Source organism: Peromyscus eremicus, chromosome 14 (genome assembly GCF_949786415.1).
Source record: "Peromyscus eremicus chromosome 14, PerEre_H2_v1, whole genome shotgun sequence".
NCBI classification, from domain to species: Eukaryota; Metazoa; Chordata; class Mammalia; order Rodentia; family Cricetidae; genus Peromyscus; species Peromyscus eremicus.
The window spans coordinates 71779618-71923796 of NC_081430.1; the positions used below are offsets into that span (position 1 = coordinate 71779618).

General features: G+C 41.9%; 3 protein-coding genes across 7 annotated transcripts; all 3 read left to right on the plus strand.

Annotated features, from left to right (window-relative positions):
• The first annotated feature begins 18041 nt into the window (after positions 1-18041).
• On the plus strand, positions 18042-67335 carry Hif1a (hypoxia inducible factor 1 subunit alpha). 5 transcript variants are annotated; one of them, XM_059279098.1, is made up of 15 exons: positions 18042-18377; positions 45370-45563; positions 46810-46955; positions 47037-47121; positions 49146-49258; positions 50599-50801; positions 56287-56393; positions 57777-57924; positions 59587-59807; positions 60387-60673; positions 61567-61689; positions 61809-62251; positions 64292-64406; positions 65296-65422; positions 65974-67335. In XM_059279098.1, the coding sequence occupies exons 1-15, from the start codon at positions 18343-18345 to the stop codon at positions 66123-66125; spliced, it is 2499 nt and encodes an 832-aa protein (XP_059135081.1). In that variant the 5' UTR covers positions 18042-18342; the 3' UTR covers positions 66126-67335. The 5 variants fall into 5 exon arrangements, with proteins under 5 accessions (XP_059135081.1, XP_059135084.1, XP_059135083.1 ...); XM_059279101.1 differs by having other exon boundaries at positions 64292-64400; XM_059279100.1 differs by having other exon boundaries at positions 18043-18377; positions 45373-45563.
• Positions 67336-84735: 17400 nt separating this feature from the next.
• Positions 84736-104169, plus strand: Snapc1 (small nuclear RNA activating complex polypeptide 1). The gene is made up of 10 exons (XM_059279653.1): positions 84736-84965; positions 88635-88794; positions 88959-89099; positions 90080-90184; positions 90530-90688; positions 92425-92493; positions 93259-93321; positions 96469-96619; positions 102336-102434; positions 103705-104169. Exons 1-10 carry the CDS (start codon positions 84781-84783, stop codon positions 103737-103739), a joined length of 1167 nt encoding a protein of 388 aa, XP_059135636.1. The 5' UTR covers positions 84736-84780; the 3' UTR covers positions 103740-104169.
• On the plus strand, positions 97167-97743 carry LOC131924381 (large ribosomal subunit protein eL38-like). The gene has a single exon (XM_059279654.1). It carries the CDS (start codon positions 97482-97484, stop codon positions 97692-97694), a length of 213 nt encoding a protein of 70 aa, XP_059135637.1. The 5' UTR covers positions 97167-97481; the 3' UTR covers positions 97695-97743.
• Positions 104170-144179: the final 40010 nt, after the last annotated feature.

Below are 144179 nucleotides of genomic sequence, written 5' to 3' on the forward strand. Positions count from 1 at the left end.
GAAGGCAGACCTGGGGAGTGGGAGAAGCCAGGGTACAACCTGTTTGTCGCTGGGACTTCCGCTGAGGAAACAGGGAGCCCTGGGGGCTGGCCTGGCCTTTCCAAGTTGCTTCAGACTGGGGAGGCTGAGTTGTGTTGTCTTCACCAGCAATCAGCTAGCTATTGGTTGCACCCTACCCCATAGGAGGTGATACAGATTTTGGCAAGACCCTTCTCTATGGCTAGAGACAGGGCCGCAAGCTTCCAGCTGATATTCTCAGCGGGCACAGTTGAATGTGCCGAGGATGGAGAAGGCTGGGGGGCGGGGTCACCACGCAAATTAGTTCCCAGGTCTCATGTGGACGGCTCCAGCTGCAGTAGCGCTTGAGGCCTAGAGGTCGTATGGTCTGTTTAACAGTGGCCTCAAGCTTACCAAGCATCTTTTTAGATGGTTTGTGGTTCTTTCCAGCGGAAGGTATGGCCTTGTGCCAGAGCCTCCAGAAGCCTGTGCTGTGACTTTCATTTCACAACTTGTCATGAACACTTCAAATAACATTTTTTTCCACCCCAAATATTTCTGACATATGCATTTTAAGTAATAATGATATTGACCACAAAAGGGCAAAAGCAGATTCTTGAGTGGAAAAAAAAATGCCTCTCAAATATTATAGTAGTGTGATTGTCTCTAAAGTTCAAGCCTATCTGATAATCTTATTTCTTCATATTTCATTTCTCTTAGTGGGTTTCCTTGGGCATCATACTAGCAGCACTGACATGGACTTCATGGAAAATGAGCAGAGGTCCATAAAATCAGTGTGTGAAGTTGACAAATGGAGGGCTGTCTGTGACTGGCAGACTTCCTCCCGCTTATGACCAAGTTCTTGACCTTGAAGGCAATTTTGTGTGCCTGTTGGCTATTACTGGATGCCTATGTACAATTTGTGTGTGTGGTTTTTTTTTATGGATTGGATTTTAAAAATGAAATAGGACTAGTTTTTAGCCAGGTGGTGTGTCTCTATCCCCAGCACTTCGAGGCAGAGGCAAGAGGATTAGGAGTTCAAGGTCATAGAGACTCAACAAGATAGAGAGTTCAAGACCAACCTTAGCTACACGAAACCCTGTTTAAAAAAAAAAAGGGTTTTTTTTTTATTCTATAAGTTCTTTAACCCATCATTAGTTATGTTATGTATGAAAAGGAACTATTAAAAATACCTTACTAGCAACAAATGACTTTATCGAAAGCCCATTCAGCTCAAGGCACTGTGTATGTTTTATATCGCAATGCTTCTTTTCTAATTGACCCTGTCAAGTCATTAAGACTCTTTGATCTGGGCTGGAGAGATGGCTCCGTGGTTAAGAGCACTGACTGCTCTCCAGAGGACCCCAGTTCAATTCCCAGCACCCACATGGCAGATCACAAACTGGCTACAACTCCAGGATCTAACAGCCTTACACAGACATACACACAGGCAAAACCCCAATAAATTTTAAAAAAGTAATTAATTGAAAAAGACTCTTTGATCTTTTGAAATGAAAATATCCTGATGATTTAGGAAAATGTAAAAAAAATCCAAAATTTTCAGATATAACTTTCAAGAATGCAACACTATTATTTCCTTAGTTTAAAAGACACACACACACACACACACACACACACACACACACAGAGATGATGATGATGATGATGATGATGATGATGATGATGATGATGGAATAACTGGGTCTTAACATTTTTCAGAAATCAATATAAACCTTGGTCACACTCAAACAATTGTTGAGACTGACATATAAATGTAGCATCTGCAATCATGAAGCAAATCCAGCATTTTGAAAGACCAGCCATTGGTCTGTGACTAACTTTGGAAATTTACGTCTGTGAGTTGTCAGATAGCATTGAAAAGCAACTACTTGGCACCTAACAACCCAAAATTTCCCATTCAGGTGTATCAAACATCTCTGACAACAAACGCCTTCTAATGGCAACTGTTGGTTATTCCGGTGATATCTAAAATGGCAAGAAAGGGTTCCTGCCAATTCTTTTGAAACCAACAGTACTACAGCATCTATTTGGTTTATCCAGGCTTGGTGGTGCAGGCCTGTAATTCCAACACTTGTGAGACTGAGGTGGGGAGATTGTAAAAGGAAGACCAGCTTGAGCTAGAGAGTGAGGCCCTGTCTCAGACAACAGCAAAATTTTGGTTTGATGAAACCTAAGTACCACTAAGGAGCTACATGGTTTGGGAACAAACTATGGAATCTATGCTCTAAAGTTCTCGCACTAAACTTTGTTGTACATCAACTCATAGAAAAAATATTAATTCGCAACTTTGTTACTTTTACACCATAGATAGAAAATATGTATTTTATAGAAAATACAGTGTTGATAAGAAACACTGTTCAATGCTTTTTCTGTATACAGAAGTCAAATAATTTCATGAAACCAATCGTCAGCAAGATTTGTAACATGTCTTGAGATGATTGGTTCATTTTTACTCAGTGAAGAAAATGCAGATTTAGCAGACAAAATTAGCAAACACAAAATACCCTTTGTGTTTGTGATTGCATTTCTTATCCAGTTAATGAAGTACTTAAGCAAAACTAATTTTTGCATATTATCAACATTCACTGGAAAACTGTTCAAATAATTGGATGAGGAAATACTTCATGCTATATAGAAGCTAGAGGAAGTTGATGGCTCATATAGGTTAGAAATTTCTAATCAGAAAGCGTGCTGGAGTAGCAAGGCTTTAAAAGTGCCCAAATTTTAAAAAAAAAAAAAAATGTGCTTAGCCTAGCAAAGCTGAATCAAGTAGAGTACAAAAAAGGGTGTGTGTGTGTGTGTGTGTGTGTGTGTGTGTGTATAATTTGATCAAGGTTCGAAAGCTCTAGTAAAAAAATTCTACCTGGTTAAGCTGGAAAATTTGGAGGTTGGAAATGATGATTCTTTTGTTGTTGTTGTTGTTGTTAAAAAAAAAAAACTTTAATAAATTACTCCTAACATGTTAAAAAAAAAAAAAAGTGCCCAAATCCAGAAAACAACACTCACTGTCTTGGAGTACAAATTATTTTACTATTTGCCCCCTTCCATTTAGTCAGGAGTTTCAAGTCACCAAAGTATTCCTGAGAACCCCAGAGGAGTGTCTCACATACGTTAGTTCTTTAGCCTAGGACATTCATTTTCCTCACGATGCCTGGCTGCTGCCATGCAGGGGCTCCGCTGAAATGAAATATCAGCTGGAGATAGGTTCCAGTGTTGCTAGCCCCAGGCAGGGCAGCTCACTCATTCCCACCCAGAATCCCAGCATTTAGGACGCCAAAGCATGAGGGCTTAAGAGTTCTATGCCAGCCTGAATTCCATGATGAATTCCAGGTCAGCCTGATCGCCATAGTTAGACCAGGTCTCAAAAAACAAACAAACAAACAAACAAACAAAAAAGCCAGTAACTTTTAAAATGCTGTCACATTCAAAATGTTCTCCTCCAAGTACAGCTCCTCGCCATCCACTGAGGCTGCTTATGGTCTTATTGTTTGTTTCATTGTAACTATTTCTCAGTGCTGACTACAAAGTCAGAAAGGAAACAGTTGTATCCCTTCTGGATCTTATTAGAGAGTCCCTCAGCAAGACTTCTTAAGCCCTAATACATTTTAAAACGCAACAGACTTACTCTGCTCAACTCCTTTGCTTTTGCAGCTGCCTCCTATTTATACCAAGACTTTTCCTTAGAGGATAAACTGCCTGGAGAGTCAGCGATGCCCTCCCACTGGGCTCTTCTTAGCCTATGGAGACCTATATATGCCTGAAGTCTGACAATTAGCAGTATTCCAATTATCTTCCCTGAAAGCATATCAGCGTCTGTATAAATCAAATTAAATGGTCTAGATGCAAATAAATTTAGGAGACAAGGACGTCGTCTGTATCTGTCCATAGCTGTATTGGAATCTCAACTTTAGCCTGCTTAGAGTGCATTATTACATTCTCATGGTCGTTGTAAAAGATGATGTATGTCTAGAAGAGGAAAGAGACTGTAACTAATAGTCAGAAGACCCAGTCTTATATAATCCCTCTTTTCCCTCGTGTTCTCATTCTGTGATCCAGCTTCTCAGTGCACTCTATCAAACACTGTAGCAAGGCTGCTTTGAAAACCAAACAGGGTGATGAAAGTGAAAAGACTATGAAAATGTGAGTATTATGATCCCATTGAAAGATTTGGAATTTTGCAGTGTTAACAACATTAATCTTGCCCATCTATTTAGTTTTGATTTTTGCTGTGTGTTTCTAGGTCTTGTTCCTCTAAGGACTGTTTAGGATTATTTTATTATTTATTGCTATATTTATTTATTTAGTGGTACTTGGGATTGAACTCAGAGCTCATTCACTCTGGGCAAGTGTTCTACCACTGAGTCACACCTTTAACCCAAGACAAACTATTTCAGAAGTGATTCATTTTAAGGGACCTTGTGATGACTTAGCTCAACTCCTTGATTTTTTCAAATGAGGAAAATGAGGCCCAGAGGAGGAAAGATCATTGAGATTGTGGCTAGCAGAACACAAGTTCCTGGTCCACACAAGTGCTCACTTCACTACATCATAGAAGAGTGTTCTTCAAGACGTTCTCTCTCACATACTGGGGTATCCATACCAACAGTTGTCCAACATGCAATATTCATGAGGCCTCCAAGTAAACCATGTCATTTTTATACTATCCCTTATTTCCTGGGTGTCTACAGTGTTCGTGGAGCCCAGTTTTTATAACAACAACACAATGGTGTCCACTGACTTCTCTTTCTGGGTAAGGCACTCTTTGGAAAACTGGAGATAGAGACAACTAGACAGACACATCACTGCATAATAGAGCTTATGGTCCACTGAAATGGTAGACATAAAATTACTGTAATATAAGTGGTAAAAGTAACCTGTTTTCTGAAGCTTCTAGGACCCACAAACAACATTGGTCTGAACAGTGTGTATCTTTAGTTAGAACTATCTACAGGGGATTTTTTTTCTCCATCTTGAAGTAATATGCAAACTTCACATTTCCAAAAGATGGTTCCCAAGTTCTCAAACCATGAAAAAACATGTCTTTCTATGTGAATGCTAACACACACTCTGAGAACCCCCCGTGTGTCTCAGGTGTCTACCTCAAACTCAAATTATTTGTCTTGTAATCTTAGTGGCATTCTCTCCCTAAACATGGTTTAGTCAGCATTTGAGCAGGGAAGAGCCAGCTTCTAGCCTCTGTGTCTGGCCATTCTATTTTCCCTCTATGTTTCCGACCAGTGAGAATTCATCCATCTAGTTTATCCTCTCAAATTTTCCATCTTGCTTGTTGACAACCATTCCAGTTTGAATATTTTGGTTAGTGTCATCATACCAGACCAGGGTATGAAAAAACTCTGAAAAATGGAACCGAACGTCAGGAGTCACAGATAGAACCAAGATGTATAGACAAAATCTAGGTGGTCAACCAACCGTTGAAATGTAACCTGATGGGATCCCATCAAAGAAAAGAACAGAGATCAGAGGAGTGCTCAGTAAGAGGCAAGGCTCCTCATGACACGATCCTTGCTAACGGACTTAACAGGGGCACGATTTATATGCAATAAAACAATTTTCCTTTAGGTGAGTTTGATGTGTTTTGAGGTACGCACATTCTCGCTTATCTACCACGGCACCAGCATTACTATGTTTTGAAATGGTTTCCTATTTTCTCACCACATATTCTTGTCAGCTCCCTCTTCCTGCAGGCCCTAGGTTAGCTCCACTCTGGGATTGCCTTTGTTCCAACAGCAAATATCAGAGAAGTGCTTTAGCCAGACCTGGAGGCAGACACGTGACCCTGAGCCTAGTTACCACAGACCTTGCTGGTAGGATATGAGACAGACAGGGTTTGCAGAAATGTGACACAGACGGGATCAGAGAGGTTGTGCTGCCTGGTGACATGAAGGACGAGTTAGTTTAAGGGACCAGACATTTACCTTCCAACTGCAAAACAAAAACAAGAATCTTTGGTAACTCACAGGGCAGTCTTCCATCAGTCACTTACAAAATCAGAGTAGTAGACCAAAGGCGAGGTGTGGAGTTGAAGTCAGGACTTAGAAGGTAAGCTTGTTAAGAAGTGTACATAATTCCGAAGGTCCGCCCCCAAACTTGGCACACAGTGTACTCTGAATATTATTATCTCTATCATCATATTAAGATCATAAGATAACTCTGCAGAGTTTTGGCTTCCTCAGGACACTTACACAGGAGGAACCAACCTGTCTTTGCAAGTCCTGGTATAAAATTAATCAAGTTCTTGTGACTGACTCTGGTTCTTCACAGGCAAGTTCTGACACACTTAACCATAGGAAACTTTATAAGTTTTCCAATGGAAGAGCCAAACAGCTAAGGGTTCTGCATTACCCACCAAAAAGAAAAAAAAGAAAATCAAAGAGAAACTTTATCCACCCAATATTTGGAAAATATGAATTGCCATTGGCTGAGGGCACATGGAAAGAAAACCAAGCTAGGATAAATATGAAGCAATATAAGACTCTTCTTTCACGTCTGCCGTAATTATTCTATTGCAAGTTCTATTTTAAATGCTTATTCTAAAACCCCAGATGATTGAAAAAAGAAAAAGATGCAACTTGCCGTGAAAACTAACATTGAGAGGAAAGATATTTGGGGGTGATCTGTTCACTGGCATTTTTAATGTTGGGGTAGTATTTTCCCTCCTGGTGGAAGAAACCACAGTTGTTTTGGAGAGAGTGGTGATGTCACACAAACAGCTCTAAGTGAGCGCTTCTGTCCTAAGATTCATTCTGAGATTTTCTTACCTTTCATGACCTGACTGTCTGACTTACGACACGGAGACCGAGGGGGGCGGGGACTTTCCCTGTACCACGGAAACAGAGTTGGATGAAAACTCACAGAAATCCCGGAGCATTCGCCATCTAACAAGAGCTTCTTGTCTAGAGATGTCTGGCCAGATGTCCAGCAGACTGTGTGCAAAGCTTGAAGATGCTTTTCCTCTGCAGACAGGAACACATGTAAAGTTTGGCTTCAAGTAAATGTTAACTACATAATGTTAATGTTAATGTATGTAATGGCTGTAACATCCTCAAGTTCTAGCAGATGGATTCTTTAAAACTCCTCCTACATTATAGAATCCTCTAGATTGGAGAGCTGGAAAGATGGCTTCGTGGTTAAAAGCGCTGGCTGCTCTTTCAGAGGACCAGGGTTCAGTTCCTAGAGCCCATCGGGTGGATTGCAACCTGTAACTCCAGTCCAACGGTCCGACACCCTCTTCTGGCCTCCACAGGCACCAGGTGTACACAGGGTACACAGACATACATGCAGACAGGACATCTATACACATAAAATAAAAGCAAATTTTAAAAAAAGAATTCTTAGAGTAGTAATATACTTTTTTACAATTCACTGTAATAAAAATCAGATTAAATTGAAGCTGATTCAAACTGCATTATGAAATTGTTAATCATCTGCCATGAAGAGATTGCCACTGAAAAATTATGTATGATGTAAACTCCGAGTCTTAACTTTATGGACAGCTAAGACTAGGGAAAGTAAAAGCTAATTTTTAAACTAGGTGGAAAGCAATTCTCTCTATTTGTAATTCATTTAAAGTTGAAAGCTTTCACAATGAGATAAGGAAATTGATATGGCTTGCCCAGAGAAAACTATATCAGCTTTGCCTCTTTGTAAAAATGTCTTATGTTCAATCTAGCTAGAGGAACATAGTTTAATTTGAAATCAAATTCAAATGATGGTTGTTCATAAATATCAAAGCTTTACAGTAACTGTAAAAATCTTGTAATTTCATATTCTACTTCATCATAGGTCAGATGTGGTGGCATATGCTGTGATCCTAACTTTTGGGAGGTAGAGGTAAGAAAATCAGTAGGTCAAGGCCAGCCTGTTCTACATAGAAAGTTGAGGCTAGCCTGAACTACATGAAACCTGATCTTAAAAATTAATATTTGTGTATGAACTTATAACATTGTTGTGTAATCAGTCCACAGGTGGGTGATATAAACTACCTTATCATTTGTACAGAAGGGAAAGAACAGGAAATACAGACTAGTTAGAATATCTCTAGACCAACTTACAAATAGTATCACCTTGAACAACGTAGGCCTGAATATACAGATTCACTTACATGTAGATGTTTTCCTGTGAGATGTGTGACAATTTGAAAAAAAAAAACTTACAGACTGCGTAGACATTAAAGAAATTAAGCAAAAGATATGTCATGAGTACATAAAATATAATTAAGCATTGATCTATTTTTATCACATGGGACCATCAACATGTATAAATCTCATTTAAAAGTTAAAACTTATTGAAGTTTATGGTCCTAAACAGGTGCAGACAGCACGCATGGCTCCATCTGCAGGGGAGAGAAGTGTAAATAAGCATAAAGATGCCAATTCAGCCAGCTCTGCATACAATCTACAGAAGCACATGTGGTACTGGCATAACCTTGTGCTGCCTCCTGCTGCTACTGACGTGAGCTCTGGTGTCAGAAGTGTCTGCTTAAAGGAACATTAGGTGACGATAACCATCTCTACGTGGGCAGTGAATTGTGGCTTGCAACGGAAAATAGTCTTTCGTGGGCAGGGGAAATGGATCAGTGGGTAAAGTGGTTGTTAGACAAGCGTAAGGACATGAGTTCAAGTCCTCAGAACTCATGTAAAGCCCGATACGATACTATATGTCCATAATCTTAGCATTCCTATAGCCAGCGGGGAGGCAGAGACAGGAAAATGCTTGGAAACTTGCAGATCAGCTACTCTGGCATAGACAGTGGCAAACAACCAGGAAGAGACGTGGTCTCAAACAAGGTGGAAAGTGAAGACCAGTACCCGGAAGTTACCATCTGATCTCCGAATATGCGCACGCACAGAGAGAGAGAGAGAGAGAGAGAGAGAGAGAGAGAGAGAGAGAGAGAGAGAGAGAGAAGAAGAAGAAGAAGAAGAAGAAGAAGAAGAAGAAGAAGAAGAAGAAGAAGAAGAAGAAGAAACACACAAATAAGAACAAAATAAATATTTAAGAACCAAGTCTGTGTTGGGCAGCATTGGTGTCATGAATTGGACACACCAGCTAGAGAGGTCCAGAGAGATTTCCTAAAAGTATTTGTTCATTTGCTGTTTTAGAAATGCCATTAGCCAAATGCCTACCACACTCAGAAATACACACCATGGTTATAGTGTTGTTAAATAGTTGATAAACCATTTTAGGGCACACCCCCATATTCCAGAGCCTTGAGCTTTCCCAACACAACTATTACAGTAGCTTGAGTAGCAAAGGGTGTGGCATGGTCCAGAACCCTGTTTCTCCTGCTCTCTAACCCTAAACTTAGTTTTTTTTTTTTAAACCTGTTTAATCATTAACTTCTGATGCATACTTTGATCATCATAATTCCTACCTCATAGGGTTATCATGGAGCTTGGGTGAAAAGCAGCATGGATAAATGCACAGCCTAGGTTTAAAATGCTTTTTTAAAAAAAGATTGCATTTGTATATCAAGTACCAGTCCTAAACTATAGAACTGCCAAGATGAACAAGTGTTCTGGTTCCTTAGTAATTCTCCAATGGCATGCAAGCCTGCATGACTAAACTAATGTTTGACTATAATAGAATGGATACATAATAGAATGATAGAGGACCCTAATCCAAATTAACATTGGTGTGGTGTGGGATAGAGGACAGAGAGTGGTGAAGGCAGATTCACAACCATATTCCTTCTGTTCATTCCCATGCTATCTTATAGATGGTGAAGTCGTTTACTTTTGAAATGGGTGAACTTAACAACTTAAAATTAAATCTACAGGTGAAGAAATACAGTGAAAACTTGCAGGTGTCTGGGCCAGGAGGGAAGTTACCACTGATTTTCAAAGATGAAACTCTCACCCCTTTCTTGATGTCTTCCCTTTCTAGAATCTTCTCGAGCTGTGGCTGTTGAGAATCCCCTGGCTGACCGTGATGTCAGAATAATATTCAAGGTTCACTTTCATCTCTAGTCAGTGAAACACTTTATCAGGCCTCATCTCTGCAGGTTTAAACCTTCTGCCTTGTTCACCAAGATTTGAACTCCTGGCCTTAAAAGAATATCTCATTTTTTCCCTTTTAATCATTAGATCTAATTTCTTTGAGAAAATGTAAGTCTACCCAAAAATTGAACAGAAAGTGCAGAGTTCCTACAAACTCCCTCATTTCCCCCATTCACCCCAAACCCTGCTGAGCTGTCTTGGCTCCCCTGCCAGAGACAGGGTGACTGTTTCGTGTGTCTGTTTCTGGGCTGTCAAGTCTTATAGCTCTATTTGTCTGTTTGTCTGTTTGTTTGTTTGTTTTCTGTTTTGTTTTGGTTTGTTTGTTGTTTTGTTTTTTGCCAACACCACACTGTCTTGATAACTATAGCTTTATGGCAGGTCCTGGTCAGGTAGCGTCACTCTTTTGAATCTGCTCGTCTTCCCCTGTGGTCTCTGTTCTGGTCTTTACTGAGATAATTTTAGGACTAGTTTGGTAATAACTACAAAGTAAGTTGTCGGGGGTTTGATTAAGCGACACTAAATCTACAGACCAGCTGGGTAGAAGAACTGACTTCTTAATAGTGGTAGATTTTCCTGTCCATTAATGTGAAGTGTCTCTCCACTTCTTTAGGTTTCCTTATAGTTTCATCATCAGAATTTTGTAGTTTGCCTCCTGTAAGTCATGTTTTGTTATACTTATTCTCAAGCATAGCTCCTTGTTCAGTGCTAGTATAAATGATACTATTTTAAACTTAAATCTAATTGCTTATTTTTCTATGCATGGAAGAGATTGATTCATATATTAAACATATTCTGCAGCCTTGTTATAATGGCTAATTTGTTTCGGGAGTCTTTATATATGTGTGTGCTCAAGTGTGTGCGTATGTGTGGTGTGTGTGTATGTGTATGTGTGCAAGTGCCCACCTATGCATGCACATGTGTGGAGGGCAGGGGTTGACACCAGGAGACAGGGACTCTCACCGAGTCCGGAGCTCTTTATCCATCTAGGCTAGTTGGCCAGCGAGACCCCAGGACCCACGTTATCTGTGCTACCCTCGCCTAGGGTTATAGGAGTGCGGTATCTCGCCTGGCCTGGCTCTTACCTTGGTTCTGGAGATCCAAACCCAGGTCCCTATGCTTGCAGGGCAAACACTTTATCCACTAAGCCATATCCCAGCCCAGTATGCTACTTTAGAAACTTTCGTGGTTGCCTTGGAGTTTGCAACACACATTTATGACTAATCCAGGTCCACTTCCAAATATTATCCCGCCTCACTGGTAATGCAAGCAGCTTATACTAGTCTCCCGTTCCTCCCTTCCATCCACTTCCACAACAGTGTCCCTCATCCACTCTTCCATAAGCAAGAAGCCAGAAGACTTCTCCCTACTAGTTTTCTGGACAAAGCGTTCCGTGTTAGAGCAATTAAAGGTAAGAAAAAAATAAAGCGTTTTCTTTTTCTTGCCTTGGTTCCTTTTTCCTTTTTACGAGGTTTCAAGTTTCTGTTCCACGCTCTTTTCAAGATCTTTCAATGTTTCTTACAGGGCAGGGCAGGGGCAGCAGCTTACCTTAGTTTTGCTTGCCTAAGAAAGTCTACTGGACTTCGTTTTGAAGAAAGGAAGGTACTTTGACTCTCCTATACTTTCGAAGGATAATTTCACCAAGCATAGCATTTTGGATTGGTGGGAGGTTTCTTTTTTCCTTCCAACGTTTTACATACTCCATTCCCACTGTCTTCTTGCTAGAAGGGCTTTGACAAAAAGGTTGAAGCAGCTCTCATCTTTGCTACTGTAGAGGTAGGCTGTTTCCTCTCTCGTCCCTTTATTCCCAGGGTTTTCTTCCTAGCTCACCTTCTTTTGATTCTCCAGTTTAAATACACCATTCCTGGGCGCTAAGTTTTTTTTTTCCATTTTTATGGTTGCGTTCTCTGAGATTCCAGCATCTATGGCTTGATTTTTGTCACAAGTTTTTTAAAAATTCTGAGTTTCCAATATCCCTCTTCTCCTGTTCCAGCTTGGTTTCATATTTTGTCATTGTCCTATGCCCAGTTGTTGGGAATTATTCCCCCCACCACCACCTCTTTTGACATAGCATTTCAGTTCTACAAGTTTGTATTAATATATCTTCAAACTCGTGAATTCCTTTTTTTTTTTTTTTTTTTTTGCTGGGTCCAGTCTATGGGTGAGGCCAACACAGGCATTCTGTTTTTATTTCCAGTACTTACAGTTATGCTTAAGCCTTCTAAACTGTGCTCGCGTTACTCAACTGATATTGCCTGCTATCCATATTGTCCATATTTTCTATTACAGTCCTCAATGTATTAACCGGTTATTTTAAATTTCTGGTCTCTTCTACATTTAAGTCTGATTCTGATGTTTAGATTGTCATTTGACCATGGCTGGTGTGTGTGTGTGTGTGTGTGTGTGTGTGTGTGTGTGTGTGTTCGTACACATGTGGAGGATGCACGTGCAAGGGTGTGCATGTGCTTGTAGAGGCCACAGGTTGGCATTAGCTGTCTTCTTCAGGTGCTCTCCACCTTATTTTTTGAGACAGGGTCTCTCATCATTTTGGCTACACTTGCTAGTCAGTGAGCCCCAAGACTCCTCCTGTCTCCACCTTCCAGCACTGGGATTATAGGAGCATGCTACTCTGCATGAGCTGTGGGATTGAACACAGCACCACATGTTTGAGCCATAAGCACTTTATCAGCCAAGCTATCTGACCAACCCCTTCCCCCTTTTCTCTTTTGCCTTGGCACTTCTTATTTTAAAACTGATGTGCTATATTACGAAGGTAATAGACAGGCTTATAGTTTACTGTTTCAATCTAAGAGTTAGGCTATTATTATTTGTTGTGATAATCAGAGACTCAATTAATCTCCCCTAGTATCTATGTTTTCATTTGCCATGTTGTCTTTGGGTGTCCCTAAGCACTCCTACAATAGGGTGAGAGGCTTGAGTTCCTTTTCAGTGCACTGTCCTGCTGTTATCCAGCACTCAGATGTGGTGGTACAGTGAGGGGTAGGGCAGCGGTCTGTAGTCCTCTGACTTGGTCTGTCCTGTTGTTATCTGAGCGGAGTATCTCCCTTCTCCCGTGTGCAATGTGAGAACCGGCTGGAAGTGGTGTTTCCGTTGGCTTAGATTGGTTTGACTTTGGTAGACCCCAGTTGGTAAGGCACCAATGAAATCGTTTTCCTGGAGGGCTGCTGAGCCTAGTTGGGAAGGAGGGAACTAGAAGCATTCAGGTCTTATTTTTACTTTATTTCTTTATTTGCCATTGTGTTTTAAAGGTTAGCATACAAAGCAGTGGGGTTTTATTGTGACACTTGGATACATATGTATCATCATGCCTTTCCCCACCTAGCTGGCTTCCCTCCTTTCCAACAGCCCCTCCCTCTGCCTTTATACTGCATGTATTATTCCATTGCTCTCTCTTGTTCCCCTCCAGGCTCCTTAGAGACTCATTTAAATCTCTTTCTTCTCTCTCCTAGTCTAAGGGCATTTTTAAAGGCACACACACACACACACACACACACACACACACACACACACACATCATACGTGCGTGCATGCGTGCCCCTTTGACAAAGCGAAAGAATATTTATTGCTCTCAGATTTTCATAGCGGGATCTGGTTGTGTTCCCAGAGGGCAACTCAGCCAAGTTAAAACAGTAAAGCTCAGGGAAAGTCCATAGGGGAAAGCATCTGGAGCCTTCTCGAGTTCCTTTATGCTGAGCCCGGTCGATTCCTGGAGTGCAGTTTCCAGTGTTCTGCTGATACATCTCAGGCTGTGGTACTGGCTCGGCTCCAGATAAACTGTGATCTTCTGGTGTGCTGGATAGTTTTATGTCAACTTGACCCAAGCTAAAGTCATCAGAGTGGAGGGAAACTCAATTAAGAAAATGCCTTCATAAGATCGACCTGTAGGCAAGCCTGTAAGGCATTTTCTTAATTAGTGACTGATGGGAGAGGCCCCAGTCTGTTGTGGGTGGTGCCATCCCTGGGCTGGTGGTCCTGGGTTCTATAAGAAAGCAGGCTGAGCAAGACCTGAGGAACAAACCTGCATCAGCTCCCGCCTCTAGGTTCCTGACCTGCTTAGTTCCTGTCCTGACTTCCTTCAATGATGAGCACTGGTTTGGAAGCATAGGCCAATTAAACCCTTTCCTCCCCAAGTTGCTTTGATCATGGTGTTTCATCACAACAGTGATAACCCTAGCTAGGACAGCTGACGAGCTGTGATTATGTCTGTCTGTCTCTCTAACTTTTGGGACAGTAGTTCCTCTGTGACTTCCATCCTGATTAGATAATTGTGGATTTCAATTTGATTGGCTTTTTTCCTTGTCATGGAGATGGAAATGAATGTGGGTTTTGTCTTTTGTTGTTGTTTGGTTTTGGTGGTACTGAATATTAAACCCAGGACATGCTAGACAAGAGCTCTACCACTGAGTTACACCCCCAGCAAAGGGTCCTATGCTCTTTTCTTTCCTTTTTTGGGGGGTGTGGGATGGGGTGGGGTGGGTTTTGAGACAGAGTTTCTCTGACTGTCCTGGAACTTACTTTGTAGACCAGGCTAGCCCCAAACTCACAGAGATCCACCTGCCTCTGCCTCCCGAGTGCTGGGATTAAAGGCGAAGGCCACCATTGCCTGGCTCCCTGTGCTCTTCTCGAGAGAGACAGAAAACAGAAAACCCCTTAGCATTCCTTTGTGAATTCTTTCTTTAAGCAGCCTATCTGGCTATTCAGAAAATGCAGGGGAAAAGCACTTGCTGTACAAACCCAGGGGTCTAAGCTCCATCTCTGGATGGAGAGAAAGAAGCGGCTCCTGAAAGTGGTCCTCGGACCTCCCTGAGTGCCGCCACCACCTGAGTTACAAAGTGCTACTTTCAAATGCCCTATTTGTATTTTCCATAAATTCAGACAATATACATCTTTACTTTGATTTTTGTAAAGAAAAAAATATTCAATGCCTCAATTTTCTAAACACATTCCTTCCAAATCATATTCTCTTATCATTGTTATTCTTGTTATATATACATAAGAAGGAGAAGAGGAGGAAGAGTAGCAGGGGAAGTGGGGGAGAGGAAGAGGGGAGGGAAGGGACCAGCAACAGCAAAGGACCGTGCTAAGCCATGATCACTTGTTAGCACTCATCCTCCCTACACAGTTGGGTGTAGTTTAAACTGTGTGCAGCTGGTATACTTCACTTTCAAAGGGCTCATTGCTCCATATTTTTTTTGTAGCAATTTAAATTCAAGTTTTACTCTGACTCCTTGTGAATCACTGCAAATCAGGTTAAAGGTCAATGAAGTCATTTTGCAATGTTCTTTTAAAGTCCTTAGGAAGTTCTGCAAAGTGAGTTGGAGTGGACCTTGGACATTGCTGAAGATTATGAAGTGATGAAATAAGATTGCTCACCCACATGTACTTATTTGGTAGTAACCTGAATGCATGTGTTAATAGGGAGTTTATAAGAAGAGTGATTTTTAGTTTTATTCAGTAAGAAAACTTGCCTTTTAGGGTTCTGTTGTGAGCAGGATTATCTGAATCAGGAGATAGTATTTGGCATCTCTGTAACTGTGATAAAACAACTTGGCTAAATATTTCTGCTCTCCATGTTTGTATCTATTCATAACCACACACAAAATATCATATTTTATAAGTTTTACACAGGAAAATGGAAGCTTGAGGAAATTGTAATATATATTCAAAAATATCTTGTTCACTGAATTATCATTCTGTTTAACTTTTTGAAGTAATAACTTTAAGACGTTTAAGTGAGTTAGACCTACTGTTATACAATGTTCATATTTTTATTTTAAAAACATTATATTCTACAGCTCTGATTCCTGGAGAGAATTGCTTAAGAGTTATAAGAAAGGAAATGATTTAGGATTTCAGGAACTACATTTATGCAGATGGAAACACTCTGGGAAGTCATGATGTCAGAAAAAAAAGAGTCTAGAAGCATTTCCGCTAATATAATTGGCATTTTTGAATAGTTGAGACTGGTTAAGGTACAGAAGCCCAACTAATTGCTCCTAGAAGACACATGGATTTGGAGATAATAAAAGCAAGACCACCAGCATTTATTGATGGCTTCCTGTTGCCATATACTGTTTCAAGTTCTTTACGCGTGTGATAATCATCCATAATTCTGCAGCATAAATACCATCTTCTCCATTTTACAAGTGAATAAACTGGGACACAAAGAAGTTAACTGATTGTGAGTCCTGGCGCTTAGAACCAAGCTCACTCTGAATTCTGGAGCCATTGTTCTTAACACTATTTTCAGAGTGTTCCACTAAAAAAAAAAAAAGTTTTCATGATTAAAAACGAAAGGAAGACAAGTTATTATTTTTGCTCTTTTCCTCTTTTCCGATACGTCCTGTAGCTTTTTTGGAGGTACATAGTGTTCTAGATTTCAAACAAAAATAGCATTAAAATCAATCTACATAGTCCTAGCTTCTCTTTTGAAGCCAGGGTCTTGTGCCTGCTAGACAACTGCTCTACTACTGAGCTATAATCATCTCTTCATGAGTCGATTGAGATGCTTATGCATTGTTTATTGTCTTATTAGACGTGGACATTCTGTATATTTATAGAGGGCATTGTTTCTAGATTTGAAGGTAATTTAAACCTACCATAGATATCTACATAATATACAACCAAAGTTGGATTGTAACAATGTACTAATAAGGTAAAGATTGGATATTAAGCAGTTTAGAGCCAGGTAGAGTCTCAAGCCGAGGCCCCAGATCCAGGCTCAGATGTACCCGCAATACCTGCGTGTGTGTGAGTGCGTGTGTGTGCATGTGTGTGCGTGCAGTGTTCCTTGTTGGGCTTAGGATACATAAAATAACAACAAAATCCCAAACTGACAGGCTTAGCGTTTATGCTTCCAAAGCCTGACCAAAACTGATTATTTTACTCCCTAACTCCCTGCATAGCAGGTGGGCAGTCCTCTGTTGGGGTCTGCAGGTTAGGGGACTCCGTCATTCCTTCCTTTTGTCTAAACAGTGACCCAAACTCAAACGGTTCTTGCACCTTTTCTGTGTCCGTTTAAGATTATCTTTGTCTCTTTTAAAAGCAACATGGAAGCAAGATAGGTCTCTCAAAGCCTTTTCCCTTCTTTCGCTCAAATTCAGGCGTATGCTTTCACTTCTTAAAGCTCTTTTATTTATTTGTAAACGCTGAAGGCAGTTTGTTTGAAAACGGCCCTGCAACTTCACTTCCTTTGAGAGGTTCTGCAAGAAGGATTTGTTTTATCTCTTTATTTGCATTTGCTCAGCCATCAAACTTCGGCCCAGAAAAATCCTAACGACATGGAGACTTCCCTTGTTCTGTGGCAGAGCGCAGAGACTGAGCCGCCTCCGGGTCACCTGGGAAGGAGGGACCCCAGTCTAACACAGGGGGCTGGCTGCCACGACGCCAAGTGGCTTTTTTTTTTTTTTGCAACTGGAAACTCAGCAGGGCTGGGCGGCAACCGGGTCCAGCCCCGGCAGCTAAGGCGTGAGCCAGCCTCAGATGACTCCAGATAGCAGGGCGGTGTGGAGGCGGGCTCGGACCTCGGCAGCCCACTCTCTCCAGCAGCGCCGAGGCCCAAAGCCAGACCGCCCCGTAGAAAGCGCGGAGTCCCCAGGCCCGGGCTCAGCCGCACCCCTCGCCCCCTTTCTCTTTCCCTCCCCGGAGCCGCACACAGACAAGCACGTGAGCGGGGCAGCGCGTCCCAGCTGGGGCTCAGCTGACCGCCTCCTGATTGGCTGAGAGCAACGTGGGCTGGGGTGGGGCCTGGCCGCCTGCGTCGCTCGCCATTGGCTCTCGGGGAACCCGCCTCTGCTCAGGTGAGGCGGGCTCGGCGGGGGCGCGCGCGCGCCGGGCTCGGCGGGGGCGCGCGCGCGCCGGGCTCGGCGGGGGCGCGCGCCCCCCCTTCGGCTTCCCCTTCTCCTGCGCTGCGCCGCGCCGCGCCGCGCGCACCCGAGCGCGCCTCCGCCCTTGCCCGCCCCCTGCCGCTGCCTCAGCGTCTCAGTGCACAGAGCCTCCTCGTCTAGAGGGGACGCGAGGACCGTCCTCGCTGCCGTCGCGGGCAGTGTCTGGCCAGGCCCTGACAAGCGAGCCCGAGGAGCGCCGAAGGAGCCCGAGCCCGGAGCCCCAGCGAGCGCAGCCTGCAGCTCCCGCCTCGCCGTCCCGGGGTTGGGGTGGGGGGGTGCGTCTCGCCTCGCACCCCGCCTCTGGACTTGCCCCTTTCTCTGCGCGTGCGGACGGAGCCAGCGCTTAGGCCGGAGCGAGCCCGGGGGCCGCCGGCCGGGAAGGCACCGCGGGGCACCGATTCGCCATGGAGGGCGCCGGCGGCGAGAACGAGAAGAAAAAGTAAGCCGGGCCGCCGCGTTCCCGGGGGCTGGCCTTTTTTGTCTCCTCTCCCCTTCCGTCTCCCCCCCACCCACCCCCAACCCCCAAGCCTCGCGCGCCGGGCTCCCCCGCGGTCCACGTCGCCATCTTGGCGCGGGGGGTGGGAGTCGCGGGCCCAGCGCTCGGCGGGGCTGGGGTCTCCGCCCCGGACACCCGCCCCGCGCCGTCGCAGCCCAGCCTGCCCCGCGCGCCGAGCCGGCCGAGCCGCCCGGGGCCGAGTACTGCCCCTCGCTTCCGCGCCTTTCCCGCCCCTGTCCTCCGCGGTAGCCGCGACCAGCCGGCCCCGGGCTGGCTGGCGGGCGGGCGGGCGGGCGGACGGACGGACGGACCCTGCGCGCGCTGCTAGCTTCCCGGGGTCGAGGCCGACCCGGGGCTACCCCCCCTCCCCGCCCCGAGTCGCCTTGCTGAGCCGCGGCCGCCCGCTGCCTTTGTACGATAGGGAGTTGCTTGGGGTGGGGTGGGGTGGGGGGCGAAGATGCTAACTTTCTAGTTTGCACGTGCAAGGTTTCGTTGTAATCTGGGAAAACTTGCCGCCTCCAGAGTAACGGGGATTTAGGAAAACGGCATCATTTTTAACAACTTGCAATTTTTTTTTTTTTTTTTTTTTTTTTTTTACAAACTTGGGCTTGCATCACCTGACAGGGGAGCCCGGGCGTTATGTATGAATAGGTATCTATGCCTCTTTCACTCCTGAAAATAGCTTACTGTTAGTTTTGGTTAAACTTGGGCCGATAATTTAATGAGATGGAGCGGGGGAGGGTTTATACAATGAGAGCCAAAGAAACTCATGAGTTAAAGTGTTGCAAATATGTTGGAACACCTGAAAAGAATTGTATCAGGAAACATCCGAAGTGAGAAATTGTGAAAACTTAATGTAAGTTTATGAAACATCTTGTGGTTTGAATCTAAGGAGCACCTTCTAGAATTAAGAGTGCAGCTGGTGGTAGCAAAATCGACCCCTGCCGCCAGCAAACAGTTTTGTCTACTTCAATATTCTAACCTTGAGGAAATCAGTTTCAGGAGTTGAAGGTTTATAGTAAGACCTGTGGTTAGAAGGCTGGCTTAATTTACTGCTAAGTCCTTCCAGTCTTCTGGAAGAGATTAATTCCCCTTATCCATATCAGCAGAAGATAAATTTATTCGGGTTTTTGTTTGTTTGTTTGTTTTGCTATTCTGTAAGTCCCTTGTCCTGGTCCTTACTCCATAGTACGGGGCTCAGTGTGTATGCACCAAAGGAAGCACTTTGAAAATGTTTTAAAGTGAGCAAACAAGTCTAGACTTAACTCCACGAGTTACCAGAATTAGTTGCAATTAATTTTGCAGAAGTGACTACAATGCTTTTGATGAAATGATGAGGCTGCTACACTCTAAACGTTAGGCAGATTGCTATTGTGTAGTGCCAACTTACTGCCCTTATTAAATTCTGAGTTATATTTAACTCAGTACACCAAGTTATACACCAGTCACCAATTGGTTATATGCGATGTTATTTTTTTTTAATCAAAAGTAATTTTGTAATGAATGAGTGAATTGGCTGTTATGCATTGTGCCCAGTTCTAAATGGTTTTTAGTTTTTCCTCAGACTCATCTGTTATTTAGTTTTTCTCATTTGAGATGTTAGCAGCTTTAGATCAGATGGGATTATATTTCTTAATATAGAGGTTCTTAATATCGCTAAAAGATCATAAACGAATAATGGGTCACTCAGCAACCTTTAGGTGCTGTTTATTAAAGAATCATAATTTATTTGAAAGATAATTGAGTGATTGAGAGGTAAAGATTTTCTTTCTGCAATTTTTCCATCTTACATGAGCCTCCAAAATGAATACGGGGTGGGGGGGAATTTTGCTTTTTTAATAGTGTGTATAGAAAACCCAAAACTTGAATGTTTGGAAGAAAGTAGAACAGAAAATGCATAATAGATTTAACAGTGGGTACATGGTGTTGACTCCTTAGCTGTTGGGCTGCACTTGACTGACTTAACATGCGTATAGATTCTTAGATTTCAAAAAGCATGTCAGGCTCATTCTCTGTTTCTAGCTTCAAGCTGAACCTCTCAAAGTTTTCTAAAACAAGTAGTTATTGGGTCACTAAAGTAAAATCTCTAAAGAAGACATTTCTTAATGTCCCCTTTTAGCTTTCTCTCTTGTTTGAAGAATCAGCATTCAGAAGATTGAGAGAGTAGGGATGGGGTGGCAGATAGATACCCACAAGTTGGAATCCCAAGCCTTTCTACTTGTGATTGCTGGCAAGTTAGCGAATATTTCTGGATTACATGTCTCCCACCCCCAGATGATAATACTACCCCTCTGAAAATGAGGTCATACATTTAAAGTACTTAGGCCAACATAGAATGAGAGAGTCTTTGTAACATTTTTGTATACTTGAAAATAAGTGTTAACTGTTACAGTTAAGACTTCCATAACCTTTAAACATCTCTCTCTCTAATGTATATATTAGCTCTTCTGTGCCATCACACATTTTGTTTCTGTAGCCCCCAAAATGAAAAGACTAGATTTAATTCAAAGGTTGAAAACAGGTTCTTTCCTCTTGAAGCAGTATCCCTGGGCCATGGTTTCTAACATCACTTGTTTTGCTGAGGATGTGATATACTCTAAGCCCCCTCATCACATTTCCTCATCCCAGTGTTTTCTCCCTAAATAGGTCATTTTGAATTTACTCTGGACTCTTGTCATAAACATGTATTCTGGTCATGCTGTTCATTTCAGCAAGAGAGACCTAAGGTAATGTAGTTTTAGAACTGGTAATAACTTTTTTTCTTGTTCTGATGCTCGAGTTTTGAGCATATATTTACAATTATAAATGGTAAATTCTGTAGGAATTCAGCAGTGATATAGTACTTTACTTATGCCTACTTCAGTAGTTAAGACCTTCATCTCAAGGCAAGGCTTTGAATTTGTATTGGTGAGATGTTTGCAGCTCATTTGTATGAAATATGAGTTAGTACACTCCTGTTTAGTGTAGAGAGTGTTTAGTCTAGAGAGTGCCTCAACTTTCTGTGGGTTAGCTTTCATTGTCTTTGTGGCTCTGATGGTGTCCAAGCTCAAGGTTTAGATATTGTATGTGCATTCCAAATTTTTGTACATCAAGGATGGTGTATAGGAGGCTAAAGCAGATTAGTCTCTTGACTTTTTTTTTTAAAGAATTTAAAACAGTTTATTATGTTTGATTGTAAGATAATTATTTCCATACATGAATATTAAAGGCTTAGGTTAAATCTCTAAATACAGTTTTTAAAAAGATGTATATCTGAAACACTGCTTCACCTTTTTAATCTAAGATTGTTAAAAAAAAGGTCCATTTCCTTATCAGGAGAAAGTAATCTAAATATAGATGTGGGGTTGAATTTAAATTCACGAGAAAAAAGTTACTTTGTTTCAGTCCCCCCCCCCACACCCCTTTTGAGACTAGATAGCAGTAGGTAGGTTTTACCTAGCCTTTTGCTGCTTGTGGTATAGTTATTTATTGCATGTTTTCTGCTTGATTCTGAAGGGTTTGAAGAAGAATTTAATGAGTCAATGTTGTTGTTGCTTGACATTTTTGGTAAAAATATAGTAAAAATGTTTCAACTAACCATAAATTTTTAATTATAACAATTTTGTCTCCATCTCTTGAAGTATCAAGAATGAAATACTTGGTATTTGCATTGAATTTGATATCAAAATTCATGCTTTCTCCAATAAAAAATTAACAAACTCATCTGTTTGCCAGGCATAATCTTTTAGACAAATGTAATATGAAGAATTAAGAGATTACTCCATGACTATCTCCCTGTAGCATTTGAAGTGATTGTGTATGTTTTATTTAGTTAAAAGATTTAGCATAAAATTTCCTATTCTAGCCATTTCTGAGTATAAAATTTATCAATGGCAAATTTTGTCATATGACCAATCTTCTTGCAAAACGGGATCTATAGCCATTTTACAACTCCCAGCTTCCCACTGATCTTAGCCTCTGGTGCCACCCTTCTCTCTGAATCGCAAACCTGGCTACTCTGGGTGCCTCATGTAACTAGAATCACACGGGTTTTGTCTGTGAATTTCATTTCAGAGGCGGTCTTTTTATTCGTGTGGTAGTATGTGTTAAATTTTCCCTTTTTTCTAAGACTTTTGTTGTATGACTGTGCTGCATTGTTTGTACGCTGACACTTGGATTACTTCTCCTTTGCTTCTGTTGTGCTGCTGAGGATAGATGTGCAACTATATCACGAAGGTCCTGTTCCGGGTCAGTCCCACTAAATTAAAAGGCAACAAATAAGTTTTTGAGGAACCTCCATACTTTTTCCATAGCAGTTTCTATCTTTTTAATATTCTTACCAATAGTGCACAAAGGTTATTTCTTTATAGCCTCCCTAGCACTTTGTACACCCCCCTCCCCCCGAGACGGGGCAGGATATTTGTTTTTTGTGGTGGCCATCCTAATAAATATATTGAACAGATTGTTTCTTTATTGGCTTTTGGATCGTCAGTAGACATGAAGCTACTTGAAACAAAACAAAATATCAGAACAGTTTGCAAGTAAAAGCTTTAAAAAATAATGTTAAATACCTTTAAAATGTGAATGAAATTTTTCTAGTAGCTTACAAAGAGTTGGTCTACTAGAATTCTCAGAAAGAAATATTTAGTGTCAACTAGTGTGTAGTTGTTCTATTGAAGATAAAGCCCCATTTAAGATAGTAATTGAAATGGTACCATTTTTATAAAACAAAATGCTCCCATTAAATTGTTCTGCTCATCTCCACTCTCATTATTAATTTCTTCTCATTAAATTCTACTTGGTTAGAATACTAAATATAAAGATTATTTAAGGGATCATTTTGAAATTGTACTTCCTTGTTAGTGGGAAAAAGCTAGTGGTGGAGCATAGCTTGTGTTTGCAGTCCTTAGTTGTTTAGAACCGTCACCAGTAGACAAATGGAGAGTGCTCTTCAATGTTGCTGTTCTCACTGCGGAGTGACAAGTGTTCTCAATTCCCCCCTTTTTCCAATAGTTTGTGAAGACAAGTTTGTTCAACTAAAAACGCTGGTAAAATAAGCAGAGATTAAGGGTGGACAGTTGGAGTCTTAAAGTAGTTCGATATGTTTTAGTTCTCCCGAGTCTTTTCTTGTAAATATAGATGCTAAGCAAGTTTCTGTAAAGAGACCCTTCCTTTTATCCATTGTAAAATTGGGTGCATGTTTCTGTAGGCAAAATCTCAAATAGATTTGTTTCTTTTTTTAATTTGAAAAACATCTAATAGGGAATACTGGTGCACATGAGCCCTAAGTATTTGAATGAACAAATGAAACAACTAATGGGTAATTGGATGAACAAAGAGATTACAGAGGACTGTAAAAGGGTGCTTCTTTCTCTTTTGAAGTCTTTTCCTATATCTCCTGATTATTTTTTCATAGGAACCTTTCTTATGATTTGGAATCCTCGTGCTACTTTTTTCAATCTTGAATTTTAATTTTCTGTCACCTTCTTGATACTTTCTCTATTTATTAGAACCAAACTAGAGAACATATTTTGTTAATAAACATAACTGTGCAGTATGCCCAAGGCCTGGGAAGTAAGTTAGTATCCTTTAAGGTATGTTAAAAATGTCTCTCTGTTCTCTATGTTCCAAACACTTGAGTAAACAAGGCATCTGTGTATGGCTGTGGAAAATCTGCTAGGTAAACATGTGGAAAGTATTCACTCTTGTCTCATCTTTAGCAAACATTTATTATGTGTGGTACACCTGTCTGTCTCAAGAGGATAAATGCATATTCTCTGGAACCTGACTGCCAAAGATTCTGATGTGTACCACTGAGTAATACTTAACTTCCCATGCCTCTGTTTCCTGTGTTACAAGATTAAATGTATATACCCTTATGCAAATATGATACATAATAAGTAGAATATTAGTGGTAGCTGTTAATTGTGCAAATATTTTGCTGATGGAGTAACAATGACTAAATTGAAAATATTCTTTTTAAAAGTTCATCTACTGGAAGGGTTATCCATAGGACAACCTTAGTATTACAGGCTTAGAATTAACAGGTTGCTATTGTGTTCTGTTTACTGCCTTGAAGAAGGTAACCAATTCAGTTCTGCTATAGTAAACAAAGAACATTCCAGAATCTCTTGAAGAATTTGGATAAGATTTCAGATCTGGCCTTTAGGTTTTTATGGCCAGACTGCAATCCAAGCCTTCTCAGAGAACATTTAACTTTTTCTTTTTAAAAAATTACACGATTACTCCATACTTCTGTTTTCATTGTAATTATATATATAGAGAGAGTTACAGAGTAGAAGAAAAACTAAAAGTTTCTTCCTTACTGCCACTACTACCAGCTTGACGAAGCAATTACTCTTAAAATTTAATGGGTCTCTGGGGCTACGGTTAGGGTTAGAAAAATAAAACCGTTTATGTGTCTCTGATAGATCATTTTAATTTACATGACTTCAAATATATTTGTTCTGCCCAGCTTTGTTTTATATGTATTCCTTCATCTAATCTTTTCTCCTTTAATACTTTGTCTTAACTGTCTTTCATTGCTAGTTTATAAGAACTACTTCATTTCTTTTAACTACCATAATATGTAGTTAGCATGGATGTACCATTACTATTGTGCTATTATGAATAAGACACAGTGATTTGCTCTGAATTTGAATATATGATCTTAAAATGTTTGTTCAATATCATAGCAAAACATTAGTGAAATACTTAAAAGTATGTAGAAAATGTGCTTGTAATTCTGTCACTTAAAGATTACTGTTAACACTTAATACTTGTCTCATATATATGTATGTGTGTACAAAGATGTACGCGTGTGCTGTTGTATTTATATATGTGAAAATTAGAGGCTAACCTCCAGTGTCATAGTTCAGGAACTGTATACACCTTGTTTTCTGAGGCAGGGTCTCCTCCTCGGGACCTGGCTCTCGCAGCTTAGGCTAGGCTGGATGTTCAATAAGCTCCAGGGATCTGCCCATCTCAGCCTCCCCAACACTCGGATTACAAGTATGCCGTACCAAGTCTGGTTCTTCTGGGGATTGAATTTGGGTCTTTATGCTTAATGCCAAGCACTTTACTGACTGAACCATTTCTCTAGCCCTCCCCAATCTGTTTTTTGTTTTGTTTTTTAATTCAAGCACATTAGCTAAAATTACACTATTTGGTATAATTTCATATCCTTTTTCACTTTCTTAGCAGTTCCTGTTTGTGTTTTAATCACATGTTATAATAGTGTAGAGGCACTAGAGAGGTGGTATTTCTTATTAGTTAAAGCACTGCAGTTAAGAGTGCCTGCGTTCTTGCGGGGTGGTGTGCACAACTATCCCAGCACTCAGGAGGCAGAGGTAGGCGGTTCTGTGGGAATTCGAGGCTACCCTGGTCTACATAGGACAGCCAGAAGCTCTCAAAAAAAAAAAAACAACAACAACAACAAAAAACAAAACCAAAGGATGCCTAAGTTTAAAACTCAGTTTTATTAATAACTAGCTGGTGTGGCCTAATATTTGTATGATATTGTTTGCTGTTGTTATTTTGGTATTACTAGCAGTTGCCTTGTGTTAGACATTGTTTCTAATTTTGTTACTACTAACTGATTAACAATTGTAATTCATTACCAGGAATACAAAGACTAAATTGACGTGATAATCCTCTAATCATTTCTTCCTTTAATTTTAGGCCTTTGAGGTGAATATGTTTGTTTACAGGATAGAAAGACTTTGGCTTACAGATATAAAATAGTTGAAAATAAAATTATTACAAAAACTGTTTAAAAATTGGTGATGCAAGCCTATAATCCAGCACTCTGGAAGCTGAGGCAAGAGGATTGCCAAGTCTTGCGGCTACCCTGGGCTATATAGTGGCCTTGTCTCAGGAAATCAAAACATGAAATAGAACAAAAATTGTGTAGTAGAGGCTAACATCATCAGCATTATTCTGAAGCTTATACAGTCTTTGATAGTTTTTACCCCCAAGAAACATTACTAGTCAGTATTTGATTCACTGGATTTTCCCTCTTCTTCTTGAATAAAAATGATACAATTATGAGAATATCTTTTAGAAAAGCACATGGTGCTTTTAAGTAGTGCAAATAAATACCATTTAATGTTTAATATGAGATTATACTTCTAATTTTGAGCTTTCAAGACCTATAACATATTTAATGTTGAAGTTTTAATTTGAAGCATAATTGATGACCTTTAGCTAGAGATATTTCATTTCTATCAATGAGTATAAATTATAGATGGTAAACATAACCCGTAATGAAAAAAGTTTTAAACTCTATTGGAGTGTGTTTTAAATCTATTAAATGTGTATAGTAACATCAGTCTTCTTTTGAATGCTATTGGAGTGCCATATTTCTACTTGGGAACGTTAGTTATGTGTATCAGACCTGTAATGTAGGCATCTAAAGACAAAGATGAAGGCACATGACCTCAGCAACTGCTGAAGTGTAACATTTCTTCTGTTTTGATTGATTGTCACCACGCGAAGTCTACAAGCTGTTCCCAGCCCAGAGTTCTTGCGACTGCAAGCCCTGTATATCAGAGCACCTCAGTTTCTCCTTGCACTATCTCATCCAGTCTGAGGGTCTGTTCATACTTCAGCCATCTCACTCCTTTGAGCCTTTTTTGGTTTCCTTTAATTCTTCATTTCATTTCACTGTATTTTCTCCTTCAACTGTCTTTTTTTCTCTTTCATTACCTAAAAAGAGGAAAGTTAAAAGGTAATACTCTTTGGCTTTTCTTAATAGATATTTAAATTCTCTTCCTTCCTAATTTCTCCACAAAATTTACTTAAACCTGGGTAAGGGTAACAAGAAGAAGTCATAGCAAGGTTGGCACAACTGCCTCCTCCTCATAGTCATAGCAGACGTTAGCCTCACTTTCTCCTAGTGGTCTCATGGCTGGCTTCAGGATTTTGATCAATAAACTATCCAGCATTTAAACCAGTCATGGAGGTAACCGTACTTATTTCTCACCCTAGCCATACTGTGGTTTTAAATGAATAATAACTTAAAAAGATAGCCTTTGGGATAAGCAGATAGTTTAGTCAGTCCTGTTTATAGAGAACTTGAATGCAATTCCTAGAACCCCTGTTTAAAAAGCTGGCTATGATATCACATTTATATAGTCGTAGCATTGGCAAGACCGACAGGAAGATCCTTGATGTTTCCTGGGCCAGCCAGTCTAGCCAACTTGGTGAATTCCAGGCCAGTGAGAGACCATGTCTCAAAAAAAAAAAAAAAAAAAAGTTGGATGATATTTGGGAAACACATGAGTTTATTCGCTGGCCTCTACACACATGTACACTCCCACACATGTGTACCTATACACACATAGACATAGAAAAAAAAACTTTGGGCATTAGGTACAGGTATATTATAATAAAACATTATAAAATTGAGGTTTAATCACCTCCTTTGACATTTGAGTAGGACTTCTCTGGATATATTCAAAATCATTTGATTTAGGTAACCCATTTTAAAAATATTTAATGAAACTTAAAAGATTTTGATGGGTAGAAAAGATTTGAGAATTATATAAATACACAGAAATTATGAGCACCTAGTTTCTGGCTCTCACTTTTCTTTAGATATTGGATATAGTCTGCTTATCATTATCACCTTTATAGCAAGGCTAGTTCTCCCAAAAAAAAAAAAAAAAAAAAAAGCAACAACAAAAAAGACAAAAGCAAAAAGCATCAGAAGGATAGATGCTTCCTAAGACTGGAGCTCGGATGTAATTTACAGGGGATTATTTATGGGTTAACTAAAAATGTTTGCCTCGGTGTATATAGTAAGCATTTAAATATTGCCAATAAATAGTGCTGTTTGGAAGGCTGAGTGAATGGCACTACATTGTATAAATGTCCTCATATTTGCCTACTTGGCACATTTAGAGTAAATCTAAAGCTCCCTGTTATTAACAGAGGTAGGATTAATAATAGCCTTTAATTCGCATTTCTTGACTCTAAGAAGTGGAATTACTGGATCAAAAACATGTCATATTGTAGTACTTTCAATTCCATTGACTGTTTAAGGCCGAGAAAGTTTGAACTAGTTTATACTTTCCTCAGTATTTCAGAGTGCCATTTTCTTTCTTTATTTTTTATTTTATGTGTGTTTTGTCTGTATTTATGTTAAGCACACCATGAATGTACAGTGCCCACAGAGGTCAGAAGAGGGCATTATATCTCCTAGAACAGGAGTTACAGGTGGTTGTGAGCTGCCATTGGGTTTTAAGAATCCAACTCAGGCCCGCTCTAAGAGCAATGACTGCTCTTAATCATGGAGCCATCTCTAGCTTTAAGAGAGTGCCATTTTCTTGAACTTTATCATCTTTAATATTTAATTTGAAACCCTAGCAGTATTTTTTTTTATTGCATGGGATGAAATACAACTCAGCTAAGTGTAAGGAAGAGAATGCAGTTGTAGCTCACACAGTTTAGCTTTGGTTAAAGAAACAGTTAATTTGAGAGTCTCAAATTCTGTGTCTTCAGAAAGTAATCCCTGGCTTTATTTAATTGTTACTTGGCATGTATACTTCTGTATTTGCATGCTTGTGTCATTCTGCCCTTCACAGGATACCTATGTGGAAGTAAAGAATGTAGCATTCCCACATCTCCATGCATATAGTTTGTGATTTAAAAAAAAAAAAAAAATGAAAAGACAATCCTTTCCTGGTATTTGGGTATCAGTTTCCTGGAAGAATGCCAGTTTTCCCTGCTTGAGTTATTCATTATTAACTATGTGAATGGGATTTTTTGATTACACGAGTCAAGTGTCTCACTCTAGGTTTTTTGGTTGTCTCTGAGATTATCATCACCTCACACATAAGGCAAGACTGTGACCAACGCTGGCATTGCAATAATGGGATGTGGGTTTTTGTTGCAAATGAGCCAAATTTATATTCTACAGTTCCTGTCAAGCATAGTATTCTGCAGCTGTATTTTAATCTTTTTCTTATGATTAGCAAATTTATCAAGCCTTTTCTGCTATTCCATCTTAAGAAGTAACAATGGCACTTGTCTCTCTAGGTCTGACTTTGTTCATGTATGAATTAAGATGTAGGAATCATTGCTTTAGGGGATTGTTAGCCCATGTTCAACACTTGGACAGTTCTTGGTACTCAACATTCACATTATAATACTTATTAAATTGTTTTCAGAAGAGTTTCACTCTTGAACTTTGAAGATTCTGTTTAAAATCACTAAAGCTCTCATCCCTCCCTGCCCTTTACACAGGAGATCTTATCTATTTACCCTTCTGAGGGTGATCCATGCATATCCCTCTTAGGGTCCTACATGTTACCTAGCTTCTCTGGGGCTGTGCATTGTTCCCTGGTTATCCTTTGCTTTATATTTAATATCCACTTATGAGTGAGTACATACTGGTATTTGTCTTTCTAGGTCTGAGTTACCTCACTCAGGATATTTTCTAGTTCCATCCATTTGCCTGCATATTTCATGATGTCATTGTTTTTTACTGCTGAATAGTACTCCATTGTGTGTGTGTGTGTGTGTGTGTGTGTGTGTGTGTGTGTGTGTGTGTGTATATATATATATATATATATATATATATATATATCACATTTTCTTCATTCATTCTTTGGTTGAGGGGCATCTAGGTTGTTTCCAGGTTCTGATTATTATGAATAATGCTGCTATGAACATAATTGAGCAAGTGTCCTTGTGGTATGATTGCATGTGCTTTGGGTATATGCCTAAGAATGGTATTGCTGAATCTTGAGATAGATTGACTTCCAATATTCTGACAACCCGCCATACTGATTTCCAAAGTAGCTATACAAGGTTGCACTCCCACCAGCAGTGGAGGAGTGTTCCCCTTACTCCAACATCCTCTCCAATGTAAGCTGTCATCAGTGTTTTCGATCTTAGAGCTCACAAATTCTGGACAGCTGGGGAGCCTACATGGGACCAAACTAGGCCCTCTGAATGTTGGTGACAGTTGTATAGCTTGGTCTGTTTGTGGGGCCCTTGGTAGTGGGATTAGAATTTATCCCTGGTACATGAACTGGAGCCCATTCCCTATGGTGGGATACCTTACTCAACCTTGATGCAGAGGGGAGGGCCTTGGTCCTGCCTCAACTTGATATGCCAGGCCTTGTTGACTCCCCATGGGAGGCCTTACCCTCTCTGATGAGTGAGGGTGGAGGTAGGGACTGTGGTTGGTATATAAAATGAAAAAAATTATTATTATTATTACTTGCTAATCCAATAAAGAATGAGGTCCTTTGAGCCAAGTTAAAATGGACTGTAACCATGGTAAAATAGTTAATGCTCCTCTTTACTTTTTCCATGAATATCTAGCCTTTGTATATTAAATGAAGGCTCTGTTTTGTTATGTAACATATTCTAAATATTTTCCATTGTGATACTAATAAAGGGGTAAAAGTCTGAATGGTTTTTTGGCTGTTAGAGAGCAGTAACTGAAGAAAGATATTTCCATATTTCCATATGGATTTCAAGAATCCCATCAAGTAGCTTTTAACTTACTGGTAAAAGAAAGTTAAAGATTGCCTGTCTTTGTAGATAACACAATTAAAATAGTTTGTTTTTTTTTGGTGTCTGTCCTGGATCTCACTATGTAGACCAGGCTAGCCTCAAACTCACAGAGATCCCTGGCTCTGCCTCCCGAGTGCTGGGATTAAAGGTGTGCACCACCACTGCCTGGCTAAAATAGTATTCAAATGGATTCTTAAGTCAGAGCCTCCACTATGAATTGAGTAAGGGATATTGCCTTGTTAAATATGAGTAAGTTGATGTGTCTGTTTTTAATTTTCTTTTTTTTTTTTTTTTTTTTTTTCTTTTCGAGACAGGGTTTCTCTGTGTAGCTTTGCGCCTTTCCTGGAACTCGCTTTGGAGACCAGGCTGGCCTCGAACTCACAAAGATCCGCCTGCCTCTGCCTCCCGAGTGCTGGGACTAAAGGCGTGCGCCACCACCGCCCGGCTGTTTTTAATTTTCTTTGGGTACTGGAGAGATGGCTCAGCAGTTAAGAGTGCTTTGCTTATCTTTTAGAAGACCTGAGTTCAATTCCCAGCATCCACATTCAGGCACTCAAATCTACCTATAACTTCAAGTGCCAGGGAATCTGGCATCCTCTTCTGGACTCCACAAGCACACAAACACACATGTGCATACACATCTCTCTCTCACACACACACACAAACACACACCTTTAAATGTTTTCTATAGCTGTTGATCACAAAGCTATCACTAAACTACTATGGCTTGTAATTAGTTATATAATTATTCATGTATTACAGATATTTGTGTATCAAATTCATTGATACACTAATTAAGTTACTGATTAATAATTTTGATGGCTTAGGCCACAATTGAATAGTTTTGATAAAGTTATATTTACTATGTTCTATTTTATTAGATTTTTTACCACAGTGTGATTTTTTTTTTTTTAAGCTTAAGTTTCTTGGAACATAATGGTCTGGATTTAGGTTTTCAACATTATTTTTCAAGATTTAAAAAAATATATTTGTGCAAGTGTCTTACCTGCATGTATGACTTTGCTGCAGGTACCCCTGGAGGGTCAGTAGAGGGCATAGGATACCTGGAACTGAAGTGGCAGGCAGTTGGACACTACCATGTTGGTGCTGGGAACTGAATATATGTTCTTCAAGAGCAGTAAACATTCCTAACCTATGAGCTATTTCTCTAGCTCTGGGCCTAAGTTTTAAGTTGTTATATATAAACGGCCTTGCAGGGGCTGGAGAGATGGCTCAGAGATTAAGAGCTTTTCCAAAGGTCCTGAGTTCAATTCCCAGCAACCACATGGTGGCTCACTACCATCTGTAATGAGATCTGGTGCCCTCTTCTGGCTGGCAGGGATACATGCAGGCAGAGCACTGTATGCATAATAAATAAATCTTTTTTTTAAAAAAAAAAAAACAGCCTTGCAGAAGCATTGTCAATAGTCACATTTACTAATTTGTTGAATCTGTTATTAGAATTTTCTTAGAGATATTAAAAGCTTTCAAATATAACAGTCTCATTTTTGGAAGCTGTTAACTAGGAAGTTTATTCCCATATTTGTCCATTCTGACTAATGTTCAGGTATCTTCTGGAAGAAAAATGATCCTTGTGAATTTTTGATACATGCCCAGGGCCCTCAGTCTAAGTACCACTGAATTTTAAAAAATGTGTAATCTTGAGCTGAGTGTAATGGTACATGACTGTAATCCAAGCACTGGAAAGCTGAGCTGGGAGAATCTCACAAGTGTGGGGGTGGGAATCCCAGATTAGCCTGGGCTATATATAGCATGGTACTGTCTGAAAAATTCTGGATATTGGTAGTCATGCCTGTAATCCCAGAATTTGGAAGGCTAAGGATTGCCACCAGTTCAAGGCTACCTTGGGCTACAGAGTGTGTTTCAGGTCTGCCTTAGGCTACAATGTGAGACCCTGTCTTAAATAAATAAGGTAACTTTTTAAGTGATTGATGCCAGTCTGATCACCTCAGATAGACTTATGGCAGGAATATAAAACTATGTAGCGATCAGGCTGGAGAGATGGCTCAGCAGTGAAGAGCACTGGCTGCTCTTCCAGAGACTCGGGTTTGAGTCTCAGTGCCCACATGGTGGCTCACAGCCATCTGTAACTCCAGTTCCAGGGGATCTGACACCCTCTTCTCATCTCTTCAGGCACGAGGCATACATGTATACATACATGCAGGCAAAACATCCATGCACATAAAATAAAAAGTAGGGATCATTTATAATCCAGAATATACTTAATTGCCACCAAAATGAAAGCAGTTTTACAGTTCTCATAAAATGTACCTTTAATACTGCTTTGACTTCTTTGAATGAAGTCCTACTGTGTTGTAATTTCCACTAACTATTCTCTGAAGTTTCATAAATCATCAGATCTGTCTTCCATTTAAATATCTGAAGATAACTGTCATGTTCCTTATTGTTAAAGGGGGAAGTCCTCTAATTTTTTTTAACTGAGAAATTACATATTAAGTATCTGAAATGTAGAAAGGCATAGACCACTTTAACAATGGAGGCATCTTTTTCTTTCACATGGAATCTGAGACTATTACATATGATAATGTTACCCTTTTCACAGACAAGAAAATGAGATCAGAGGATTATTACTCAGAAAATTTACTAACATTGGTTAGGAGCAATTAGTGTAGATGGTGAGTAGAGACTCTTGTTTACAAGAGCTTCTTTATCATCATTTACACCATCATCATAATTCTGACTTTTAGAACTAAAGAGGGAAAAAACTTCAAGGTACGATTTCTGTATGTATACTTTTTTTTTTTTTTTTTGGAGCAATCAGGAATACAGGGAACTGTATGTATACTTTTATTCTGATCTTTTATAAAACTTAATCATCTTCCATCATATTCAAAGAAATCATTTTAAAGGACATGCCCTTTTGAATATATACACAAAATTTAGTTTCTCTGGTCTAAATTTGAATCCATTACTGTGTCATAGTATATAATCAAATAAACTGGAAGAAAGAGGTACTGATTGCTCTCTGTGTCCTTAGGTTCTGTATCTACAGATTCAGCCAACTAGGGATTGGAATGTTTGGGTGGAAAACAGCGTTTCTACTGAACACACAGAATTGTCATTCTTCAACAATGTTGCAACTAGTTAAATAGGTTTATATACCTACAAATGGTTATTGTAAATCATCTAGAGAATGTTACCATTATATGAGACAGGAACTTGTGCAGGTATTAGTGTCTTTAATGTGGCGGTGGAACAAGCTTTTGGAAGCAATTCCCTAGAATACAGAAGGATAACTAATGCAAGGGAGGTGCTTTGTAGCCTTGTTATACAGAAGGATAACTAATGCAAGGGAGGTGCTTTGTAGCCTATAGATTCAGCCAACCAGGAATGGAAACATTTGGGGGCTAGGGGATAGCAACTCTACTGAGCTCCCACTGTTCAATGGGGAGTAGCCGGTATGGTTTGGGGAAGACATTAACACAGCTGTTACTGATGGAGCACTGATTCTTATGACAGTTGTGGCAGCCATAAAGGTGTTTAAAGGTGATTTTTTTTTTAAAATCTTCATGTGTAAAGCCCTCACTTCCATCCCCAGCAACACATACATAAGCATACATGAGTTTCAGAGAATTGGGGGGAAGGAACCCACAGAATTATTAATTAGGCTGTCTTTGAACCCTACTCATAAATTTTTGAGGCAGTGTTATTTTATATTTTATTAAATACACAGACATTTTTTACTGTTTTTGTCCTTGAGTATTTTTGTAGTGTATTTCCAGCAATTAAATCTCACACTACATAGTATTTTATAGTATATTTAGTTGCCATAGTAAAAAATATTTTTGTCATTTTTTTCAAAAATTACTGGTCTATATTTGTTAAATTTATTATAAAACTGGTTCTCTGCTAGTTTCTATCTTATCTAGTTAATAATTGCCTGTTTAGTTTTATACCTGTTGAAATTTGATTTGTTAGATTATTTTTTGTTTTTAGATTATTACTAAATAATAACACAAAGTGCCTCTTGATCCATAGTTATTGAATCATTCAACAAATCTTTGCTCCCTGGTATACTATAAGGTATTTTGCTAAATACACAGAAAATGTGTGTGCAGTTTTTATTATAATGTGAAAGATTGCAGATTTTTTTTGAAAGATTTATTTTTTTATATACATGGGTATTTTGCCTGTATATATGCCTGTGCAGCACATGTGTGCATTGCTCATGGAAGCTAGAAGATACTGGATCCCCTGGAACTAGAGTTACAGATGGTTAGCTGCCTTTTGAGGTGTTGGGAATTGAACCCCAGGCCCTCTGCAAAAGTAGCCAGTGCTCTTAACCACTGAGCCATCTCACTAGCCCAAGACATCAAATTTTAGCGTGCATCACAATCCCTTGAAGGAATTCTTTTAAAAGATTTCTGGACCTTACTCCTCAGTGTCCCATACAGGAAGTCTGGTCAGTGATTGACCTTTGGCATATATAACTATCTATTTTTTCTTTATTCAAATAGTTCTGATGAGATTAATTTCAAATAATACAGGATTTTCAAGATCTTAAAATTAGATTACTAAGTTTCTAGTCTATTTGGAAAGATGTAAAAGGTTAAGTTGCTACTTTGTGTTTTTCAGAAAGGGTCTCACTGTGTCTTCTGGCTGAATTTCCAACTTTGGACTCAAGTAATTCTTCTGCCTTAGCCTTCATGCAACTAGAGAAGTATTCTATTGTGTCTCACTCTTTTCCTTCTCAAGATTTTTATTAGTTTTAATTTTGTGTGTCTGTCTATCTGTCTGCATGTGGGTATCTGCATGTGAATGCAAGTACCCTTGGAAGCCAGAGGCTTCTGATCCTCTGGAGCTAGACATTGTGTAGGTCAGGATCTCTTGTCCTCTGAAATTACAGCTCTTAACTGCTGAGCCATCTCTCTAGCCTCCTTTACTTCTTTTTACTTTGTGGTGCTGAAGGAGGAGAATAAACTCAGCCTGCACGTGCTTCCTGCCCCCTGTCCGTCCACCCACCCCCACCCCGATCTGTTTTTGAGACAGTCTTACTGTGTACCTTTGGCTGATCTGGCACTTGCAGTGCCTCAAACTCCCAAAGATCCACCTGCCTCTGCCTTGAGGGTGTGTGAGTAAAGGTGTGTACCATCATGCCCAGCTAAAGTTTCATTTTTAAGTTTATTGATTAGAATTTAGGAGGTATACAAATTAGTCTTGGCACTATAAAATGTTTCCCTGTTTGTGATTTCTTTTTTATTAAATGTTATCAGGTTTAGATACTCTAGTTTTATTAACTAGAATCTGTTAATAATAAAAATTCTCTTAAAAACAAATATAAAATACTTGTTTAGTGAAAAAATGATGAGGAATCAATTTATTGAACACTAACAACACTTTTGGGAAAAGATAATAGAAAATAAAATCCAATCATGTTTCTGGCTGGGTTTAGATGTATTTATAAGATAATACAAATTTTTGGGCTAGGCTTAGTAAGTAACACCACTGTGCAAGCATGAGGATCTCAGCTCAAAAGCCTGGTATGGCTTCATGTGCCTATAATCCCAGCACTGTGAGGGGGTAAGAAGATCTCCCCAGATCAGTAAGAGACCGTCTCAGAAGAATGATAGATGAAGACACCAGCCTTGTCCTCTGGCCTTCTCATGTGTGCATTCACCACACACACACACACACACACACACACACACACACACACACACACGTTGATTCCATAGTTTAACAGTGTAATTTGTACACTTTTGTGACCATATTAGCTCAGGACAAAATAGTGAAAGACATTATGTGTGTAATCCAGCACTTGGAGAGCTGAGGCAGAAGGTCCTAGAGTTTGAAGCCAGCCTGGTCAACACAGCAGGACCTTGTCACAAGAAAACGAAACAAAATTCACATTGTGGAAACGATAAGCCAGGAAACTTCTTAAACACTGGCTCTCTTTCAGCAAACTGCTTGAGTATCTCAGCTCTCTCCTTTGCCTGTAAACTTCTTTTTTGATAAGATTGTTGTCTGTTTGTGTTTATGTTTAGGAGGACATTTACTTGCTGTTGGACCTGGCTAATGTCTAGATTTGCCTGTGTTCACATTTATTTCATGATTTATTTGCTGAACATTTAGTTATATTTCTTTCATGTGCTGGAACTCTGCTAGGTAAATGATTAACTTACATGTAAAATTAGCTGTCATGATTAGCCATTGTTCTATTTATTCTGGTAATCATATACATACATATGTATCTTTCAGCCAAGCAATAAAATTTCAATTAAGCCAGATGTGATGACACATGCTTATAATTTTGGCTATTCAGGAGGCAGAGGCAGGAAGACTGAAGCAAGTTTAAGGCCAGCCAGGGATACATAACAAGACCCTGTCTCAAAAGAAAGATAACAACTTAATAATTATGTATTTGTCCAGCAGTTATCAAATATATTTTATGAGTCAAGAATTGTTCTAAGTACTTGGAATGTATAAGTTGAACAGAACAGATAAAAATCCCTGCTTTTGTAAGAGTAATTACACTTGATTGTGAGTATGGGTTTGTGGAGTAGAAAATAAATATTATGAACAATATATTGATCTACATGTATAGGTGATTAAGTACTTCTGGGAAAATAGAACAGGGCAAGAGGATCAGAATGGAGGCAGTAGTTAAGGAGTTTCGTCTCGGTGAAACTTGAAAAAAGTGCAAGGGCAAGCCTTGTTGGGTATTGGGGAGCTGTGCTCCAGAACAACTAGTGAGAATGTCCTAGAGGGAATGTGTCTGAAGTCTTAAAGAACAGCAAGGAACCGCTGTAGTTAAGAGCAGAGTGGCCAGCGTTGTGGTGCATGCCATAATTCCAGCACTCGGGAGGCAGAGGCAGGCAGATCTCTGAGTTGGAAGTCACCCTGGTCTATAGAGTGAGTTCCAGGACAACCAAGGCTATGTAGGGAGAATCCTGTCTCAAAAGAAAAGAGAAAAAGCAGAGTAAGGAAGGGCAGAGCTAAGGTAGGTGAAATCAGAAGTGATGGAACAAAACATGGGGCACACAGGGGCTGCTGTATAGACTTCGGCTTTGACTTTGATTAAGGGACAATTTTAAGCAAATGAATTTATGACTTTCCTGTTAAGAATTATTCTGGTAACTGTTGTAGGAAAAAAAGACAAAGCAAGCAGAAAAGGAAAGGAAAGACTTTAAGGTTTATACCCTCCATCTAATATGCTTCCTTACATTTTCAGGTCCTTAAGCCTAGAATCACAATAAATCCCAGTGAAAACGTTTTGTTCCTAGTACTGACTTAGTTGCACTGGACTTCCAGGCATGGTGACATATGCTCATCATCCCAGCACTAAGGAGATGGAAGCTAAAGGGTCAGTAGTTCAGGGCCAGCCCGGGTACAGGGGACCCTGTCACAAACAAAACTGTAGGATGGTAGGAGCACCGACAGAGCACAACATTGGAAATATTTAAAAGGAATGTTGAAGAGGCAGTTAGTTCCTTGCTTGAAATCAAAGTCCAATTTGTGCACATTTGTGCAGAGAGCACAGAAGTAAATGAGACAGTTTTCTTCTGGAAGAAGCTTGAGAGTTGTGAAGAATATGAGTGAAGATAGCTATATAACTAGAAGAGGAGCAGTTTGGAAAAATACTAGAAACAAACAGAATGTTTGAATTGAGTCTGGAAAGTTTCTCACATAAATTTCCTCAGTCATGTGTTGGGAAGGGGATCCAGGCAGAGGATAGAGTGAGCAAGCTCAAAGGGATGAGATGAGGTACTTTTCAGAAACTGTTCGGAGTGGCTGAGAATTGTGTAGCAAACAGTTAAAAAGACAAATAGGGAATTAGGAAAGGGTGTGTTTTTATTAAGACTTTACACAGAACATAATACCTTTTTTCTTTGTTTAAGAATCCTTGCCATTAACAGCAACAAAAATTAGTCAGTGACTCCCAAATAAATACATTTTTCTTCAGAATAATAATAATATCTCTGCCTCAGATCTACTGAGTCAGAATTTATAAAGACGGGGGGAAAGGTAGTTGAAATTTAGATCATCTCCCAAGTGATAAGTGGTATAGCTAGATCAGCATTTGAGAATATTGCATTAAGTTACCTTCAATAAACCTGTATCACTGTATATTCTTAGTCCCTCAGCACAGTCCTGATACATGTGTATAGTCAATACTAATATATTTATTTATTATAAACAATAAAATAATAAATTTGTTATAACAAAATTTCTGTAGCATATTGAATACATAGGATTTAACATTTTTCTGGTCTTTTTTTTTCTACTTTAACAAAAAGATTTATTTTTATGTATATGACTGTTTTGCATGTATGTATGTAATTGTACCACATGTATGCAGTACCTCCAAGGTCAGAAGAGTGTATCAGATCTCCTGGAACTAGAGTTATAGACAGTCGTGAACCACTATGTGTGTTTTGGAAACTGAACTCTGGTCTTCTGTGAGAGCAGTGAGTGCTCTTAACTGCTGAGCCATCCCTCAGCCCTTCTCAGTATTTTTTGAATGAAAGAGCAATTTCTGTCATTCTGAGTTAGTTCATGAAGGCGACTTGCCATTTTGCCGGGAGGGGGCTTTCTAAGTGAGCTAGTAACATGGAAAACACTTAAGATGGTGCCTAAGTGTAAGTGCTCAAGAAATATTTTTTAAACCTCATCTTTTCAGTCATACTTCCTGCTGTTAGGGATCTTGGTAACTGGTTTATACCTGTTCAGATCTCCTGAAGGAGACACACAGATTCATTTTGCCTTGAATCTTCACCATACAAGGACTGTCTTTAGACAACTAGTGATTACTGATGCTTCTTGCCACATATTTAAATCATTTTATCTGTACAAAGTATGAATAAAATCATTTAAAAAGTTAGTTGAGCAAAATGTGTGTCAAAAACAGGTGATAATTTAATATATTGACATCAGAAATAAGGAAAAAGTTTAATTTTTAAATGGGTTTGAACTGCCTAAGTAGAGAAAAATAAACAGATGAGAGGAAATGGGTTCTGGAAAAGTTAACTTCTAATGCAACAAATGGTTAATATTTCTAAAATATGGGAATGTATATAATAGAACCAAAGTCCATTAAAGTAAGTTAAAATAGCTGAGCAGCTTGTAAGTATGCAAGAAATAAGTTTGTCTTAATGTTACATTATGCAAAATTGAGGGCTTCCTTGATCATCCAAAACTAGTAAACAGTCCTGTGCAAACAGCAACACAAATTTAGTCTAGACTAAATTTCATATGGGATTGTGAGGTGTTATATCAAGTAGTGATTGTGTTATAGGGTTTTTTATTTTTTCAAATTTTTTAGCGATTTATTTTTAATTTGAGGTTGGTGAGATGGCTTGGTGGTTAGGAGCACTTGCTAATTTTGTAGAGGATCCAGGTTTGGTTCCCAGTATACATATGGAGGCTTAACAATGATCCAGATCCTGAGAATTCAACACCCTATTCTGGCCACTGGGGGTGGGGCACAGCATGCAGATGGTGTACAGACATGCACCCATACACATAAAATGATTTTTTAAATTCCATTTTAATTTTTAAGTATGGGAGAGTATGTATATGTAAATGCAAGTGTTTACAGAGGACATTGGATCTCCTGTACTAGTTACAGATGTTGTGAGCTGCCTGATATGGGTGCTGACAACCAAACTCAGGTCCTCTGCAAGAGCAGTATGCTCTCTTAACCATCTTAATGCTCTCTCTGAGCCAGCTTTCTAGTCCTAGTGGTATTTTTTTAATCCCCTTAAATGTGTTGTAAAATATAAACGAAAACTTGGTAAACTCTCCCCTTGTTGTATGAAAATTATGACATTAAAACCTTCTTTCAGCCTGGGCTACCAAGTGAGTCCCAGGAAAGACACAAAGCTACACAGAGAAACCCTGTCTCAAAACAAACAAACAAACAAACAAACAAATAAATAAATAAGCCGGGCGGTGGTGGCGCATGCCTTTAATCCCAGCACTCGGGAGGCAGAGGCAGGCGGATCTCTGTGAGTTCGAGGCCAGCCTGGGCTACCAAGTGAGTCCCAGGAAAGGCGCAAAGCTACACAGAGAAACCCTGTCTCAAAAAAAAATAAATAAATAAAAATAAAAAAATAAAAAATAAAACCTCCTTTCACTGTTAAAACAGCAGACCCCTTCTTGCTTAAAAACCAGTCTCAGAAACCCATGAACTGTGGACTCATAGCTATGTAGTCCCCATAGGACTGGACTAGGCCCTCTGGATACAGGAGACAGTTGTTTAGCTCGAACTGTTTGGGGGGTCCCTAAGCAGGGGGATCGGGCTCCATCCCGGGTGCATGGGTGGGCTTTTTGGAGCCCAGTGCCTAGGGTGTGACACCTTGCACAGCCTTGGTGCAGGGGGGAGGAGCTTGGACCTGCCTCAGCTGAGTGTGCTAGGCTCTGCTGACTCCCCATGGGAGACCTTGATTTGGAAATGTGGGGATGGGGGTGGGTTGGGGGGAAGGCGGGGGTTGGGGGAATCTGTGGTTGGTATGTAAAGTGAATAGAAAATTTCTTAATAAAAAAATGAAAAAAAGAGTCTCAGGATACACTTCATTTGAGAATGTATTTTTAATTACATTGTGTTCATTATCTTAAGGAGGTCTGAACTGCTTTGTGGTTTAAAAAAGGGGCAGGAAGAAAGAAATAAAATCTCAGCCTTTATTCTTTAGTTTAGCTTTATATAGTAAAGAAGAACCCTGTAAAAATTAGTGCAAACAAAATAAGGAAGTTGCTGTAACAGACTGATGTTGAGCAAATGAAAAAACACCTAATAGTAAAATAAGATGTTTATTTAGCAGCTCTGTGCAGATATCAACATGTGGGAATACATGGGTAGACTTCTCTCTTAATAGAAGTTGGCCAGTGCCCAGTGGTGAGCAGGTGATTGCCATCAGAGTAGGTGCTTTTCAAATTAGGCTTTTGGATTTACGAGTCTGGTAAGGAATCCCTCTGAATAGCTTAGTGTTCAGTCCTACATTCCAAAGTTAACCCTGTAACTTCTTTATGCATTTAGATGTTTTAAGTCAACAGAGTTTAAACTTTGTAATAATAGCCTAGATTATGAATATGTCTTCATGATTATTAATAATGTGGATTCTCAGCCTGCCTGTTTAAGCTAGAATATAGGTCCTACTATTAACTTTGTAACCTTGGTAAGCACTCTCTTGTGCTCCCTCCCACCCACCCACCCCCGTGTGTGTGTGTGTGTGTGTGTGTGTGTGTGTGTGTGTGTGTGTGTGTGTGCGCGCGCGCCTGTGGCAGCTAGGAGAGTGTTGGATTCCTGTGAAGCTAGTTACAGGCAATTGTGACCTGTCTGCCATAGGTGCTGGGAACAGAGTTCTAGTCATCAGCAACAACAGCAAAGCACTCTTAACCCAGGGAGCCTGAATTTCAGCTCTTAATCACATCTTCTTGTAGTCAGGAAGCCAACAAATGTCTTAAAACATCTGTACTTCTTTTGTGTTATAGAGTCTCATCATAATACAACAAATTACTCACAAACTTTGTGTGTAAACTTAATAAGGCAGTGGTTTAAAATATTTTCTGGAGTTCTATACAAAATAATTTTAAGATTATTAATTTTATATCCAGTGCTTATTTTTTTTTAAAGCAGAAACCATAATGCTACAAAGATTTAGCTATTTTACTAGTTTATATATTATATGTAGAATAGTTATGGAAACTGTTAAGCAAATTATTCAAAAGACAGAACTTTATATACTTGGCTGAAATACCACTTCACGTAGACATTGAAGAAGCAGAATTTCACTTGATCTGTACTTAAAACATCATAAATGGAATTGGTAATTTGCAGGAAACAGTACTTTGCTGCAAGTCTGCTCATGTTCCTTGTGAATCCTGCAGTTCTACTGTAGATGACTGATACAGAGCCTTCCTGGGAGTAGATAAGAAAGAAGGCAGTTCAGATTCTAAAACCCTGGAAGCTTTTTTCACTTTTTCCCTCAAGTGTTTCATTTGAGTGGCTGTTTTTCAGTAGTTTAGATTGGTTAAGTGGTTTAGAAAAGGGAGAGTAGTTGAGTATTTCAAGTTGCTTATAAGGTTCTCTATGCTTAGACTGATTTAATATTTAGGTTGATTGCTGGTCATTCAAATAGAGTACTGCTTCCCACAGCCACCACTGCACATGAATTTAAAAGGGGAAAAATGTGCCAGTCGTGATGGCACGTGTCTTTAATCCCAAAGCTGGGGATCAGAGGCAAATGGATCTTTGTGAGTTTGAGGTCAGCCTGGACTACATAGCAAGTTCCAAGCCAGCCAGGGATATACAGTGAGACCCTGAAAAAGGTGTGTAGGGGTGTGTGTGTGTGTGTGTGTGTGTGTGTGTGTGTGTGTGTAAACAGCATTTGTTGGTGTCCATTATAACCCAGTGGATCTCTGCTGTCTCCCTTACCCCAGCTCCAGAGTATTGTATCAATGAAGTGAGTTTCAAAAACTATTTGATTACACATTTTATTTCAAAATGCAAAGGGAAACAAAGCACTTTTAATGCACTTAAAAGTTTTCAAACTGTTGACATTGTGGCACTCATGTGGCCTTGATAGTTTTTTTATTGTAGATAATTAAGAATATACTGATTCATTTAGATAAGTAGCTCCAAGTGATGTTTCCTTTATACAGTATTTTTATTCTTTCAGAATTTTGTACCTGTATGCAATGTATTTTAATCATAACTACCCTCTAATTGTGACAATGTTTCTTAAAAGTGCTACTTACAATCTTAAGGTTCTTGAGTCAAATTGCTCTAGAATCAGATGTGTCCAGCCAGTGGCCTGCAGACCACATGTGCCCCACAATATCTATGAGTGTGGCTAACACAAGTAATTATAAACTTACATAAAATATAAGTTATGAGGTTTTATTGAAACTTTTTTGTAGCTCAGTTGCACAGTTCATGACAGTGTTGTGTCCTGATGTCAAAAAGTTGGACACATCCACTAAATGTTTGAATTGAAATTTTTGTATCACAGTTTAGTATCTAACAAATATATGCATTCTTTATTAGACTTTGAAAACTATATAACAAGAGAGTTGCTGAGAACTCTTGACAATTATTTAAGAAGGTGGTTTCTATGCATGTAGCTTTCAGCCTCACATTCAAAGGAAGGAGACTTGAAGAAGCGATTATGTGCTTCCTTCATAGAGTACGAGAACTGAGTAAAAAGTCCCTGTTATATTACTAAATGTTTAGTAGATTCCAAGAGCTGCTTTCACCAGTTAGCAAATCACTGATCTATTAAGATTGGAGCTTAGGAGGAAAATAGAGGCAGCATTCTCCATTAATAGAGAAGACTGTGGAAGAATAAAGACAAATACTGGTCTGTGCCCATCCTATTTGCTACACGGTTGCTACTTTTAATCTATGGAGCCCAGGTTCTTTTCGTAAAATAGGAGTACTGTTTAATCTATTTATAGGTTGTTATGAGATAACTAAGCACCTCATTTAGATTAATATTTGATAGTGGCAGACTTACAGGAGCAGCTAAGAACAGAGCCAGGTTTAGCCTGACATTCAATTCAATGTTGCTAGGCAGGTAAGCAAAGGAAGACAGCTCTGCTTGATATGATAAACAAATTGGACCAAGGTTTTTTGTTTTGTTTTGTTTTTTGAGCCACCAGCCAACTCACAAATCATGACATGGAGAGTTAATATAAATGTGACATGCCTTCACATAGTTAAAGTAATATTCCACAGCATAAACAAATGTAACATTTATTTGCCTAGTTAATATTCCACAACACAAAATTGCTTTTGGAAAATTCCTCAACATGTATCATTCATTGTATTGATGCTTCTATTACCTTTACTAGCACCCTCATGGGTTGGAATTATGGTGCATCTTTATTTCTTCCACACTCCTGCGTCTCTTTGGTATCCATTATTAAGGAAATAGGCAATCTGAAAGTGGCAGCCTGCTGTAGCTGCTAATATAAACTCCCACGGTCAGAGAGGATGTGGGAAAGTATTGATGTCAAAAGAGACTGATCGAGTTATAAATAACCATTAACACCTTAAACTGCCCATAAAATTATTACCTGTCTTCAAGTTATTATGTCCAACTTCAGTTTCTTCAAACTTACGTAGGGTTTCTCTATGCTGAGAATACTCTGGAATGACTGTGAGGCATTAGATATATAGACTACTGTAAGTTTGGGGATGAAAGCATCTGCTTTGGAAATGTTTAAAACTTGGACATATTAACAGAATTTATTATGTTTTCAGTGATCCAAAATTTGTATAGCTATTTTATAAAATTTTGTTCATCTCCCACACAAGTCTTATATAATTAGATGCCTTCTTCTAATCCTTATACAGTACACAGGAAAATGCAAAATTAGTTTTATTCAAGTTTAGACAAACTAACATATACATTCTTGTCTCTTTTCTTTCTTTTTTTCTGTTAAGTAGGATGAGTTCTGAACGTCGAAAAGAAAAGTCTAGAGATGCAGCGAGATCTCGGCGAAGCAAAGAGTCCGAAGTTTTTTATGAGCTTGCTCATCAGCTGCCACTTCCCCACAATGTGAGCTCACATCTTGATAAAGCTTCTGTTATGAGGCTCACCATCAGTTACTTACGTGTGAGGAAACTTCTGGATGCTGGTGAGTTCTTCAAGAACATAATAGACCAAAAAATTATAAGTTAAAAACATCTGGAAATTACTTTTAGCAGGTGGCCACAATGCTTTCTTTTAAGAGAGTTATTGTGTATATGTGTGTGCATGCATACTCACGCACATGTGTGTGCATGTTAATATGTTCATGAAAGTGCCATTGGAGGCCAGAGAGGGTGTCAGATCCCTTGGAGCGGGAATTACAGGTATTTATGAGCCAAGTATTTATGTTGTGGGTGCTGGAGTCCAAAATATGGTCCTGTTGATTGAGCAGCAAGCATTCTTAACTGGAGTCATCTCTGTGGCCTCACAATATGTATATATTATATATATAAATATATGTGGATGTTTTATCTTCAACATTTGCATGCCTAGTGCCTGCAGAGGCCAGAAGAGGATGTCAGATTCCTTGGAACTGGAGATACAGACAGCTGTGAGTGCTGAGAATTGAACCCAGCTAATCTGAAAGATCAGCCAGTGCTCTTAACTGCTGAGCCATCTCTCCAATATGGCACCCATACAATACTTTTTAAAAGTACCTAATTATGCTGTGATATGTATACTTTAAATCTTTTCACTATTTTTTACTCCATTAATCAATCTTTGATTTTCTTAGTTACCTATGGGAATAGTCCCTTTTGTACTGTAAGTTGTTTTGGTTTGCCCTTTATTTTTAAACATGCAAATATAACTCTATAGCTCCTGGTACATTAGCATGATCAGTGAATAGATATTATAACCCAATAAAGTTGTCACTGTTTCATCCTCTAGAACATACTCTCCATTCTTCCACATGACAGCATCCTTTTTCTTACTAGCTTTTAAAGCTTCATTCAGACATTTTCAAGATATTGACATTTTTCCTCCATTTCCTCCTGTTGTACCTATTGCCCCTCCACCCACCCCCACCCACCCGCCATTTTTTTTAAGACAGGGAGACACCTTGTAACCCTGATTGATCTGTATCTTGCTATGTAAACCAGGCTGCCTTGAACTCACAGAGTTCCACCTGCCTCTTCCTCCTTAGTGCTGCATATAAAGCTGTGCCTGTCTTTTTAAAATATCTTTTTCCCCCCCATGGATTTCTCTGTTTGCAAATTTATTTTAAACAGTTATGTAAAACAACTGGGAAAAAATCTCATGAAAATATACAGAAATAAATATATGTACTGAAGATATTTAAAAGTACTTAAGATAAAGCCTTATTTTGTTTCTTCCCTCTTGTGTCCTTGTAGGTGATCTGGACATTGAAGATGAAATGAAAGCACAAATGAACTGCTTCTATTTGAAAGCCCTGGATGGCTTTGTTATGGTGCTTACAGACGATGGTGACATGATTTACATTTCTGATAACGTCAACAAATACATGGGGTTAACTCAGGTAAAGTCCTCGTATATGAAGAGCCCTTCTGGGTACTTTGATTATATGATGTAGATCTAATTGTTTTTAATGTGTTTACAGTTTGAACTAACTGGACACAGTGTGTTTGATTTTACTCATCCATGTGACCATGAGGAAATGAGAGAAATGCTTACACACAGAAATGGTGAGAAGAAAAATCTATTGTTTGATTTAATATGACAGGTGATTTTTCAGTCAGACTAATTTTATCTTTTTGGTAATGAACTGATTTAAGAAAGAATGTTGTTTTACATTTAATGTTAATACTGTTCTTTGTTAAAACTGTTATTCTACATTTTAGAAAACAAACAAAAAGTTTTAAAACTCATTGAATTAATAGGTAATTACACACACGAGCAGACAAGATGGAAAAATAAATAAAAAACCAAGACCAAGACAGTTATAAATGAAAATACAGTATTAAGGCAAGAAGTTATAATACAAATGACAGGTAATAGGATTTTAGACAATTATGGAAAACACAGTGGCAATTTGGGTTCAGGCTTTCTCAGTGTCCAAAGGGGGATGGGAGGAGTTGACCAGGCTTTTAAGACTAGTTGGAAGGCCCACATGTGGTGGTGCTCACCTTTAATTCTAGCACTTGGGAGGCAGATACAGGCAGATGTTTTGAGTTCTAGGTCAACCTGGTTTATGTAGCTAGTTTCAAACCATCCAAGGCTACAGAGTGAGACCTGTCTCAAAAACAAAAGTATTATGTTATGGATGCTTGCATATTAACAAAAGTAGTAAGAGAGGCCTGGAACACTTGAGAGTTTTGTGAAGTGCTTGTTGGATTACAGAGGCAGAAGTTGAAGTTTTACACACTTGTGTCTTCTTACACAGTGTACTTGTCTTTTTTTTAAATTCTGGCAGGATCTAGTCTCTTCTCTTTGAAAGCATTCTTATTAAGCCTTGACTACTTTACATTCAACTTAGGCATTCATAATCATTTAATTAATGAATAATTAAAATTATTCATCTTTGCATCACTCACAGTATACACATTAGATTCTGAATAATGAGTATTTTGTGTTTGCTTTTTTTCTAAGATCTTAGTTTTATATATCCTAAATGTATCCTAAATTTGATAGATTTCAATGATTTTTAATATATTCATAGACATAGGCCAACCACCACCATACCTTTAATTTTAGAAAAAAAAATACTTGTTTTTATTTTGTTTGTGTGTATTAAGACAGGGTCTCACTATATAGGCAGGGCTGGTCTAGGACTCCCTGTAGACTAAGAAGTTCTATACCTTTATATCATCCATCTCCTTATACCTCCCTGAGCAACCTCTAATCCACATTTTCTGGGCATTTCATATAAATGAAACATTTGTTTTGAACCAGACTAAGCAATAAAAATAGGAAATCAAGATGCTATTCCACAGTCATCTGAATGTAATCTCATTTTTTTAGTTACAAGGTTTGGAATAAGGCTACAGAGACTTGAATTGATTTATCCCTGCTTTATTTCTGTGACTTTTCTTTTGGTGGTACTGGGGAATCAAACCCAGGGCTTCAGTGTATGTGCTAAGGAAGTGCTCTTCCATTGAGCAACATTCCCAATCCCCATTTCTGTAACTTTAAATTTGAACAAGGTCTCACTGTGTAGCTCAGGTTGGCCTAGAACTCTCCAGCCTCCTTAAACCTTCTGAGTGCTAAGAGTACTACTATGGCATGATTTCTCTAACTATAAAACATTCTGTCTGGGTTTCACACAGATGCTATTTACTACCAAAAGGTAAGTTGATATTTTTAAAATTCTATAAATACATTGCTGCTTATTCAAAATTGAATTATCAAATTTGGTAAAGGACATGAAGTATTTATTCAAGTTCTTTTTTGTGGGGGAGGGGGACATGTTTATATACTGACAGCACACTTAGGGCAAACGCATACCATTTTCATATATTTTTTTTACACCAGCACAGATGAATAACAGTCATGTAGTCATGTAAAGTGTAGACTCTCCTTCGATTCAAGGACTCTCTGTGGTCTTATAAACACTGCCCAGGGTGGAGCCGTCAGACCTGATGGATGTGTTGAAGTGGGTGAAAAGGGAGCAAATGTTGTGTTAATGCTGAGGTGGTCACCTTGCTACTCTTAGTGTAACGAATTTCTATGTTTAGCTATGACTTAAAACTTTGTCTCTTGCTTTCATTAGGCCCAGTGAAAAAAGGTAAAGAACAAAACACCCAGCGAAGCTTTTTTCTCAGAATGAAATGTACTCTAACTAGCCGGGGGAGAACAATGAACATAAAGTCTGCGACGTGGAAGGTAAGGAAGCTGAGTGGGCGTTGATTTATAGAGAACTCCATGCACTTACATGCTGCTGGTATCAAGAACTTTCACCAGAGTGGTGAAAGTGACCCTAGCACCTGGAAGCAGGGGGCTGCTATGAGTTTGAAGGCAGCCTTGTCTACACAGCAAGTTCCAGCTAGCCAGGGAAGTGCAGCAAGCCCTACCTCAGAAAACAAAATGAACTTGACCTTGTCTCAACCCAAACTCTAAAGAGTTTAAGAGGTATGAGGGGGAGCTGGAGAGATGGCTTAGTGGTTAAGAGCACTTGCTTGTCAAGGACCTGGTTTGGTTCCCAGCACCCATGTGTCAGCTCACAATCATCTATAACTCCCAATTCCAGAGATCCAATATTCTTTTCTGACCTCTTCTTCAGGCACCAGGTGCACACACAGTGCACACATATACATGCGGGCAGAACACTTACCCACATAAAATAAAAATAAATTTTAAAAAATGATGAGGAAATTATAATTGTTCCCTTTTGCATTTCTGCGCTTGCATCCAGTGCGTGTGATCTCCATTTAAACAGTGTAGTAATTTGTGCTTGCATCCAGTGTGTGTGATCTCCATTTAAAACAGTGTAGTAATTCGCCAGTTTGAGATATGAACTTAAGTTATGGGAAATATGGTATTCCTATACCAAGCTAACTTAGTCAGTTGGCTTTTTTTTTTTAAAGTTTAATTTTCTATCCATCACTGTTTAATTTCCTTGTTCAGTACTGAACCATAGTCATCACAGAAAAATCAATGATGAGTGAAGGAGGAAAGACAGCCCAGACTTACACAAGGAGGCTTTTTTTTTTAATTTTTTTTTTTTCAGAGCTGAGGAGCGAACCCAGGGCCTTGCGCTTGCTAGGCAAGTGCTCTATTACTGAGCTAAATCCCCAGCCCGAGGCCTTTTTAAAAAAATACATAAATAAAGACTGATGTATAATTTTTTTTCCGTGTGTGTCTGTGTGTGTGTGTGTGTGTGTGTGTGTGTGTGATTTACTTGGATGAAAGTGTGCCATGTGCTTGCAGTGCCTGCAAAGGCCAAAGAGGGCATTAGACCCATAGTCTGGGTTATAAGTGAGCCCTCATTTTTTATTATGTGCATGAATGGTTCACCTCCATGTATATCAGTGTATACATGCATGCTTGTTGCCTGAAGAGATGAGAAGGCATCAGATCCTCTGGAACTAGAGTTACAGATGGTTGTGACACTTTTGTCAAAGTTTGTCAGGTCAAACTCAACTACTGACCTGCATTTCTCTTTTCCCCCTTTTAAAAAAAAAAAAAAAAAAAAGGTAACCGCTTGTTTTCTTGCTCATACATAGGTGCTTCACTGCACAGGCCATATCCACGTATATGATACCAACAGTAACCAACCTCAGTGTGGGTACAAGAAACCACCCATGACATGCTTGGTGCTGATTTGTGAACCCATCCCTCATCCATCAAATATTGAAATTCCTTTAGATAGCAAGACTTTTCTCAGTCGACACAGCCTGGATATGAAATTTTCTTACTGTGATGAAAGGTAAATTAATCCTATTTTATACTTTCAAAATTTAAATTTCTCTGTAGTCTTTTTATACTCACTATAGTAAAAACTTAATGGTACATTACATGTGTTCATGAAGCTGAGTAAAAAGATGCATCCTAGGACACAAAAACATAAGATTAGCTTTGTAAATTCACACATTTATTAAACATTGACTGTGTACTATAAATACTCTGCCAAATATTATGCAAATCTGTTAAGATGAGATTCTTAGCCGGATCTGGTGGCACACTCCTGTCATCTCAGCACTGGGAGACTGAGGCAGGAGGAAGGTGGGTTCAAAGTCAGCTGTCTTACAAAAATATTTTAAAGGGCTAGGGATGTAGGTCAGAGATGGATTGCTTGTCTAGCATGCAAAAGGCCTTGAGTTCCTGCCTTGCTACTGCAAGCCACCACAAAAAATCATGATGTTCTTTTGCTTTAGGGAATCCTGCTTATATTGAGAATGTAAATTTCAAAGACATAAAGTTTATGTAGCGTAGGCAACAAAATTTTGGTCTTTAACCTACGTGTTCTTGAGCACCTTCAACTCCACCCATGGTTCCTGTCACCATTTCCCAAATCTGTTACTACTTGTGTTTAATTGCCAACTGAGTGTTTCTGTCTGATCACTTCCTGTATAATGAAATAAATACTTCTATTCCTGAACTGCACCACTGCTGCTCCCAGACAGCCGGACAAATTGCTGCTCCTCTTGTGATGCCTAGTGTTGTCGACGTAGCACTATTGATACCTGACTCTAACCTTTACCACAAAGTACACTTAGTTGGTCTGTAAATATTGTAAATGCACTGTTCAACTGTCTCTCCTCATCATTCTATCTATCTTTGTGTTCTTGTCATTGAATTCTTTACTTCATTACCTTTGGCCTGAGTTGTTGCCATAAACTCGTGAACTGCATTTCTACCAACAGATTTGTGCCCTTTTACTCTTACATCCAGGATCAGATCATGCCATTCTCTTGTTAGAAATGCACCAATTGCTTCTTGTAGCAATATGTGGGAAGAAGACTTTTATTTATCAAAAGGTGCTGTACATTCTGGGTGTGGTAGTTTGTGTCTATGATCTCAATACTTGGGAGGCTGAGACAGGAAAGTCACCAAAAGTTCAAAGCCAGCCTGGACTGCATATGAACTCCCGTCTAGTCGGGGCTGCGTAGTCTGTTTCAAAGAGAGAAAGGGTTTACAGTTAAATCTAGATGTATTTACAGTCTGGTCCTTTCTCAGTTCTCCAAATTAACCAGGAGGTGGGAGAATCACTCATCTGCATACGGCCGCAACCACTTATAACCAAGAGTTGCGTGTGCGTTTTTAAGGTCTAGTGCCTTTGCACTCACTCACTCACCTTCTAACAGCATCTCAGGCAGCATCCTTGTATGTGCTTCTGTCATAGTGTTTGCTCTGTTGCTGCCTTGTTAGTCTTTTTCTACAAGCTGTATAGCCTGTGATTAGAGACTTAGGTTCTGTAGCCACCTGAAATTCTGATGCTGGTGCCTAGATCAGTTCTTCTACATCACTTTCTTTCTACATCACTTTCTTGCTTTTTGTTTGTTTGTTTGTTGTTTGGCTTTTTTGAGAGAGTCTATATAGCCCTAACTGTCCTTAAAATCACTGTGTAGACCAGGCTAGCCTCTAGCTCACAGAGGTCTGCCTGCCTCTCCTTCCCAAGTGCTGGGATTAAAGGTGTGCACCATCACACCCAGCAAATACATAGCTTTCTTACCTCCTACTTGAGATAGTTATCTAACGATTTTATGGAAACACCAATTTTAAGTTCTTAGCATTTTAGATAACTATAATTCCTCATGCTTTAGACAAAGAAATGTTAGCAGAGCACTGACTAAGATCACACAACATAGGATTCTGTTCTGGCTTGGAATTTGGGTACTTAACTGATGTCACACTGGCAATCCTAATCTAGAAGGGTCAGACCTCCCTCAAAAATCTGTTACGAGGCCTTTAGAAATTCGTTGTGTGTCCAGTACACTTACTACTGGTGTCAACTTTAATAAAAGGAAGAGAAAAACTAAGAACTATTTTATGGTTTTCATACCTGTTTTATGGTGTTTATTGCCAGCATGCAAAAGTGTGGTGGAAGTAAAATTCCCATCCCCTTTATTTTTAAACTTGTGTAGTAGAAAATAGGGCAGTGTGGGGATAAAGGAAAGCAAAATAGTCAAAACAAGAAAGGTGGTGGCGTTCCCCTCTGGTTCTATCAGAAAATTAACGCAGTGATCATGACATCAGTTAAAAGACTAAAAGCTTAACGATAACTCACACAAGGAGACTCTTGTTTTTTTGTTAAAATTTTTTTCTAAGAACTTCTTGAATCTATAACCCATCAGAATCAAGGCATAGGAAAACATCACATTTCTAACATCCTGGTTCACCAAGATGGGCCAGCAGATAAAGGCACCTGCCACCAAACCTGACAACATGAATTCAGTCTCTGGGACTCATAAGGTGGAAGGAGAGAACCAACTCCCACAAACTGTCCTCTGACCTCTACCTTTATGCTATGGCACACACACATACACTCACACAAAGCAAATAAATAAAATGTAATGAAGTTTTAAATTTCTAACATCCAGACTATCCACAAAGAGCTGTTTATTTTACTTAGTAATGTCTGTGTATAATCGTTTGGCACATTGATTTGAACATTTGCTGTGTTCATAGAAATGATGATTCCTCCCCTTAAGATGCATATTGTAAATGAATGACATACTATATAGTTCATTTAGAAAACAAATTTCCTAATCCAGTAAAAAAAAAAAAAAAAAAAAAACTTTCTAGGAACTGGAGAGGTAACTCATACTTGCTTGCATAGCATATATAAGACCTGGGGTTCAGTGTCTACCACCAAAACAAAATAATTGTGCTAGTGGTGACAGAACCAAGGACCCTGTGCATACTAGGTTTTCTGGTTAAAATGTTTTAAACATTTTAAACAAACTATTTAAATAAAATAGTTTTCTGGACCTCTTGCCCTCTTTTGGTACTGAATTACTATGTAGTTCTCTAAACTTGTTTATTTTCTCTTGTGTCCTCCAGCATACACAAAATCAGCCTGCCAAGAAAACTGGTATTTCTGTTTTGATTTCTCAGTATCCTATTCTTCAGCAGTCGGCATTCGTCAGACTAGAAACACTCACTGGTCGGCGTGTGGTTGAGTCAAAGCATCCTAAGACTCAGCAAACATAAGCTCCATTTATCTGATCCTCTTACCTTCATCTCATGAACCCTTTCTCTCCACTGCCTGTGCTCGCCACACCAGACTCTTCACCGCCTATCCCATGCATTTATTTCTGTGCTATAGCTTCTTCCTGAATGGTTTTTGCAAACTTCTCTTCGCCACTCTTCTACACTGAATTCATACATGTCCTTGAAGGATCCGTCCCTCACCTTACCATTCTTCTCTTGACAAGGAGTGTAGTTCCTCTCATTCCTAGAACAGGTACCTATCACTGTGTTTACCACCCTCTTTCATAAATAGTGTGGCAAGTATGCCAGAAGACTGCCCACAGGTTAGGTTTTCTCATTGCATTTGCATGTCTAGAACGTGACAGAAACATGAATGTTTTAGTGTTTCATTTTTGTGGGAATTTTATTTTAAGTATATAAAACCATATAAGAGCAATTCAGATTTTTATGGCTGAGTGTGTGGGTGCATATATGTGGGCTCATGTGGGCCACAGCACAAAGGTAGAGGTCAGAGGACAGTTTGTGGGAGTTGGTTCTCCCCTTCCACCATGTGGGTCCCAGAGACTAAATTCATGCTGTCAGGTTTGGTGGCAGGTGCATAACCTGCTGGCCCATTTTTGTGGCCCTGGATGTTAGAAATGTGATGTAAAGATTTTCCTAAAATTGGACAAAATGTTTTCTGTGTCTTGATTCTGAGGTTATAGACCAAGAAGTTCCTAGAAAACATTTTAACCAGAAAATGTAGTATGCATAGGGTCCTTGGTTCTGTCACCACTAGCACAAAAGGGAGGGGAGGTGGCCTTTGTCTAACATTTGTGAATCCCTAGATCAGTGGTTCTCAACCAGTGGGTCATGACTCCGTTAAAGGTTGGACAACCCTTTCACAGCCGTTGCCTTACAACCATCGGAAAACACAGATATTTGCATTACAATTCATAACAGCAGCAAAATTACAGTTATAAAGTAGCAACAAAAATAATTTTATGGTTGGGAGTCACCGCAACATGAGGAACTGTATTAAAGGGTCACGGCATAAGGAAGGTTGAGAACCACTGCTCTAGATCCAATCCCTGCTACCATTCTGGGATGGAGGGGAAGACAAATATTTTTAAAGCATAGTTTATTTCCCTTTGTAATGCTGCCATCTAGTGTTGATGTGTTTTGGTATATCCTGTTTTGAAAGTGAGTTTGATTTATGTTTTAATGTGGTTTTTTTTGGTTTTAGAGTAAATGGCAGATCTTAAACTGCAAGCTATATTATTTAACATACTGTTATGAACAAAGCTACCTTGCTTATGCCCATTCTCTAATTAGGTGTTTGCTTTTTGGACATATGAGTATCTTTTACCTGCAACTCAAGTTTTGTTTTGTTTTTTTAAAGCCCTTTGAAATCTCAGCCAAACAATCTTAACACTTGGTTCTTATTAATGAGGAAACCAAGTAAAGAGTTATCTTCTAAAACATCATAATAGTTATTCCTTTACTTTCCATTTAGTATGGACGTCCTTGGCTTAATGATAGTGAAATTTCATAGTTGATATTAAAGTGAGGCCTTGCCGTGGACCTAAAAATTATAAGGTGAAGAATTTGGCTGTATGAAAAATAAACTGCTATAGATGTCAACTGTATTTTATCATAATTGTGACTATCTTTGAAACTTATTTAGCATTATTAAGATTTTTGTTTTTTGAGACAGGATTTCTCTGTGAAACAGTCCTGACTGTCCTAGAACTCACTTTATAGACCAGGTTGGTCTCAAACTCACAAAGATCTGCCTGCCTCTGTCTCCCAAGAGCTGGGATTAACCACTGCCAAGCTTATTAAGATTTATTAATACTCTGTTTGATACAATAGTATGTATAATGAAATGTGTTTTTAAAAAATAGGTCATGAGTTTGGGTAAAAGGGTAAGAGTCAAATATCAAGGATGGATCTAAATGACATGGAAAGGCTCACTATTATACTAAGTATAGAATTGGGATTTTTGTTTATTTTGGTTGGGTTTTTTAGGGGGAGTTGTTTGTTGGTTTTATTTGTTTGTTTTTTATGAAATGGTTTCTCTGTGCATAGTCCTTGCTGTCCTGGAACTCTCTCTGTAAACCAGGCTGGCCTAAAATTCACAGAGATGTGTCTGCCTCTGCCTCCTGAGTTCTGGGATTAAAGGTGTGTGCTGCCACCACCTGACTGAAGTACAGAATTGTTAGGGGTGAGTTGTAAACTTATTAATTGAAAAATAATCTTTAATTTTTTTTAAACAGAATTACTGAATTGATGGGTTATGAGCCAGAAGAACTTTTGGGCCGCTCAATTTATGAATATTATCATGCTTTGGACTCTGATCATCTGACCAAAACTCATCATGATAGTAAGTACAGTAGAAGAACTCAAGGAGATAGTCTCATTGCTTAAGTCCTGCAGTCTCTACTGTTTGTACCTCTAACTTTCTAGTTAAAATTACTACCCAGTCTCCTTAGACCAAGAATGTTCAACAGCCCTTTCATAAGATGTCTTGATCATGAAATTGTTTTGTTTTGTTACAAATATTAGCAAAAAATAAATAAATAAAGTCATTTAATAATACATAAAGCTTCCCTGGCATTTTAAACACAGAGACAAATAAAAGTCAACTATTATAGTATCTGACCTACATACCTATATACTGAAATCAGTGGTTGGTCAATAGAAGGTAGTCAAAAAGCATTTGTTCATAAATCAGTGAATGGGATTAGTATACTCATGACACCCTTGACATATACTAGGTTTCTGAATTTTACTCAGATGAAGTCTACGATATCAAAGTAAGTCAAATGTCACAATTTCTCACTTGCCTACTGAATCTGGACCTAGACATGACTTCCCAGTTTGATTGAGGGTACTGTATATCACTGAATTAGTGTAATTTGCCTTGAACTACAGAGTGCCTAAATTGTAGTCAGAGCATGGATAGTCACAATAACATCATGATTGATTTACTATATTCTCTTCAGTAATTAATTTAGACTGCATGAATTCCTACAGGGCTATAGTATGATATAAACTTACACATTCAAATGTTCTGAGTATAATTTTTTTTAGAGTGATTTGGTTCTCTGACACTTAAGGAACAATGGTACCATTTTCTTGAATGTACCCTCTGATCCGTCTCTAGTCTGACACTTTGACTATAAGTCATTAAAGGAACTGCAGCCACGCTGGCCCTCAATCCAGGCTTTCATTCTTTTCTAGTAAGATAGGAATTTTACTTTGGGCTTTACTTTCAGATGTGTTTGACCTTTATCAGTTCAAACAGTTAAAACTACTTGTTTAAATATCTCTTCCTTTAAAAAAAAAAAAACCAACCAGGTCAGGTGGCAGTGGCGCACGTCTTTAATCCTAGCACTCGGGAGGCAGAGCCAGGTATATCTCTGTGCATTCAAGGCCAGCCTAGTCTACAGAACGAGATCCAGGACAGTTACTAAAACTACACAGAGAAACCCTGTCTCAAAAAACAAACAAACAAACAAAAACCAATGATCCAGTCAGGCATGGCAGCACAAGCCTTTACCCCCACCCAGCACTTGGAAGGCAGAGGCAGGCAGATCTCTGAGTTTGAGGCCAGCCTCGTCTACATAGGGAGTTTCAGGACAGCCAAGGCTGCATAGAGAGACCCTTAAAAAAGGAAACCAAACAAAACCCAACAATCTACATTCAACACTTATTTGATTGAAAATTCAATTATGTTTTCTTTGTGATGCTTTCTTATTCCTAGTGTTTACTAAAGGACAAGTCACCACAGGACAGTACAGAATGCTTGCCAAAAGAGGTGGATATGTGTGGGTTGAAACTCAAGCAACTGTCATATATAATACGAAGAACTCTCAGCCACAGTGCATCGTGTGTGTGAACTATGTTGTGAGGTAAGATTGGGAAGAGACACTTTGGAAAAACAAGTGGTAACACTTTTTACATTTACGTGCCTTTATTAAGAAGAGATAAAATGAACTGAGTTTTATTTTTACTTTCCTTTTCTACTGGATTATGATTTATACTCCATCCCACCATTCCAAACCAGCTATTCAAGTAATCCCACAAAACTTTATCATTTTTTTTAATCAGTCTGTAGATCTGTTTTCCTCGTAGTTCAGTTTTAAGCAGATACTTAATATCTTTGGGCCAAGAAGGTTCTGTGAAGGTTAAATGACTGTCTCCTGTGAGGGCACTGTGACAGATTGTATAATGTGACATGAGGGCTTTTGTTATATTCATGAACTCTGTAAGTTATTTCAGTAGGTTTTACCCCATTAGTCACTCCTCACATTACCAAAACATTCTAATTTAATTGCCAGGCAGAGCTCTCTAACGTGGATAGCTTATTTTCTTATGTTACATACCCTTTACCTTTTTTTCCCCTGTCTCACTGAGTAGGCCTGGCTGGCCTGGAACTCACTGTAGACCAGGCCAGCCTTGAATTTGCAGCTGCCCTGTGTAGGATTGCAGGGCTATGCCAGCAGTCTCTAGCACAACTTTCACAGATGCCACCAAAATACAGGTTACCCCTCTTCTGGAGACTTTGGCCATTGTTTTTGTTCTTACAACTTCTAGTGTTCTGTTGTCTCCTTGGGGGATATTTTTGGTGCTGGGATCAAACTCCATGCCTTACCACTTCTAATCCCAAAGAATCATCTTCGTTCCAGAGAGTTCTTTTGTGAGTTTTGCCTTCATGTAAAACTGTTCTTCCTCTCCCAGTCTGCCTTCGTTTGTTACTTGAGCCCAAGTTTCAGCTTGTTTGCCTTTCTATGAAACATCCTTTTCCATTTTAGGAGTGGCCACAGTGTATGGTCATTGTTTGCTTATCTATTTCACATTGGAATTATTTCCACCAAGAAAATATGATGCCCCTCATAAAGACTGTGGTCATTGTCATTATATTCTAAGATCATCTGTAGACCATGCCTCCTGTGTTGATGCTAAAGAGTAGTTTTGTGTCCTTTTTGTTGTGTGCATCAGCACAGATGCATTGCTCTGCTGTGTCCTTCATATTCTTACTGCAGGGGTTCTTGTCGCCACCACTATTCTCAAAGGGTGTTTCAATTCAAATGAGTTGAATATTTAGTGAATTTCATTTAAATTTTTATTTTCATATTGGTGTTTTAAAACAATATACAGCTGGGCGGTGGTGGCGCATGCCTTTAATCCCAGCACTCGGGAGGCAGAGCCAGGCGGATCTCTGTGAGTTCGAGGCCAGCCTGGGCTACCAAGTGAGTCCCAGGAAAGGCACAAAGCTACACAGAAACCCTGTCTCCAAAAACCAAAAAAAAAAACCACTATACATTTCTCAATAGTAGAATGTTTGCCTAGCGTGCACAGGTCTTGGGATCAATCACCAGAACTGGGGGGGAAAGAAATGTGACAAATATGCATGAGAGATTATTCATCTCAAGGAATGTTAAAATGGTTTTTTTTTTTTTTTTTTTTTTAATAAAAAGCATAATTTAAGTGACAAGGTCATTTCATAGTCCCCCTCACCATCATTGTGCCAAGTGCTAATTTACAAATACTAATCTCTCCTTTTTTGACAGTGGTATTATTCAGCACGACTTGATTTTCTCCCTTCAACAAACAGAATGTGTCCTCAAACCAGTTGAATCTTCAGATATGAAAATGACTCAGCTGTTCACCAAAGTGGAATCAGAGGATACCAGCTGCCTTTTTGATAAGCTTAAGAAAGAACCCGATGCTCTGACTCTGCTGGCCCCAGCTGCTGGGGACACGATCATATCTCTGGATTTTGGCAGCGATGGTGGGTGCTTAGTCTCTCCGCCTCTCCCGCGGTGTCTGCTGCTTCCTGTCTCCGTGCAGCTACACTCTGCTCCATTTCTTGCCTTAAGTGTTTGCATATAGTCTTTCGAAAGTATTGTTTAATATGTTTGTTTCTGAAATTTGATAGCCTTCCTGCTTTGATTTTTGTGTTCTGCTGGGAACTGTAGTTAAGAGTATCCTGAAAGTTATTTCTTGATACCCTCTAATATCCTCCCTGCCACCCTGCTGCACCATTCAGTAGAGTAAAATTGCAGTAGGTGTAATTGGGTAAATGCTAAAGGATTAATGAAGCAGTCATACCATAAAGCAAACATGAAAATGAAAATGTTACTTCAAATTAGGCTAAGTTTTAGTGTATAAAAACGTTGGGGGTACACATCCTAGAAGTTGTCAATGGTGGACAAAAAAGATAACTCAGACTTAATGATCATAGTGTAATGTCTGTAAACTTTCCAGTTAAAGAAAACTGATCGAATCAAATCTTTTATAAAAAGTAGAAAATATCTGTGACTACTAAAATCCTGATGTTCTCTAGATTGATGAAATTTTTCCTCTGCAGACACAGAAACTGAAGACCAACAACTTGAAGATGTTCCATTATATAATGATGTAATGTTCCCCTCTAATAATGAAAAATTAACAAATATAAATCTGGCAATGTCTCCATTACCTGCCTCTGAAACGCCAAAGCCACTTCGAAGTAGTGCTGATCCTGCGCTGAATCAAGAAGTCGCATTGAAATTAGAGCCGAGTTCAGAGTCACTGGAACTTTCTTTTACCATGCCCCAGATTCCAGATCAGCCAGAAAGTCCTTCTGATGGGAGCACCAGACAAAGTTCACCTGAGGTAGGTACCATGATGGAAGAAAAGGCCAGATACTAATAGATCTCAAAAGCCAACAGAAATATCTAGGTTGCACTACCAGGGCTGAGAGTGTCACAAACAGCTGCTTCCAAATCCAGAACAATTCCTTTTCAGAGCTTTCTCCTATTAACATTGTGCTGGGAACAGGACAGCTGAGATCTGAACTTTGTAACCTGGTTAGTGAATCACAGATAAGTCTGTATTCTGCATTAAACTGTTAGGAATTAAAATGGGCAGCTGTAAGTTAAGCAATACAGTATTGTAAAACCTTTTGGAGAATATAGTCTTTGCTTTCATGGTTTGCCCAGCACAGAAGTGTTTGATTCATTTTGTCATTAATCTTACAAAAGTAAATCTATTGAAAAATGAGAAAAAGCAAAGTGTTATGCTTAGTATACCAAGCTACAGTATTCTTTATTGAAACTCTTGTCTATAACTCCTAACACAATAGAATAGACACTTAAGAGTCCAGTGAAAATGTCAACTAGTTAATTGGATAGTCAGGTACCATTGTAGGACTTCAGTTGTTTGGTGAATTTTATTCTTTAGAATAAACGAATTTTGTTTGTGGGGAGGGGATGTTGGTTGGTTGGTTGGTCTTGTTTTGTTTGAGACAGGGTCTTACTATGTAGCCCATTTTGGCCTGGAGCTCACTCTGTAGACCAGGCTGGCCTCAAACTTACAGAGGTTCTTCTGCCTCTGCCTCCCAAGTGCTGGGATTAGAGGTGTGCTCCTTCCACCACAGCCTACTAAACAAATTTTTCTATCATAATTTTTAGATAAAGCTTTTATAATGTCTATTGCCTGAAACTTCATACCAAGCAAACCTAGAGATTTCTTTAGGAAAAAGTAAACACTCCTAATTCCTTTCACAGCCTAACAGTCCCAGTGAATATTGTTTTGATGTGGACAGTGATATGGTCAATGTATTCAAGTTGGAACTGGTGGAAAAACTGTTTGCCGAAGATACAGAAGCAAAGAATCCATTTTCAACTCAGGTATGTTGCCTTGCTTATTTTTTATTTTATTAATTTCTAGTCTGAAGTGACTGGGTTTAACTTGTTTTTCTTTTACAAGATGTAGTCATATACAAACTCTTGTATTTATTGTTTGAAAGGACACCGATTTAGACTTGGAGATGCTGGCCCCTTATATCCCGATGGATGATGATTTCCAGTTGCGTTCCTTTGATCAGTTGTCACCATTAGAGAGCAGTTCCTCTAGCCCTCCAAGTGTCAGCACAGTTACAGTGTTCCAGCAGACCCAGCTAAAGAAACCCACCATTACTGCCGCTGCCGCCACACCTGCCACCACCACCACCACTGCCCCCACTGATGAAGTGAAAGCAGTGACGAAGGACACTCTGGAAGACATTAAAATACTGATTGCATCTCCACCTTCCACGCCTGTACCTCAAGAAACGACAGCTGCTCCAGCACCAGCATACAGTGCTCCTCACAGTCGGACAGCCTCACCAGACAGAGCAGGCAAGAGAGTCAGAGAACACACAGAGAAAGCTCATCCAAGGAGCCCGAACATATCTGTCACTTTGAGTCAAAGGTATTTATATGGAACATAGTTCTGTCATGTTCTAGTACATATGTGACGTTAAATGATTTCTAAACATACAGCCATCTTTCTGACATATGCTTTAAGGAACATAATAGAGTTCATACACTGTCTGAATTAAAACAAACACTCAAAAGCCCAAGTTACCTTATAACTTCTCTCACACAATCCTATCAGTTGTCCAAATATAGAAAGTCAGAAAGATGTCTTCCAACACCTCTAAAAATAAAGTCCAGCCATAAGTTATACATGTCAGGCATTTCTTTGTGTGTCATTCAGAATGAGAAATAACTTCTCCCTGCTTAGATCCTTCTATACCTGAAGAAAAGCCCTTCAGCTAATGGTTCTTTCCCATTCCAGACTCAGCCTGGTGGTGTTTAGTCCTCATTGGTAAATGTGGATATTTGCAGGCCTTCTTTTTAAAAGCTTGTATATAATTGCGAGTCTTAAACATAATATTATTTTTCATTACATATTTTTGTGTTATAATTATTATAAAGAAAATAAACTGGCTGGGCAGTGGTGGAGCACACCTTTAATCCCAGCACTCTGTGAGTTCGAGGCCAGCCTGGTCTACAGAGCGAGATCCAGGACAGGCACTAAAACTACACAGAGAAACCCTGTGTCGAAAAAAAAAAGAAAAGCAGCTTTGTTTAGATCTACCAAGAGTCCTAGAATGACTTACAATATTGTTTCTATGGAATGAATCAACGTTTGAGCAAATATTTAGAATTTCTGTATATAATATGTAATGGTATTTGGTGTGTTTTAAATTTGAGGCTGTACCTCCAGGAAAGTAGTTTTCACTAATTAGTGAATGGAAGAAAAACAATTGCTTCTGTTCTGTGCCTAGACAGAGCAAGCTGCCTCTGATAGCAGAAGAAAGGACTCCGCTGAAACTGGGTGGACCTTTGTTCCCCTTATCACCCCTTCACCTTAAGTGCTAGGACAGGCCTGCCATTTTTTTTTTTTTTGAGCTAGGAAAAAACTTGGGGCTTTAGATGAAGTCAGTATTTTCGGTTGGGTATAGTAATAATGCCTTAGTCCAGGCTCTCAGGCAGCTGAGTCAGGAGAATTACAAGCTTAAGACGAAGGCTGAATGTGGTGGTGTGCACACACACCAAATAAATGGATATAACAGAAGTGCAACCAAGATGATATTTACATGATAGAATGAATTATGTTTCATGAACATAATATACTTGCATAAAAATTTTAAACCAGCCGGGCGGTGATGGTGCACGCCTTTAATCCCAGCACTGTGAGACAGAGCCAGGTAGATCTCTATGAGTTTGAGGACAGCCTGGTCTACAGAGCGAGATCCAAGACAGGCATCAAAACTACACAGAGAAACCCTGTCTCGAAAAGCAAAAAAAAAAAAAAAAAAAAAAAAAAAAAAAAAAATTTAAGCCAGCTTGCCTATAACTACATGGTTTATAAATACTTTAAAATTAAGAGTTAGTCATGACTTAGCCATTTGGCTTTCTGTTGGAAAACCAAAACAAATACAACAAGCTTAATTGACTTCATAATACTTCCCTGTTGCCTAATAATTCAGATATATTGGTCAGTACTGAGGCCAAACCAGCAGAGTGCAAAGGTCACTGTAGAGGAGATAGGTATGTGAAGGCCCGTCATATACTTCATAGCTACAATTAATTAGCAGTGGAACTTAGAGCAAACTACCCAGCTGGCCTCAGTTTCTCATTTATAAAATGGTTACAAAGTACCTGTCATGTCCATCCTTGAGTGTTAGAATGAGGTTAAAATGAACATGAATTTTGTTTGGTGGTTGTTTTGTTTTTGAGGAAGATTCTCACTGTGTAGTCCAGGCTAGCCTTAAACTTAAAATGTAGCCAGACTGGATTCAAACAGGGATTATAGGTATGTAGCTCCATGTCCCGCTAAAACATTTATAAATTGAAAATACTGTACAGAAATGAATGTCATCTTATATTTCAGTAGTCCCCAAAATATGAGTCCACTGAGCAATGGTGGTCTTCTATAGAATGGTTTGTTTTTTCTTTCCAGAAATACTGTTCCTGAGGAAGACTTAAACCCAAAGATAATAGCTTTGCAGAATGCCCAGAGAAAGCGAAAAATGGAACAAGATGGCACCCTTTTCCAAGCAGCGGGAATTGTGAGTGTGAGTGGCGTGTTGTCTTCCAAATATATACTAAAGTTTTCTTTTCAAAAGCTATCTTCGGGCTTTTTTAAACTTACATTGAATAAATTCTGGTGTGAAAACCCCAAACCTGGCAGATAAATTCAGAGGAAGAAGTCAGGTTTGCCCATCACTCCGCCCTCACTTCATCACCACTCTCATTTTCTTCTCAGTAATTTGTTTGCCGTATTCCGGAAGCACTGGGGCTAGAGAGGTGGCTTGGTAGTCAAGAGTACTGACTGCTCCTCCAAAGAATCCAGGGTCAAAGTCCAGCACCCACGTGCTGGATCACCACCCTCTGCAACTCCAGTCCAGCAATCCAGTGCGCTCTTCTGACCTCTGCTGGCACCATACACATGTGCTGTCCAGACACACACAGGCAAAATAACCAGACACATAAAATAAAAATAAACCTAAAATGTTTGTTAAAGAAGGACTATCAGCTGGGCGATGGTGGTGCATGCCTGTAATCCCAGCTCTCAGGAGGCAGAGCAAGGCGAATCTCTGTGAGTTCGAGGCCAGCCTGGTCTACAGAGTAAGATCCAGGACAGGCTCCAAAGTTACACAGAGAAACCCTGTCTCCAAAAACCAAACCAAAACAAAAAGGACTATGTTTTAAGGACAGTTGAGGCTAGCTTATGGTCAGAACAGATTGACTGGAAAGTATTTAAAAATACATTAACAATAATGGGGAGGAAATAACTATCATACTGTTATAAGAATAAATTAAAATTACATTATTACAAGAAAAATTTAAGTTCTTGAGCATTGTTTAAGAAATCTGGCTTATTAGTTGCTATTAAATGTATATTGACTGCAAGGTTTTTTATTGTAAAAAATTTAACATACGAAATATTAATTCTTTTTTTAGGGAACATTATTGCAGCAGCCAGGTGACCGTGCTCCCACTACGTCACTTTCTTGGAAACGTGTGAAAGGATGCAAATCAAGTGAACAGAATGGAATGGAGCAAAAGACAATTATTTTAATACCCTCTGGTTAGTTTATTCTTTCTGTTCTTAACCAGCATAAAGAAAAATTTAAATATGATATTATTTTAGGACTTTTCCCCCAAGTGACAGTGGTTTTGGTTCCTTAGGAAGATTAAAAAGTAGCTGGGCGGTGGTGCACACCTTTAATCCCAGCACTCGGGAGGCAGAGGCAGGTGGATCTCTGTGAGTTTGAGACCAGCCTGGGCTACAGAGAGAGATCCAGGACAGGGACCAAAACTACACAGAGAAACCCTGTCTCAAGAAAAAGAAAAAGGAAAGAAAAGGAGGGGGGGGGGGAATAAAGTACAGTAGCGTGTTGTCTGCTGTTCGAAATTGAAATTCAGTGATTAATGAATTGCTTAAGCATTTCAGAACAGACTTTGTATAAACATCTAACAGCAGAAATAAACTTGATTATACTTACTTGTTTGCACAGCTAAGGGTTTGCCCTAGAGGCTAAAATTCCTTCCAGAAATGTGTTTTATTTTACCCAGTACCTACTACATATTAGGTGTTTAAGCAATTGAATGATACTTAGGTATCTTTTTGTTTTTCAGATTTAGCATGTAGACTGCTGGGGCAATCAATGGATCAGAGTGGATTACCACAGCTGACCAGTTATGATTGTGAAGTTAATGCTCCCATACAAGGCAGCAGAAACCTACTGCAGGGTGAAGAATTACTCAGAGCTTTGGATCAAGTTAACTGAGCTTTCAGAATCTCATTCCTTTTATTGTTTCTTTTTTGTTCAGTTATTGTTATTGTTGTTTGTTTGGGTTTTTTGTTTCTGTTGGTTATTTTTGGACACTGGTGGCTCAGCAGTCTATTTATATTTTCTATATCTAATTTTAGAAGCCTGGCTACAATACTGCACAAACTCAGATAGTTTAGTTTTGATCCCCTTTCTACTTAGTTTTCATTAATGCTCTTTTTACTGCGTTCTTTTAGTGCCAGATCACAGCACGTCACACTCCCTCAGTATTTCCACCATTGCATTGCAGTAGTGTCATTTAAAATGCACCTTTTTATTTATTTATTTTTGGTGAGGGAGTTTGTCCCTTATTGAATTATTTTTAATGAAATGCCAATATAATTTTTTAAGAAAGCAGTAAATCTTCATCATGATCATAGGCAGTTGAAAATTTTTTACTCAATTTTTTCATGTTTTACATGAAAATAATGCTTTGCCAGCAGTATATGGTAGCCACAATTGCACAGTATATTTTCTTAAAAATACCAGCAGTTACTCATGCAATATATTCTGCATTTATAAAACTAGTTTTTAAGAAGAAATTTTTTTTGGCCTATGAAATTGTTAAGCCTGGATCATGACACTGTTGATCTTATAATGATTCTTAAACTGTATGGTTTCTTTATATGGGTAAAGCCATTTACATGATATAGAGAGATATGCATATATCTGGAAGGTATGTGGCATTTATTTGGATAAAATTCTCAATTCAGAGAAATTATCTGATGTTTCTTTAGTTACTTTACCAGCTCAAAAGAAAACGGTTCCCTATGTAGTTGTGGAAGCTTATGCTAATACTGTGTAATTAATATTAAACATAAATGTTCTGCCCACCGTGTTGGTATAGAGACATTTGAGCATACAGTCAACAACAAAAAAATCATGCATCGTTAGTAAAATTGCCTAGTATGTTAATTTGTTCAAAATATGATGTTTGCTTTTATGCACTTTGTCGCTATTAACATCCTTTTTTCATATAGATTTCAATAATTGAGTGATTTTTTTTTTAGAAGCATTATTTTAGGAATATAGAGTTGTCATAGTAAACATCTTGTTTTTTCTATGTACATTGTATAAATTTTTCATTCCCTTGTTCTTTGTGGTTGGTTGGGTCTAACACTAACTGTACTGTTTTGTTACATCAAATAAACATCTTTTGTGGACCAGGCCCCCTTGGGTCAGCTTTTATGTTTAAATAACATTTGTTTCAACATTTCCAGCTCATAAAATGATTTCTCACAAATTTAAGTTCTTTATAAAAATTACACTGTACATTTCTGCATTCATTATTGTCATTATCTAATGTATGATGTGTTCCCAAATGTCATGTTAAATAATGACAAATCATAATAATGCACCTTAAAGAACTTTTTTAGAAATTTGCCATTATAAATTTATCAGTCTATTAAAATATAAAACACAAAACTTCAGCATTTTCAGTATGAATGGAATAAGTGAAGCAAATCATGAAACATCATAATCATATATTGTTGTAAGAGCTCCAGGTTCCTCCTAATTTCTAATCTGTTTCCATTAGCAGATAAATAAAGCTAGAGCTGAAATAAGACAGTTCCCTAAGCTCCAAGGGTACTTAGGTGGCAGGTCAAAGAATCCCATGTCCATCCTATGTCTTAGAACATTATCTTGGTTGATTTGGTTTTAATGAGATGGGTACATGACACATTAATATGCAGATGTGGTATCATACATTACCTGGTGTTTCTTTACTTTGCCAGGTCAAAAGAAAACAGTATCCTGTAATTGTGAATTATAGAAACTTCCAAATAAACACCAAATATCTTCCAGTTATATGCATATCTTTCTATATCATGTGTTTCTTTTAGTATTCTAAAAACATTTTTAAACAGCTTTATTCTTTTTCTCTGTTTTTCTCTTATAATATGGCTGTTCTGTTTTCACATTCTAATTTTTAAAAAAGTCAGAAAGTCAGTGAAGATCTAAACATAAAAAATGGAATCTGAGACTGCTAGTGAACTCCTGTAATCTCAGCACTTAGGAAGCTGAGGCAGGAGAATCAGGAATTCCAGCCAGCCTTGACTACATAGTGAGTTCTAGGCCAGTGTGGGCTATATGAGAATGTCTGTCAAAAACAAACAAACAACCCAAAACCTAGGGAAGGAGATCACTGAATCCCCACACCGGAGGTAACAGTCTTTTAGAACCATCTCTGTGGTGCTGAGGGTCAAACCTGGAGCCTCACACGCATACCAAGCAAACAGGATACCACAGCACCAAGCAAGCCCAGAAACATCCTCACAGACCAATTACATAACCAGTGGAGAGCCTTAGTATAAATCCTAAACAAAGCGAAGTCTTAGGGGGCTGTTTTTAATCTTAGGATGAACCTGTGATTACAAATAACAGTTTTGAACAGTACAGTAATACTAATCCAAAGTTGGGGGCACCCCGGATACCATGAGCCAACGTACTTCCACACTTAATTACAGACAGCAATAGAGGTGACATTTTAGAATACAGTGGTTGCTTACTATTCCTCATTCACAAAAATTTTAAAATACATTTAATAAATTAGCTTCAGTTGAAAACTTGAAGTTATGTACAGTTTTCAAATATTTGTAGATTTTTGTCAATATATACTAGAAGTCTGAGGAAATGACTTGTGAGCAGTGGTTCAGAAGGGAACTGTAAGGAAAAGTACCTACATGTGGTTTCTCAGAAATCACCTGGAGTTCCTAGATTCCAGATACAGTCAGATGATCCTTCCCAGCATTGTCCACCATCTTGGATTTCTTTACAGTGCCTTTAGAACCCTGCTCTGGTATCCCGAGCATTTCTCTCCCTTCAAGGACACCCCTGCTACCCTGTTCTCAGGCGTCGCTATGAATACATGACTGGTATTACTTGCCCCTGACAAAAGGATAGCAAAGGGAATTACCATATTTTGTTCACTTGATCAGTGCCTCTGTTAGGCCTGGAACTGAACATGGTTACCCATCACCATAGCTGACTGTTGCTAAAGTGCTTTGCACTGCCTCTAAATGACCCTAATGTCTGTTAAGTACCACACGCTAAGACTTAATGCTCGCATTCTGCACGTTTTAATTCACCACCTCTATGAATTCATGCTTGTATCTCGTTTTGTACATTCTAGATGCTGGCCATCAGTGACTCCGGAGCCTATGGTCCTAACGACCAGTCCACAGAACATACCCGATTCCCCATTACCGAATGTTCAAAAAATAGCACAAAGGCAGACACAGTCTAGAGTAGAAAATGGAGGGCTGGCTGTCACCTTGAGAAGTGAGGTGGCATGTCGGAAGAGGAATGGCAAGACACAGATGAACAACGTGTTTTTAAAGCTATCTACTGGGTTTGAGTTTGAACCAAAACTTAGGTGCTCTCACTACAGAGGCATTGAAGGAACTAGAGGTGTGACAAAGTACTTGACATATAAAAGGCTTATAGAAAGATGCATGTGGCTTTCTCAGAGCTGTTGGAATTAACGGCATAACAGACGTGGTTAAAAACCTCAAAATTGCCATTCCCAATCTTAACTTCCTCCTCCAAGCTTCGATAAGAGGTTTGAGAAGTTCAAAGTTCTAAGGCAGAAATGTCAAGCGAGAGTTGGAGGCGGGTATCGAAACGGTCGGTGAGGAGGGCCTTTCTTACTTTAAAGTTTAATAAAACCTCAAACATACTGCTGGCTGGAATCAACAAAAAGGTAAAAGGAAAAAACCCTCTTGCGGTGTTTCAAGTCTGCTCTGACCACTTTGCTCTTATTTCTTCCCCTTACGTAGCCTTGAACCTGTTCTCCGGTTAGAGCAATCTGTAGACCGTGATCCTGTATAGTGCCCTGTCATATAAAAGCGACACCTTACCACACCCGCTCCTCTAAACGCCACCTGGAGCTTTGTGTTCACACCCTTCAGGGGTTTGGGAATCGTTTTTATTCTTACCTGCCATGGGTGATTTTTATCCAAGACGCGGCTCAGACACCCGATCTCCACTTACTATGTAATTTCCTTTATTCCGTCTTGGCTGCCTTCCGGAACGCAGAGAAAGGCAGGTGCCTGAGAGCGGCGTAGCCCGACCCTGGCGAGCGAGCGAGCCGGCAGAGAGAGCCTGGCACTCCTGCTCCGGGCAAGCGAGCGAGCACGGTGCTACCTGCTGCGGATGCAAACGCCGCGCCCTCCGCCCGCTGGCCCCGCCCCGGTACGTGCCTGGGCTCAGCGCCCGCTGCAGCCGGCCGGTGTGCGGGGCGCCGACCGCCTGCGGCTGCCGCCTACGTGTGCGAGTGCATGTGCGAGGTTGGCGGGGGCGGCCGCGCCTCCGTCCCCACGCAGCCTGCGGGGACCGAGTTCCCAGTGCACTTTCCGATGGGGCCTGGGCTGTCCCTATCAAATGCTTTCCGCTGTCAGCTGTTCTTTGTGGGACAGAAATTCCCGAGGTCTCCGAACATGTTGGATCATCAAAGTTTTAAATGAGTCTTTATCTAATCTAGTCAAGAACAACAAGGAATTCCAGCAAGAGCAGCGGGGATGGGGGGTGGGGGGTTGGGGGGAGGGATATGTCTGGAATCTCAACCCTCCAGAGGCTGAGTCAGGAGGATTCCTCGAGTTCAAGGCCAGCCTGGGCTACCGAGGGAGATGGTGTCTCACTAAATAAAGAATAAGTATATAAATAGAGTTGCTCAAACGGCCCTTCCCCTTTAAAAAGCTTATTTTGAATAAATCGCCTTGGGATGTCTGATTAAATATATGAAAACTCTAGCTGCCCCAGGTGGTTAGTTTTGTTTGGTTGAATTTTTTAATTTGGTATGGGATCCCCACCCACCCACCCGCCCACCCCCGTTTTGTTGTATGCTGACTGAGAATCGTTAGGAGAAGATAATCTTGTTGGAAGGACGGAGATGAGTTTACAGAATATGGAAGCGCTTGGGGCCTTACATTTAATCTCTTGTAATCTTAGCGTGACTGTTGTGGCTTGCAGTGAAGTACAAAGCCGAGATGTGCCGGGGAAAAACGGAATCCTGCTCTGCACATCCATTGCTCCCGATGATCTGCAGTTTTCCCCTTGAGGACTGTTTGTATGTCTTCATCGGAAGTGAGGGTCCATTTTTTAAATCAGTGGTTGAGGTGTTATAAATACTTTCTGCTAATGAAAACTAATCTGTAGCATGTGTTTAAGAACATAAATAGGTGCCATTTAAAGAGAGCCTTTTGGTCTCTGTGGATGTTTAAATCATAAAGCAGCAATTGTCTACTGAAATATGGCAAAGTCATGATTTTTTTAAAGGCGAGTATATATATAATGTATATGTATTTTGTTCATATATATGGATTTTATATATATCCTAACAAGAAGGCTTGGATTCTGTGAAGTCAAATTTATTTTTAAAAGTCTTGGAATTAATCAAACTCACTTGTGCTGCTTTATACAGAGGGACTTTCCAAATGCTTTTTTTTTTCTTCTAATGGCTTTACAAACGTATTGTATACAACAGTACGACAAACTCTTTCACATAAACTACATTGTGTGGTGACCCGTGTGAGCTGGCCTGGCTCCTAATCTGCTCCAGGACCTTTAAAGTGAAACCTAATCAGTCCCTCACACAGAGAAACCCTGTCTCGAAAAACAAAAAAAAATCAAAAAACAAAACAAAACAAAAAAACAGAAAAGAAAATACCTATTGGCTCAACTAGTTGAAGGTACCTCATCCAGGGAATTAAGCACCTCTTGACGGCAGGCACCAGTTTGAGATGATGTTCTTGTACAACTATCAGTGAATGAAATGCATTCCCCGAGAAAAGCTAGACAGCAGTGTTGTCCTCCCCACTTCCTTCCTGTGACTGGACTCCCTCACAGCATGGACTGGTGGGCACTCTGCAAAATGCCTGTCACCTGGGCAGACGTCTTCATCACGCCTCTTTAACAACCCCCCCCCCATGTCTCTCTCAAATCTTCCATGATAATTTTTAGATGTTGCAAGCTCCCCTCCCCCACCCCTCCAGCTCTGAATTTCTGGTTGTTTTAACAATCCTTCCGCTTGGAATGCACAAGGGGCAACACGGGATTGGAGGAGAAGGAGGGTTTCTTATGTAATGAGGGAACCAGAGAGGAGTCCAGTCACAGGAAGGAAGTGGGGAGGACAACACTGCTGTCTAGCTTTTCTCGGGGAATGCATTTCATTCACTGATAGTTGTACAAGAACATCATCTCAAACTGGTGCCTGCCGTCAAGAGGTGCTTAATTCCCTGGATGAGGTACCTTCAACTAGTTGAGCCAATAGGTATTTTCTTTTCTGTTTTTTTGTTTTGTTTTGTTTTTTGATTTTTTTTGTTTTTCGAGACAGGGTTTCTCTGTGTAGTTTTTGCTGCTTGTCCTGGATCTCGCTCTGTAGACCAGGCTGGCCTCGAACTCAGAGAGATCCGCCTGGCTCTGCCTCCCGTGTGCTGGGATTAAAGGCGTGTGCCACCACTGCCCAGCTCTTTTTTTTTTTAAGGATTTTTATGTGTTTTAAGTGTTTTGCTTCTGTGTGTGTGTGTGTGTGTGTGTGTGTGTGTGTGTGTGTGTGTGCTGTGTGCATGCCTGGAACTGGAGTAAAGAACAGTTGTAAGCCCTCAGGTAGGTGCTGGGACCCAAACACAGGTCCTCTCTCTGAAAGAGCAGTGAGTGCAGTTTTATTCTAAGCTATCTCAACAGTCCCTAGCAAATACAGTTAAAGCCTAAACAGAGGTTAGATTAGTCATTTAGGAAGTCCCAAATCACTGTCAACTAACTGCCTTTTCCATGAGCTATTGTCTTAGTAATCTAATCAGTAATCAGTATTACCAGTCCAGACGGTTCTCATCTGCTAAAATTGGAACATAGCTTGGTCCTTGCACAAGGATGGCATGCAAATTTATGAAACATTTCACACACACACACACACACACACACACACACAGAGAGAACAAACATGATCAAAATATATTGTATGAAAATTTTTTAAATGAAAATAAATAAACAGTGGGCAGTGATGGTGAACACCTTTAATCTTAGCACTTGGGAGGCAAAGGCAGGTGAATATCTGAGTTTTGAGGCCAGCCAGGTCTACAGAGGGAGTTCTAAGACAGTCAGGGCCACCCAGAGAAACTCTGTCTCAAAAAAAATTAAAATAAAGTAAATAAACTTTTTTTTTCTTTTTTTTTTTTTTTGAGACAGGGTTTCTCTGTATAGTTTTGGTGCTTGTCCTGGATCTCGCTCTGTAGACCAGGCTGGCCTGGAACTCATGGAGGTCTGCCTGGGATTAAAGGCGTGTGCCACCACTTCCCGTATAAATAAAAATTTTAAAGCAATCATTTGAAGTTTCTTGAAGTCCCTCAAAGGGAATACAGTAAATACAGAAATAGTTATTCAAGAAAATCTGCCAGCCCTTAGCTAACAACAGCCTCAACATTTCTTGAGTCATGGCATGTTACTCATCTCCACAACTTAGCACAACTGAGATCCACTCCTGTAAGCAGCGTCAAGAGTTGGGCACTCCCTTCATCTCCAGATCCCAGTAAAGGATTAGATATTTCTCTGGGAGGGGTAGGCCCTCAACACAACTCATCACCTTGATCTTATGTTTCGAAGATGCAAAGGGAGATGCTATAAATGTCTATTCACTGTAGAGAGGACACTGACCACCAGCGACATAACCTAGAAACAATTCCACCCAAATCTAGTTTTGAGACCCGGGAAGTTTATTGGGTTCACTTACAGGAACATGAATAACTCAAAGGCAGCTGTATCACCAAAGCCACGCCCCCAGCATGGGTTATATCTCAAGAAAGCTGCATCCTCAGAGCTCCCTGCCCGACTTTCAGTCAGCTCCACAGAAGAGAGTCTCTTCTCTCCCTGTGCCAGCAATGGCTTTGTTGCTTATTTACCCCTGTGGAGGAGCCTGGGAATCATGTGACTTCCTGAGACTCACATGTTTAGTGAGACTGTTGTTTCTTTAGCTTCCTGGGGCTCAGGCCCCACCCCCTTTCTTTTGGGGCATATTTCAATTTGAAGGAAATACCTATACAATGAGGAACTAAATTCGAAGTAAGTGTGCCTTGGAGGTTGGAGAAATTAGCTATTCCTCATTTACCTTTATCCCAGATGGCACATCAGGCCAGGAGTTCACTGACATGATAAGCAAGCTTAGAATAACAGAACCATGGTCCCCTCTCAGAGTCTACCCATAAAACAAAGGAGTCACTCTGGGAGAAGGCTGCTGCCTCTATCCCCAGCTCTGAAGTAGTGGCTCAGAGATTCTGCCCAGGAAGAAGCATCCATAAGAACAGAATGCTGACATTGTCTCTGTAGGAACTAACTTTGTCTGGAACAGAATATGGGTGAAAACTAAAGGTGTTATTGCAAACAGTGAATGCTTGGGGGTTGGTAACCAGGAAGAGGAGACTGGTAGCTCTCTAAAAGCAACAGGGTATCCAGCAGGCAAGCTAGTTTACCAGAGAGCCAGGGAAGAGCCAGCTATTGACCGCCCCAGGGTCAGAAAATACATCAAGACTAAATTAAAAAACAAAAAACAAAAACCTCTCTCCACAAACTTCCTAAATTCAAGTGGTTTAGACTACGGATCACTTTATGCTCCAGCATGTAATTAGCTACCAGTTAGTGGAGGCTAACATCTGATTGTGATACCATAGGAGGGCAGACCAGGAAAAGAGATAAAGAGCACAGAAAAGCACTGTTAACCCAGAGTGATTCTGTGCACCACCAAGGTAACAATCTCTGAAGACCAGCACCTCAGGGTTCCTGCAGGTATCATACAGGGAAGTGAACCCCTCAAAGAGATAAGAATGAAAATGCAGTACAGATTGACTTTGTCAACCTGGATCAGACTTCACTGTCAGCATATACTGTGTTTTCACAGTGCCATTCGGAAAGGGTTTCCAGGCAACAATCAGTCCAGTTCCAGGTGCACAATATAGCTAAAGGTGTGACTACATAGAGAATCTTTTACAAAGTCCATGTGGCCATGAGAGTGGGTTCTATAGCTAAGAGGCCTAGTGGGGTCTCTGACCATTAACATAGAGGTCAGCAGACCATAAAGTACATGCCACATTTCCCCCAAGGAGGGATAATGGTCTAGGGAGGGAAGAGTCTGGAATAACCATTCTGGGGAATTAGGGGGAACTCTGCCTCCACAGATAGCAAAAAGGTCACCAGGTCGTTCACAACCTCCACTCTCAGCTTTCTGGATGGAATGCAGGCATTTGATTTGCATCTCCTCCATTGAGAAAGACACCCCTGCATGATTAACACTCCTGGTTTGTTGGGGAATATTATTTTAAGGTGGTGCTACTTTTGCTTATGTTGCATTTGTTTAACTCTGTGAAGCTGTGTTACTGTGCCTGTCTAAAACACCTGATGGTTTAGTAAAGAACTGAACAGCCAATAGCAAGGTAGAAGAAAGGATAGGCAGGGCTGGCAGGCAGAGAGAATATATAGAGGGAGAAATCTGGGAGGAGGAGAAGAAGAAGTAGTCAGAGAAGGAGGAGGACATCAGGGGCCAGCCACCCAGCTACACAGCAAGCCATGGAGTGAGAGTAAGGTTTACAGAAGTAAGAGAACGATGGGAGAAGCTCAGAGGTGAAAGGTAGAAGGGAAATTTTAAAGTTAAGAAAGGTGGCTAGAAACAAGCCAAGCTAAGACTGGGCATTCATAATTAAGAATAAGCCTCCATGTGTGATTTATTTGGGAGCTGGTTGGTGGGCCCCTCAAAAGAATAAAAACCAACAACAACACTGGTTATCTTAGTGCCTCTCTGTGAGCACAAGGACCTCTGTGTCCCCAACAGTCAGACATGTTTGTGTTTTCCCACAATGTCAGAATTTATTGAGTCAAAAGAGATTCATGAGCTACATTAGTTTTGTTGCCTGAAATTTGGAAAATTACCCATTTCTCTTGATAGATGACCACTAGCAAACACAGGTTATTTTATTCTAATGTTTGCTAATATTAACTCTTGGGGCACACATTCCTCTCTGTAGACAGAAGTTTCTCTCCCACCAGCCTGTTCCCATAACTAGCTCTTACACTTAAATTAACCCATAATACTTATCCATGTTTAGCTATGTGGTTTATCTCAGTGCCATATTCTCATCTGGCTTCCTCTTCATCTGGCTGACCACTCCTGACTCCACCCTTCTTCTTCCAGCATTCTTTGTTTGGCTTTCCCACCTAACTTTCTGCCTAGCTACCAGCCTGTTAGCTTTTTATTAACCAATGAGAGTAATATATATTTATAGTGTACAAAAAGATTGTGCCACAGCAACCCCCAACTCTCTCTCTCTCTCTCTCTCTCTCTCTCTCTCTCTCTCTCTCTCTCCCATCCCCGTGTGTGTGTGTGTGTGTGTGTGTGTGTGTGTGTGTGTGTGTGTATGTAATGGTAGTAGTGGTGGTGGTAGCAGTAGTAGATGACTAGCTACAAAAGGGTTAAAGAGGCCACAGCAGAGTTCAAAGAGACCTACTACATAGAGGCAGGGGCAGAAGGCTGATAGGCAGAGTCTATGTGCGAGTAGAGGAGGATTCTAGGGCAACAAGTCTGAGCTGAATCTCAGGGGAGTTGAGTTGTTGAAGCAAGGAAGCCATAGAGTGCAGAACCAATGGACCATTCAAGTAGGCTATGTCAGCAGTGATGACTGAGCTGAGTTGAAGCCCCTGGAACAGGAGTCCTTGTCAGTCCCCTGATGAACACAGTGGTGGTCACAGGCCACAAGAATATGAAACAGAGGAGTCCAGCTGTATATAATAAGCTATACCTTGATTGACCAAGGAGTCCTTCAAGAGGAAGCCATTTATCAAGGAATAATTGGTGTTATTCAGCTTTTTAATATTCAGCTGTTTCTTGCTATGAATTTCTTGTGCTCATAATTCCCCAAGAATGGTGTGTGTGAACCTCCTCGGGCATATACACTCAAAGTACTTGGATAAGGTCATGTACACAGGGCCTTTTGCCTCTGGGCTCCCTGCTCCCTTTTTAGCATTTGAATTGGGTATCTGCCTTTTGCAAATATCCCCTTTAGCTACATCCAAAGACAGGGCCAGCTCCAAACAAAGCATCCAAGGCCCCTGAACTAAGGTAAAACATCCTTTTGGAGACAGCCTGGGTCCTAGGCCAAGTGCCTGGCTCCTAGGTACATAACTTTGCTTCCTGTGGAAATCAAGTTCAGATCTCCCTTTTTTTCACTGCCCTAGAGCAACTTCTTAGAACAAAGAGTTTTCTCACCAGGCTCCTTTTGTGGGAAGATGGGAGAGCACAGGAAGGGATGCTTAAAACTGCCTGATTGAAGCTCTGAGGATGGGGGGTGTGGTCAGGTGAAGAGAGCCAGCTGTAGCCTTAAAGACCTTGGCTGGGGTAGCTCCCCTTCCAAGTGTACTAGAGGGGTGCCAGACACTCAACGGTCACTTCCTCAGCCCCAGGGAAATGTTTACACTGACCAAAAGGGGAACTCACCTAATTGCCATTGTTGGTTGGAATGCTGAGCAACTGGTGAGCTCGAAGTATGGCCTGTTGCAGATGGACTGGAGAAAAGGGATAGAGTCTTAATGTGGCTCAGACCACAAAGGAAGAGCACAGACACCAAGAGAGTCTATCCAGGGTTTTGGCACCAACAATGTAAGTAAATTTGTTGCAACTCTGTGGGTTTGGTCCCAGGTTTTGGCACCAAAATGTGAGTTTTGCAACTCTGGGGCAAGGTATCCTGACTACCTGGGGAGTCAGGCAACACCTTGAGCTGCTTAGGACAGCTCTGATGGCTGGAGCTGCAAAGAGACAGCTCAACCCTGGAAGGGAAGTTTTTCTGACTGCTTGGGACAATCAGGACTGGAACTACTTCAGCAGGGAAGGGAATCCTGACTGTTCAGGAGAGTCTGGCTATACCTGATGTGATGGGGGATGGTCTCCCTGCAGGATAGACAATCCTGCTCCTCTCCTGGAGAGCTGCTATAGCTGGGCTTTGCTCAGCCCCCACTTAAGGGGGATACCTAGCAGAGCTCTGCTTCTCCAGCCTAAGATGTTGCTTCTTTTGCTTCACTCTGCAAAAGGGGAAACCCCTACAGAAATGTAGAAATCTCCTACAGCTCTGGAGAAAAGTGTTACTTTTTCAGCTCTCTCTTGCTCTGTCTACTGAGGGACATCTCAGCAAGGATCTTCTCTAGCCAGTGAATGAAGATCTTCACACCCAAAACTCTTTTGAGAAAGAGATTTATTTGGGAAGGAGGAGTCCAGGAGAGTAGCTGCCTCTACCAGGGTGGAGAGAACAGCCCTTTTTTTAACTGACCAGGCAGGGCAGTTTATATAGGATTTCTTGGGGGTGGAGTCAACCAGGGGTTGACTTGGGGCCCAGGGTTCTACTGTCCTGCTCTGTGATTGGTTGGTTTCACAAGTCAGTTAGCCAGGGGCAGAGATGGCTCTGATTTGAGCCAAACTGCGTTTCTTTTGCTGGCCTTATCTGAGCCATCTTTCCCTAGTTCTGGGCTCTAGGGTCAGGGTGGGTTTCTTTCGCCAGCCCCCTTTCCTTACAACTTTTTCTTCAAATGAGCTAAGCTGTTTGGGGTGAAGTATATTTGATAATTGTCAAAACTTTTACTTGTACCTGTCTTAAGTGGAAACTCACTGAGACACTCCCTTTCTGGCTTAGCTGTTTTGAACACTTGAACCTTCATGGACATCTTGAGGAAACCACACCCCAGCTTTGAGCATCTCTGCAACCCCAGCTGCCTGCACCTCCACTTCTGCCTCAGTCCTGATTGCGCTAGCCAGCCTGCACCTCCTTTGGAAGCCTTCCCCAGGACAAGGCAAGCCTTGGGGAATCCTCCAAGCCTAGTCAGCTTGTGCTATTCTTTCTTAGACCAGAAGGGAAAGAGTTTGCCTCTGCACCTCAAGAAAAAGCTGTGTTGGGTGCAATGTGAGGCTTGTGCATGGTCATTATGTAAGGCTTTTTTCTTTCTTTTTTAAGTTTTCTTAATTCTATTTTATTTATTTCTCTGCCTTTGTCTCTGTTTCTATCTCTGTCTCTTTCTCTCTGCACATTTGCCATGGTGTATATGCAGATTGTTAGGGTCTGCAGAACACCCCACAAAACATAGACCACCACTCACACTATGGAATCAGCCAGAACATTGTTTATTCCAGCATGCAGAGGTCTGCCAGCCAGACAACAAAATGACTACAACCCCCTCCCCCGTTGTGTGTATGAGGGAAATGAGGTCATCCTGAACCTGATTGACCGGGGCTCCTCTTCCCGCTTTAACAAGGTACAGAAACTGAAACTGAAACCTAACAGGGTACAGAGACCAAAACTGAAACTAAAAGGAGTTTTAGTGGAGGCTGGGGCCAGGAGAAGCCTAGCCATGGTGTAGCAGTGGTCCCTCACAGATGTCAGAGGACACTTAGGAAAGCTGGTTTTCTTTTTCCATCATGTAGGTTCTAGGGACTGAACTCAGGTCATCAGTTTTAGCTGGAGGTGCCTTTTCTCACAGGCTCCTATGTAAGACTCCGGATTGATATTTAAACAAGGCTGTGATTGGTGGAACCGAAAGCTTTGCTGCTATGGATGCAAGTTCGAGTCCTGCCCTTTTACGTTCCATCCACACTCGTCCGGCTCTATAACGAGGCTACTCTCTACACTTAAAAATATTTTTTAAAAATATCACATTTATATCTTTTGTGTGTATGCAGATATGCACATGCAACAGTAAATATGTGAAGGTCAGAGGACAATTTTTAAGGGTCCATTCTCTCCTTCCTCCAACTGGGTGCTGGGGATTGAACTCAGGTGGCCAGGCGTGGCCTAAAGTGTTCAGGCTTGTTGGTAAGCGCCTTTACCTGCAGAGCCATCTCATTCTGTCTCCCTAGCTCTCCATCTCTACTCTTTGGTTCAATGAGGAGGTCTGCTCCTCTTTATTGCTCCCAGGAGTTGTAGCACGAGGCCCTGTGGTGTGTCACTGTGGTGATAGCAGCAGTGACAACAGCAGCCACATTAAATGGGGACTAAATTGACCCAGAGAACAATCAGGGGGAAGAAACTGTGGTGAGCAGAAGCCGCTGAAATAGTGAGAGAAGGTGGCCAAGACCATAGAAGGTGAAAGGTTATGAAGAGCAAAGGTGACAGACTGCAGGCCTTGGTTACGGCAAGAGTTCTAGAGACCTTCTGAACCTTAAGAGTGGAAGACACAGCCTCAAAGAGCTGCAAGGACCTACTATTGGGGACTGAGGGCTCCAATGCCCGGGACTGACAGTTGTAACAACAGCCATTGTTAGGGACCGAGAGTGTCAACTCCCAAGACACAAAGGCTGCAGGCTTACCTGACACCGACTGCTGCTAATGTGAATGGCTGCAGGAAGGTGGGGGTATGTTAGCAGTGGTGAGCCAGAGTCACTTAAGCAAGGCCCACAGCAATAAATAACCCTCTAAGGACCTGGAACTATACATCTCTGGCTTCTGAGGCTCAGAGCCATAATAACGACTGAGCCAACTTCAGTTCCGGAACCTAGTGTCCTCATGAGTTATAGAGACAAGTTTCTGAAGCTCTTGGACCAGTCCATAAACCTCTGGTACTCAAGGGCCTGGAGTGCCAAATCCTACTCATGACTTCCACCCGAAAGGACCCAAGCTAGCTGATTGGTAACAAATTTTGTCAAATATTTTGTCACAGTGATGAAAGGCTGAGAAAGACTGGCTAGCAGTGAAATAAGAGATTCAGAACATTGTGTATTGTTGTTGGGAGGTATCCACCAGAGAAGACCACTCAGACACAGGCTCAAGCCAATAGACAAGTCTTTATTAACTGCTCAACAACTACACCGGGTGCTCACAGCCTTTCTCAGGGTGAGCTTTTAAGCACAAAAAAACAAAAACAAAACAAAACAAAACCAAAACAAACACAAACAAACAAACAAAAAAACATCCTGGGTACACACACACAGGCAGACCGATTTCCATCATGATATGATGCATACAGTGTAGGCCCTTACTAGTGAAAGGACCAAGCAGATGCCATAACAGGCTGCTCAGTCTTCTCTCAGAGATCAGGCCTCAATTTCAGTTTCCTGAGACTTGAGCAAGCAGTCTCTGGGAGGGCCATGAACAAAAGACATAGTCCTTGCAGTAGCTCCCTTTCTGCACATACTCTGACTGCTCAAAGTTCAGCCAGATGTTTACTGTCTGGGGCCCCTCACCAACTTAGAGTTATGTGCATGATGTGCTAGGCCAGCCAGCCCCCATGGCAGCTCAAGGACAGAGCCTGGACCACTGAGCCAGCCCCCACAGTCAGTACGTGCTTGGCCAGCCAGCCCCATGGTAGCTCAAGGACAAAGCCTAGGACTTGTGCTGGACTGCCCCCAAAGTGATAATTGTAACCACCAACCAGTAAATTCAAAGGTTACATACCCTCACCCAATTAAAAGAGAACAGAGATAAAGATAAACCAATCCGAGTTGCACCTGTGCAAAACTCCCCCAACCCCCCTGAAGGGCTTGTGGTTTTTGCCTTTAAAAAGCTAGCCGCACAAAGAAAGAGCAACTCCTCCCTGCCTCACTGTATTGGGTGTAGGAATGAGTTCCCTGTCTAGACTTGTATCTACAATAAACCTTGCTGTTGCATTCTGGACATCCAAGGTCTTCGGTGGTCTCTTTGGGGTCATGATCTGGGCATAACACTAGAACTTGCTTGCATTGGTAAGCGTATTTTGGAAACAAAATGCCTGAGATAATGAATTTAAAAAGAGAGAATATAGGAGGATGGAAAGGTTAAAGTGGGAATGTGGGCAGGAAGATGAGGAGAGGGGCAATCAAAATCAGGTGTATATGAAAAATGCAAAACAAACAAACAAAAAAACCCACAAAGAATGTTTTAAAGGAGGTGGTATGTTAGCCCAGTTTGATCTTCCCACAATATATACAAATACCAAAATATCATATTATACCCCAGAATATATAGAATTATTGTCAATTAAAGCTAAAATTTGCCAGGCATGGTAGTGAACACATGCAATCCTGGCACGAGGGAGGCTGAGGCAGGAAGATTACAGGTTCTATCTCTCTTGAAATGGATAAATGAATGAACGTGTGAATGAATAAATAAGTAATGCTCATTTAAAAAGAAAAGAAACCTGGACCAGCAAGATCCAGTCAAACTTAGTCAAACTCTTATAGTGGAAAACCCAAGACTTGAGTGAAGAGTCCCAGAAGTCATGTATGAAAGGAGAAAACCGACTGTATGAAATTGTTCTCTAGTCTCCACATACATGTCATGGCCCACACATCCCTAATAATGTCAAAAGAAAAAGTGGTGGTGTACACCTTTAATCTCGAGGCAGAGGCAGGCAGATCTCTGTGAGTTCGAGGCCAGCCTGGGCTACAGAGTGAATTCCAGGAAAGGCACCAAAACTACACAGAGAAACCCCATCTCAAAAACAAACAAACAAAAAAGAAAAAAGAAAAACAAACAACAACAACCACCCCCCCTAAGAGTCCCATCAGCTGAGTCCTTCCAAGGCAATAGGGCCAACTAACAAGCAACTGAAACCTCCCACCTATGGGCCCAAATAAATATTTTATCTTTTTTATTATCTCAGATATTTTTGTCACATGATATAAAAGTTGACTAATATACTCCAAGTTGAAACTGGTTTTTTTTTGTTGTTGTTTTGGTTTTTGTTTGTTTGTTTGTTTGTTTGTTTTTGGAGATAGGGTTTCTTTTCTCTGTGTAGCGTAGGCGCCTATCCTGGAACTCACTCTGTAGCCCAGGCTGGCCTCAAACTCACAGAGATCTGTCTGCCTCTTCCTCCCAAGTGCTGGGATTTAAGGCGTGCGCCATCACGCCCAGCTGAGACTGTATTTAAGATACATGAGTATGCTTTAAAGTTGACCTAAAAATTCAAATTGGATTGGGTCTTCAGTATTTTACCCCTACAAAGTAGGTGGAGACATGTATGAAAGTGATTGTAGTTGTATTGTTTATCATAGCAAAATCTGGAATATAAATAAATTTCAAGAGGGAAGAGTGGACAATTTGTGTATTAATTCAACAAAGTATTAGTATTAATTCAACAAAATATTAGGCAGCAGAGAAAATGAGGAACTATAGCTATGAGTAATAGCATGAATGCATTTTGAAATGTTAAGTTTAAAGATAACTTGAAGAGGGCTGGAGAGATGGCTCAGAGGTTAAGAGCACTGACTGCTCTTCCAAAGGTCCTGAGTTCAATTCCCAGCAACCACATGGTGGCTCACAACCATCCACAATCAGATCTGGCGCCCTCTTCTGTGTACATAATAAATAAATAAATCTTAAAAAAAAAAAAGATAACTTGAAGAAAATGAATTGTAGATTGCAATTCCATTTTCATAAAATTCAAAGTCAACTACAACTAAAATATATGTATACACACTGGCTTCAACCTCTGGCCTCCACGTGGGCCTGCAGGTGTGTTCATGAACACACGCACTCCATAGAAACAATAAAAGAAATGTATCCATGCATGCACATCCCGGAATAACTTTTCTAAATATCAGTATGACTTTCAAATAGAAATACAGTTTCGAATACAGAGTGCTAAACCATAACAAGCTTCGGGGAGAAGGTAAGAAGCCGAACGTCCAGGCAGTCAATTCAGCCAAACAGCGGTGTGTCAAGTAGGTGCTCTCTAGTAAGTACTGTGTAACAAGGGTAAGAAACAGCAACTGTTTCCGGGAGAGGCTGCAGATTACTAGAAAGCCACAAATTAAACAACCAATTAAGCAAGTATATACTGGAGGGTAACTTGGTGATCAAGAACCAGGTGGCCGGGCGGTGGTGGCACACACCTTTAATCCCAGCACTCGGAGGCAGAGGCAGGTGGATCTCCGTGAGTTCGAGGCCAACCTGGTCTACAGAGTGAGTTCCAGGAAAGGTGCAAAGCTACACAGAGAAACCCTGTCCCGAAAAAAAACCAACCAACCAACCAACCAACCAACCAACCAACCAAACAAACAAACAAACAAAAAAACCAGGTGATCCTTTCCTAATAAGTTCTCTTTAGATCCTCTTCCCACGTGAAGGGAGGTTGGGGTGGTTGTCTGGAAACTGTAAAGAAGACAGGCAGGCAGGGTAAGGCCACGTTATAAAAGCCAGGTGGCGATGAAGACCTCAGATCTTTTTAGGGGCTCACTGTTCGTTGAAATCAAAAGTCTTCATGTTCTCCCGACTGAGCTAGCGGGCACATTTTTTAACATTAAATAAATTTATTTCGAGACGGAGTCTTTTTATGTAGTCCTGGAACTCGCTACAGACACCAGGCCGGCCTGTACATCACAGAAACCCTCCTGCCTCTGTCTCCGGAGTGCTGAAATGAAAGGCGTGCGCCACCACCGCCCGGCTTCTTCGTTGAAATTTCAAAAAGCGGATCCCCGCTGACACGTTGAGGCAGATGTCAACAAAGAGCGCCGCGTATACGCACGCGCAGTAAGAGCAGCAGGCGACAGGGAAGGCCCGGATGGAGGCGGGGCCGAGGTCGCGGATAAGACGTTACGGAGCGCGCGTGCGTGACGCAGCTGGGGCGGGGCCTCGGGACCTGGTTCCTGACAGCGGCAGATTGGCAGCCGGGAGGGAGCATGGGGACCCCTGCGGGCGCCGGCACCCGTGCCGTGGGCGCGGGAACTCTTGCAGACGTGGGGGCCCCGCCGGGCTTGCAGACCGACTGCGAGACGCTGCTCAGCCGCTTCCAAGAGATGGACAGCGTGCGCTTCGAGGACTTCGCGGAGCTCTGGCGCAGCATGAAGTTCGCGACCATCTTCTGGTGGGTGTACCTCGCTGCCCTGCAGGAAGGCAGCCCGAGTCCCCGGCCTCCGCCTGGGCGATCCCCCTGGCTCGCCCCTCTGCATCTCTACCGCCTCCATCCGCACCCAGACCTCTGCCTTTCGACCTCTTCCAGTCTTGTTCGCCCCGAGTGAATCCACGGTTAGAAACAAAGCAAACCACACTGAGACAGTCTGGTCCTTCACGAATGAATTCTTTTAGCATGCAACAACTAAAGTTGGAAGTGCAGATTTGAGCCTCTGTTTAGCTCCTTTAGGTGGATGAAGCCCAAATTCAGCCCAGTGGCTGCCTTTGCCTCTGTCCCCAGAGTCATTCCCAGTGTCTCACTTTCTTGTCCCAGCTTAACTTTGGTCCTCCATAGGCACTTCCTAGCCTGGGAGTTTCCTCCCTCTTTTGGTTTGTCCACTTCTTCAGTCATATTTAAACCCAATGACAGTTCTTTAGGGAAGTCTTTTGCCCTTCTGGACTAAGTGAGAGGTTCGTGTTCTCTCTACCCCCCAGCACCACATGCATATCTCACCTCATATTGCATACTTGAAGGTTTCTTATTGGATAATGGTGAAGAGCACAGGGATGGGTCCCGAGTATTAGAATTTGAATTCAGCTCCCCAACCCTCCCCCACCGAGGTTTGGGGCAAGCTATTTTGTCTGTGAAATAGAGGCAGATAGTATACTTCATAGTAATGTGAGGATTAAATGAACCGATATATTTTGTGTGTTCCATGTTCGAAATTAATGTTCAGCGTTATCCCTGCTTTTTTAAATTTCCCCCTTAGACTGAACTCTATGGAACGGTGACTCAATACATGTGGTATTTCTTCTTCTTTTTGTTTTTGAGACATGGTCTCATTGTGTAGCCATGGCTGGCCTGAAATTTGCCAACAAGACCAGACTGGCCTTGAGATCTGCCTGCCTCTTCCTTCCAGGCATTCACCACCAGGCCCAGGTTTGAATGTGGTGTGTGTATTACTTAGTATAGCATATAGGTGATTGAAAGTGCTGAATTATTGAATGGAACTTTATTAGAACTTTTGCTGAGTAAAAGAGAAAAAATAAAAATCAACTTTATTGATGTAAACTAATTATTATGTAGTTTGTAAATTACAGGGATGAAGGATGAACATACTAGCTGGTCATGGTGCTGCATACCTCTAAGCCCAGAATTGGGGGAGGTGGAGGCAGGAGAATCAGGAGTTCAAGGTCGTCCTTAACTACAAAAAGAATTCCAGACCAGCCAGGCTACAGGAGATAGTGCCTCAAAAAAAACAAACAACAAAAACTATTTATTGTACAACTAATCTTTTACATAGCTAACTGTAATGCATTCACTGTTTAATATGCTTATCACAGAACTCCGAAAAGCAGCAATAATGTCTATATTTTAGAGGTTAGGAAATTGAAGCTTTTATTTATTTTTTTCTCCAGACAGGGTTTCTCTGTATGGCCTTAGCTGTCCTGGAACTTGCTCTGTAGACCAGGCTGGCCTTGAACTCACAGGGATCTGCCTGCCTCTGTGTCCCAAGTGTTGGGATTAAAGATGTGCACCACCACCATCTGGCTAGAAAATTGAAGCTTTAAGCTTTAAGGAAGTTAATTTCACCAAGTGTGGTGACATAGGCTTACAATTAGAGTGATCAGGAAGATCGCAAGTTTGAGGTCAGCCTGGACTGTAAAGAGAGACCTCATCTTAAAAAATATCTAAATCTATGTCATCCTGTTCCTTTTTAATTTAATATTATTATTATTATTATAGACAATATTATTATTATTGTGTAGTCCTGGCTGGCCTGGAATGTACTGTGTAGATGAGGCTGGCCTCTAATGGGATTAAAGGTGTGCATCACTGGGCTAGAGAGATGGCTCAGCAGTTAGAGCACAGGCTGCTCTTCCTAGAGGACCCAAGTTCAATTCCTAGCACATGGCAGCTTATAGCTGTCTATAACTCCAGTTTCAGGGGATCCAACACCCTCACACTGACATCCATGCAGGCAAAACATCAATGCACATAAAAATAAATAAATCTTTAAAGAAAAATGACAACAGGCCACATGAATGAGGGTGCTCATGGACCCCAATTATTTAAGCCTTGCAGTGGTGGCACACGCCTTTAATCCCAGAGAGATTAATTTGGAAGGCAGAAGCAGGCAGATCTCTGTGAGTCCAAGGCCAGCTTGATCTACAAAGCAAGTTCCAGGACAGCCAGGGCAACACAGAAACCCTACCTGAAAAAGCCAAAAAATAAAATAACTGTGCACCACCTTGCCTGTTTTCTATTTTCTTGTCTTTTCTGTTTATAAAATCCATACGGGGAGGGGGTGACATACTAAGGGAGTTTTTCTAGGTAACTAGAGGAGTGGTGGACTTGATTTTCTTTCTTTTCCTTTTTTTTTTTTTTTTTTTTTTTGAGACAGCATCTTTCTCTGAAGCCCTGACTGTCCTGGAACTCTATATGTAGACTAGGCTAGCCTCAAACAGAGATCCACCTGCCTCTGCCTCCTGAGTGCTGGTATTAAAGGAATGTGCCACTGACACCTGGCTGGATTTTCTTTAGGAGTTATTTTGGTCTCAATACTGTGGTACATATTTCATGTTCTTTTACTGTACTTATATTTATTGTTTGAGAGTCAAAGTGGTCCCCCCCCCCCCCCCCCCCCCCCCCCCGCTTGTAGTGAGATGTAATAGATTACACCAGCAAAGGGGTAGGTCTTTATCATTTTAATTTGCTGTTATTAAGCGACAAATACAATATATTTATAGTTATGTGAATGCCAGTTGCTTGCATGTGTTTTAAGGCATTTTAGCTGAGTTGATGTTTAAAGATGACTTTGTTTTTTTCCAAGTGGGATCTGGCTGTGGCCTTGCATTGATGGCCATTCGACCTCTTGTCCTCTGAGTGCTGGAGTTACAGTCCGGGCCACCACTCCCAACCACTTGTTTTGTTTGACACTGGGTCTCTTGTAGCCCAGACTGGCCTTGACCTCAGTATGTAGTCAAGGATGACCTCAAACCTTTTGATCCTTCTGCTTCCATTTTCCAGTCTCTGGGATTTCAGGACTGTGCTACTGGGTCTAGCTTTTAAAAAATGGAGAACATTTTTAATCTGCTAACTTAAGGTCTGTCATAGACTACTAACATAATGTGTTCATTGTTTTTTTCATTTTTTATTTTTGTCTTTTTGAGACAGGGATTCTCTGTTCTGGATCTCGCTCTGTAGACCAGGCTGGCCTTGAACTCACAGAGATCGCTTGGCTCTGCCTCCCAAGTGCTGGGATTAAAGGTGTGCGACACCACGGCCCCGCTTGTTTTCTTCATTTTTAAGAGGAACATCACACTGGCTTTTCTGTTCTGGTGAATGGGAGGATGAGTTATGTTGGGTTGTTTCTCTTAACACTTAAGCCTTCTGTTTTGGAATATTTGTACACTGTGTGAAGATGTGTTGCTGTGATTGATGTAATAAAAAGTTGAGAGGCCAATAGCTAGGCAGGAGGGGATGGGAGAGAGAGAAACTTGGAGGATGAATCTAGGTATGGAATTTGCCAGCAGACTTGACTCACAAGAGGGTCAGGTGTGGGTTCTCTGTCTAGTTCCCAGCAGTTAACTTTTGTTCGTGTTTATGTAACAGTGGGCATATTTCCTTTTTGTTTTACAGTGGCAAAATGAGGAACTTAAAAAAGAACATGTTTACAAAAGAGGCCTTAGCTCTGGCCTGGCGCTATTTTTTGCCTCCATACACCTTCCAGATCAGAGTTGGCGCTCTGTATCTACTGTATGGGTTGTATAACACGCAGCTGTGCCAGCCAAAACAAAAGGTAAGGTTGGTGAATTAGTTTCCCCCAGTAGAAACATGAACCAGGCACTGTATTTTCAAAATAATAAAGGACTTAGGCGGAGATACCAGCGTTTGCGTTTCCATTCATGAACAAGGATCAAGTCTGTTTCACACAGGAGCTTGTTTTTCTCTTCCTGGCTGTAGATCCGAGTTGCCCTGAAGGACTGGGATGAAGTGATAAGATTTCAGCGGGAATTGGTAAACGCGCAGCATTTCGACGCAGCCTTCGTTTTTAGGAAGCTCCGGCTAGACAGAGCCTTCTACTTCACAGCAATGCCCAAGCTGGTAGGTTTCCTCAAAACAAAACCAAACCAACAAAAAACCCCATGTATTTTCAAAACAAGCCATTACATTTCGTTGTCCATGGCCTGCTTCATTCTCCTGGAAATGTGAAGTCCATTAGTGGTGATCAAAACTGTAGCCCTTCTTAAAAATGTGAAAAATATTTTCTGATTGTTTTGTTTTCTCTGCAGACAGAGTAGAGCCGCTGCTCTTGAGTCAGGGTATTTGTGGATGCCGCACATGAATTGCTGGGAGTGGGAAGAGATCTGGTGTCTGTGTTCTCTCTCTCCAGAGCTGAGGTTCAGTTCTAAGCCGCAGGCATGCAGGGCGTTCCCGGCCACTGAGCTGCCTTTCTTGTCTCTCTCCATTTGTGTAGAAACATGTCAAATGGGCCTTTCTACACTGGAGTGTCAAGAGGGCTTGACCCAGGAATTTTAACCTCAGTCGGTAAAAACTGGAAATTTCTAAAATAATCCACTGTTTTTCCAGTTTTGTAACAATTGAGACACTAGAATGGAAGAGCAGACATTCTCCTGGCAAGTCACGTGACTTTTCAAAGCTGGGCGGGCTGTAGCATTCGGTGAGGCATCTGATGCTTAGAAATACCTAACAGGCTCTGGAAATGGATAGCTAATAAGTAAGTGTACTTGTAGGGCTGCTCTTCTGCTCGTGTGAATTTACTCCTAGCTTATGTTCAAGTACTGAGAAATATTCTTTAAAAGATGTTCATTTTTGAAAAGCTTTATCGTTGTGCATGTGTGAACATGGTGTAGTAGGTGGTGCGTGTTCCATGACGCACATGCCACTGTGCCTGTCTGTAGGTAATAAACAGGACAGCTCTGTGGTGTTGGTTCTGTCCTTCAGCCTTGAGGGGAGTCCTGGGATCTACTCAGGTGGCCAGGCTTGCTCAGCAAGTGCCTTTGCTCACAGAGCCATCTCTCCAGCCCGAGATGTTCATTTTAAAAGACATCCTTTATATTTAGCTTTCTTGTAGAATGAAGAAGAAAATCCAACAAACTGAAGTGACCCAAAAATTCAAGGACCCAAACGATCGTGTAATGAAACTGATCACTTCCGATGTGTTAGAGGTGCGTTGTTCTCACACTGTTGAAGCTGGGGAAAGTGGGTTTATTGACAGTTGTGTGCTGAGGTTAGAACTTCATTACTGGATATTGACAGTTTCTGTAGTGGTGTTAGCATAGATCCTGTCAACTCATAGTCACTTTGGAAAGGAATTATATTTTGAATTAATTTGCCTTTAATATTGTCATCAAAGATGGAAATAAGGACCAAGTGTGGTGGTACGTGCCTACAATTACAACACTAGCCTGGGCTATATAGTAAGACTCTGTCTCTTAAGATAAAACAAAACATATATCTATCTCAACCCAATATACATACAGGAAATCAAGGGCTCCTCTTTTCACTTTCAGGAAATGCTGAATGTTCACGATCATTATCAAAATATGAAGCATACTATTTCAGCTGATAAGTGCATGCCAGACAGAGCCCTCAGCCTGGTAAAGGAGGATTTCTTTGAGAACATTAAGAACATAGTTTTGGAGCATCAACAGTGGCACACAGACCGGAAGGTAATTTCTTGCTGTTGCACCCGACCCCTGCATTGTGTGCAGTGATTAAATGTGGGCAGTACCTTGGAGAGGCAGCCTGGCATAGTGGCTGCATTGCCCGAGGGAAGATTTAGAGCGCGTTCCCCTTCCAGTCAGCACTCTGTCACTTAGTAAGCATGTGATGTGACATTATTCAGAGTTACAAATGGGGGTAGGGGGAGAGGAAACCTTGTTTGGTTGAACTGTTTTTAGACCAAGCCCAGCATACAGATTAATTTTGTTTGGTGCAATATTAATTCCAACATTGTTGTAAAATTTTGAATTCATTTCCAACATGTAAATATTAGTGGACTGCATATAAAATATTGGAAAACTGCATGCTCTTATAAAGCATAGAGTCTGGTTCCCCTGGCTCTACTGGCTGCATAGTAGGGGGTACTGCACCCCAGTGGAGGCTCTTCTCTGTCCTCAGCATTGTCTCTGGTGTGGCTGAGCCCTTGATTTTCAGTTTAGCTTGCTTTCTTTTTATTTGTTTTTACACATGCACGCATGCACACTTTTTTTCTTTTTTGAGGGAAGAAGTTCTATTTAGTCCTGGAACTCACTGTGTAGACCAGGCTAGAACTATTTTGAAACTTTGTGGTTCTTTAAAAATATTTTACACTTACTTCAAAAAAAAAAAAAAGAGGCTGGGCGGTGGTGGCGCACGCCTTTAATCCCAGCACTCGGGAGGCAGAGCCAGGCGGATCTCTGTGAGTTCGAGGCCAGCCTGGGCTACCAAGTGAGTCCCAGGAAAGGTGCAAAGCTACACAGAGAAACCCTGTCTCGAAAAACCAAAAAAAAAAAAAAAAATTTTTACACTTACTTGTTTGTGTGTGTGCGTGCATGCACATTGAGTGCTTGTGGAAGTCAGAGGACAGCACGTGGGAGTTGGTTTCCTCCTTCTAGCACGTGGGTTCTAGGGATTGAACTCAGTCCATTGGACTTGACAGCAAATGCCTTTTCCCACTAATCCATCGCTCTAGCGTGGAACTTTGTGTGTGTGTCTCTCCCCCCCCCCCCCCCCGACAGGTTTCTCTTTAGCTTTGGAGCCTGTCCTGGAACTTGCTCTGTAGACCAGGCTGGCCTCGAACTCACAGAGATCCTCCTGTCTCTGGGATTAAAGGCGTGTGCTACCACCACCCAGCAAACTTCGTGATCTTAATGTTAGACACTATGCTGGTTAGTTTTCTGTTAGCTTGACAAAGGCTAGAGTCATTTGAAAAAGAGAGAGCATCGAGTATGTAAATGCTTCTATTAGACTGGCCTGTAGGCAAGTCTCTGGGACATTTTCTTGACAACTGACTGGTGTGGGAGGGCCCAGCCCTCTGTGGGTGGTGCTGCCCCTGGCAGGTGGTCCTGGGTGGTATAAAGAAGTCTGAGCTAGTTGTGGGGATCAAGCCAGTAAGCAGAGTTCCTCCATGGCTTTTGCTTCAGTTCTGTCCCTGGGTGCCTCCTGAGTCCCTACTCTGACCTCTTCTCATGATGGACTGTAAGCTGTAAGGTGAAATAAACCCTTTCCTCCCCAAGTTGCTTTTGGCCATGGTCACAGCAATAAGACAGATGGTGACCCATGCTGCAGTGATATGAAGCGGCCTTCTGATTTTTCCAGTAGTTAAAAGTAACTGTTAAAACTGTAATCCACTAATTGTCTGAAATGAATGGAATTATAGATGTGTATACATTAGCATCCATAAGTAACATTTTTGTTCTTTCAGAATCCGTCCTTAAAACCAAAACTTAAAGAAGGAGAAGAAGATAGCCAAGGCACTTCCCAGGAACCAGAGGTCAGCACACTTAAAAGGCAGCATCTTTCCTTTTTATGCATGACTAGTTCTGCTTTGTAGGTGTTAGGACCCTGGACTCGCATTACGTAAACATGGGCAATTCCGCTCTGTGTTCCCTGGTAGCCAGTCTGTTCTTCACCTGAACTGAGCAGGGCATTCTGGAGTGCAGGGCGGGAGTGAGGTCTGTTCTTCACCTGAACTGAGCAGGGCATTCTGGGTGCAGGGCGGGAGTGAGGTCTGTTCTTCACCTGAACTGAGCAGGGCATTCTGGGTGCAGGGCGGGAGTGAGGTGGCAGCAGTTTTGAGCAGATGGGGCGGGGTGATGGAAAGTGCTCTTTTTAATTCTCAGGGGCAGGGTAAGGCTTGTGTGATAGCTTCTTGCTTGTCAGCCTTTCAACCCTGTGACACTTGGATGCTCTCTGCAGCTTCTCATGTTCAGTTCCATCTGTCTTGTGGAGCCATCTTTAGCCACAGGCAGATGAGGGAATGGCAGTCAAGAGCTCTGCTAATCCCCAAGGCTTTGTCCCTACCTCCTTCATGAATCTGGACGGAGACGGCCCACAGCTATGAGGATGCCATTAATGCCGCTTGCTGTGCCGGCAGGCAGAGGGTGTCATGTGTGATTTTTGTATCATGCGTGTCTAAACATGTTTCTTTTATTTGACCTTTGTCTCAGATCTTAAGCCTGACTGTAGGTCCTCGGATTTTTGTAATTTCCCTAATGTCGTGTTTGAGCTTTGTTTTCCTTGTTTGTTTTCCTTCCAGAGATGTGAAAGAGCCGAGTCTTTAGCAAAAATAAAAGCAAAAGCCTTTTCAGCTGTTGCTCAGGTAAGTTCCATGTTTAGTAAGCCAGCGTACCATCCGCTGTCTCCTAAATGGCAGATTAGTGTTCATCCACATAATACACACACACACACACACACACACACACACACACACACACACACACACAGTTGAAGAGTGTCACCCAGCAGCGCCCTCTGTAGCCCAGCAGTCCCCTCTGTAGCCCAGCAGCGCCCTGCCCATTGCCTCGTGCCCCATGCGCCTGACCTGGAGAGGCACTGTGCGGCTTCTGGAGAGGCACTGTGCGGCTTCTGGAGAGGCACTGTGTGGCTTCTGGAGAGGCACTGTGTGGCTTCTGGAGAGGCACTGTGCGGCTTCTGGAGGGGCACTGTGCGGCTTCTGGAGGGGCACTGTGCGGCTTCTGGAGGGGCACTGTGCGGCTTCTGGAGGGGCACTGTGCGGCTTCTGGAGGGGCACTGTGCGGCTTCTGGAGGGGCACTGTGCGGCTTCTGGAGGGGCACTGTGCGGCTTCTGGAGGGGCACTGTGCGGCTTCTGGAGGGGCACTGTGCGGCTTCTGGAGGGGCACTGTGCGGCTTCTGGAGGGGCACTGTGCGGCTTCTGGAGGGGCACTGTGCGGCTTCTGGAGGGGCACTGTGCGGCTTCTGGAGGGGCACTGTGTGGCTTCTGGAGGGGCACTGTGCGGCTTCTGGAGGGGCACTGTGCGGCTTCTCTGGCTCTTCCTTTTGCTTCTGGAGGAGCACTGTGCGGCTTCTCTGGCTCTTCCTTTTGCTCTTGGCCTGGAACGTTGAAGCTGTGTTCCCCATACTCTTCCACCTTCCGGACTCGGATCCAGGAGGAGTGGGAGTGTGCTCTTTGTCCCTGAAGTTCGGGACCGTAACCTGGGTTTTTATTGATTGTTGGCATTCAGGTGGCCATTGTTTCAGTCAGGGACCTTTGTGCCTGAAGAATTATTTTTTTAGTTGTTATTTTTTATTGTATCTTTTTTTTTTTTTTTTTTTTTTTTAACCCATCTTGTTTTTTCTTTGCTATTTTCAGTCTGTTTCTATTAGGGTGTTTCTTAAATGTTAGCTTCTTGGCCATTGATTTTTGTTGTTGTTTGTTTTTTTTTAGTATGTGTGCTGATATTTTTTTCTTTACTGAGAGTGTCTGTCATTAAGGATGTTAATTTAATCACAGTTTTTGATGTTTCTTCCCGTTTCCTTTGACTCCGTTTTTCTGTTGACTTTGGTGTCTGTTTTTCATTCTCTTGGCTTGGTTCCAGAAGATCAGAGCTCCTCAGATGTCTCTTTATATGGAGCGACTAACAGATAATGCAGGTTTTGTGAAAGCCTTCATTTCTTTTGCTTGGGTCTATTCATTTTCCCTAAAGAGGAAGCTTCCATCCCCATTCCCGCGAGAAGAGGGTGGGAAGCCAGCCCAGCTGCCGGTGTTTCCCGAGCTTCCTCCGGGTCAGTCGGGAGGCCTGGAGTCCACGCTCGGGCCGCCTTCTGCTGCCCCCTCCACGGCCATCTTTGTTTCTGTGCCTCCGTCTACTTGTTTATTTATTAATGAATTATTGAAACCCTAAATCTCTCTCTCTGGTTTGGTTTCCCGGTGAACGGGCTCCTGTTGTCCTAGGGAGGTGGTCCATCGCTCAGCTCTGGGGCTGGGGAGCAGAACACGATGGTTCCCCATGTAGGTTTTCACCGTCTCCCCGTGGTTTGGGTGTAGTCCTGGCGGGGTAGGCGGTCTTGTCATAGTGCTCCTGTGCGGCCATTTGATTTCCAACCTTCCTTGTGAAGTCAGCTGTCGCTTTACTCAACTGTAATCGTGTTGTTTCCGCCTTGTGTCTGTTTTGTGGGTTTCTGTGTTTTTATTTCATTATTTTACTCAAATTGTAGGAGGAAGTAAGTACTGATAAATTCATTCTTAATTCTGTATGTTTTTCTTGGATTTGTTTGTGTTTGTGTGTGTGTGTGTGTGTGTGTGTGTGTGTGTGTGTGAGTGTGACTATTTCATGGGAAAGCAAACTTGTTTCCTAACTGTAGGAATAGAAAGTAATAATCAATATTTAGGATGACTCCTATTGGTTAGGTGTTACACAGTTGCTACACACCATCACAGTAAACTGAGTATAAGACATTGAAAACACACCAAGGAAGACAAGTGGATTACATTCAGTTCTTTTTTTTTTTAAAGATTTATTGATTATGTAGACAGTGTTCTGCCTGCACATATGTCTGCAGGCCAGAAGAGGGCGCCAGACCTCATTACAGATGGTTGTGAGCCACCATGTGGTTGCTGGGAATTTAACTCAGGACCTCTGGAAGAACAGCCAGTGCTCTTAACCGCTGTGCCATCTCTCCAGCCCCACATTCAGTTCTTTTTAACCCGAATTCTCTTTATGTATGGAGAGGATTTGTTGTCAGATGATGTCTAATGTATATCTTAAGACCTCAGATAATTGTGAAAATCAATTACATCATACCCCACAAATTGTTCCAAGTGGATCATTGCACAACTGTAGTTTTTTTCCCTCTTGAGGTGCACCTGGTGTCTTATATAATAGCTTTTGAAGACTCACTAATAAGTCGTATCTCTGAATTCAAGGCCAGCCTGGTTGATAAAGTTTATATAGCCAGGGCTATGTGTAGAGGGAACCTGCCTCAAAACAACAACAAGAAACCCTTGTCTTGCAGGTCTTAGAGACCGTTAGGACTGGAACTTCCCTCCTCATTTCTCCTGCCTTCCTTTTCAGTGCTGTTCATGCTCCTGGCTTTGGGTTCGAAGCTGGTACTTCCTTCCTGGTAGTTACCGTTCTAAAACACAGTGAACAAGTCACAGTGTGGTGGGTTTGGGAAACCTATCTTGACCAGTCTGGGCCACATACTCAGAGCTGGGCACACAGTGGGAGGAACCTTACTCTGAGTCAGACCTGACTCTTCTCAGCTTCATTGGCTAGCCGGTCTAGAGAACAGCAACTGCATCCTAACCCAGTGTGAGCTGTCGGTGACGCGGCTGCAGGGGTTGGTTACAAAGGTGAAAGTCTGTGTCTCCATACAAACTGTGTAGTACAAGCCTGGTAATGGTAAAGGACGTGATGACATGTGTTTCTGCTTCCCTCACCTTTGTGGTCTGTCCTTGGAGTCATTTTGTTATTCATCGTGAGTAACTGCATTTCTCTTAATAAGGCGTCCAAGTCCAGGAGGCATCGCCAAGCCAAGCTTGACTCCTCTGACTCTGATTCTGGGTCTGGACAAGGGCCAGGCAAAGCAGCTAAGAAGAAAAGAACCAGAGAGACAGCAGAACCAGCAGGAAGGAAGAGGGCTTCCAGAAGCAGAGGTACTTCGCATTAATAGCTTTGCTAAGGCCGGGCAAGGCTGAGTAGGTCCTTACTTCTAGGATGGGTTAGAGCTGGGTGTGGTGGGGAGACATCTGTAATACCAGCATCCAGGAGACTGAGGCAGGAGGATTGCCAGTTTAAGACCAGCTTGAGCTATGTAGTAAGATCCTGTCTTAGAAAAAAAAAAAAAAAAAAAAAAAAAGATTTGTGTGGGAACATTGTGGGTTTAATATTAAAAATGAACCCATTTCATAGCTTCTTGGACTCTTGTTCCTGAAAGAGACCCTAGAGATTATATCAAACTTATTATTCAGTGTAACTCTATTAGTAATGATGTGTGTGAATTAAATTACACCTAGAAAAGTCAATAAATAATGCAGTTTATAAACTTTATCTCCTTCAGTTAAATTCATTAAGCTATCCCTGTTTTTCCTTTGTAAAAAGAGTATCTGCAAAATGACCCTTTTTTTTTTTTTTGATGCTTAAATGACCATATACTTTAACGATTTGATTTTTCAAAAATCGAATAAATGCTGTATACTCAGCACAGCTAAGGTTGGGATGTGTTAATGCCAGAAAGCACAATAGACACATTACAAATACTTAATAATTTTATCAGGCACACTCGTGGCTACCTCAGGCAGGGGTTTGTGAAAGTAATTTATAGCCTGTGAACATGTTTTGTTTCTCCTATGTTGAGGCCGTGGAGGAGAGTCGAAGTTCAATAGCTTCAGTGTCTGTCAGATATGGTTCTGTGCTGTGATAGTTGCTTAGATGCAGTAAGAGTTCGGAGGGAGGGTGAGTATTTTGGGAAGAGAGCTAAATCTGAGGTGCGGTCTCCAGCGCCGAGCGTCCGTCGCCATGCCTCGGAAAATTGAGGAAATCAAGGACTTTCTGCTCACAGCCCGGCGGAAGGATGCCAAATCTGTCAAGATCAGGAAGAGCAAGGATAATGTGAAGTTCAAGGTTCGCTGCAGCAGGTACCTTTACATCCTGGTCTTCACAGACAAGGAGAAGGCTGAGAAACTGAAACAGTCCCTGCCCCCTGGTTTGGCAGTGAAGGAGCTGAAATGAACCAGACCTCTCTGTTTTGACCATTAAAACCCCTGAAAAGTCAAAAAAAAAAAAAAAAAAAAAAAAAGAATTCGGAGGGAGAAGCCCATGGCGCTAAGGGTAGCCAGGACGTGCTTTAAAAGAAAGCTTGCTCCTCCAAAGCTGGCAGGCCCAGTGAAGACGACTGGTAGGACAAACTCGAGCTTGTAAAAAAATCCTAAAATACAAGAACAGGTCCCCAAACCAAAAGCCCTTCCTGAATCCAGTTGTTCTAGGATGCAATCATGATGCAGTTAATTGGAAGCTATTAATATACATTATCTTTTATTAGTCTAAAGGGGAAAATACATATTATAATAATTATCAGAGAAGATACTTGACAATATCTAATGTCAATCCTTGATTTAAAAACTTCTCTACATTAGGGGTCATCCACTTCCTGTAAAGTTCAGATAGCCAGTACACATAGGCTGTGCATCTTCTCTCACAGCTCAGCTGTGCAGCTTACAGTCTAACGTGAAGGAGCTGCAGACCGTGGGAACAAGTGAACACACTCCAGTAGAAGCACACCTCTAAGTAGGTGGTGGTGGGTCACCACAGACGGAGCCATATCAACCCTATCCTGGAGAAAAGAAATAGAGATCCCTTTCGTTTTTAAAGACAGACAGACAGCCTAACATTAGCAAGGATACGTTAGAAGAACGTTTTATCTGACATTGCTCTTGCAGAGCTGGGTGGTGTGATCGGGAACATGAAGTTGTACATTATCAGAGAAGGCACCCGTGTGAGTGGCCAATGTTAAATGTAAAAAGTATTCTAGAATTAGCTGGACAAAAAAAAAAAAAAATCAAGAGCAAAAGTTTTAGTAAAGTAAGGGACCCTGCTACAGAAGTTAGTGCTGGAAGGTTCATAAAGAGAATCTGTGATAGTTTTAATAGTGACATATTATAAATTTCTCATAAGACACAAGACAGGAAATCCGAATAACCTTTTGTCTGTTAAAGGACTAAACTTGCAGGTGCTCTACTGGACGTCTGTGAACTTGTTTTGTTCACTCCTGGGAACTGATTGGCCTCGGGCATCCCTGCTCGTGCTCACTCCTCACATCTCTAGTCCTCAGCTCTTGAGACAGGCTCCTGCTGTGTAGCTCAGGGAGGCCTTGCAGTCTCAGTCATCCTACCTCAGTGCTCTGTGTGCTGAGGTTAGTCATGTGCCACGGCACCCAGCTTACTGATGTTTTAGAAAGGAGTAATGTTCCTGTACAAATTCTTTCAGAAAATAGAAGAGAGAACACTTTCTAGCTTGTTGTTACTACAATAAATGAAAACTAAAGACTGGTTCCCTTCATTAGCAACATTCCTTGCTAGATAAAGAGATCAAATCCAGCAACCTATTGGAAGAAAGCAATACGAGCAATTAGACCCTATCCCAGTAATTTAAGAAATAAGCCGGTGTAATTCATATTAACCGGTTAAAGGAGAAACCTCTCATAAATAAGGATATCGACAAATCTAGTATCTGCTCATGGTGGAAACGGTGAATTACTATTAGATGGAAATGAGACCTAATGGATTTGTAGCAGACACAGACTTTAACATCATCCTTCATGTGGCTCCTGGGACTGGACTCTGGAAGAGCAGCCAGTAATTCCAGCTCCTGATCCAATTGATTGGGTAGTCACTATTGAGAGAATTATAATTTTTTTAAATTTTGTTTGTCATGTTTTATTTTGTTTTTGTGAAGTTAGGGACTCATGCAGCCAAGCTCACTCAGATGGCCTTAAACCCCTAAGCCTTCTGCCTCTGCCTCCCAGGTGCTGGTACTGTATGCACACGTTAGCACATTGGCTTAAGAATTTTAATTTTGAAGAAGTGCAGTTTGTCATTTTTTTCTTTGATTCTTGCTTTTTGTGTTACACATAGAGTCTTATCTGAGAACAGTTTTTCAGTGTTTTCTCCTACACATTTAGAAACTGTAAGCATCATTTCATGTTTGTGACACATTTGAATCATTTTGTTATATGTGCAAGCGGACGGTGGTTTTTTTTGTTTTGTTTTGTTTTTTGTTTTTTGAGACAGGGTTTCACTGCTGTAGCTTTGGAGCCTGTCTTGGACTAGCTCTGTAGACCAGGCTGGCCTTGAACTCACAGAGATCCTCCTGGCTCTGCCTCCCGAGTGCTGGGATTAAAGGCGTGCGCCGCCACCGCCCGGCCGGAGGGTGTTTTCTGACTGTGGATGTAAAACTGTATCAGCATCGTTTAAAACCACCCTTTCTCCACCAAATTACCTTCACAATAAAACCAAGACCACCTCGATGGCTCAGCAGGTAAAGGTGCTTGCTGAGAGCTTGACAGCCTGGGTCAGTCTTCTGGACCCTCATGGTAGCAGGAGAGAACCAGTATTCACCAGTTGTCTTCTGACCTCCACATGTACACTGACACACATGTGCCTCAGTGTCACATTGACAGTCACAAAAAGATTTTACTGTTTCAGTGTAAGCATGATGCATGTGTTTTAAGAAGTGCTTTGTACTTATTTTAAAACACTAGTGGGGCTGGAGAGATTGCTCAGTGGTTAGGGTCACTGGCTGTTCTATGGGACCCAGAATCAGTTCCCAGCATCCACATGGTAGCACACAACTGGCTGTAACTCCAGATCCAGGGGATCCGATCCCCTCTTCTGGGCTCTGCGGGCCTTAGGCCCACAAACAGTACACAGACTTACATGCAGGCAAAACACCCATGCACATAAAATAAAAACAAAGAAATCTTTAAAAATCTAGAGGAAGTCCGTAGACTAAGAAAAACAGAGGAGGTGGCTTGAAAAGGACCATGTCTATGGTGTACAGAGTGAGGTCTGTTTTGGTTCACATGTGAACAGTGTTAACTTTTAGTAATGCTGGAAAACTGTGTTGAGTTGTGTTGATCATGGCCTGCCCTCAAGAGTGGAGTCGGCAGCCTAGGTTTAACTTGGTAGGCGGAGGTGAGTGACATGACTCGTTTCCTTGAAAACCAGGAGGAACACGGTAGGTTTGAGTTAACAGATTAAGTGGGCTGCTGCGGTAGCTCAGGTTTAGGAGTGGTAAATAATGGCCTTGGTTGTAGGGACTAGAGGGTGTCTTGACAGTGATGCAGATGGATACAGAGGCTGATTGGGGGATGAGATAAGCATGCCCGGTCTCAGCCTGTGGAGGGTACTGGTGGGTAAATGCTGAGGAGGTATGGGTGGCGTAATGAGGATTTCATACGGGGGGAACGCTTGTTCAGTCTGCCTGGCCCGGTTCAATTCCTGTGATGTCTGTCTGTCCTTGAACTTCTGGTCCTCCTGCCTCCACTTCCCTAGTGCTGGGACTGTAGATGTGGGTCGCCATGCCTGGGTTATGGTGCTGGGTATTGAACACATATATCCCATGCTAAGTGAACTCTACTGACTGAGCCACATCCCAGCCCAACTCCGGTGTTTTTGAAAATGGAAATTCACTGGCTGATATGACTAAAGAAGTATGCGAGCATGTGTCTTGTGTAGCGAAAGAAAATGTGTCGGGCTGGATAGATGGCTCAGGGGTTAAGAGCACTGACTGATCTTCCAGAGGTCTTGAGTTCAATTTCCAGTAACCATATGGTGGCTCACAACCATCTGTAATGAGGTCTGGTGTCCTCTACTGGCCTGCAGGGATACATGCAGGCAGAATGCTGTATACATAAAAAATAAAATAAATCTTAAATCTTAAAGTAAAATAAAGAAAAAATGTATCTGCATTCAAAAATAAGACTGAAGCTGTTCAACTTTAAATTACTATGAAGTTGAAGTAACACATGATCAGCCCCTCTAGACACTCTGTTTGTGTGATAAAGATCAAATGAGATATCTCTCACTGAGTTTCTTCTCATTCTCTCCATTTCGTCTAATAGAAGAATCATATACTATATACAAAGCACAGGGCTTTTTTCTTCTGTAGATGCAGGGTTTAAACATGTAGCTCAAATTGGCCTGGAACTTGCTATGTGGCCTAGTCAGTCCTCAGACTTATAATCCTCCTGCCTCAGCTTCTTGAGTGCCTGGATTAAAGGTTTTTCCATTTACCTGTCCGTCTGTCTGTCCATCTGTCCATCCATCCACCCACCCTTCATCCATCCATCCATCCATCATCTATTTATTTGAGGCTGGATCTCACTGTAGCCCAGGCTGGCCTCAAAGTGAACATCCTCCCAAGTGCTGAGGTTATAGGTGTGTGCCACTGTACCCAGCGACACAAATATTTTAATGCTCCCCCTCCCCCCGCCCCCCCAGACAGGGTTTCTCTGTGTAGCTTTGGAGCCTGTCCTGGATCTCGCTCTGTAGACCACGCTGGCCTCGAACTCACCGAGATCTGCCTGCTCTGTCTCCCGAGTGCTGAGATTAAAGGCATGCACCACCACCGCCCGGCATATTTTAATACTTAAGTAAAGCTTTGAGGGAGATTGAGAGAGGGGTCAGTCAAGGCTAAGGATGAGAAAGAAGTCATAAGGAAACCTGGTACTTGGTAAGCTAATTAGCAAATTAACATTTAAAGGATTTTTATTCTAGAATGCATAATTATGTTATAATTTCAGTGTTGAAACATCTAAGATTAGTATTCTGTTTTTATCTACAATCATTTCTCACTATCTCTAAACATTCCTAGGTAATGTGCAGAGTGAACGGAAGGAAGAGAAGCCTTTACGCCTGAGTATGCCCATAATTGCAGAAGAGGAGGAGGAGGAGACTGACTTCAGCGAAGCAGGTAGATATGCATCTCATCAATTAGTGCAGGGTCTTAGGCTTGCAGAGCGAGCGGCCGGGTTAGAGCCCTCCCCATGACAGGGGACCCAGGTCCTCTCTCTGACCCTTGCTTTGGCTCACTGGAGCACGTCAGTGTTTCACTGGTAACCATGCCACTCCACAGCGAGCAGCGATGCAGTCCGTGCATATGGACGCCTGCTAGGGATTCTGTTGCTGCCACTGTCTCAGGAGCAGCTCCCAGACCTCTGCCCTGCTGTGTGCTTGGTCTTGGCTGCTTCTCTTCTAGGGATCTGTTTTCTTTTTCTTCCTAACCCTTGACCCTCCGCCTTCCATGGCATCCCCTTTTTATTTTTCATGGATGGGGAACATTTCTTTTTTATCACAGCTTTCTAGTGTTCTTGTTTCTGTGTCTTGCATTTAATGATGGTTATCTGCATGATAGTTACGCCTTAGCTGTGAGAGCCAGAAAGACACAGCACATACGTGTTGTGTTATGTTTCCAGGTTTCATTGTGATGGAGTCAAAGTCTGCACTTTCTCTTTGCACTGCCTAGATAACTCTCAGTTAGCTAGCCCTGGGTTCATGGTAATTATAGGGAAGGCATACCCCTGGGGAAATTTCAAGCTACTTAATAATTAAGAAGTAGGATTTAGAGTGACGGAGCTCTCCTATCTTACTGGCATCTCAGTAAGATTGAAATCCTTCTGTCCATTGGAGATAGGAGTTTCTTTTTTTTGTTTTTTTTTGAGACAGGGTTTTTCTGTATAGTTTTGGTGCCTGTCCGGGAGCTCACTCTGTAGACCAGGCTGGCCTCGAACTCACAGAGATCCTCCTGGCTCTGCCTCTCTAGTGCTGGGATTAAAGGTGTGCGCCACCACCACCTGGTGAGGTAGGAGTTTCTAAACTGCAATTTCATTAGAAGAAAGTAGCATGTGTGTCAGAGCTAAGATTTTTTTTTAAGTTAGCAATAAGGTAATGCGCTACATTGTGTCACTGAAATATATATTAAAATTTAATTACATATTATATAATGTAATATATTAATATTGTAAATCATTTAATCTATATTATACGTGTGTGTGTGTGTGTGTGTGTGCGCTTTGTTATTTATCTCCCTCAAGGCTTCCCTCTTAGATCTTGGCTGTGAGGACATTGGTGGGTTAGACTAGTTAAACACTTACCCAGGTGACCTGTATATTGTTACTTAAAGCTGTCATTTAAATGTCAGTTTGTTTAAAGAATTGATGGACTTCCTAACCTTGTATCCACAGAGTTCACTGCACCCAAGAGGAGAAGAAAGCGCTGACCAGGAGCCCGGTGGAGTTTTAAATCCGAGCTTTCTGACAGAAGAACAGGTTTTATTTTGTTCTGAGCAGGAGGCTGGCCAGCAAGGACTAACTTCTGAGAACAGGGTCATTTCTGTGAAATGGGGGAGCCCGACGTAGGTCAAGAGTTGGAATAGAGGTTTACTCTGAAGTTTAATGTAACATTTCTGTTAAAAGTCTGTGTGAATGGGGATAAAGTTTGCATTTAGAATGTAGTAGAAAGAACTGTGCATTGGTGGATTATGCACCACTGTACTGTTTACTGTTCTGTTTTTAAAACATTTTTCTAAAATACTGTTTATATATAAGTGACTCGTACCTGCCATCCAGCAATGGGTTGGGCTGTGATTTTTGTTTAATATTCTACGCGTTGTGGTTAAATGCAATAAAAGTTTTGTCCCACTTGTTTTATCTTTTAATGTATGAATTTCCGTGGTTAGTGACTTGTCTAATAACTTAGGAGGTTAACACTCCTTTGGTGATGTATTCCTGTTTATCCATTTACTAGACAGGGTCTTGCTGTATGTGCTAGGCTGGCCTCGAACCTTCCACACGCCACCTCAGCCTCCCCACCGATGGGGTTGTAGAGTGCACCACCATGCCTCACTCGTTACCTTCTTCAGTGTTTGCTTTCAAGTTCCTGTTGATCTCCTGTACACGAATACATATGTATGTGTATGTCCTTGTCTACACATAAGACTAATTAGTAAGCTGTTTAAAGCTCTGCCTTTCTAATAAGCCTTTAGAAGCAGTCATAGAAATCTTAGAATGTGTCTTTGACACAGAACCTTTGTAAATTACAGAAAAAAATTTCTTTTTTTTTTTTTTTTTTTCAGAGCTGAGGACCGAACCCAGGGCCTTGCGCTTGCTAGGCAAGCGCTCTACCACTGAGCTAAATCCCCAACCCCCAGAAAAAAATTTCTATAGCGTCACACATGTGCTGCTCTTAATTTCTCATTCCTGGAGTTTAAATGGAAAGGGCTTGAGCTGTGTTTGCATGCTCCCAGAAAGAAGAAGATCACTTCCATGACATGCAGCTAGCTTAGCCTAACTTAACAGTTAGTGATTAAGGTGCAGAGTCTGGGTTGAAGAGGAAATTTCCAATTCTGAGATGACTGAAAGTGTGTATCTTGCATATATAATATTTTAAGATCAAAATATTAATGTTGACTCAGGTAAAAGTTGGGTTTGTTATCCTGTTAGCTCCGAGGACTAACTTCAGCTCTGTCTGATAATAGGTGTAACACTCCAGAGCTGGGACTAGTGATGTTTACAGGCATTGTACAGCTGTGATTCTGTGTAGCTGAGTTGTAATCTATTTTTCATAAAGTGCTTATAGAAAACATGGTATCATTTCCCAGACTAAAGCGATGGTGAGTAGTAATACAGTACTCGAGGCAACACTTGTTGTCATAATAGCCGAAAGCTTGTGTTTTTCCAGATCACTGTGGTTCATTTGACAGCTGAAGGGAACCCTAATTTTCTTGTGCTGATTTTAATTAGGTATAATGGATACCTTCTTCTCTGCCTACCTTGGGTATAGTGAAAAGATTGATACCTCTGTCAGTCTGTCTGTCCACCTACTTATCTATCTACATCTCTTGAGAAAATATCTTAAAAATGATCTTTATGCGCTGAAAATTACTTTTATTTCTCCTAGGTTAGCTTAGGAAAATAACCATAGTTACTAATGCCTTCCCTACCCTTGATTCTTGAATTAAATTACAGTTTGAAGAAGGCTTACTTTTTAAATGGCTTGGAAAGAACTCTGTGGGTGTGAAGCTATTCACATTTTCATTTATCTTTTGAACGACTGTGTAGTAATTTTCATTGCACATTTTTCTTATTCTCTGTGTTAACGTAAATGTCAAAGCCCAGACTTGAGGTTGTATAATCTCTTTTATGTGATATTTTTAAATGCCTGAATTATTCATTCTACTGCACTGTGTATTACAGGTCTGAATTTTTAACGTTTGAGCAGGCTCTTTTCAGTTGGAAGAAACAAAAGCATCCTCCCACTCTGTTAAATGCTAGGAGCTTACTGAAAGAATGCGACTAAGTAAGTAAAGGACCCCATCAAAGACACAGCTTCCTCAAGGATTTGGAAAATAACTACAGGCTTCCTTAACATCAAATGATGCTCTTAACTAGGATGGAGATCCCTGGTACCATCAGTTTTGACCCATGGACCATCGGGCACAACAGAAGACAGAAAGGACCCCTCTGTGGCAGCTTTCCTAAGAAAAGGTGAATGGACAGGCATTTAGAGTCTCAAGATTTCCCCCTGCAATCTTGATGTAATCAAGAAGGGACACAGACATTCCCTTCACAGACAACCACACTGCACAGCGGTGAAGAACATCCGCTCTGGGCAGTCTGGGTTTGCTCTGGCATTACACTGTACCCCCGGCATTTAATATATGCCATCTGTAATAATTTGGGGCTGTCTATACTGTAACTCAGTCTTAGGCTGGCAAGGGTTCCTCCACTGAGCTATGCTCAGTCCTTTGTTCTATTCACTAAGTTTCACATGCTGGACTTGGAATTTACTGTGTAGCCCAGACAGGTCTCGGAGCTTCCTGTCTCAGCTTCCCGAATAGGTGGGATGAGAGACTGCCACCCAGTCTAACTATTCCTGTTTTTGACAAACAGTTCTGTGTTTATTCACATGTAAACCATATCCATGGCTCTTTATTTCTTTGTGAAAGCCATGCTTATATCTGGATGGTTCTTCAATCTGAAGAAAATACTGATTTATTTTTGAAGCTCAGCACTGCTGCAGACCAGTTCTATCATATTTTCTTTGTCTGAAAAATACCTTTCATCCTCACTACTGAATGGTATTTCTATAGGATTTAGAAATCTAGCTAGACAGCTTTTTTTTTTTTTTCTCCCTACGGTCAGCACCTGTAAGATTTTTCCATCCCATCATCTGGTGGGAAATTGGAATCCGTTCCTCCGGTCCTCTTGTGTACTGTAATCCTTTTATTTGGCTGTGTTATATTTTGGTGCTGGGAACCGAACCCATGGCCTTGCATATGCTAAGCACACACTTTACCAAGAGTTTCACCACTTCCTGTCTGCCTGTAATCTAGTCTGTTGTTACTGTTACTCAGCAAGTTGATGATGTCTGGTGTGGTTGATTTTTCTAACCCGTGATGCATACTGCACTGGCCTCACTGGCTTCTCTTTCTGGGACTTCAGTTACGTCTGTTATTAGTTAGGACTGTCTCACAGCTCATATTTTGTCTCCTCCAATAATACAATCCTGTGCTCCAGAGTGCCTTTTGATTTGTGTTCAAGTTCATGTTCTTTCCTTCTCTTGTATTCACTCTGCTTTTGATTTTCTCCAATAACTTAATTTGTAGTTCTGAAATTTCTCCTTGATTTCTTTATGGGTTTCTGTCTTCATTGCAATTAACGCATCTGTCACCTTCTCTAACCATTTTTATATATTGGGGGCCGGGTAGAGGAGGGGGTTTAGACAGGGTCCCTCTATGTAGCTCCTGCTGTTGGAAGATGGAACTTGCTATGTAGAACAGGCTAACCTGAAACTCACAGAGATTCACCTACGGCTGTTTCCAGTGCTGGGATTAAAGGCGAGCGCCACCACACCCCACCCTGTTGGTACTTTTAAAGTTTGTTTTTGAAGTACAGCACTTTTCCTGGATCACATAAAGTATTTGTCATATGAATATACCCTTACAGGACTTGAACTTTGAACTCAGGAGCCCCATGAGTGGGAGGCTCCTGAGAACTCTGCTCAGTACTTTGTCACTTCCAGCTACTGACTAGCCCTAGAATCACGAAGTTGCTTTGTGTGGTGCCCCAGAGATGACAATTTGTACTCAGGTTTGGGGCACTGTCCCTTATGGCTCTTTTCAGAGATTTCTCATCTGGACTTCTAACTGTGCTAATTGCCAGAGAAAGAAAGCTTTAAGGTGAAATAAACAGACCCTCTCCTCCCAAGTTGCTTTTGGTCATGGTCTTTATCAGAGCAGCAGAAAGTGATGTATTAAACATGAATTTTTTTTTATGGTAAATGTATTTTTAAGTGATGTGAGTTTGGCTAAAGCTTCAGAAATTGCTCACTCCTTGTTAAAGGTTTTGGATGGTTGATATATCTTAGTTTCCTGCAGCATAATTGGTATATTGCTGCCCTTCGTAAGTGTCTGCAGTTAGACAGTAAACTGGATGTGTTCTCTTTGGAAATTTCCACTGTTTCCCTTCCACCAGCAGTGCTGAGAAGAACCTTTGTATTGTATTCAAAAATGAAATACCCTGTCTTTTTTTAAAGGCCGTATCTCTAGAAAACAATCGTGTTTGCAAGTTGATATGAACTGAGCAAACAATCAAAAGATTTGTCTCTGGTATATAACAAAACATGAAATTATCACGCTCCCGGTGAATAACTCTATTATGCTTTGGACAGATTTTCTTAGATTTGCAAATATGATTTACTCTCACGACTGTAGTCTTTAGGAGCTAGAACAAATCTCTCCGTAATCTTTCTGGGTCTGTGTAATTAGGATTTAATTGCTTCAGAGAGGAAAATGAAACTGTGGAATGACTCCTCAGGGCTATATTATCAGGATTTCATTTTCTTTTATTCTTTGGTATATTATCTCACCCCCCCGCCCCCATATTAACATTTAATAAAATGAACAGAGGAGTCCAGCCCATTTCTACAGTCTGGGCAACCACAGGAAATGAAACAAGGCAGATGTGGGTATCCAGTAAGAGCTTGTTAAGCCTAGAACTTGTGGCACCAGAAGGAGGGGCCAGGTCCAGGCAGGGGCATACTTCTATGCACTTCGTTTTTAGTTTAATTCTTATTTATATTTTAATTTTTGCTTTTATTTCTTTTCATTTTTTGAGAGCTTTATTGTTAATGCTGAGATGTTTTTGATGGTATTCTTTGATCCATTTTTTCTATATTTCGTTAAAAGATTCAAGCATTATTTTACCTCCTGTTTCTAATCATTGCAATATCTGAAATTCAGCAAGTCAGCCACGTTGGTCTCACTGGTGATTTCTAATGGGAGCTCAGATTTTCTTGACCTGAGTGCTGGGGCCTTATTAATGCTTTCCTTTAGAAAGGGTTGATATCTGTGTTTACTGTACAGCAGAAATACTATTACTTTGGCACTTTCAAAGTCTCTCCCTGTGTCTGTCTCCTGACTGGATCTCACTTGCAGCAGTTCACAGATGAGTACTTCTTTGGTCTCTGCCCCACTTGTGTATTGCCTGTTCTGGTTTCAGCTCAGTGTTTTCTTTTCTCCTTTGGAAATTCTCCCACTTTCTATCGAGCACAGGACACCATGCACGTTTACTTCTGTAGCCATTTATCCCAGAGGTGTAAGAAGCCTTTTACTATTTTTCAACCTTCTTTTCCTTTAAAATATTTTTATTAATTATTTGAGGGTTTCATACAAAGAGAGGCCTTTAAAAGTATTAGATCTGGGGCAGGAGAGCAGGCTCAGCAGTTAAGAGCACTCTCTGCTCTTGTGGAGGACTCAGCCTCCATGCCTGGTAACCAAATCGCAGCCCTGGGGATCCAATGCCCTCTTGTGGCCTCCTTGGGTACTGCATGCATGTGGTGTACTAACAGCATTCAGGCGAACACTCGTACACATAAATAAAACAAATCTTTTCTCATCTGCTCTGTCACACTGCTAGTCCCAGAAGTCATGGTAGGTAGTAGTTTATCGGAAGAGGAAGGAAAGGCACCACCTGGGTGTTAGGTGACTTGTCTGGGATCATGCTGGAGAGTGGGGAGGCCAAGTCTGGCTGCAACACCTACACTTCTAACCACTGACCTGGACCATCAGGTCTTTCTTCAGGGACAGGTTCCTGAAAGGGAGGACCAGCAGATGAGAGGAAAAGAAGAATATTGGGAAGCTGGAGTTGGGAGGTCTTACATAAGCTGCATCTTTTTTGTTTTTAAAGATTTATTAATTATGTATACAGTGTTCTGCCTGCATGCCAGAAGAGGGCACCAGATCCCATTACAGACAGTTGTGAGCCCTCATGTGGTTGCTGGGAATTGAACTCAGGACCTTTGGAAGAGCAGCCAGTGCTCTTAACCACTAAGCCATCTCTCTAGCCCCTTGTTTTTGTTTTTCAAGACAGAGTTTTTTGGGTAACAGCCTTGGCTGTCCTAGAACTCACTCTGTAGACCAGGCTGGCCTGGAACTCACTGAGATCCACCTGCCTCTGCCTCCCAAGTGCTGGGATTAAAGGTGTGTCCCACCACCACCTGGCATAAGCTGTGTCTTATGCCAAGCAAGTTTATTAAGAAGCGCAGAATCTTACTTACATACTGTTTGCAGGGGGCAGACTAGGACAGAGTCAGGAGGAAGCTTTTCAGTGTTACACAAGGGGGACACAGGGTATCTCAAGTGTGTCAGAGGCCAAGCCTCGGGACTAATAATCATGGCCCTTCAAGGAGGGGGGAAAAATCAAGTTCCCAGGATCTGAAACCTTAGCTCCCCCAAGGCCCAGGCCCCAGGTCATCACCAGCTTTGCTAAGCATGTACCTGGTTTGAGACAAGAAATTGAGTTCCTTTTCCATATGCCAGGGCCTCAGGGGAAGTCCCAGACTGGCCCGGCTCTTAACAAACCATCACACAAGTCAAAACCTCAGAGAATGTTGCCTAAGTATTGCCAAAAGTTGCTTTAATTTTGAGAGCAGGAGAGGAGTACAAAGGGAGTGGACAGGCTGGAGTAGCAAATTTAAGGGGTTCTCCAGAGGTTGGAAGGTACCTGTTGATCACCAAATTTAAGGGGTTCTCCAGAGGTTGGAGGGTACCTGTTCATCATTATATTTAAGTTTGTAAGTTTAGAAAAAAGCATTACAGAGCTGAAGGAATGCAATTTCAAAGAACAGCACCACCAGTAGCAGTAAAAAGTGATAACGGTAACATTTTATCCTTCGAATTTGGCAATTAGGAGGCCGTGATCTGAGGGCAAATTTTTACCATCGTTTGAGGTTCTTTTTAATTGGAATGAAGTAGAGGGAGAAACTGGGCCAGGGAGAGGTGGGCCATGAGGGTTCAGAGGTGGAGATAAAAGATTTAGAAGCCAGACCTAAGAAGAATGAAATAAGGGAATGAATTCACAGACCACGCATTTTCTTCTAGTTTGAATTAGGTTAATATTGCAAATTAGTGTTTTGAAACTCCTGTTTCCCTCTATAGTTACTTAGCGCTCTCTTGAGCCAAGTAGAAAGAAAAAGACTCAAAGTGCATGCTGTGTGTTCAGACACCTTGAAGCCTCTTATTTGGGCATTACTCCTTAAATAAGTCACAGCTTTGAAAAGTTGTATCTTATTTTAGCTAAAATAGGTAAGTACTTTGACAGAGAACTGATGTTACCTCACCGGAAGAAAAGAAACCAACCATGTCCATAAATGGACCTGCCTACTCCCAAATTTGTAAGATCTCACTCCCTTGGCGATTGTATTCAGAAGTGGGGGCCTCTGCATGGTGATTGGGACCTCCACCCCTGGCCCTGGACTCTGTTTTTTAAGTGGATTCTTTAGGCATCAGAGCCATTTATTGAGAAGGTTTTTTTGTTTTGTTTTGTTTGTTTTTTGTTTTAGCATAGGATTTGTTTCCTGGTGGCTGAATCAGAATTTAGTGTCTCTCCATTGTAGAAAATACCAAGGCAGAAACTGCTGGCTAAGAAATTCCAAGTCTTCGGGCAGTTTTGGTCCCTGTAACTAGCTGCTGTTGCCTGGGTTAGGAGCTCTCCAACTTCAGGATCTTTTAGGAGCAGAAGAAGCATGCTTAATAAGCAAATTATAGGGCTCCACTCTTGGCTTCCAGGCCAGTGCGGGGTGTTTATCCACCAACCCCACAGTTCCCAAGAGAGAGAAAGACCAACTTTTCCCAAAACTTATGAACTTTAAACTTTTTACACCTGAATTTTTGACTCAGGGAGAAAACATTTTCTGCCGCTTAGACTTAGTATTTTAGCTGTCTCCAGGCCAAAAGCTTCCATTGGAAACTTTTCTACCCCATAAGCTCAAAGAAGAGCTTTTTTACTACCCGTAAAGCTCAAAGAAAGACCCCCCCCCAGTTTGCATTCATAGCCCCCAAAGTTAGAAAATTGAAGAGTTTTTCTGTCTAGTTGCCTAACTTAATTTTTTTTACATGATCTTACACTTCTAAGTTTTTCCTACACTATATTACTACACTATACCTTACAGTTATTTTTCATAGATAGAAATTAAGAAAGAGATAAAAGATAGAAATCTTGATAGAAGAGATTTTTGCGCTGTAGCATCGGACATCCTTCTAGTAATTTTTTCCTTTTCTTGGGGATAAAACTCCTTGACCTTATTAATTTTTCTTTCACTTCAACACTGGACCGGCCACTTCAACTGGTAGAGCCTTCCTCTCACTTTCACCAAAAACTCTGTAATAAAACTAAATATTACTATTATTTTCCTTTGTCTTTAGTCCCTGTTCATGGTGCCATTCTGCGGGGTGTTTACCCATCAACCCCACAGTTCTCTAGAGTTTTCTTGAGTGAGAGTAGCAGGAAATATTAGAAGAATTTAGATGTGGAGATAAACAGATAGAAAATACAGGATAGCCTCGAGAGGGCCTGGAACCTATTCCACCAGGCCCTGGCCGGGGCACCTGACTGTCTCTGCCCTAGGGTATTTATAGAAATGTCAAGTGGTGGAGCAAAAGACCTCCACCCAGCACAGCCAAGTGCAGACCAGTTCAGACACCTGCACTCAGGCCTGTGGTCCAATCATCCTCTCTACGCAGACCTGCTGGGTCAAGCCACCAGGAACCTGAAAATGGGCTACCACAGTATGTCTGAGATGTTTGCAGTCTAGGAATCTGCATTTTTATAAAACTTTCCAGGTGACTGGACCAGGTGGTCAGAGGTACATACTTGGGGAAAGCTGGCCTGGGATTGCCTTTGGAAAAATAGACTCATTAGAATGCAGTTCTTGTCCTCTGTGAGCATGCTGATTCTTTGTGTGTGTGTGTGTATGTGTTTCTCTGTGTAGCTTTTGGAGCCTGTCCTGGAACTCACTTTGCAGACCAGGCTGGCCTCCAAACTCAGAGATCTGCCTGCCTCTGCCTTCCGAGTGCTGGGATTGAAGCTGGGATTAAAGTCTTGAAACACCCCCCCCCCCAAAAAAAAAAAAAACCAAACCAAAAAACATGCTTTCCTGACAGGTTTGGCAGCTGAGAGACATTTTGGATCAGAAGACAGACAACCATGACCCTGAGGTTTCCTAGTTTTAGGAAACTGTACCTAAGCCCTTTCATGTAGATAGAAATTCAAATGTATTAGTCCCTATCCATTCCCTAGGGTTAAACTAGGACATAATGGTATTTATTACCTAATGGGTATCTTTAAAAAAAATGTGCTTTAGTTACCACAATCTGTCATAATTGCACAATATGAAATATTTGAGTTTGGTGACTTAGACACCATTGCAAAGAGATGAAGACATCTAATGGAAGTTAAAAGTAAATTCTTTTAAAAAATCATTTTACATGTACTTTTTTTTTTTTTTTTGCCTGCATGTATGTCTGTGTGCCACATGTGTGCAGTGCCTATGGAGACCAGAAGAGGGCGCAGGAGCCTCTGGAAGTGTAGTTGCAGATGGTTTAGTTGCCATGTGGGTGCTGGGAATTGAACCCTGGTCCTTTAGAGGAGGCAGCCAGAGCTTTTAACTCAGTGAGCCATCTTACCAGCTCCCAAAAGTAAATTCTTAGAAAAGAAATAGTCAAACCTTGTTCTCTTCCTGTGCCTGATAAAATGTTGGTAGCTAACGGGCACCATACACAAATCATACATAAAATAGCTTTCTTTTCACAAAGTGTAACACACAGGTGGTAGCGATTTCAATCGTCAATAGCTGTAAAACGGTCACTCTGCAGTGACCTCAGCCCTCCACCCTTCAGTGGTCTCATTTCTTATAGCCAGAGAGCCAGCCGGAAGTGGACATAGATCAAGGGCCAGAGTTTCCATAGGAGAGAGAGGCCTGTCCTATTTGCTTGAATTGAACTCAAGCAATGTGTGTGGTGACATCTGAACCCCAACCAGAACCCTGCCTTAATCAAATCACCTTAGCAAGATTTACAGACAGGCTCTCGCTCTGTAGCTGTTGCTGCCCTGGAACTCACCGTGGGGACCAGGCTGGCCTCATACTTAAAGAGGACCTCTTGCCTATGCAGCCAGAGTACGTGGGCCATGCCAGGCAGCAAGGACATTTTAAATACAAATGCTTGGTCCTACCCTTCCTTTGTCCTGACCTTGTTCTCCCAGGCTAGTCGGTCCTCCTACTTGTCATCCTCAAGGTCTTCAGATTCTGGCCTCCTCAGTTTTCTCTCTGCCCCTACTCATTTCCACTGTGGCCCTTCTCCTGCTCCTGACTCCCTAAGCTCTGGGCTGGCTATTCCGGGGCCTCTGAGACTCACTAGCCATGTGCTTCTGTTATTCCCAAACAGCTGTCTTGCCTCCTCTGCTCCTTGGCTCTAGTTCTAGGAAAGCCCTCATGATTGGCTAGAAATTTTTCCCCCTAGTTATCCTTTCCTTCTGTCTCTTCGTCCCAACATAAACAGGTTAAAATCCTTTCACTCGCTTGAGTTCTTGGTCTTCTCTGTGTGCTCAGTTTTCCTCAAGGTTCATCTTTTCAAGCTGATTGGATGAAGAAATGCTTGAGGGGACTGCTGTGGGTGTGTGGGTGCAGTTCTGGATATATCGGAAAGAGCATTTCAAGAGATGATTATGGCACAAGGGCTCCAACTTAATGAGTGCATTAATCACTTCATGGATTCATAAATGATGACATTTGGAGGCTGTGAGAATTGGGGTGTTGGGGCCTCATTGTAGGAAGTAGGTCATAGAGAGTGTCCTTGGGGGCTAGGTCTTGCCCCGCCCTTTAATTATATTCCTCTTTACTTTGCTCCCTGGCCATATTCTTTGTCTCTGTCTCTCTCTGCTCTCTCTTTCTCTGTTTCTCCTCTCTCTCCCTCCTTCCCTCCCTCTCTCCCTCCCTCCCCCTCTCTTTTTCCCTCTCTTTCTGTCTCTCTGAATGTTTCTCTCCTCGTCTCTCTCTGCCTGTCTCTGTCTCTGTCTCTATCTCTCTGCTCTCTCTCTCCCTGCTCTCTCTTTCTCTGTCTCTCTGTTTCTGTCTCTCTGTCCCTGTCTCTCTGTTTCTCTCCTCTCTCCTCTTTCTTTGTCTCTCTCTCTCCCTCTCTCCTCTCTCTCTAGGGTGGAAGTTCTCCAATGTTTGTCATCCCAGCCCTCTTCACCTAACACCCACTCCTAGTTTTCTTGAATTTGGATCTTCCCACTCCAGCCACCCCCTCCTCCCTTTGTGAGCACTCTACGATCCAAGCTCAGCATCGACTGTGGTTTTCATTCTTGTGTGATTTCATTTACCAGGTAGGTCACCACCTCTAGCTAGACTTTGGCATTTGTAATCTTGTTTTCTTTTTTTAATATTTTTTAGATATTGATTTAATTTTATCTGAATATGACTTTTCCCCTGCACATTTATATGTGCATCAGAAGGTATCAGATCCTCTGGAACAGATGGTTGTGAGTCACCGTGTAGGTTCTGGGACCTGAACTCAGGTCCTCTAGAAGAGCAACAATTGCTCTTGGCTGTGGAGCCATCTCTCCAGTCCCTAGTCATAAGTTTTGTAAAGAGACAAAGAGCCCAAGTGTTGATTTTAATTTCAAAAGCTGAGGGCAAATGCAAGTCACAGATTTGCAAGAACGCAGGATGTTGAAGGGTCTGTTTCCAGCCCCTTAGGAGAGGGACTTCCTGATCCCCAGAGGGATGGTCTTCATCATACAGGAGATCAGTGAGCTGAGGTCCCATTGCAGGCATGAGGGGACAATGGCATCCCCTATCTGCTTCCTCCTTGCTGTTTCTTTCCATATGGCAGACTCCACTGAATGCAACAGAAGCTGAAAATAACAGACACTTATCTTTCCAGCCTCTGTCACAGCTGAAATGATTTTGACTCCTGATAGAAAGAGGCTGAACCAGGCATGATGGTGCACGCCTTTAATCCCAGTACTTGGAAAGCAGAGGCAGGAGGATCTCTGAGTTTGAGGCCAGCCTGGTCTATACAGTGAGTTCCAGGGCAGCCAGGGCTATACATCAAGACCTTGTCTTAAGAAAGAGAGAGAGAGAGAGAGAGAGAGAGAGAGAGAGAGAGAGAGAGAGAGAGAAAGAAAAGAGAAGAGAAGAGAAGAGAAGAAAAAGGAAAGAGAGATGAGGAGAAAACCCTCAAGCTGCCTGCTTTTAGAATGTTAGCATGTGTAGCCTCACTGTGACCACGAAGACAGAACTGATGACCGAAGCTGGCAGAGTCGGAAGATAGTGAGATGCTGAGTCCTCGCTGACGTTGCTGAATCAACTATGGGACCACTACCTTTGCATTCCTCGTTCTGTGAGATGCAAGGTTCTTACTGTTCAAGCTCCTGTTCCGTGGCTGCATGCAGCTGACATCATCCCAGGCTCGAATGGAGAGAGCTATTCCCATGAACCGGGGGAAGTGGAAAACTTCCAGGCAGGCTGTGAGAACTGAGACTGTAATGTCACATTACACATTTCGTTTGTTGGCCCACTATGCAGAGGTCCCTTCACCACGTGACAATTGAAAAAGAAACAGTTGTTACAGGCCAGAGAAATGACTTAGCAGGTAATGGCTCTGTAACCCAGCTTGGCAATCAGTGTTCATTCCCTGGGACCAACATGGTTAAAGGAGAAAACTGACACCCCCCACCCCCCCCCACCCCCACACAAATTGTCCTCTGACCTCTACGTGCACACTATGGCATGTCCCAACACCAATAAAGGAGGGTAATAAAAACAGTTTTTTAAAAAGAAATAGTTGTCTGGTCAATGAGAAGAGCCTTGACCCTCCATAGCTTTTCCTGTTTGCTCAGAATGGCATGGGTGAATAGCCACGGGTTTTGCCTCAAGGGCAATGGAAAAGCCAAAGAGCAAAGGTCAGACTTGTGAGGACTTTGGAGGTGGGTGACAGGGCAGGGAGCAGTGGTTGTCACATGCATGGACTGGTAATTCGTCCATCCATGACTGGATCTCCATGGTGTACTGGGTGTGTCCAACATTTTGACACTGTGACATGAAGTTATTATCTACAAAGTTCATGCTTGAGAACTGTAAAATCAAGACTAAAAATGCCACACACAACACATACACACACACACACACAATCTCACATTTTAAGTCAGTTTACAATTTTGTGTTTGGCCACATTCATAGCTATCTGTAGCTAGAGTTTTCCTGCCTGGCCCACAGTCAGGACAAATCTCTCTCACCTGCCAGTCCCACAGCCGCTCAGACCCGACCAAGAAAACATAGAGACTTATATTGGTTACAAACTGTATGGCTGTGGCAGGCTTCTTGCTAACTGTTCTTACAGCTTAAATTAATCCATTTCTATAAATCTATACCTTGCCACGTGGCTCGTGGCTTACCGGCATCTTCACATGCTGCTTGTCATGGCGGTGGCTGGCAGTAACTCCTTCCGCCTTCCTGTTCTTCCTTTTCTCTTCTCTGTTAGTCCCACCTATACTTCCTGCCTAGCCACTGGCCAATCAGTGTTTTATTTATTGACCAATCAGAGCAATTTGACATACAGACCATCCCACAGCAGCTATCTTTGGCTGAATTCAGCCTAGGGCTGTGTGATAGACACTACTGTAGACAGGAGTCATTTGGTGGTGGTGGCGCATGCCTTTAATCCCATTACTCGGGAGGCAGAGCCAGTTGGATCTCTGTGAGTTCGAGGCCTGCCTGGTCTACAGAGCGAGATCCAGGACAGGCGTCAAAGCTACACAGAGAGATCCTGTCTGGAAGGTGGGGGGAGGAGACAGGAGTCATGCCTTCTTGAGGACAGATGGTACATAATATCTTTCAATACACCCCCATGATACCCAGTGCTTACCCCCCAAAATTGCATGTAACCTCTTAGGGAAGAAGGAATTATCTCAGATGAACCTAAATTCATGGAATTGACTCTGAAGTGAGTGAGATCAAGCGTCCTAACAATAGGTGGAATGGGCACTTGGGTCAGGAGGTTAATTTGATTATATAGAAAACAAATAATTTTTTTCTTTGAATCCGTGGACTATCTATTTTATAGAACAATTATTTATCTCAAACAATAAACCTCACCTCAGCCCTGCTTTCTGGACACTCCCTTCATTTACTTACTGCCAAACATTTTGAGAGACTGTCATACTTGGGGTCTCCCCATCTTGGAAGTCCAGTAGTTTCTTAACCCTTTCTAGCTGACATTTGGCTCCACTGGCCCACATGTAACTCGTGAAATACAGACTTTGAGCCATCATTATCCTCCTTATAATTTAGAAAAGCACTTTGATTAATGAGTAAAAAAAAAAAAAACTTCATAAATGTCCTACCCCTTTGAGCCAAGCCCATCTCTCCATCTTGCCCTTCAAAATAGCTTCATTTCATGGTTTTTGAGGTTCAAATAGGTTCACACTTCTATTTTCTAATGTTCTTTTCTTTTTCCTCTCCCCCACTCTGCCTATTTCAAGGTTTTGTGTTGTTGGTCGTTTTTTGGCTCTTTTGGGGGGCCCACCACCCAGCTTCCAAATAAATCACATACTGAGGCTTATTCTTAATTATAAATGCCTGGCCTTAGCTTGTCTTAGTTCCTAGCCAGCCTTTCTTAACTTATCCTGTCTATCTTCTCCCTCTGGGCTCTTCCTTTTCTATTCCTGTATACCTTTCTTTGTTTCTTACTCTGTGGCTTGCTGTGTAGCTGGGTGGCTGGCCCCCGGAGTCCTCCTCCTTCTCTGGCTTCTGGCTCCTAGATCCTTCACTCCTCCATCTCCTCTTTCTCCCCAGATTTCTCCCTCTATATATTCTCATTAGATCATCAGGTGTTTTGGACAGGCACAGTAACACAGCTTCACAGAGTTAAACAAATGCAACATAAACAAAAGTAACACACATTAAATAATATTCTACTACAGTTTGGTTGTGTTGTTTGTTTGGCGGCCTACTGTAGAGAGTTGTTATAACTAAAACACAAGCCTGGTGTCTGTCTGTGCTTCTTGAAGTGTGCCTGAGAATCACATATGCTATAAACAGATTAAAACAACGTCCCAGGTCAGCAGTATAGAATGTGAATGTGGCTCGCCTTCGCAATGCTCACGCCCTCATCTGTACCCTGTGGATTGGTCAGAGAGGATTCCTCTGCTGTTCTCCTGTACCTTCATTTGCGTGCCTGGCCAAATGGCAGCTGCTTCCAACTCTGCCTTACTCCTGAATCTTGTTGGTGTACAGTCATGCCTGGGATGATGCCCACTGGCATCCTCACTGTTTGGGTTGGATGAGCAGCCTTAAATGGACCAAATACATCGTGCCTGCAAAAAAACAAATGCCTTCCTGGGCATGCACTTGAGGCTGTGTGTTTGACCCACTTGATGCTTTCCCATGTAGGATGTGGTGGTGGTTTCTCATTTGCTCCTGTCCCCTAAATATAGCAAGAATCCTTTGGTAAGGTTTCCAGCCTTCCATAAGATGTACGGCATACAACGCCCACAGGTGGACTCCTTTGAAAGCCCTTTAAACCACGGGGGCCCTTGAGGCAATACCATTTGACTTTCTCATCGAGCTGGTCCTTTAATACAAGTCATCTGACAAGCCTGTGGTCTGGCCCGCAATTAGCCACCAGTTAGTTGTCCACCCAGTTTACATCCAATTAGTTAATTGGCCATTTATTCACTCATTAATTCTCGCAGGTTTCCAGTTATAAAGCCATCCATTAACTCATCTAATAGGTATCTGAGAGTCTACTACATGCAGGGCTCTATTTTCACCTTGGGAACAAAACAGGAGAAGGAGAGGAGCACCTGGTGAGTCCTGGTCCTCAAGCCCTGGAGGCACCTGGGTGATTCTTGGCGCATTCTGCCACCTGTTCCCCTGCTTTGCTCCATTCAGCTGGGGCTCAGGGTCGACCCTGCTGGAAAGAAGCACCAGGCCTGGGTGAACTGGAGGAATTGAGACAAGAAAACAAGTGTGCAGCAGGCGAATAGAGCGGGCAAGGTACCTGGAGAGGAGTGGGCCAGGTTGCCGGCTGCTTTGTCTTTGGGAGGGATGCTGCCGCGGGGTGGGCAGGGCTGGCCCCGCTGAGGACCGATCGGGCTTCGCTGGGGTGGAGGGACGCCGGCGGGGGCGACCACGGGGCTCGGGGCGGCGCGGCGGGGGCGCGCGGCGGGAGCATCTGTGCGCGTCGCGGGCTCCCGAGCGCGCGGGGCCTGCCGAGAACGCGCGCGGCCGGGCGCGGCGTGGGTACCCCAGCCGCGGGCGGCCGCCCCACAGCCCCTGACGGCGACCATGGCGACTGACAGTAAGTGCGGGGCCCCCTGGGGAGGCCGAAGCGCCTAGGGTGGCAAGTTCTCCTCCCGCGCGCGCGCGCCTGCCTTTGTGGCTGGCTCGCGGGAGCAGCGTCCGGGTACCCCATCTTCGGAGCGGGGGGCCCTTGCCAACATGCCCATCATCCCGTGTCACCTGGCAGGACCGGGAGGGCAGGAGGTCTGAGGGCCCCTCAGGAGGATTGTGGCACCTGGCTGGAGGGGACACTTGATGCAGGGGGTGCAGCGGGGCTGGGCCTCGCAGCCGTTCGTTCGCGGACTGCCTCCAGGCCCAGAGCTAGCTTTTAGGGAGCCCAGTATTGGGGCGCTGTGAGTTCAAGGTTCTCCTGGAGTTCTGAGTCAGGTTGGCACGCCCTCCTCCTGCCGGGTGGCCCCAGAGGGCTCTGTTCCCGGGCCCTGAAGCCAGAGACCTTGTCTGGCTGCCATGAATGAGGGGGGCGTGCAGCAGGGAGAAGAAGGTTGAGATCCAAGACTGGAATTGTTGGGAGGCTCCGCTCGGCCTGCTGTTGGCATCTTTGCTGTGGTTTTGGAAATTTAGGATTGCTGCTAAGAAAACTAATTACATGTAGCTGGAGCTTGACCCTGTTAGTGGAACCTCAAAGAGAAGCACAGGGTAGAAGAACATCAAGTCATACTTGTCTTAGATTTGGCATCTAAAGTCCTCAGCAATAGACAGGGCACGCAGTAGGGACTTCATTCACTGAATGTACGGTGTGGTTACAGATGCCATTTATAAGGCAATTTTGGGAGATGAGAGGGGACAAAGATGGATGGTGAGGGTCAAAATTTTATTATTTTTCTTTTAAATGAATACTTATCCAGCCAAGAACACAGCTTGGATAGAGCACAGAGGGCGTGAGGTTCTTTTTCTTTCTTTCTTTCTTTTTTTTTTTTTTTTAGTTAAAAGGTATGCCTTTTATGTCTCCCAAACTCATCATCCGCGGGACTGTGGCCTGGCCCTCAACCTTAAAACTGTGATTGGGCTGTTGGATGTGAGGGCACACATCAGTAATCCCAACACTTGAGTCGCTGAGGCAGGAGGATGTCAAGTTACAATCCATGTCTCAAAAAAAAAAAGTATATGTATGTGTACATATGTGACAAGACTGACACACCTTGTTAAGCAATGGGTATCTCATAAAGTGGGGGCACACAGAGTGAAGCAGACAAGTGTGTAGTAGTTCTCGCGTCTCCCATTTGCCAATCAGTGTGGAGAAACCACTGTGCGCTCAATGCTTTTACTAAGGCAGATCAGGTGTTCAGCATAAAATGAACTAATAGAGATCAACCTTTTTTGTTCTCAGTTCTGCTTATATACCCAAAAAGTGTAGCCATCTGGGGAGAGAGAGTCTTGGGGAAGAAATGATAGGTTTAGATTTTTATTAGTAAAGTAAGAAAATGGCCTTACTCGTGTAAATGGTAATTAACAAATTCTCGTGTTAGGGAAGTTCTGTCTTCAGGTAAGGGGATGGCAGGTGAGAGGTAGGTGGGAGCATCGTGTAGTGAGTAGATGGCCTCACAAGGATGCATGAAGCCTGGGCACAATCTGCCTTAGTGTTAGCTGATTGCTTTCATTCCACTTTCCTTGTCTCCCTACATTTCTCCTTGGGGGAAAAAAAAACAGCTGTAAAGCCAGGGAAAGTCCAGACTGTTGTACTCTAGTCATTCTTAGAAGGAATCCAGAAGGACCTTCTCTGTGAATATAGCATGTGAGCATATGTACAACACAGAGATGTTTAAAAAACATTTGCCTGGAAAACAGTATCAAAAACAAAAAGAATGTGACCCAGAGAGAATGCCCTTGTGTCCAGCTAGCTCAGAGTTTGAAGGGCAGTGTCCAGAGGTGCAGAGAAGTTGGAGCCTCAGCTGGTTCCCAGTAAGTTGTTATGAAATGGTTAAGCCGCTAGGTCTGTTTTGTAAGCGGTGGTATTCAGAGCTGTGTTTAAGGAAATGGGTGTTCCAGAGAATTTCATGTTTTGAGAGTGAGGCGTTTATCTTGTTTTCTTTCCTTTATGGCATTTGTTGAATTATTAATACTTTTTATTATGGGTCTTCACGTTTGCATCACTGAGGCCTGAATTTTTGGAAGTGCATTTGTATGTGTGCGTGTTCATGTCTGTGCTTTTAAGAATAAATTTTCTGATGGCTCTTCAGTTAAGAGTGCATATTTCTCTTCCCAAGGACCCAAGTTCAGTTTCCAGCATACATGTTGGGCCACTGACAGTTATCTGTAACTCCAGTTTCAGGGTGTCCCATGCCCTCTTCTGGTCTCTGAGGGTACCTTCAATCATCTGCAAAAACTTCCTCACAGACACATACATACACACACATAATTTTTAAAAATAAATATTCTAAAAAAGGAAAAAAATCACACAAGAAACGTTATATAAAACACGAATTTGTCAAAGAACAAATAAAATAATCTAAAAAGAAATAAAAAGCATCAATTCACAGGGACAGTGGGCATGTTTTGAATTGTCGGAAATAGCTAACTGAATTATGCCCCAGAAAACTTGGGCAATTTTTGAGTTGCTGGGTCTCTAGAGATGTTGCTGATAAGTATTTTGTATCTTAAGGAATCCTTCTGGTCTCTTTTGGTCGTTCTTGGTCTACTGCATGGATGATTTCGAGTCATTTTTGCCTGGTCTGTTCAGAAGCTGATTGTGGCTAACCCATAGGCAAGCTCCACCAGTAGCCACTCCTTCCCTTCCACTTCCTCCCAGTAGCCACTCCTTCCCTTCCACTTCCTCCCAGTGGCTACTCCCTTCCTTCCACTTCCTCCCAGTAGTCACTCTTTCCCTTCCACTTCCTCCCAGTAGTCACTCTTTCCCTTCCACTTCCTCCCAGTAGTCACTCCTTCCCTTCCACTTCCTCCCAGTGGCTACTCCCTTCCTTCCACTTCCTCCCAGTAGCCACTCCTTCCCTTCCACTTCCTCCCAGTAGCCACTCCTTCCCTTCCACTTCCTCCCAGTAGCGACTCCTTCCCTTCCACTTCCTCCCATTGGCTACTCCCTTCCTTCCACTTCCTCCCAGTAGTCACTCTTTCCCTTCCACTTCCTCCCAGTAGTCACTCTTTCCTTTCCACTTCCTCCCAGTAGTCACCCCTTCCTTCCACTTCCTCCCAGTAGTCACTCCTTCCCTTCCACTTCCTCCCAGTAGTCACTCTTTCCCTTCCACTTCCTCCCAGTAGCCACTCTTTCCCTTCCACTTCCTCCCAGTAGCTCCGCCTTCCCTTCCACTTCGTCCCAGCAACCTGCAGCTTCTTTTACTCCCATGTCCTAACAAACACCACCAATAATCAGTTCAAGCAAGATTCACCCACCTATGGTTCCTGAATTAGCATGTAAGAAGCTGAAGAGGAGCAGTGTGCTGCTAGTTTTATATCAACTTGACACTAGCTAGAGTCGTCTGAGAGGATGAAACCCCAATTGAGACAGTGCCTTGGTAAGATCAGGCTGTAGGGCATATTCCTAGTTAGTGACTGATGTGGGAGGGCTTGGCCCATTGTGTGTAGGATACTCCTGAGTTGGTCTTGGGTTCTATAAGAGAGCAGATTGAGCAAGCTATGCCCAAACCAGGAAACAGCACCCCTCCATGGCCTCTGCATCAGCTCCTGCCTCCAGGTTCCTGCTCTGTTTGAGTTCCTGTCCTGACTTCTTTTGATGATGAACAGTGATATGGAAGTGTAAGCCAAATAAATCCTTTTCTCTCCAACTTGCTTTTGGTCATGTTGTTTCATCACAGCAATAGAAACCTTAAGTAAGATGAACAGAATCTGAAATTCTTGAAGAATTTCCCCACAGATTTCTCATTAATTGTAAAAAAAAAAAAAGGGTCAATGGTAGTTTTATAGTGGAGAAGCCTGGGCTACATCATCTTAAATAAAGAATTGCTAGAAGCTGATACCCTGATTGAAAGCACTGAGGAAGTGAGATGACATCACTCGCAACCCAATTCTAATCAGGGGAAGACACCAGGTAAACTCTAAGTGCAGCACGTTTTGAAAATGTTAATGTCATGGGAGGCAGCTGAGGCTTTTATCCATACTAAAGAGACAGCCAGGGCAACGGAGGATTTGAGATTAAACCCTGGATCAGGAAGAGCAGTGCTGTAGAGGAGGACAGTGTTGTGATCGCTGGGGAAGTTTGAAGATGGATTGCGTTAATATATGAGATAAATAGCATCAGCGTCAATTTCACAAATTTTATATTTTCATTGCATTCAAAAATGGAATGTATTTCTTATTAGGGAAAATTGAAGTAGTTAGGAATAGGGAGCATATATCTGCAATTAAATCTCAAATTCATTGGGGAAACACAAATGTATATGCATGTATATGTTTATAAGTCTATGAAGTCATATGAACAAGAAAGGGCTAAGACAGATGTAGCAAGGTGTCAACCCGTAAGTCTAGCGGTTCCTTGTTTTGTTCCTGCAATTTCTCTAAGTTTTTGGGATGTCGATTTGTATTCTAGTCATTCTGGACTAGTATTTTAGAGTTTAATTTTTGAAAGACTCACAGTTATGGACTCCTAAATTTGGAATGACATGATAATGTTAGCTCTTTATTATGGAAAATGTTATATGCACTGAAATATAATGGACCTCCATGTACCCGAGTGCCCCAGCTTTAACAAGTATCTTGTTACATCCATGGCTGCACTCCTAATTTAATACAGGTGTTTTGAAGTAAGTCCAGATGTGGTTACATTAGCTGTTGAGGCTTTAGTGCACCTGCATGGCCACTTCCTTCCTGTGTTGGGCTTATCACACTTAAGTGGCAGTTCAGTAAGATGGCCGTTAGGTGTTGTCTGTGTCATGTACTTGCAACAAGAGGTCCGGGGAGTGCATTGGCGTGACATATAGGGGTTGTGTTCAGGTTTCAGCAAAGTTATCAGCAGCGTAGAAGAAAAGATCTGAGAAGTTCCTGTTTCTTGTCTTGTTTTCCAAACTCCCACTTCTGCTTTTAAAACAAAGAATGAAATTTCAGAAGAAAACATAAAGAAGGCATGGAAACCGTATCCTGAGCTGATTAATCCAGTTGATGTCATATTAATAAAGCATCCTGGGAGTTAAATCTGAATATACACTTTTTCATACTATTCGAGTTGAATCCCACTTGTTTTAATTTCTGCTTGGTGTTTTGAATTGGTACACACACTGATACTTTCTCATGACTGACTTGACTCCCGAAATACATATAGAATTAGTCCTGAATGTTTTGTCACAGCAATGGACCAGCTTTCTCGGGAGGAGTAGGCCTCTTCCTGAGTACGGTGGGTTCGCATGACATCTACTCATAGGTCATTCGATGTCATTTTGTCACTGACTGCTGTTTAGCTTCGTGTGTTGATAAACACATGCACGAGATTCCATTTACCACTGGAATCTCCCTATGCCTATCTATACAATACAATAAAACTGGATGGTGACAGCTCCTTTTAGTGAAGTGGTTTTCAATCTTCCCAATGCTGTGACCCTTTAATACAGTTCCTCCTGTGGCGGTGACCCCCAACCATAAAATTATTTTTGTTGCTACTTCATAACTGTAATTTTGCTACTGTTATGAATCATAATGTAAATATCTGTGTTTTCCAATGGTCTTAGGCGACCCCTGTGAAAGGGTCGTTCAAAAGGATTGTGAGAACTGATGTTCTAGTGGATGAGGGTGTCTGAAACACTATGAAGTTCTGCATGGTTCCCTTCCTATTAAGGATGCTGCACATCTCATGTTAGGGAGTTTACAGTTGTGAATGGATGCCATCCCTTTAGAAGACAGATCTCTTTTTAAAATTGACTATCAATTTCTAGTTTTTTTAGCAGCAAGATTTTCATATTGTCAGAGTGTGATATTCTTTGGATTCTAATTTTAGGAATGCACTAAGTCACACTTTGTAGTTTGACTCACAGTGGAGTGGAGGTTAAGATTCATAAAAGGATTTTATCCAATCTCCATGAAAATTCCCCTGGTTTATGTCAAGAGAACACTCTAAACATAATCTACCAATCATGCCTCGGTTCTCAGATAGTGTAATTTAGGAATCTTAGAGGCCTGGATAACTGATGTGTTGCAGTGGGAGTGTGGCGGGCGGGTGGGGGGAGGGTTGGGGGTGGGGAACCACTGCTTGGTTTCAGAGGTACCTGAGCTATGAACTCTGGCTTTGCCACTCAATGGCTTGATGATTTCAGGTAAATTACCTCCCTAGAGGACCTTGCTTACTCCACTCCTGGAAGCTACAAGAAGCAAATGAGATGATGCAAAGCTCCTGTCACATAGTAGGTGTTAAATAAATATCTATTCTTTTCCTTCCTACAAGGTGCTTCCCATAGCTTATAGCTAATTTCACAATAACAATCCAGAAATAGGGTACCAAGTGATTAATTCTATTATTGTGAGGAATATAAAATGAAGACCAAATGTTCTGTTCAGAAATGTAAGACTCTAGAACAAACCACGCAAGGTGCCGAGCTCTAGATTTTAAATAGAAGCATTAATCATAGAGTTTTCTTCTCCCATGTCAGTTGTTTTGTGTAAGTGTGCTTGTAGTGTGTGTGCACTTATGGTGCATGTGCTGATGAACACAGATGCTAGTGACCTTGGGAGAGTTGAGTGCTGGGCTCAGAGGATCCACAAGTTCTGGAAACTTTTATGATGATTTGAAGATGGTGATCTCTTTGGACTTAGGTCCTAGCCTTCTTTTGGGTGTAACTGATGGGTGCTGCCGGACTGGATGGGTTCTGCTTCAGGGTACCTCCTTAATTCCATACCATCTGTCCCTGAAGTTTAAGAGCCCCTCCGAGGATGTTGGTAGGCATGCGGAGCTGTTAATTGTCCTGTTGTTAAACATTTCAGAGCTGTGTCTTCTGAAATGTGTACTCATATGGCCTTACCTGTGGGATGCCTCTACTGGTTCTGACCTTGTCCCTCTAGACCTTGCTTCAGAGAGAAATCCATCTCTCCTTAGAATGTGGCTGTGGCGGGCCTTGTTTTCATATTCCTAGTCTCTCCCCCCCCTCTCTCTCTGTCCTTGCTTGGACTCTGTCTTTCCAGTCTGCTTTCTTCTTTGGTTTTGTGATTCCTTTGTGTTTTGGTAGATATGTGTGGACTATCTTCTCAGCTTGTAGAGTGCCAGTAGCTAGGTCGCCTCCAGCCAGCCATCCTCTGACTCTCCATAGTGAGCAGTGTGGAGAACTGCCCCCACCCCCCCCACCCCCGCACTGTTTAGAAGGACATTGCCATGTTTCATCATTGATCAATTAGCATGAAAATCAACTTTTAAATTTTAGTGGCGATAATTCAAATAAAAATAATGCTTTTCTACGTTGTTAGTTTTCTTTATGCTTCCATTGAGTTTGTTACCTAGTGTCGTACAAAGAATTTCCACGAACATAGGAACTTAAAGTGGCAGTTTGTCAGCTCACAGCTCTGTAGGTCAGAGTCTGGCTAGGCTGTAGTCAGGGCGTCAGCTAGGGCTGGGTTCTCACATGGAGACTCTCCGGGGAAGGATCCGCTTCTGATATAAGAAATTGCAGCCGGGTGGTGGTGGTGGCGGCGGCGGCGGCGGCGGCGGCGGCGGCGGCGGCGCACGCCTTTAATCCCAGCACTCAGGAGGCAGAGGCAGGTGGATCTCAGTGAGTGTGAGGCCAGCCTGGACTACAGAGTGAGTTCTAGGACAGCCAGGGCTACACAGAGAAACCTTGTCTCCAAAAAGCCAAAAAGAAAAAAGAAAAAAAAAAAAAAAAAGAAAGAAATTGGCAGGATTCAGACCATAGGCCGAGGGACTGAAGGCTTCAGTTTCTTACTGGATATTGAGGCCACCCTCAGTTCCTTTCTATGTGACTCTTCCTAATGGAAAGTCATTTATTTCGTTCAATAAGCGAGTGGAGGAGTGTTGGGGAGATGTCTCACTTAGTAAAGTTGCTTCATAAACTTGAAGTTTGGATCCCTAGTATGTATGTAAAAATCTGGGTGTGATGGTGAGCACCTGTAATTCCAGTTCTGGGGAGGCAGAGACGAGGATGATCCCTCAGGTTTTCTGGCCAGCCAGGTTAGCCCAGTGAGGGGAGATTCAGGTTCAGTGAGAGACCTTGTTTCAAAAATTAAGGTGGAGGATAATTGAGGAAGACATTTGGCATCAGCCTCTGGCCTGTGGACCACATACGCATTCACACACATTTGCATGCACACCCGCACACATGCCCATGGCCCACAAAGGAAAGTTTCTTAGAAGATGGATGATAAAGTCTTACGTAATAGAGTCACGGTATTGATATCTCCTCATCTCTTTGGTAGTTTGTTGCTGAAAGCAAGCCCTATATAGGCATGACTCTGAGTGATAGAAAACACAGGCTGCTAAAGTCTGAACTGATTGCTTTGGTCAAAGACATTTTCCTTCTCTTGGGGCTGATGGATGCCAAGGTGCCTTGCCAATGTGTGAGGTCTTTTGGAGGGGACAGGATATTACTTGAAGTTTAAACTATTCTCATTGAATTTATTTATTGCGCGTATACACATGTGTATGTGTGCACGCGCATGCTGTGCACACAGATTGAGGCCAGAGGACAACTTTTTGGAGTTAGTTCTCTTTCCATTGTGTGGGGCCTGGGGATCGAACTCAGGTCACCAGGCTTGAGAGCAAGCACATTTACTTTACTAAGCCATCTCTTTGGCTCTAAAAGTTTTGAGGTTCTATGTGTATATGTTGTATGCACTTAATTACTTTATTCATGTCAGGTTATTGTTCTTGATTTCCTAAGAAGGTGGCAGAGATCTAGACATCAGCCAGTCCCGGACTATTTCATAACACCTCTGGATGATGGCATAGTGCTGATCAAAATCTTTTATAAACAATTAGTGGTGGTGGTGAAGGTGGAGGCAGCCGTGGTGTTGGAGCCCAGGGCTTCCCAGGAGTTAGGCAAACACTCTTCTGCTATACTACCCACACCAGCCCACCCAGCTGATTGACTTCTTTTAAATGATTTACTTTGAGTATAGAAGATGAAAGTACTTTAAAGAGTCTGGGGAGTGAAAACTGGTTGGTATTGCACTGCACAAAACTCTGAAAAAAAACCTTGATTTTGACTATGATCGCTTGAAAGCTGCTCTGTAATAAAAGAGAGGCAGCCATCTTCAGTGGCTGCTTGTGATCAAGGTCAGAGTATCCTACTCATTAAAAATTGAGTTAGACCTTGGAGAAAAACATTTAAACAGTAAGTTGGCTTACACTAAATGAATAGTAAGGGAGGAGATTGATGTTAGTATGTTTACAAAGGCCCTTCTCCTCCACTGTAACCCAAATCACATCCCATTTTTGTGGTGGTATTGTGTTCCCCAAAGTATTGTGTACCTTAATAAACTTATCTGGGGTCAGAGAACAGAAAAGCCACTAGATACTTAGGATAGGCAGGGGTAGCACAAGCCTTTAATCCTAGCATTCCAGAGGCAGAAATCCATCTGTTCAAGGATACAGCCAAGCATGGTGACTCATGCCTTTAGTCCCAGAAAGCGGGTCTTTAATCCCAGGGAGTGATGGCTGAAGGCAGAAAGATATATAAGGCGTGAAGACCAGAAACTAGACGCATTTGGCTGGTTAAGCTTTTAGCTGGTTAAGCTTCAGGCAGCAGTTCAGCTGAGAGCCATTGAGATGAGGACACAGAGGCTTCCAGTCTGAGGAAACAAGACCAGCTGAGAAGTTGGCCAGGTGAGGTCAGCTGTGGCTTGTTCTGCTTCTCTGACCTTCCAGTTCACCCCAATACCTGGCTCAGGTTCCTGCTACACATTTTCCTTTGGACATCTTTGCCAACTCTCATCCAGAAGCTTTTGCAAATCATTCCATACCTCCAAGTGTGAACTCCTTTTTGGACTTTACTCTTACTTATCTGATCCTTGAGGGAAATAGATACCTTTAGAGAGACTTCTTCAATTTTATCATTTTTTTAAAAAAATAAACATGCTGGACTACATAGGGTGGCTACTTAAATACTCACCAAATTCATTTATGTGTCTACTGGGAGGCACTACCACCTCAGGTAGATCTTGGACCACCAGGGAACTTGGGGACGTTGTGGTCCCCAAGATGTTTTGATGGTCTGTGATGATAATGTAATTTTCATAGTAATAAGGTTGGATTTCTCTTCTCACTTCTTCATCCAAGAGTGCACTACAGGGGACATAAATGTTGATGCTCTTTCCAACAGCTGGTACAGTGTATACTTAGGCTTTTTTCCATTTTACAGCTTCTCTGTTTTAATTTAAAACATGGTAAAGATTAACAAATAAAACTCACAACAATTACATCATAAGTACTTTTTTTTTTTTTTTTTTTTTTTTTTTTTTTTTTTTTTTTTTTTTTTTTACAAATTGACACAAGCCAGACTTACCTGGCAGGTAGAACTATAGCTGAGAAAACACCTCCATCAGATTACCGGTAGGCAAGTCTGCAGTACAATTTTTTTGATTAATGATTGATGTGGGAGGGGAAGGACCAGTTCTCTCAGGAAAGGCTGAGTCCTGGCAGGCTGAGCAAGCCACAGGGAGCAAGCCAGTAATCCGTACTCCTCCATGGCCTCTGCATCAGTTCCTACCTCCAGGCTCCTGCCTGGAGTTCCTGCCCTGATTTCCCTTAGTGATGGAGTGTGACCCGAGAGTTGTAAGATGAAATATACCCTTTCCTCCTCAAGTTGCTTTTGGACATGGTGTTTTATCACAGCAATAGAAACCCTAACTAAGACAAACACCTGATTTGCCATTCAGCTGAAGTATTCATGCACTTCTTAACTTCCTGATGAGCTTCATGATAGTCTTTATTTTTTTTTTCCCAAGACAGGGTTTCTCTGTGTAGCCCTGGCTGTCCTAGAACTCACATTGTAGACCAGGCTGGCCTTGAACTCAGAGATAGTCTGCCTCTGCCTCCAGAGTGCTGGGATTAAAGGCGTGCACCACCGCTTTCCGGCAGTACCAAAGAACCTTTGAGCATATGTTTGAGAACTACTCTCTTTCTCTATGGAAACACGGTTGAAGTAAATCCCCCCTCTGCTTCTTGAAATCCTAGATCTGGTTGTCCACGCACATTGGAGAATGAGGGCGAGGCTGCGATTCAGAACTACGTTTACTGGGGACCCAACTCTTGGGGTTTGGAGTGGGCAATCGTTCTTGACAGGCAGATATTCCAACTTCCTGTTTCTAGTTCTCCGTGCAGAGGTGTATGTGCATAAATGTAGCTGTCAGCATTGTGAGCTGAGTTTAGGTGGTGAGAAGTCTGTCAACAATCCACGTTCAGAACACAGTCTCCTCCCTGTAAGGAGATGCTGGTGGCTCCCAAGCCTAGAGCCTCTCTGATTTGCTTTCTCCAGAAATTAAACTGAGGCCTCTGGAGACTGAGTGCAGTGGGCAGCCCTAGCTGCCGTAGCAAAACTTCATTGTCTGGAAGGCTATGCATCAGAGACCTATTCACTGCTCCATTTGGAGGCTGAAAGTCCAAGATGGTGGTGGCAGCAGTGCCAGTGTCTGCCGAGGCCTCTCTTCAGGCTTGCGGATGGCTTGTTTTCCTCCTGTCCTCACAGCACGGAAGGAGAACGTTGTGACATGCTCTCTTATAAAGCCGCTGGTCCTGGAGGATTAGGGGCCTCCCTTATGATACCACTTACCTGAGTTATCTCTTTACATACTGTCACACTTGGAGGCTCTGGAAGTTAAGGCTCAAACCTAACAGTTTTGGAGGACAGAAACAATCCATGACATTTAGCAGCCTCTAGGCTACATCCTCTCCATACTCTTCTGACTAATTCTTCCCCATTCATAGTCCTCATATGTCTTTTCCTTCTGAGGTGATGGGTGCTTCCCACTGAACCTTTTCATCTTTTGACTTTTCTGGAATCTATGAAGCAGGGACACCCTCTTCTAGACACCAGACATGTTGACATTCAATTCCTAACCCCAAGGGATAGCTTGGGCAGCAGGACCTGGTATTTATTCTTGCTCTGCTTAGGAACCCACCATGGGTTCATTCCAAAGGATACACCCTTAGTCTCTCTCCAGGCTAATCTAAAAGAGCTCCATCTGGGAGACCTCAGACTGGCCATATTTGTTCGGCTTTCAGTTAAAATCCGGCCTCAATATGCACTGGACAATGGCCACTGCTGGCCTGAATTTAGAGCTTTCAATTTCAATATCTAAAAAGATCTAAACAGCTTCATCAAACGAAATGGAGAGTGATCTAAGGTTCTCCCACATAAGCCCCCATAATCACCCAATCACCCCCTGGTTCCTCCTTCTAATTTCTCTTCACCTCTTCCAGCCCTTCATCATCACAACCCACTGGTAGTTCCTCCCACCCCCACCCTCCACACCTTCAAGTCTCTTTTTCGATCTTCACTCCTGTTCTCTGCTCATCTCTCCATTTATGAACTGCAGACTTCACCAGCTCAAACTTTGAAAGGTGATTCTCTAAGCACCCCCCTCAGATGCTAATCTGGCTGCTAAGTACCCCCTCCCCATGATCAAAAGCATCTGGTAACATTCTATTGGAAGTTACTCTTTTGCAACTCAGAAGAGTTCAGCAGTGACTCTAGCCACTATATCAGACTCAGCTCTTTTGAGCTGAGACCACAAAATTCCTTCTTGTTTCTTTATTTTGTTATTTTGGGCCTACCTTCCTAGGCCATAAGTATCATCTCCCTTCTATATCCATACCAACCTACCTAACTTGTGTTTTGTTTTGTTTTTTAATTCACAGAAGAGTTTAACCATCCACATTTGATCTGGGAAATGGTAGATTTCACAGGGTCTTGAAATGCCTTGGTTGGGGATGGGCTCACTTTACCACGGGGTTGAGTTCACCATGAGCAAAAAAAAAAAAAAAAAAAAAAAACAAACAAACAAAAAAAAAAACAAAAAACAAAAAACAAAAAAAACCAAAACCAAAAACAAAAACAAAAAAAAAACAATCACGAGGTTGGCTGCCATCTTGGCTGGGTGATCTCATCAAGCTGGAGACAACCACATGACTTGGCTGCCATCTTTGCTAATGATATCATAAAGAAGACAAACACCATGTGACTTCATCTTAGTCAGTTCTATCACATGTCTCAAGCCAATTGGCAACACCCATAAAATGTCATAGTCCCGTTGAATCTTCTGGAGATCTCTGTATTCTTTTTATATTAGACTAAAGAGGTAACATCAAACCTCTAAGAGTTTTTTTTAGAAATTTTAATGTTTTGTTTGGTTTTAATTTTGATATCTTTTTTTTTTTTTTTTTTTTTTTACGTGATACATTTACTACCTTCTAAGGAGACCTAAAAGTCTTCCCAGCCAATACTGGCATACTATCAAAGAGAGCCAACACCTTGAGATTCACAGGGACCAACAGATAGGCAAAAGGTAAGTTGTCAAGCGCTAGACAAGGTGCTGCCAGTGAAGAGTTGGTACAATAGGCTCTGCGGGTCTCCGTGCCGGGACTCCTCCGTGCCGGGACTCCTCCGTGCCGGGACTCCTCCGTGCCGGGACTCCTCCGTGCCGGGACTCCTCCGTGCCGGGACTCCTCCGTGCCGGGACTCCTCCGTGCCGGGACTCCTCCGTGCCGGGACTCCGTGCCTGTTTTTTCTGCCTGTATCTCCAGGCCTATTTTCCTCTGGGATAATTTTTTTTTTACACCCTCAGTACCCCTTTGTTCCACACATCTGTTTTTGTTTCTGCTCGATCTAACATTACTAACAATCACTATGTTAAATTTCCCTTTTACAATAAAAGTTATAAAGATAGGATCCCAAGCCAGGCAGCGGTGATGCACACCTTTAATCCCAGCACTTGGGAGGCAGAGGCAGGCGGATCTCTGTGAGTTTAAGGACAGCCTGGTCTACAGAGTGAGTTCCAGGACAGCCAGGACTACCCAGAGAAACCTTGTCTCAAAAAACCACACACACACACACACACACACACACACACACACACGCACACGCACACGCACACGCACACGCACACGCACACAACACATATACAAAAGGATCCCAACAAACTATAATGCTCAAAATCTTGGCTTATTAAAATATATTTTGTGTATGATTATGTTTATATAGTCTGTCCATGTGTGATTATGGTTTGTTTTTTTTTTTATGTCATGTACTTAGCACCAAATTGACCAATAAATAAAAGGTATGTAAACTAAAGTTGTTAACTTGGCCCAACTTCATTTTGTTCAAAGTAAAACTAAAATTAAAAATATAGATAATGATGAAAATGGCCCATGGTCCAGAATCTTTCTTTGGAACAATTAATATGAGCTTTTAAGTTTAAAATTCTAAAATCTGCCTTTAAGGATAAGATATATATAATCATACAATTATGGTCAAAATGTTTCTCCTTGATCCCTATCCCAATTGTGGTTCTATGGTATGGTCCCTATTATCTGAGGGTATAAATTAGCTTTCAGAGTCGATAATGCCTACTTCAAGATAGGTTTTTCATATTAGACAGCTGTCCTCTCTTTAGAGAAATGGAACTATGTGCTTTTAAATGTGTTTTATATGTAAATAAATGTATAGATAAATACAAGCATTTTAGGATTTTTTTTTAAAAACCAGTATAACCTCTCTAAAAAACAAAATGAACAAGTGGGTTTTTCAAGCTCCTTGAAACGAAGGCAGCAGTGCTTGTTAAATGTTAATACTCCTTCACAAAAAGAGGGTGTGAGTGGGCCATCCCAGCCTGTTACATATGGTCGATGTGACTGTAAGATGTCATCATACGTACTGAGTACAGACTTTTCAGTGTGACGACTTCTAGGTCGCCCAAACTAACCCCTTACCAATCCCCCCTGTCAGTAAACCCAATAAGCTCACTAGTTCCCCAGGGTGAACTTTAAAGTTGAACTTGGATTTGTCATTGGGATCTTATGAAGCAGAGATAGACACTGATTAGTTCTCCCCTTTCCCAGGGGGAAGAGTCTCACAACAGATAGCAAATTTACTTCTTAATGCTACTATGTCTCAGGATATTAAGAAATTAAAAAAAATGTTATAAGGATAAAAAGATAAATTAGGAGCTGGAGAGATGGCTCAGTGGTTAAGAGCACTGACTGCTCTCCCAGAGGTCCTGAGTTCAATTCCCAGCAACCACATGGTGGCTCACAACCACCTGTAATGAGATCTGGTGCCTTCTTCTGGCCTACAGGGATACATGCAGGCAGAATACTATATGCATAATAAATAAATAAATCTTTAGAAAAAAGATAAATTATTTTAGTAAAGTAGGATTTATGTATGAGATTAAGATAGATGGGTATTTACAAAATGAAAAAAGAAAGCTTTTGCAAATTAAGTAAGTTATTTAAGGTGCATAAAGAGTGAGACTTACAGATTATATATATAGTATTGGTTCTAAGGTTTAAGAGCACCACTTGTAAAAACTAGCTAAATGTATATTTAATCAAAGTTTATTTAGAAATGTGTGACCACTAGAACATTATACAGTAGTTAGAAGTACCAGCCTGGTGTAGCTGATCTGGGTGTTTGATAACCATAGTTGAAGTCTATTATGATGTAGCCACAGAGACTAAAAGGGAGAATTTTCCTCCTCATCCTCCAAGGTCAATGAGGTCCCAGGGGACTGGGGGTCATCTCTCATGTTCTGCAGCTGGGGCAAGCCACCTGTTCTCTTGTTGAGGGAGGCCATGGAGACCCCGCTCAGTGAATTCTAACCAGAGTACAATCTCTAAAGAGGGTGAACACAGGGGAAAGACTTCCATAGTGGGAAGCCACAGCCAGGCCAAGCCAGACCTTTGACTTGTTCTCATGTAGACACACATCTGCTAAAGGATGGCCCGAGGAGTCAGAGATGCCTCACAAGCCCAAGTGATCCTGATGACTGGATCCTCAACTGGCCTTCACAGTGGAAAAATAAAAAATCATTCTGGCTGTCTTTGTGGTCTTAAATACACCCACCAGGAAAGTAGACTAAAGATGATCAGTATGTCTCTCAGCAATTCAAGGGACTGCAGTTCTCAGACCCTACACTTGGCCATATGAAATGTTATTTGGGCAATTGCTTGTCACTAATGATCCTCTTCCTGATACATATATTATCCATATGTAGGACAAGACCTTCTTTGGCTTGCTTGAGCGTTACAGTGTCTACCTACAGCTGGGAAATGCGCCTCTCTTCTTAAATGCTGAGGCCAAGTCTACAAGCTGTATTTACCAACTAAGGGACTCTATCTGGAAGAGTACCCCTCACAGTTGTAACGTGCCTTTCTGCACCTTCACCACCCATGTGCCCCGACTAAAGGAGGCTGCCAGATACTCTGCCATCCACCTCACAGGTTTAGAAAATTACTCAGGATATCCAAGGGATGTCCTTGGAACACTGCCAGACAATCCTATACAAATGACTCAATAGGATTCGATTTTTCTCTTAAATTGTCTTAGATGCTGACTTTCAATGACTTTTAAAGCTTCCAGGTGCTTATGCAGGAGTCTGATGTAACAAACTGCTAATTACCGTTACCTTGTCCTTCTCCAGGGCTCTGTCCAGTCACTTGTATAATAAAATTTAACCTTACCAAACAAAACTTATGCCAGTCTTGAGGTAATTTTTCCCCCTCATCCACTTCATCTCTTAATGTTCTCCACAAAGTTATACTACAACAGTACCAAAAATCACCAGTGTTCCTAACACTTGTGGCAGAGCCTGCCGAGGGGTCTTGAGATGGTTTACCTGCATGTTCTCTTCTTCCAATAAGAGCAAAACTGCCCTACTTTCTTAAATATGTTCTCAGGAAGAATTATAATAGTCTCACAGTCTCGTGTGTGTGTGTGTGTGTGTGTGTGTGTGTGTGTGTGTGTTACAAATGCTACCACACTCACATAACACACTCCCAGGATGCACACTCATCAAACTGGTGATTTATGTCCTGGATCGTTGCCATCTTAAGGTTCTTTGTAGCTCTGTAGATGAACCCTCCTCTGAGGCACCCGACCTATTGCCATTTCTACACTGCTCCTTTTGTTAGCTTGAAGCAGTTAAGAGAGATCTGTGATGGCAAACCCATAAAAACAGTTTGGGTGACCTCTGAAAAGGTAACAAAGGGGTCATCTAACTCACCCCTCTTATTGCCATTCTGGGTTTTTTTTTTTTTCAGGACTCAGTACTGAACCATCTGGAAGGAAGGCTTCCTGACACCAGTTAACCTCTCTATCTCATCAGAAAACCTCAAAGAAATTTCAGATCAGCTTAACATCCTTCAGGGTCAGCTTGATTCTTTGGCTGCTGCAGAACTCCAGACTTAAATAGACTAGATATCCTGACTATGGCTGAGGATGGGATTTGTGCCCTCCTCCAGGAACAATGCTGTTTCCATACCAACAACTCTAACTGACTTGAGAAAGGGCTCAAAGATGCAGGGACCAGACAAAGACGGAACCACCCTCCTCTTCCTGTGGGCTTGTTCTCTTCCACATGGCTCCTCCCCTGGACCACTTCTTTCCTCCTTACTATCCTCACACTTAATTTTTATCCTGTCCTTCACATGTTTGGCTTACTGAACCCAGCTCTCCTAAAGTAACCAGACTTCCCTCTATACCCAAATGGGAATCTTCCATGTAGACATCAGTGGCTTTCATCCTCCAACAAAACAGCTCTGTTTTGTTCCTGAGACATCTACAGGAGTTCCTTTTGGATGCCGTGGAAAAGCTCTGACTGCAAAGAACCTTTGTCCCTTTCGCCCCAGACCCATACAATTCTTTGTCAGTCCTCTGTTTTCTCCTGCTCCCCTCCTTCCATGCTGTCTAGACTCCTGCTGCATCTGTTCCGTACTCCTGGCAGTGGGACTCATGGCTGTCACCCAAATGACTGGACCTGGAAGGAAACATTTCTTTTAGCATTCTTTTACTTCACTTGTACGACAAGCCTTGGCTTCATACACTGCCACTCTTCCTTCACCCTGTTAGGCCTTCGATGGACTCTACTCTTTCTTTCTTTTTTTTTTTTTTTTCCCCCCGAGACAAGGTTTCTCTGTGTAGCTTTGTGCCTTTCCTGGAACTCGCTTTGTAGACCAGGCTGGCCTCGAACTCACAGAGATCCGCCTGGCTCTGCCTTCCGAGTGCTGGGAATAAAGGCGTGCACCACCACCGCCCGGCGATGAACTCTACTCTTGTCTCTCCCTTTAATCTCCATACAGGGGAGCTGGGTACCCCTCTTCAACAAGAGCCATCAGCTCTTAAAAGCAGCCAGGTCCATTTCCTCATCCAACTGCTGGGTCTGTCTGCCCACTGAGGTTCCCTCGTCACTGTGGATTCACACCCTTCTCAAGCTGTATCTTTGCACAATGATGACTCCTTTCCATGTACAGACAGCTATGAGCCACCATGTGGGTGCTGGGAATTGAACCTGGGTCCTTCGGAAGAGCATCCAGTGCTCTTAACCACTGAGCCATCGATGACTCCTTTCCAGATCCTCTACCCATAACAGACCTCCCCAGACAGCTCCTGTTTTCTCTGGCCTTTTACCATCTCCTACTCTTTCCATAATCCTGAACATTGAGCTATTGCTGTCTTCCATCTTACCAATTCTCCTGGCATCCTTTCACATCGGACCCAATCTACCCTTGCCAAATACCCATGGCCCTTTGAGACGCACGCAATACAAATCCTTCTCCTTGCTCTTTATGCAAGCTCCCATCTATGGACATCCACCTCCTCTCACTAGCTCACTCTGTCCCTCTTCTCACCCTCCCGCCCCCCTTCCTGGGCAATCTCTCAGTTTCATTCTGGAACAAAATTGTGTTTTCAGCCCTCTGACAATTCTTTTTCAAAAATTTCTCCAGGAGTACATGACAGCAATCCCATAATCCATCACAGCTGATCAAGTAAAAACTCTTCTGCTAAGTGACCAGAGGATCTACCCTTCCTTCCTTATTTCCTTCCTTCCTTCATTTTTTTTTTTTTTTTTTTTTTTTTTTTTTTTTTTTTTTTGAGACAGGGTCTTACTATGTAGTTCAGGCTGTCTTGAACTCACTGTGTAGACCAGGCTGGCCTCAACTCACAGAAATCCTGCCTCTGCCTTCCAGGTGCTGGGGTTAAAAGGCTGTGTGTCACCATATCTCTTTTTCAACAGACTTTAACTCCGCCCCCCCCCAAGACCCTTCTCATCTTGAAACAGCTAAGAGACAATGCCCCTTTTCCTTTCTGTTGGTTTGTTTTTGGCTTGTTTCCAGGGTCTGTAATGATAGAATGCCCTGGCTGAAGAACACTAGAAATCCACCTCAGTCAGTCTTGCTGTCTTTGCTCAACTGTGTTCAGCTTGCCACATCTGTACCTCAGTGAGAACTGTTTGTGGAGACAGGCGATTTCTCAAGATAGTCTGCTTTGCTTGAGCAAGCAGCTCCAAAAGCAGGAGTTTGTGAATTTCTCAGGACTGGCTTAACCTAGATAATCCTTCTCAGCTCTATCAACTTCTTCATATCTAAGCACCTGGCACACTTCCTTAAGAGCCCTGGCTAGTTCCCTCGAAGGAACGTGGCTGCCCCTCGCTGTGCTAATGAACACAACCTGTTGAGGCCAGACTTTGATCTCTTCCCTGCTCTCTGTTTCTTTACTCTGCCCTCCCAATTCTAAGACTCAAATGTAAGTTTCACGCTTTTTTTTTTCATTTTAACCATTGTATGTGGATTTGTTTTTATTTAGACTTTTTGCTTTTAATTCTCACCTCTCTCTTCAATTCTGCAAAGTTCTTAGTCATTCTTTGAATGTTTCCTATACCCCCTCCCTTCTTTCTGCCTTAGCCATCCACCGCCATCTGTGAAGGCTTCAGAGTGTCTCACACCTGCTCACCACATGTTGACTCCCTTCCTGCCATTTGCACTTGGGAAAGCTTTCCTTTCTTCCCTCCCTGCCTCCATCCCTGCCTCTTCCTTCTAGTGAGTTCTTCAGATCTGTCTTCTACTCCAGGCTCCTGTTATACTATCCTCATCTGCTACAGGACTTCCTTGATAATACTTTTCACTCACAACATTTTTATATAGTTCTTTGAAAAAAAAAAATCCCCTTTTCATAGTGCTTTATTTGCCTTACATGTCAGAGGCCCCAGTTTGAGTTCCCAACACTCCCTGGTGTCTCCAACAGAATTTTCCACCAATGCATTGTAGCTGTGCCTTTTTATGAGCTACAGCATGGCATTTCAGTGTGTGTGTGTGTGTGTGTGTGTGTGTGTGTGTGTGTATGCGTGCACACACAGCATGTAAGGAGCAGGATGATGGCATCTGTTACCACAGGCAACTATCACATCTTTGTTCCAGCCCTAGACCTTCACTCCCACAGTCTATACACATTGGAAATTGAACTCCTGGGGGGGTTGGCTTCTCTACTCTCTCTTAACTCCACACCCACCCAAGTGTCTCTCAAACACTCTCCTTTGCTGTGAACAACTGTTTTCGCTCTTGTATCTATGCTGCAAGGCAACAGATGAACAGAATCTGTTTTTCTCTGCATACACGGACACACATGATCCATTCACTTCAAAGGCATTTGGATATTGTGGTTTAAATGAAAGAAAAAAAAATGTCCCCCATAGTCTCTGACATTTAAATGCTTCATCCCCGGTTGTGACTCTTAGGGAGGCTTAGGAGGTGTGGCCTTGCTGGCAGAGGACCAGCCCAGGGATGGCTTTGAGAGTTCAAAGACTCAGGCTGTACCCTTCTTGCTCTCTGTTTCCTGCTTGGTGTGAACTCCCAGCCCTTCCTGCCGCCCTGCCTGGTGCCATGCTTCCTTGCTGTAATGGGGATGGGCTCTCGTCCCTCTGGCACCATAGACCAAAAGAAACCCTTCTGTCTCTAAGTGGCCTTGGTCATGGTGTTTCACCACAGCAACGGACAGGTAACGAGTACAGAATGTAGAGAACCAAATGGCGTTTGGAGAGATGGAAGTCGATGTCTTAGAAGCATAAACAACCTCAAACTGAAGCTCAGACAGCTTAAAGTCTGGCAGCCTCTCCACTCTGTCCCTCCCCCGCCCACTCCTCAGTGTCTTCCATTCTCTGCTGAATGACTTTTTGATTCACTTTTCTATAGAATAATTCTGCTGTTCTGTCTCTTTCCTTTTCTTCACTAGCCAGGGGTTTTTATTATAGACAAGAGAACCCACTCAACTACAGAAACAAACAAACAAACCAAAACCAAATCAAAACCCCCAAACCCCAAACTGATTTATCTGTTGACCATACGGCAGCTCACAGAGTCAACGAAAGGACCAGGAGAGGCACTTACTAGCCACCGAGTCACAGGGAATGAATGTCTGCGTTCATTTATGTGTGTATTAATTTCTTTCGTTAGAATTTTCTTGACGCTTTTCTTCTTTACCACTTTTGAGTCAAAGCCCTTGCTATATAGCCAGCACTGGCCCCAAACTGGTGATTCCCCTGCCTGTGCTACCTACTGCTGGGATTCAGGTGTCTGCCACTCCGCTAGCATGATTTTCTAGATTTCTTTGGATATGTTAAAAAAATTTTGATTTTATTACTTTATGTGTTGGAGTGTTTTACCTGCACGTATATATGCACACCACATGCATTCCCTGTGCCTGTATGGTATGAACATATAGGATCCCCTGGAACTGAAATTATGGATGGTTGTGAGTGACCATGTGGGTGCTTGGAACCAAACTTGGATCCTCTGCATAGGCAACAAGTGCCCTTAACCGCTGGCCCATCTCTCCACAGTGCACTTATGGAGGTCACGGGACAAATTGATTTGCTCCTACCACGCGGTTCCTGGAGAATCAAACTCAGATCACCAGGCTTGGAGACCCACGTCTCTGCCCACTGAGCCATCCCACATGCCCTGTCTTGAATTATTTTGGGGGCCTCCAAAAATTAATGCCAATTATGTTTTTGATTTTCTCTGAGGAATCTATGGTGCTTTTCTCGTTGCTATCAGATTTTCCAGTCTGTTTACTTCTCTGCAGAAGGTAAGCTGATACCTCCCGGCGGGGGCAAAAGCGGTGATTAGAAAAACATGAAGTCTGCTCAATGGCTGTTCTCGCTTGTCCGAGACAGTTTACTGCGTGCTGGATGAAGGATTTGACTTTGAGTCTGTCTTTTCTTTCTCTTTAACGACCTTATCCAGACAGGGCTGCTCCTAATGGAATTCCATTGATCCTTCTCCAAAAAACAAAAAACAAAAAAACAAAAAAACCCCGCCATTTCAGTATGTCAAAGCCGGCTGGCCTCACTCAGGCTCTTAAAGCGCCTGTCTCCATTAAACAAAGACGTCACTGAGAGGAGAATTAGTCGCTCAGCGGGAAAGCCCCCTACAAATAGGCTTCTCAACCGGGTTAACCTAATTCGCTGCTGGAGTCACGAACCACGCTATGGTTCCCGACTATACACCTAGACGCAGAGGATCTGCTCGGGCGTGCAGAGTCACCCTGCCACCGTGTGGCCATGTTGAGAGCTGCATGTTCCCAGATGTCTGGTTTCTTCCCCTCCACCCCAATGTCCTGCAAGACGATTTGGTCACCCTAGGTGGCTTCTGCCACTGGCTTTTTGAACTAATGTAATTTGAAGAACTTACTGAAAAGAAAAGACAAGAAACGAAACGAAACTTCCAAATAACTTTTCAAAGAATGTGACTTTAGTAAATTTCATCAGTTGTGTGAAAACATCTTAGTGTGTAAGATAATGTGTGTTCACATCAAGACTGGGCCAAAGTTATGTACCAAAGGTGGTTAAGGGGGATGCTCAGAGTAAATTTTCTGTGGATTAAAGGAGCATGTACGGCAGGCATTAATTTTTATATGACAGTTATGTTTTAGGTCTCATCCTTTTCTTTCGCTATATTAATTTTCTAACTAGCTGCTCCTGCCTGAGAAGGTGAAATGCAATTCTTGTCGTTATTAAGGGACCTTCCCATTGTTCAGGATCACAGGAGTCCAAGGCTGGTTCCAGGGCACTCCCCACTGAAGACTCCATGTACTGCTGCACACTCTGCTCTGCAGCAGCCGACCGGATCTGAGTATCTGAGCTGTCGGATGACCCCCCACCCCCCAGCCATTCACACCATTGGCCACGGTTGGACACAGTGCCTTCTAGTCACCATCTAGGGGCTTTCTAGAATAGTTCCTCCAACCCCTACCCACCTGGTAGAGTCGGGAATGGGACTTGGATTCCAGACAAAACACACTCCCTCCAACCCATTCCTCACTCAGCACTGGAGAACAACGACGTTCTGTTAACTCTTGCACAAACAACTGTCTGCATGGGAACTGCATGAAACTTCATTAGGAGCCTGTACTAATGAAGCCACTAGGTATATGTTGTGGCTATTGCTAAGGGATGTAGAACTCCATGTGTACAATTGTCTGCCTTCTTTGGAGAGAGCATGGAAAGTGATTATAGAAGCTAGTACCAGGAAGAAGACACAGGATACCATCTCCACTGTGCTAGGTGTATGCAGTGGATCTGAAGCCCCTACTGGATGAGATCGGCTCCTTGCTTGGGTCAACCCTAGCAGCTCGAAGGGCCCTTATTCAATGAGGTGCAACCTTTGTCTGAGCCCTACACTGGCTTTTAGCAGCATGAAGATGATGTCACAGCCTCGGTAGGTGCTGAATGGCTACCCAGTGCTAAACACCAGAGTGGGCTCGGAAGACGTGCTGAAGGAAGCTCCTGTGGTCTGAATGTGTGTCTCAAAGTACCCAGTCCTATCGTGTTGACACCCAGTGGGAGATGTGTAGGTCCTGAGGACTCTGTTTCACAAGGGTTCATAGTGTTACATGAGGGCTTTCAGGAGTGGCTTTCTCTGTAGATGTAACGGTCTTATTAAATAAGAAACAGAGCCAAATGCAGAGTTAAAAGCCCAAGACGTCAGAGCAGTAGCTAAGAGCTGATACTAAAAACCCTTTCTTACCCTTCACTGCCACTGCTGTCCTTCCCCTCCGAAAGAGACCTACTTCCTGTGTATCAGTCTTTTTATTGACTTTCTGTTCTGCCTTCTCATTGGTTGTAA

Excerpts from the sequence above, each read along its gene's own strand:
- Hif1a (XM_059279098.1), top strand. The coding sequence starts at position 18,343 with ATGGAGGGCGCCGGCGGCGAGAACGAGAAGAAAAA. Across the intron at positions 49,259-50,598 it reads TAAAGTCTGCGACGTGGAAG|GTGCTTCACTGCACAGGCCA; the intron begins GTAAGGAAGCTG and ends GCTCATACATAG. Across the intron at positions 56,394-57,776 it reads GACCAAAACTCATCATGATA|TGTTTACTAAAGGACAAGTC; the intron begins GTAAGTACAGTA and ends TCTTATTCCTAG.
- Snapc1 (XM_059279653.1), top strand. The coding sequence starts at position 84,781 with ATGGGGACCCCTGCGGGCGCCGGCACCCGTGCCGTGGGCGCGGGAACT. Across the intron at positions 84,966-88,634 it reads AAGTTCGCGACCATCTTCTG|TGGCAAAATGAGGAACTTAA; the intron begins GTGGGTGTACCT and ends TTTGTTTTACAG. Across the intron at positions 102,435-103,704 it reads GACTGACTTCAGCGAAGCAG|AGTTCACTGCACCCAAGAGG; the intron begins GTAGATATGCAT and ends TTGTATCCACAG.
- LOC131924381 (XM_059279654.1), top strand. The coding sequence starts at position 97,482 with ATGCCTCGGAAAATTGAGGAAATCAAGGACTTTCTGCTCACAGCCCGG.